General features: G+C 39.4%; 1 protein-coding gene across 6 annotated transcripts; it reads left to right on the top strand.

Annotated features, from left to right (window-relative positions):
• Positions 1-5,505: 5,505 nt before the first annotated feature.
• csde1 (cold shock domain containing E1, RNA-binding) lies at positions 5,506-102,878 on the top strand. Of its 6 annotated transcripts, XM_087973711.1 has the most exons (21): positions 5,506-5,901; positions 7,820-7,946; positions 17,149-17,286; positions 19,934-20,132; positions 23,171-23,280; positions 28,446-28,544; positions 45,672-45,769; positions 49,598-49,679; positions 50,843-50,971; positions 52,393-52,518; positions 54,000-54,212; positions 54,462-54,602; positions 55,723-55,887; positions 67,797-67,904; positions 69,821-69,996; positions 74,550-74,662; positions 84,592-84,711; positions 86,590-86,768; positions 94,897-95,060; positions 98,259-98,391; positions 101,927-102,878. In XM_087973711.1, the coding sequence occupies exons 2-21, from the start codon at positions 7,845-7,847 to the stop codon at positions 101,972-101,974; spliced, it is 2,643 nt and encodes an 880-aa protein (XP_087829837.1). In that variant the 5' UTR covers positions 5,506-5,901; positions 7,820-7,844; the 3' UTR covers positions 101,975-102,878. The 6 variants fall into 6 exon arrangements, with proteins under 6 accessions (XP_087829837.1, XP_087829842.1, XP_087829840.1 ...); XM_087973716.1 differs by lacking the exon at positions 54,462-54,602; XM_087973714.1 differs by lacking the exon at positions 7,820-7,946 and having other exon boundaries at positions 5,507-5,901.
• Positions 102,879-126,502: the final 23,624 nt, after the last annotated feature.

Below are 126,502 nucleotides of genomic sequence, written 5' to 3'. Positions count from 1 at the left end.
TTTGGTAGTAAAAATGATCCTCTGGATTTAAGTATTTTTAATGCCTTCATGGAATGAGTGTGTAATTAGCTAGACCAACATTCCCCGAAACGTCGATTCTCCTGCTTCTTGGATACTCCCTGACCCTTTTTTTTCCAGCACCACACTTGCCTCAACATTTATTGCCTGTCTTTAATTGCTGTTGAGGTCACATGTAGGCTAGACGAGGTAAGGGAGGCAGTTTCTTCTCTCTAAAGGACAATAGTGAACCCAGTGGGTTTTTCCTGACAATTGATGGTTTTTATGGTCAAATTACATATTTATTTCTGGAGTTTTGGATTCAAATGACACCATCTGTTATGGCAGATTTGAACTGGGTCCCCAGAACATTACTTGGGTGTCTTGATAAACCACTAGACTAGTCACCTCCCTAGTTTTAATATTTTTAAAGTCCTCTTCAAAGATGGGGTCTGACACTTTTTTTTTTAATCCTGTTTATACAGGAGTTAAAATCTTGCTGATAACTGCATGTTAATTGAGGAAATAACTTGTTACAAATATAGAACTTAAAAATCCAAAAGTCTGTGTAGGATGAAGAAGCCTGCCTTAAAACTTGTAGGGCTGCACCACCTGAAATTAGGTGGCTGTGATTGGCCATAAGAATGTCTGTGAAAGGGAGGGTCGAATGAGTCAATTTCTGGTCAAGTTTCATCCAGGATTTTATACTGCAGAGGCCTGCTGGTGTGCATTGGTGACGACAGTCAGTGCTCACTGTAATATCCTTTTTTAACATAATGTAGCTCACAGGACTACTTTTTGGGTTTATGCCATTTGGATCATAAACCAAAGAGTAATAATCTATTCATGCTATATTTCTGAGAGAACAGATATTTTGAGAAGGGTGAAGTATAAGCTAGACTGAATCATATTTTAATGGCATATTTTAAAGTCCTGGCCTAAAATTATTTTTAAAATATTAAGTGGAGTTCTGCCATGGTAATTCATAGTAAATGAGTTTTGTCTTTCTTTAATAAATTGAGAATAGATTTGAGTTGTAGTTCATGTTTAGTCAAAGTAACAATTTGCCTTTCTTCTACTGTACTTGCCTACAGACCATCTTTTGTCCTTTTCTAATTGCCAGTGTTTTTCTATTTCTCAACTTGTTTTTTTTCTTGATCTTAAAATAATGCAGGGTTTTGATTTCAGGAATATTGACCACCCATACTTTCTCACCTTGGTAGCTAGACTATTTTATTCCTCAGCTGGTACGCTGTTTTCCTGGCAGAGAATGTCTGCAGTGGAAACCATAGACTTGTTCTTTTGGTGTTTTAAGGGATTTTGATCTAATTAGACATGGTGTTTTGGCTGAGAGCTAATTCGATGGTTGAACCTGCAACACGTTTGGGCATGGCATTATTTGCTTTAGGGGTTATTCACATACAATATGGCTACATTCTTAAAATTGATTCATATACAGAGTGATAACTACTTTTATTACATTTTCTACAAAGTCTCTAAATTAGGCAGCCTAATTTAACTATCAGCATCTATTGAGTTTAAGTTAGTTGGAGTAGTTATTAGGATTTTAATTGTTTTTGTATTGACTATTAAATTCTGGGGGCACAGCAGCATTGCCCCTCTTCTGCTTTTCATGTCTGTGTAGCCAGAGATATAAGCTCAATGATATGGTGATTGGGGCATCATGATACACTATACTAATGTGTAGCAGTTTTCCAAGCCTAAACCAATTAAAATATTAGGTTAGTTGATGCTTTAACATACATGATTAATTTGTAGCAAATCAATAACTTTTGTCATGTTTCAAGTCTGTTCAAACCTGAACTCCAATCGTTTTATTGGTTCAGACTTTAATTATAGATAAAAATAATTAATGGGATTAGAACGTAAATTAAATAGGGGTTATATTTTCACTTAATTTCAGTTGTTGCTTTAAATTTTAAAAATTATTGACCACTTGGGAAAGTGTTACACATGAAGTATAATTGTGCCCAGTTGTCAATTTGTTTGTTCTGATGAAGTTTTGAAAAGATGTAAATTCTTCAGTTTGTTTTTAAAACTGTGGAATTTGCCCTTGAAATTTCAGAATAGAATGTGCAGTTTGTTCCCAAGTTTCTGCAGTGATGCTCTGTAACCAGCATTGAATGGTATTTTGCTTTTTGGATAATTGGAATGAAAAAATTGGCCTTTTTTTTTCTGGTGTTACAGCTGTGATTAGAACTGGGTGCGTAGGGAATTAAAGGTTTCAGTTTGCAGCTATTGTTCCACATGGTTGTAAATTCTAGAACCTTGCGTTCTTTTCACCCTTTTATTGTACATAAGATGCCTCTAATGAATTGTGGTAATTTGTCTTTTGATAGTTCATGTACTTGGGATTACAGAATCCTTTTGGGATTGTGGTTTGAAAATTTGGTGTTCTGTGAAATTCAGGATGAGAAAGGATCGTTAGACCCATAATGCATTTCCATTTTATTGCTCATCTGATCTAAACTCAACTTGGAAATTCTGAACAGATCTCCAGAAGTGGTCAGGCTAGCCTGAGAAGCTCCAAATTCAAACTAATTCCCAAAATTATTTGTCCTGCCTTCTGAGGAATTTAACTTTTATGCAAAAATCATTTTATTAAAGGGTCATAAAAATTTAGCAAAAGTGAAGACTGCAGATGCTGGAAATCAGATTCTAGATTGAAGTGGTCCTGGAAAAGCACAGCTGGTCAGGCAGCATCCGAGGAGCAGGAAAATCGATGTTTCGGGCAAAAGCCCTTCATTGGGAATCTGATTAGAGCACCACTCTAATCTAGATTAGTGGTACTTTTCCAGCACCACTCTAATCTAGACTCTCATGAAAAATTTTAGTGCTAATCTGAACCTTTTGTGCACTTCTTTTGCCTGGGGCAATGAATTTGATACCTCAACCTCTTAATTTAAATATGGCAATGTCTGGTTCTATAAGGCATAATGTTGTTTGTTATGTATCTGCTTGATTATCAGGGCCCTTAAACATTTCAGATATCTGAACCAGTCCCCTTAAACTTTTTTTTCTTTGCAGTGAATCCAAAGTGAAGTTTAGAGCTGTTATGTTCCAGTGCATATGGGTGAATGTTTATGCATCTTGAATATCTCTAGTACTGTTCTCAGAAGTTGAGATGACATCAGAATTATGCATCATATTCCAAATGAGGTTTCATGAAAGTATCAGTTTGTTGAATATTAGAATCTACAGTATAGATTGATATAGACCTACGAAGATGACTAGCTAATGTTTATAATCACAATGCGACAGTGCACACCCTGCACTTGTATTCCCATTTCTTTTGTGTATCAATCTGACTGTTCAATATTATTAATGCTGTCTGCATTAATGAGTTCAACAATGAGTTCTTTGTGGTCTGTTCAGAGCATGTGTTGATGTCCCTTTGTCTATACTTGGCCACAACGTAGCTGCCTTTGCACGCACTTTCTGTTGAAACCATGCAAAATTTTATAGATTTGAGTTTTGGGTTTTATTTCAGTCTCCTCTTTCCAGAGCTTGTACATTGCAGGCCAGAAACAAGTTCATATTGTGCATTGGCAAACTTGTAAAGATTGACCTGTTACATCATTTGTTCCTTATGTTCTCACTGATCTATATGGTGCCCAAGCAAGCAGTGTCTTGATTTTTAAAATTCTCAGCCTTGTTTTCAAATTCCTCTGAACTCTCTCCACTTCTAAATGTCTTCCAGTCCCATATCACATGCATCCAGGTATTAATTGATAAATTCCGTATTAGAAAACTGGCATTATATTAGCATTTTATTTATCTTAGATATTTGCTGTGTTAATCGATGCTTGAATCCCCAAGTCACTTTGGTCTCCTTTGTTTCTCGCTATTAATATTGGGAAAATCCTCTGTCCTATCGCTTGTAATTGAATCACAGCAGTGGTTTTATTCTTCTGCTTGAAATCTACTTGTGATAATTTGCCCATTCATGTGTACACTTGTATGCAATGCTTACAATGCTATCTATCTTCTGCCCCACGCCCCACACATTTATGGGGTGAATTTGTATTTGCACAATTACATTTTATTTTGCTCAAAAACTGTATGAATCCATGTAAGATTCTGTAAGAACCTTTTTCAGATTAGAATCATTTGAACATCATCACACCTCCAGTGCATTATCTGGGCTGATGTGGCACCTGTTGTTAAAGTTCACTTGAGAATGTAACTTAAAGTTCTGGGATTTACAAATTAAAGAACTGAAACCAACATGCCCATTCTAAAAGATGGGACTTTACAAGCAATCCACTCTCTTTCTATATATAATTTCAATTATATCACTAAAATTTTGCTACGAATTGTCTTGCGATCTTGTACTCCACCATCATCTGATGGAGCAGCGCTCTGAAAGCTCATGCTTCCAAATACATCTGTTGGACTATAACCTGGTGCTGTGATTTTTTAAAAACTCTGTACACCCCAGCCCAACACCAGCACCTCCAAATTATCTATCTTTTTAGCATGAGAGAACTTGTTACTTTGTATTAAATCATTAATCATCTATGAATATGGTAAACATTTGAGGGCCCAGCACAGATCTCCAATCTGATCTTGCTCATTCGTGTGTGTATACATTACCTCACACTTTAACTCCAGCTCAGCCAGTGTCCTAACTGGATAATTTGTTTGCCAACAGTTCTGAGCTTCATCTTTATCTAGTGGTTTTTTATGGAGCTAACAGTGCAGTTGATACTAGATTTGAGATAATAAATTCTGGAAATGGTCCAGCAGTATCTATGGAGTGTGTGTTAACTTCAGACCCAACTTTTAATTCTGTTCTTCCTTACAAATGCTACCTGATCTCAGTATTTCCAGCATTCTCAAATTCCTGTTGCTGGACTTGGGTAAGAGGGGCAGATTAGATGTTAGTGGAACAATTATCCTTCAATGGTTTCTAAAACTTTGCAATATGGCTCTTATCTAACTTTTATATTTTCCCACAGCAGTTATTCTTGTGGTCTTTTAGATTAGATTACTTAGTGTGGAAACAGGCCCTTCGGCCCAACAAGTCCACACCAACCCGCCGAAGCGCAACCCACCCATACCCCTACATTTACCCCTTACCTAACACTACGGGCAATTTAGCATGGCCAATTCACCTGAGTTGCACATCTTTGGACTGTGGGAGGAAAACTGAGCACGGTTGAATTATTAAAAATGTGTTGGCTATTGTGCATTAAACTTCTATTTGCCAATTTTTTTTTAATGTGAGCCTTTTCCCTTTACTAATCTAAATCTTTGATTGATGTAGGTTGAGCCATTCATCCCTGCTGATTTGATATTGTCTAAAGGTGGAGGCAAGTACTTAGAATAACTATTTACAGCTGTAGCATCATCTCCAAATGTGTTTAATAGATGTTAAGATGTCTGACTTCAGTGCAGTTCTCTAGAAAATGCTCACTGTTCTTTGCAGGAAAATTTCAATATTCAGACAAGTCTTTAATTCTTAAGAGTTAGCTATTGTCATTTTTAATGCAGATTCTCTTTCTCGTTTCAGTATGAAGTAAAATAGAACTGAATTTACCATCTGAAACTGCTGCTTCATGTTCGGATCACGTTGACAGAAATAAAATAAGCTGAAACAACCAAAGAGCAAACTGCAGCTAAAGAAAACTTGATCTGAAACCGAAGTTTGTGCCTACTCAACAGCCTATAAAGAGCACTTCACAACGCTGCTAGACCTTCTACTCTTCTCAGTGCTGCCCTGGGACACACTCCCTAGTGCAACAAGAATAGGAATTCTCTGCTAGCTTGATAGATCCTTTTCTCTGCCTCTTTGACCACCTACCAATTGAAACATCTTTTAAGCGTGTGCTAGACAGATCTGACAACAGTATAAAGTGCAATATTCAACATCATCACAAGGTATGTAATTCACCTGATACTTAGTGGAAAAGAGACTGATCATTCCCTGGTAGTGTAGTTGAAGCGATCATCTCTTTTGGAAATCCAAAGTTAAGAATTTGATTTGAAGAGAAACCTATATCCTTCACCCTTCCGTTTCCACCTTTTTAGACTTTCCCTTTTCCAATGGTAATCTGCATTTTAATAGCCTGTTCAGTATGGAATATTTTGAGAAACTTCATGCTAAAGGACAGGACCAATTAGTCATGAAAGCGTTATTGATGGTCAGGAAAAGAAAATCTCTTTATTTTAACATAAATTTGAGGAGTCGTGCTATTTCTGTTCCAGCATTAAAAAGAAAAGTATACTTTTGGGGAGAGATTTTGAGTAGGATTGACATGGTTGAAAGATTTACTACTGATCATCAAAGGAGGGGGAAATTGTACAAGGCCAACAGATTGGATACAAGGCTGTAGGAAGTTGGAATGGAGCAAGGCCGTGCTCACATTGGTAAAATTTCTTCTCTTTACCTTTTTCCTCAACTTACTTAATGGTGCCCAAGAAAATTCTTGGAAACAGAATAAAATCCATTTTTGGACCATTACTCCATAAAAGGTCATAGAACCCCTGTTCTGTTCAGGTGTGTGCAGTGGGAAGATGAGTCATTCTAAAACCTGTTGTAATATGGTACTTGTACGATAAGGAGAAAGTGAGGTCTGCAGATGCTGGAGATCAGAGATGGAAATGTGTTGCTGGAAAAGCGCAGCAGGTCAGGCCGCATCTAGGGAACAGGAGAATCGACGTTTCGGGCATTAGCCCTTCCTGAAGAAGGGCTAATGGCCGAAACGTCGATTCTCCTGTTCCCTAGATGCTGCCTGACCTGCTGCGCTTTTCCAGCAACACATTTCCATACTTGTACGATGAACCACCTTGCCAAAATGAACTGGAAGGGAAAAGATTGTGTAAACCAGAGTTTTGGATTGCTGATTATAAACCAAAGAGCATTTAAGGTTGATGTCTACATGGGCAGAGTTGCACAATTACAATTGTGTTAAAATGTGCTGTAGTCAAAAGGTTAACCAAATATTTTAATTAGTTAAATAACTGAACAATAAAAATGCAACAATAGTGACAGATGAGACGAAATGCTATTGTTGTATCTTTATGATCTCTCATCTGTTGCTTCTGCAGCAGTGGTCCTGTTATGCTTCCTTTCTTCCCTCAACTAAGGGTCTCCCCTCTTCTCCCCACTTCTTCCCCAAAAGAGAACATGGCACTCCACTGTTTCCTTGCACTCAGTTTGATTACATGGGTGCTTGACCCCACTGTATGATTATAGAATATGGTTTATCAAGTCTAAATCTTACATGTCTTACATGTATGATATTAGTTCAAGTCGTAAGTTATCAACTTTCATTCTTTTAAAGTTAGCTTAATTTTGTGTATATTGTTATCCAGCATCTTACATACATTGGCGTCAGAGCAATAGCTATTCCCAAGAAATATTTTACCCCAAGTAGAATGTGGGATCCTATACAACAGTATGAACAATTCTTTAGAATGTTCTGCCTTTTTAACCTTGCATTTTATTTGTAATTGCTAATTTGAAATGTTTTTTGCTTTTAGGTAAGAACTAAAATAATCCTAATTACTTGCACAAATGTATAGAAACTGAGTAGAAGCATTTTCTCATACTTTAGTTCCTGTTCTGTAAAAATCCAGTAAATTGTATGTGTAGAGATTTTTGATAACAACGTAGCCAGCCTGCTAAAGTATTTTCATAAAATTCTAGCAATAAAGGAGGCTTTTTTCATAAAAGCTAAATATTATGTATGCTGGAAATCCAAAATAAAAAGTGCTGGAAATACTCAGGTCTGGCAGCATTTGTGAAGAGAGATAGAGGCAATGTTTCAAGTCAAATATGACTCTCTTTCTTCAGTTCTGAAGAAATGTGATAAGATTTAATGGCGTGGAAAGGAGAGGGGGCCAAAGAACAAAAGGAAGGTCTGGAATGGAGAAGAGGGCGATGGAAAAACGAGGAGAATGGAATAGAGTCTTTGCAGGAGGTATGATGTGAGGAACTGATCTTTTTGGGAGATGTGTAAATTGGGTTTGTATCAAATAGCTGATAGCTACCTTGACAGCACTTCTCCATCTCATCTGGTCTAATGTTGCAAGTCTCTGCAACAGTGCTTCTGATATCTTGCTTTTCCTCAACTGAAATTTCTCCCATGCCCACCCCTTTTCTTTCACTCACCTTGTCCTCACTTAATACCACGCCAGTGTCTATATTCAAGAGATCATCCTTTGCCATTTTCATCACCTGCAACATGTCATTGCTAAATCCTTCCCTTTTCCCTGTCAGCATTTTGAAGGAACTTTTCCTCTGACATCCTGGTCTACTTGTCAATTGCCAACAGTACTTTCCAAGCAATTGCAGTGATGTTACACCTACCCTTGTATATCTTACCACCTCACTGTCGAAGGCTGCTTGCACTGCTTTCAAATAGTGTATTGGCTGTTTGCAGTGGAATCATGTGTACCAAATCCTGCTTAGACTGAATTGCAAAATACCTCTGCTCAGTCCACATGCATGACTAAGCTTCTGATTGCTTGCCATTTTAGTTCACTACCTTGCTCTCATGTTCATGTTTATCTTCTGCGTGCTGCAGTGTTCCAGTGAAGCTTAATGCAAGCTCAAAACATAATCTCAGCTTCTGGTTAAGACTCTTGTATGGCCTTCTGAACTCAAGATTGAGATCAATAATTTCAGGCCATGAGCTTCCTCCCCCATTTTTTTTTTTTGCCATGTAACAGTCTTAATCTTTTTCATGTATGTCATGGACTGAACTGATTTGTTGTTCTGCCATTCATGATCACCAATGACAATGTTTCTTTACTGCTTTTATCACTACTTTGCTTTTTGTTCAATGACATCTTTGCTTAGTCTCTGCTAATGTCTACATTATCCCAGACCTTCCCTCATGTTCTTCCTCTGCCTTTTCAACAATGTACTTCCTTTCGGTTCTGAAAGAGAGTTGTGTTTGACTTGCTGTTAACTTTATTTCTCTTTTGACCTGAGTATTTAACACTTTCTGCATCTATTCTGTATCCTATTTTACATCTCATTAATAATTAATTTCTAAGGCTTCTGCATTTTAGCCATTCCAGTGTTATGCAAAGTATATAGTATAATGCAGAATTTTTTCAATTGTCTGCTGGATGCAACCTTTTTTAAAGGATAAATTGTTTGTACAGATCATGGCAAAAGTTTTATGATTTGATATGACAAAGTTTTGATCCAAGTGTTTGGATTTTACATAGCCAAAAGGTGGGTAAAGAAATCAAGCTTTAAGTTTAGTTATTGGTTAATTAATACAAAGAGAAAGTAATCTAAATATTTTTAAAGGCAATTTCCACCTAATTTGTGTGTACTATTTATAGCTGGCTTAAGGTTTGGGGAGCAGGATAGTTTGTTCTACAAGGAAATCCCTAAACTGTGATAGTAATGCTACAGAAAGTCAGTTTTGCACTGTCTTCAAGACACAAAGTAATTGATTTCAAAATATTACTTTTAATTGAAACAATCCATGAATAAAGATTTGTATTGATTCCATAACCTGTCTCTTAACCCTCTCACTGGTCTGTCTCGACAGTTGTTTTCAGGGATGAGGAATTTCTGCTGTTTAAAATTCTAACATTGAGTTGTGGAATTCCATTCTTTTAAAATTCGTTTCTCTGCCACTTACTGTTGTTGCTGTTGCATCTTGCTGCTGCGAAAGAAAGTAGCAGAGAGTGTTGATCCTGAAATTCGGTACCGGTAAAGTGGCTCTGAGATGGCCTGGAAGCACTCAGCTTTGTGCCAGTCCTTATCTGAGTGATATCTAGGCTTGCAACTCAAGCAGCTTTACTCGTAAGATAACATTACTGTCTCCTCCCACTGCTCCAGAATGTGTGTCACTATGGCTGCCAAATTGCCCACCAGCTGATTTGAGCACCAGTGGTACTTTAAGCAGCTATTCCTTCAGCACAGCAATGGTAGGGCTATAGCTATAAAAGTGACATGCTGAGAAAAATGCTTAAAATAGGTGCTGGATGACTGGTGCAGATGTAATGGGCTAAAGAGCCTTGTTTTATACCAAAATAGTTGAGTCTTGTAAAGGGTATGTGCTACTGCCATTATGACAGTGGTGAGGGGAATAAATGTTAAATGGTAGTTGGGGTGCCAATCAAATGGATTTGGTTTGAGGTGATGTCCAGCTACTTGTGTTGGAGTTATTCCCCATTGAACTGAATAGGTGTGTTCCATTGTATTCTTCATTTGTGCCTTTTTTAGATGGTGGATAGCATTTGGGAGATGAATTTCTTGCCATGAAGCTCCTTTTCTGATCTTTCCTTGCAGCCCCAATGTCTGTACGGTGGTCCAGTTCAGCTCCCTTGAATGCACTGAGGTGAAGACTAGATTATTGTTTGAGTACTTGTGGCGCAAATGTTCCTTGCCACTTTTCAGTCCAGGTCTTGCCTCATTTGACCATGGACAGCTTCAGTATCAGAGAAGGTGAAAATGGTGGTAAAAATCATCAGCGAACATCCTCACTCCTGATGTGGGGGGGGGGGGGAAAGTCATTGGAGACGTTGAAGTTGGTTGGAGCTAGGATGTTGCCCTGAGGAATTCTTGCAGTAATGTACTAGAATGGAGATGACTGATCACCAGCAAGCACAACCATTTCCCTTTTAAACTAGCAATGATTCTAACCAGCGAAATGTTTCCTGTTGATTCCCGTTGACTCTAGTTTTGCTTGGGCTCCTTGATGCTATACTGTCTTCAAATGCTACATTGACATCAAGCATAGTCGTCATCTCACTTCAGAAGTTCAACTTTTTTTCCTGTTTTGGACCAAGGTTAGGAGTAATGTGACCCTGGCAGAACCCAAATGGAGTATCAGTGAGCAGATTGTTTGCAAATGCAGATTGATAATGCTGTCAGCAATTTTTTTTTTCATCGTTTTGATAGGGTAAACTGAGGAGATGGTAATTTGTTGGGTTGGATTTGTCCTTTTACTGTGCACGTGACGTACCTGCCAATGAGCCAAATTGACCAGGTAAATGACAGTGTTGAAACTGTGTGCTGGAACAACTTGGTTCGGGATATAACTAGTTCTGCACTAATAACAAGCCTTAAGGACTACTGCTGGAATGTTGTCAGGACCTATATTTGCAGTGTCCACTGGCTCCAGCTGTTTCTTGATGTGACATGCAGTAAGCCAAATTTGCAGAAGGCTAGTATCTAAGATGGTGGGGACCTCTGGATGAGGGAGAGATGGATCATTCATTCAACACTTTGGCTGAAGGTGGATGCAAATGCTTCAGCATTGTCTTTTTGTATTGAGACAAGTTGGATGTTTTGTGGCTTTGCCTCTTCCCACATGTTTAGTTCCTACTTCCACAATTTAATATGGAAGTAATCCTTTGCAGCTTCACAGATTGTTAACTCACTTTTAGGTATGTGTAGTACTGTGCCTGATGTGCACTACTGCACTCTTTGCTCCAGGGAAGAGATCCTGGCTTGATGTCATTGGTAGAGTGGAGGCTGCGCAAGATTGCGGCTACAAGATTGTTTGGCCATAAAGCATGCTCGCTTTTGAGTTATGAGGTCTGTCCTATTTGGCACAGTAGTGCCACATACTATAATGGAGAGTATCCTCATTATGAAGATGGGACTTTGTATTGTCAGCAAGTTTGGGACCCATACCTTCAATTCCTTCGAAGTCTCCCAGATTGTAAAAACTGGAGATCCCACCACTTATTCTTGTGGTGCACCATTCATTGCATCTTGCCAACCAAAAAAGTGATTATTATCCATGTTGGCTAGTGTGCGAATGTTCTTTTATTCTTGCGTCTGTTTTGTTTCAATTTGCGATGTTATACCAAATACTCCAGAGGGAGAACCTTTCCTTTCAGAGGAGTTTTTTTTTCAGCTACACTTGTGCTGTTTCCACCTTTTTCATAACCCAACTTATTGTAGTAGAAACATCTAAACCTTCTGAGCTTCATCTCTATCTTCAACATTGTCTGCCTGTCATCCATCTGAGGAGCGCTTGGGGCATTCCCTACTGTCTCTTATGAACTTTAAAACATTCCTGGCAATGTAAAATTATTCTAAAAGAATATTTATTCATCCAGTAAGTATTTTCACACGTGAATGTTTTTGCCACCTATCAATTTTGTTTCTCTTTTTCAAACCTGATATCATTTTGTCTGGGGCCAAATCATATATGCTTAGGATAGCCCTATTTATCTCATCCTAATCTTGAACATTCCCCTGGTAGGGATGTATAAATCTCTTGTGTATTACTAGTTAACTTTGCATGGGCTCGATCCAATATGCTTTTGAACACTTTGTTTGATTGCTTTCAAATAACATGAAAAACTTCTCTGCAACTTTTTTTTTAATCCATAGACTTGTTCAACCTCTCCTGAAGCCTGATTTTTAGCTTGCTTATATTCTCCCCCCACCTCTTTGCTTGCTCTTCTGCTCCTCCTCTCACCTACTTTATTGCTTCCCATCATCCCCCCCCCCCCCCCCCCCCGTACTCTCCGCTCTGGATCTCTTGCGGGGTTCACAGCATTGCTCTGGAAAGCTGTTGTGAATACCCAAACCATTTTATGAATCTGATTTCCTGGACTTCGCTCATGCCTCTCTTTTGTGCTCATGTGATTAATTGACAAAGCAACTCGTTAACCATCTCCCAAGCTTCCTATATCACTTAACTCTGATTCCATTTGTCATCCTGCAGCCATATCTCTGTCATTGCCTTTAAAATTTGTCACATTTTAAAGGAGCTATTTATTGGACTTGTTTCTAAATGCCTCTTGTGTGAAAAGGAGAAAATAGTTGAGTTTTGCTTAATTGATTGCTAAACATGGTTCATTTTGACTCCTATTGAAATCAAGCAACCTCAATTTGTTTTGGCTGTTCAAAGAACTTTCTGCAGTGTTATTTATAAGTTTTGTTTCCATGTTACACATCACCTTTTGGAGTTAGGCGATACACACACATTCCTTTAGTGCAAAGACCTAATCTTCCGCCTCGGAACATTTCAACCGCAGGGCATCAATGTGGGCTTAACCACCAACCTCACAGCTCAGCACTGTCATCATGACCTGTCCTACCTGCCAATCTCCCTTCCCACCTATCTGCTCCCACCTCCTCTTTGACTTATCACCTCCATCCCCACCCCCATTCACCTATTGTACTCCTTGCTACCTTCTCCCCAGCCCCACCACCCCCCATTTATCTCTCCACCTGAGAGGCTTCCTGCCTCTATTCTTGATGAAGGGCTCTTGCCCAAAATGCCTATTTTCCTGCTCCTCGGATGCTGCCTGACCTGCTGTGCTTTTCAAGCACCACTCTGATCTGATCTTAAGTTGTGCCTTCCCTCAAACATTGTCCTTCCAACCTCAAGATAATTGCATTGGGCACAGAGACCCAAACGTTTTGCAATCATACAACTCTTGTCCATTGATGGTACTAGAATTACATTGATTTGAAATGCACATTAAGTAGTCTTATTTTCATAAATTCTAACTTTTAAAATGACTTTGATACTTAAGATTGTTGGATTAAGCACTTTTCTATGCAAAATTAGCCTGAATTATTGGATTTACACTGTTCATCTTTTTCCACATGGAAGGTCCGTGATTTTAAAACTTAGCCTTTTACTTTTTTGTAGATTTAGTTTCACAATACTGTTTCAGAATAAAGGATTAAACCAGAATTGTTCTAAGGATTATAGCTGGATGATGACTCTTTTTTTTTGTAATGAAGGATTCTGCTCTGCTTCTTTTGGAAATCAAGCAAATCGACAGTTTCTTTGATTAAAATTGCCTCTGATAAATTGGCAAAAATCAACCAACTCTCAATGTAAAAACATTAATTCTCAGCCATTGCCATACAACTGATTGTGGACCAGGGGTACAGCAAGTAGTTTTTAATAGCCTTTGGCCTCATTAATTCTCCAGTTTCGGAGCAGGTATTCCTTGACAGAGGTTATAAGGGTTTATTAATATGGGTTATCTATAACCTGTGAATAAGTGCCTGTTGTCGCTGTAGGAATTGTGGTGTTGTAGTTCATTTTGATCTCTCTCAATCCTTGCAGTGGTGCTCTAGTTCGTACAGTTATGCCAGAATGATTTTGTGGTCTACTGTGGCTGTTATGCAATTCATTTGTCTAATGTAACCTTTTTGGGTGGTTTGCTGTTGGTAGTGTTGTACAAATGTTTCTTGCATTGTGACCATTGATTTGATTTACCATGTTGTGTTCCAAGGAGTCTGCTTGCAAAGTCAAATAAGGGATGTTGATGAAATAGCATTTGACTGATTTTGTTTTTACAAGAGCTTTATAGAAAACTTGCAGTCATGTATTATGTACATTGTCATTTTATATTATTCCTAGTAAATCATTAAAAGCTTTCAAGAACAGTTGTCAAACAAAGAAGGTTGGAGTACAAGTAGAAATAGCATCTTTCTTTTGCAATTATATGCTATTCGTAGCTTGTTCAGGATGACTTTTTTTTTCATGGCTTGACAGCACAAATAGATGGTTAAAATGGTCTTGTAACAGTGATGACAGGAAAAAAAATTGAACTGTCCTTCAGGTGAAGTAATACAACCTACAGTATTTGTTGTTTCCTGAGCCCACTTTAATTTTTAATCTTTGTTTTGTGTGGTGTCAATTGTAAAGAGTTGAAGGAAAATCCGATTTAGTTCATTTACCTTGTGTTGGCTGCACAAGTTGCAGAATAGTATCAAGTTTGTGATGGGCCAGGCTACAAATAGTAACTTAGAAATGCAGAAATCCCATGGTTGGTGGCTTTTGAGTTGTAAGTGACAAACCCTTTTTAAATATGGAACTTAAGTGGTAGAGATTGTGGATGGTACACACAATCACTGCATTGTGTAGCTTATTCTGATTTGTTCAGGACTTGTATTGTTATACTGTAGATACAAACTTTAATGTTTGTTTAATAATATCTATTGATCTTGGCCAAAATAAAGTGTAAATAGGATTTGACATCAATACTTTTTTTGATTTCCAGTGCTTGAAACAACTTCCTTGGCATGTAATACACTCATGAACTATGCAGTCTGATCTTCCCTGGCTGTTAACTACTATTAATGAAGTGGCATGCTGCCACATGAATGATTCAAACCCAGAAACTAGTAACTGAAATTCCCTTTAATATCTTGTTGTTAAAATATTTTTTCTAAGTGGGTATGTCCCTCAAGATTTCAGCAGATTTCAAGTTTTCAAAAATCTTCGAATGGTTTTAAGAATTGCAAATATTGTGCATGCTGAGAGGAAAGTAGGCTTCAGTTTGCTGACACTTCTTGCGAGAACTGGAAAAAAATGCAGGTTATAAACAAGGGAATGGTGGAGGATGTGATAAAAAGACCATGACTGTAAATGATAGGAGTGATTAATGGATAACAAATCGTTTTCAGCGCCTATTGCCTGAAATTAATAGCAGTGAGTGTAGTGTGAAATTGTTGAACCAGATATTCTCAACATAGCGTCTGGGGATGAGCAGGCTAAGTGGGATAGCCTTGGGAAAGGTGGGGCAATGGATCTGGGTGGGATGCTGTTCAGAGGGTCGATGTGGACTCTGGGCTGAATAGCCTGCTTCCACAGTGTAAGGTTCAGTGATTCTGAACTTGAGCTAAAGTTTTTACAGCCATCGGAAAAAGCTCTTAAGCCCATTCAGTTTGGACCTGGACTTAAAACTCAATTGAATATCAAAGATAAATGTTATTTCTCCAACTGCCCTGCTTTTACCTTTTTTGAATTTCTTCTTGGAGCTATGTCTAACAGAAAAATAACTAGTGATTGAGTGTAGTTAAGTAGTAACGTTTGGTAACTTTTTTTGCAGGTGATCACCTGATCATAGTCAGTTTCTGACCCACGCCCTTCCTAGTTTGTAACAGTGCACCAACTATATATATGTTTCTGTTTGGATAAATGTGCTGTTGGATTTTGCTTTTTGACCTATGTCTAAGAGGTGCTTAACTAAACCAGCACTACTTTTTCCCATGTTCACAAAAGTGTTATATGGTAGTGACATGGTTTAACATGTTGAAAGTTTTCACTGAAAGTCTTTCCCTTGTGCAGCTGCTGATTTGCAAGGTCAGGGGGCAAGAGAGAGATGTTCTAATGAGCCCTCCCCTGAGGAGTTTTAATAAGCGAAGCCTGCTTTTCAATTCTTCCAGTTGAGTTATTGTAAATAAGCTATAATTTCGATGAGCCACAGAATTGTACACCTCTTGTCAACCATTCTCTAATTTTGTTGTTGGAGATTTTAGAAATTTAAAAGTGCAAGATATTGATCAAACTACACTTCATTCTTTTTGAATTGAATTTAAGTAGACCTGGAGATCTGACTATCCCTTCCAACTAAGCTATCCTGGCAGATGTTGGGATATGTTCTGTACAATTTGGCAGCAAACTCCCCAGAAGCTGTTATGTCCACACTATGGGCACTCCTCCCACCTTGTGAAAATCCGTAAGCTGGGCATTAGTAATTTGAGGGTAACATCAGAGTTGGGGTGAAGCTGTGGCTCATGTTGCTCCTAAAGTACATGGGACAAGCCATTTTAACAGGAAGCAAGGTGCCAATTGAAGTTCATACACGAGTCATCATTCAATAGTTGTGACTAGATAAGTTTGTGTTAAAGCTGTACAATTGGATGAACTACAGAGGCATTTGAAATGATAGATTTAAAAGAAGCTACTTCCTTTTCCTCCTAACAGCTCCTTCTGCATTTGGGTGCAAGATCCCAGAGTGCTTGCTCAAGTGAGCATCAGAGCCGTTTAAATATAATGCTGATGGGCAAAAGCATTGCCACTTTGTTGTTTCTCTTTTGGCTGAATCATTGTCAAGGCCACTGAGTTTCCATGTGGCACCCTTAATTTATAAAACCTAATAGGTTGAGGAATGAAACAAGAACCTTGCTGGTCTCATTACCCAGCTTCTCCAAATTAGCTTGTTGGCTCAATGTAGATAACTGTTTCATACAGTTATCACATTAGTTTCAGCATTTGCATTCTCTCGTAATTTATATGGAGAGATATTTTTGCAGTGGTTTGTGATCCCTTGATATAGAAACTTAACTGGTTTCCCACTTTGAAGAGAATTGAAGCTTATTAATTAGTGTAGTTGTCAACCGACCTTTATGGATCTGTTCTATAATGCTATACTTTCATGCACCAGATGGAGAGTCTCTACTCAATGTCTTCAGAGCATCTTGCTCCTCCAACTCCTAGCACACGCTCCCGCCCTCTTTCAACTTCACGTTCTGCTTCAATCAGTGCTAAAAAACAGAAGAGAATCCCTCTTTATCAGAGATCAGTAAGTGAGGAAGAATTGACTAGTGATCCTAACTAGTGTTACTAACAGCATGTAGTAACAGTAGCATTACAATTTGGCTTGACTAGGGAGTAAATGAACTTGCATGACCTGAAGCCTAATGTTTCTTAAAATATGAATTTGAAAATATTGGTGTCATGGCATCACTATTTATTTGTACATAATGCAAAGTGCTGACCTTTCTCTCGGTTAAATTAAATGTAACTTGAATTGTTATAAAGAAGGCATTGATTCCAGTGTCTGTTTTGAGCTGAAAGCCTGAATTAGAATTATATGGGACATAACTGTATTTCCTCAAAACGTTTGAAAGATGATATTAAATTAGAGGGTTCAGAAAAGATTTACCAGGATGTTGCTGGGACTAAAGGGTTTGAGTTTATAGGGAAAGGCTGGGAAGTTTTTTCCACTGGAGCATAGGAGGTTGAGGGGTGACCTTGATTTATAAAATCATGAGGGGCATAGATAAGGTCAATAACAAGGTCTTTTCCCTAGGCTGGGGGAGTTCCAAACTAGGAGATATATTTTAAAGATGGAGAAGGATTTAAAAAGAGACCTGTGCGGCAACTTTTTCACAAAGCATCCCTTGTATGTGGAATGAACTGCCAGAGGAAGTGGTAAATGCAGGTACAGTTACAACATTTAAAAGATATTTGGACAGGTAGATAAATTGGAAAGGTATAGAGGGATATAGGCAAGTGGAACTAGGGAAATTTGATCGAGGGGAAACTTGCAAGAGTTGGACCAAAGCATTTGTTTCCATATTCTGACTCTGTTCTTTTATTAGGGTAATGGATTTCAAACCAACAGCAGATGGGAAATTAAAGAGCAATGTACAGCATTGCTGGAAAACTAATTTTTTTGAAACCCCACTGTTTGAGTCAGCAGATTTGGAGAACAGTTCATATCAATGTTTTGGGTCTAGTGCACTTTTTTAAAAAAAAAAAAAAAGTTTTAGCTGGGATTTAGCTTGGGAATAGAAAGTTTTAAAGGTATATTTTAAATACCTGTTTCATTACAATAATCAAAATTAATATCTCTGAAACCTGATCTGTTTGGTAGTCTGTTAAGCTGGTAAATATTGTAGGACTTTTTACCTTTTTGAAGTTCCAAAGATGCCATTGTCCAATCAAGTATGATTTTTAAATATTGCATCATGTTCTAATTCCTTTGAGATTTGCCAGAACTGGAGACACAAAACTGGGGCTCACCTGCCCTCTGCACAAGATATGGGTTGCTGGGAGATAAAAATACAGATTGTTACCTTAACTTTTTTCCAGTGACTCAATTTAAATGCCTCCAGGGTCAGTGCATTAAAACAAAAAATTAAATTGTTTTGGGGGAAAAAAAGCTTGTGAATTTTCAAGCCTTATGCAGCAGTTGTTAGGCATGATTCGGAGATGCCGGTGTTGGACTGGGGTGTACAAAGTTTAAAAATCACACAACACCAGGTTATAGTCCAACAGGTTTAATTGGAAGCACACTAGCTTTCGCTCCAAAAGCTAGTGTGCTTCCATTTAAATCTGTTGGACTATAACCTGGTGTTGTGATTTTTAACGTTGTTAGGCATGGTAGCAATGCAATAGGCTTTGTCCTCCACCAAAAAAAGTGAGGATCAAAAAGGGCCTCTCAGCTATCAAAAGTTAGTCTAAGCTTCACAGCAGCTGCTATCTTGCAGTTTGTGATCCTAAAATTTGATCTTGCTTAGGAAGCATTCGCTATTTTCTCACTTTGTTTTTAGATGTGTTGTGGTACATTTTTAACATAACTAAAATCTGTTTTTGTTTTCTTAAATGAATACTGATTAATATAGCTGCATGTTGAACTTCTAGCTAATCCTTGGACTTGTTGCAGTATTGGTTTTGTGTAAATCTTCAGACTTTTTTTTGTAGTTTGAGTGGCAATGTATGTTTAATCAAAGATCTCAATTTTAATGAATGAGGTATCTTCCTTTTTGGAGAAGTATTATTACTTGTCTGTATATTTTACAGTACTTAAATCTTTCAAACTTTTTTAGTTCTGTATTCCTCTTTAAACCGAGGAAACTGAGGTATCCATGAAATGATCCCCATGTAAAACTAAAGAGTTGTCAGAAATTTGCATGGTTTAGACTTGTCAATGGCCTTAGTAATATCAACACACTGATATACCAACTCAGTATGTCATGCTATTTGAAACTTTAACAATTTCATCAATGCCTTTTTTCTTAAAATCTTTACCACATCCTTTAGTTACAAAGGCAACCAGTTAAACTCTAAACTGCAGTAACCTAAGAACTGAGCTGACTAATTTGACTTTAAGTGACCCAGCATGCCACGAACAATTTCTGTACTTATATTTTAACTGTTTTATTTTGTCTCTGCATGAGCATATTAAAAATTTGCATTTGATGTACTTCATGCTTGAATTATTTGTTTGACTGAGTTTTTCAGCAGTTCACTGTTCTGGTAAAATTAATATTTAAATCTTCAATGCTTGAGTTATTACTTGGAAAATGTCCTGATTTCTTTCAATGAAATGATCCCTCTAGTTACAGCGTGCTTCGGATTTCTAGTGGCTATTTAAAGATATTTGAGATCCATGTTTCCTCAGATGTTGACTTGGGAAAAATACCTTTTTTGCCCCCAAACAGATGAGCTTTGATCCGAACCTCTTGCATAACAATGGCCACTCTGGTTTTGCTAATGGTACCTCAGGATCCTTGCGTGAAACAGGCATCATTGAGAAGCTGCTGGCATCATATGGCTTTATCCAGTGCACTGAACGTCAAGCCAGATTGTTCTTCCATTGCTCTCAATATAGTGGGAATCTCCAAGATCTCAAAGTGGGAGGTAAGAAATATTCACCGTTCGAATGTATTCTGTACCAGTTCTACCCCTCTTACAGCAACTAAGTATATTTGGGATAAAACTGATTCTTTGCAACGGAACTCTGTTGTTATATAACAAGTGAAACCATAACTTGTTTTCAGATTCATTCAATTTGACTAGTTTAGGTTGATTTTTAAGCAAGAATACCTGTTACTTCTAGAATGTGGACAATGTAATTACCTATTAAACAATCATGAAATAACACCATGAAATGTAAGCATTAAAACATGGCTTATGGCAGCATTGATTTATTACAATAGGAATTGCTGTAAAACAAAAAAACTCTTCCTTAGTGTTGCCGTTCTTTCATAATGTTTGTTTAGCAGACCTGAAAAGTAAAAACAGATACAATCGAGTATTTGATGTATATCCATTAATTGTTGCATCCATCATGCTACTAAGTCATTTGCTGTTATTTCAGGTTGCATTTTATAAAAGAAAAATATTTGCATGAGTGTTGAGGTTGGAGGTATAAAATATTTGGCCATGTCTGTCTTATTTTGCAAGCTGTAAAATGGTCAAAACTAACATCTCAAAGTAATATGCAAAGTTCCTCCATCTGTTAATGGTGGGAGAAGAATATTATAACTTGCAATAGAGCCAATTTGATTATGTAGAAAATATGGCATTAAACAGGCCATTCAGCCCAACTGGTCTTATGCTAGTATTTTATCACCCTCTAATAATATAGTGCAAGTACTGCAACTGTTCAAGAAGCCACCTCATCAACACTTTCCCAATGTAACTTGGACTGAGCAATAAATGCTGGCCCACCCAGTGACGTCCATGACCCAGTAATGAATACTTGGAACATTAAGACACAAATCAGTAATTAAACGCTCGCAGAACAGTGGTGTGGCGGTTCATTCATTGGCTCTGTGCATCTCAGCACTAGGCTCCCAAGTTTGATTCCAGCCTTGGGTGGGGTCTCTTTGGAGTTTTTGTGTTCTCCCCAAGTCTGTGTAGATTTCTACTAGATGTTCTGGTTTCCTACCAGAACCCAAAGGTGTGCTGGTTAGGTGAACTTGAAGTGTTAAATTATCCTGTAGTTTGCGACTTTTTGTTTGAGAAGATTTGTAGTTCAGGTTGTAAGTTTGTTCGCTGAGCTGGTAGATTTGTTCTCAGATGTTTCGTCACCACACTAGGTAACATAGAGTCTCCAATGAAACACTGGTGTTCTGTCCTGCTTGCTATTTGTGTCTTAGTCTGGTTGATATCACTATCACTCATCCATACAGACGAAGTAGACACCAGTTCAACTGGGACAATGCATCCATCCTGGGACAGGCTAAACAAAGATGCAAGTGACCTCCTAGAGGCCTGGCTGGCAAACCGGAACACCATTAATAAACACATGGATATGGATCCCATTTATCAACCTTGGAGAAAAAGAACCGGAAGTGATATCATATATCACAACAGACCAAGACGGATAAATAGCAAGCGGAACAGAACGCCAGCACTTGATCAGAGGCTCGCTGTTAACCTAGTGTGGTGACAAAACGTCTGAGAACAAATCTACCAGCTCAGCAAGCAAACTTAAACCTTAGCCTGTAGTGTCCAGGGATGTGCAGGTGAGCTGGATTAGCCTTGGTACATGCAAGGCCTCCGGGATAAGTTGGGGAATGGATCCAGGTGGAATACTGTACAGAGAGTCTGTGAACTTGATGGGCTGAAGACCTCTTTCCACATTTTATATACACAAAGAATCATATACAGTTATGGTTCAGTTGCCATATTTGAATGATTTGCCATTGTAGGTACTTACATACTAAACATACCAACGCTGATGGAAAATTTAGTAATGGCTGACTTTTCAAACCTTTGCAGAGGTAAACTGCAGTCCTCCCACATCGTCGGAAATTATGGTGGACAATGAAATAATTATGGAAGCCAAATATTTCACAAATATTCCCATTCTGTAATAATGGAACCCAAACATGCATTGTGAGAGATGAGGTTGAAGCACTTGCAGTCATGTTCAACCAGAAATGCTAAATGTATGATCTACCTTGACAACCTGTGGTCTTCAGCCCATGTAGTTTAAGAAACAACTGAAGGTACTGGATATTGCCAAGATGGTGGGCCCTGGCAATAATTTGGTGCTTTAATCTACTTTGTGTCCCAAACCAAGATGTTTCCAACAGTGATATATCTGTCTGACGCTATAGAAAATTACCCATAGGTGTTTTGTGTACGCAATGCAATGCAAAGCCAATCCAAATCCAGTCTGTCAGATCGTCAGAAAATTGAAAGGTGTCATTTTTCACCAAGCAGTGCTTAACATTTTTGGATGTCCCAGTATCAACATCCTTTTGGTGTGGGGTGCAGGGAGATAAACCATTGACCAGGAACTGAATTGAATGAGCCAACGAAATGTGCAGCTACAATAGCAGGTTAGACTAGGAATTCTGTAGTGAGTAACCCATCTCTTGACTCCCCAAAGCATTTCCGTTATCTCGAAGGTCCAGGTTAGGACTGATGAGTTACTGCTCATTTGTCTGGATGAGTGAAACTCTATTGTCTTCAAGAAGTTCAAAATCATCTAGGGCAAAGCAGTCTGTTACATTGGCACCTCACTCACTGCATTCTTTGTGTGCTTTCACAACTCTGGTAGCAGTGTGGTACAAAACTCGAGCTGCACTGGAGCAACTTACCAAAGTTCCTTCAACAGCACTTTCCAAACTTGTACCATGTGACAGGATCAGGGCAGCAGATGCATGGGAACACCCACCTGGAAGTTCTGCTCCAAGTCTGAATGGTGTGGAGCTTAGAACTAATATCAACATTCTTTTGCTGTCACTTGGTTTAAATCCTGATGTTCCCTAACTGTATTTAACTACATACATCACCTGCATTGGGTTGGGGTGACTCATCCTTCTCGAGGGTATTTTGGGATAAGCAGCAGGAACTGACCTGACTCCATTGTATGTCCACTATAAACTTTCTCACTTGACCTAGTAGAAGCTGGATAATGGTTAATTTGAATTGATCTGCAGATGATGTGGAATTTGAAGTGTCTTCTGACAGACGGACTGGAAAACCAATTGCTGTGAAATTGCTAAAAGTGAAGCCTGAAATTTTGCCTGAAGAAAGGATTACAGGACAGGTAAGAATCATTCAAGTTAGAATAATCTGGAAGTGTCTTTTTAACATTGGTTCATAACTAGATATTTTTTAGAAAACCTGGGAATTGTTTTCTCCATCAAATGTTTACAGTTGCATTCTGTAATATTATATCCTGAGTCTAGTATGAATGCCATATCTACATCCAGTCTCTCTACTTTTTTAAAAAGTCACTTTTTTTAACCAGTTTTTAAAATCAATTTGAATGTTGAGGAAGCATGCAGCGAGACTGATCTTTCTCAAATCCCAAATGTTAACGCTTTCATAAGTGGGGGTGGGTGTAAAGGTTGCTGCTTTAAACTTTGTTCTCCACATACCATTGGTCACCCCTTAAACCAATAAATCTCAAGTGGAATGTTGAGTTTTGAGTTTGTACTGTTTTGAAAAAACACTTAGTACCACTACATGAGAGATGCAGACAAAGAAAAATTGTCTGGTTTGGTGTCTTGACATATGTTGGTCTAATTTCACATGTGTAAAGCCCCAAATGACATCTATGCTTTGAAACAAAGGAATGACGTGTTTGCTATTTCCAAGCTCTAAAATCCTGATGGCTCTGTTCTGTGCAAACTTGGAAGCAAAGAGTCTTTGTGTAAGACGCGTCATATCAAAGTTATATCAGAAGAAACCCGATAGCATTCCTGATCGTTTTTTTTTGTTTGGGTTGTCAATAACTGCATTCTGACTCAATTAACCTAAGTAAGCAATGGTGATGTTCTTCGCCCGCCTTTTCTATTGTCACACTCCATACCCTTTCTTCCTCTTATCATACTCATCCAGACTTACTCCTGGGAAATTGTGTGCGTGAACTTTCCCCATCTTGGCTCTTCTGTTTCTCCTTTGACAAAATTCATTGTTTGAGTAACACCTTTTTAAAGGAGCTCTTAACTAACCAAACTTCAGCTTCAAATTTAAACAAAGACTGTGGGAAAGATTTAAAGTTTGAGTGGGAGTGGTTGATGGAAAAGTCAGAATTGGCAACCAACTGATCTGCCAATGTTCTGTTGAATCAGTTCCAGGATGGTTTGCCTTTTTCTGCTTTGTAGCTGTTCCTTTTGTAAGTGGTTTTCTACTCCGTTCATTATCTGTTCTCTGTTGAATTAGTTTCCACTATATAATCACCATCAGTGAGATGTTAGAAACTATTCAGTCCCTCAGTCGCATGTTGTTCATCCTTTTGGTTCCAGTCAGTCCTCCAATTTGTTCATGTTTTTGGGTTGTATTGTCTGATCATCAATAGAATTACACTTCCATTCATCTTGCTTTAATTTGTCCCAAGTAGACTTGTAATTTCTGGTAAGAGTTTTGAATATTGCTGTCAAAGCTCTTTTAGCATCTTCCTACTTCGTAACAGTTCTCTTACCATTGAAATAAGCACCTTTGCTATTCTGAATCATTCTGTTTAGCTTCTCGTTACTGGGGCTTTTATTATTCCTGCGCCTGTTCTCCAATTCTTTTATAGTGCAAATACTTGAGTCCAAAGTAGTATCATGCTTTAGCTTATTCCTTGCTGGGCCTGCCCAGTGGAATTTCTTGACTTTTCAGTCTGTCGTGTCTGAAGTTTTGGGGTGGAAATCTAAGGTGCTACGACATTGTTCTTGATTGTAGAACACCTGTACTAAAGACTTTGGCTGCCCTCCTAGATTTCTCAACTTTTTTTTTAGAAAATTGGGAATGTCAGAAGTTAAACTACTTTGATTTAGAGAGGACACTTCTAATGTGTCTACATACATATGAAAATAACTGAACAGAATCTCCATAAAGTGTTGTGGTCAAACTCTATGTAAATTGTATCCAAATCTAAATCTATAGAGAGATGTTTGCATTTCAATAGTGAAGATTCTTGTCAGGTAAGTGTGTATAGAGAAATTCAAAAATTCTGGGAACAAACCCTTGGTGTAGGTGATAAGGCTTGTGGTCAAGTGAACAAAGAGCTCTTTAGAAGTGTGATTATGCAACTGACATTTGCAAAAACAACATTAATTCTTCTATGACATAACCAGGATCACCGCCACTGTTTTTAGTCCAAATTTCTTTGTTTTTTAAAGGAAGTGGGTATTTTTGGAAGAGGGGAGTTTTAAGTTGTCTCTAGTTAGAACATCATTTGCTCACTGAACATTTGGACCATCTTCACTGTGGGAATTGTGCTACAGCTTTTGAATATGACTGTCACACTGTCGTTCACTAACAGAAGCAAATTTTTTTTTATTAAAGGATTTGCAGGTGGGCTTCTTCTCTGCTAGGCATATTGCTTATGTTCGAGGCCCAAAAAAGTTAGGATGTTACACACATCAGTCTTATTGACTATGCTGTATAAATATACAGTCTGTAAGCACATGGATGGTGGGGTCTGAATAGGCCTGACATTTGGACCTCCTAGTTCTGCAGGCATGCAGACTTTAAAATAACCAAAAGGATATGGCTTTTTTCAAGGAATTTGACCTTCAATTGCACCAAGATTTTTAAAATTTCTGCTTGAAACCGAGCCTATCTTCCCTCTTTTTTTCCTCCTCTTAACTCCCACCGTAAACTTTGTCTCATGTGAAAGGCATTGTTCAGAAGGCAGCCCTGCTTAACACTAAAGCAGGAGGATCATGGAAAAGATCTCCACCTCCACTAAAGGAGTAGGATCGTGGAAAAGAACAGGTTGCCTCTTAGAGCGAGCTTCCTGTTTGAGCAGCCAATCTGACAGGGGAGGAAGATATTTTCAGAATTGCAAACTTTGCTTGCTCTCATTATCCTCTAGTCAAAACAAGTTTGAGGCTTCTCATTTTGAGATTATTAAAGTAAATGGGTTTTACTGTGATCCCTAATAGCCTTTTCCCTCCTGCCCTGTTCTCTACCCCACCTCCAGTCATTTGATATTCCTGTACTAAAGCAGACAAAAATGCAACAAATCATATTGTTTTGTGAATAGATGACCATAGAGAACCTACAATAAACTGAGGAAAGAACCTATAAAACTTCCCAACCTTGTGTCCAAACCTGAAATGTCAGGTTAAAATTGAAATTCTAGGTTCTCTATAGTACAGTCAGTTTTTAAAAACCAATCATTAGTGTACTTGGCCAGTGCATATTAGTTGTCTTTATGTTGCTATGCTATCATTGTTAACAAATTGGTTATTGTGCTGACCTGGCATATGGTGGTCCACAGGAGTTCTCAGTGGCGGATATGTCTATGCCATTCATACAGTTGCCTGCATAGAAACATCAGCTAGATAAGGATGACATCTGAGAAACTAGTAGAGAAAAAGGTTAAGGCTTTAGTCTGCTAGTCATGATTTAGGTGTTGTGTATTCTTGACCCCTGATGCAAGTTGATTGTCTTTTTGAGGATAAGAAGCAGAACTGTGGTTGGATTTCAGTAAATTAAAACAAAATTTGCCTATCCAGGATATTTTAGGTGACATACCTGAGCTAGTAACCCAACTCATCAGTCAAGCGCAAGTGACGGATCTGCACAGAAAATAGCTTTTTATTTTGAAGTCTGATTAATCCTATTAAACTGAAGAAAAGATGATTTAATGAGGATAAAGTCCTGCAGCTGATCATTGAACTATTATAACACCATTTCTAGGTTATTGGAATAAAGAAAACAGGAATCTTGTTTATTCTAAGTGTTTTGTCTTGGTCCTTGTCAAACTCTTGTTTTCTCAAAGGAGTATTTTGTTCTCTCCATTCCTTAACTCTTGTTAATGCTATTTTCAACAGCTTAAAATAAAGTGTCCGCAGTTGTAGTTGGTCAAGATTTCCCTCTTGTGAAATCTGGACAAAGGCTTGCTGTACTCTACACTCCAATAAGGCCTCGTCTGTAGTGTTCACAAGAGTGTAGAACACTTGCATTGTGATGCACAAGAATTTTAATCTGCATTCTGAACTTAGTGGGGTTGGATAGGGAATTTACTTGACTAAAATTATGAAGGGGTAGGGTAGAGTAGCTGTTTGTATGCTGTTAGATCTGTTCTGTTGTTTTAGATATGAGAGTTTCTGTGATTTAGTTAATGTCATTCTTGTGGCTTGAGTATCAGCCAACAGGGTGAGTCAATTGTGCCTTTTGTTTTTCTGGTCAGATATGCTTGTGTTAACTCATTCCTAATAATATCTAAATTCCAGGTGGCTCTGCCTTGATTTTCAAAAAAATCTCCTTGGAGATGATTATGGACTGCAATGATGCAATCTTCATACTTTGTAAATACTGTGATTTGGCCATTAATGGGGATGTTAGTTTGACAGGCTAACCTGTAAAAACGTAAATTGATTGGATCTCTTACTTTTGGGGTGTAAAATCATTGAAGATAATGAAAAAGTATATTCTCCAGACCTCCATTTTTGAAATAATACTACGTATTTCTTTGTGTACCAATTTAGATCGTATTTCAGTAATTGGGATCTTGTATCATGAAGGAGAAAGCTGTGTAGCTTTCATGATTTTAGTTTCAATGAGCTCAGGTCTGACCTGCTCTGTCAAGTACGTTTTGAAATTGATAACACTGATCATACTCCGATTGGAAGGGATTTTCTGCAAATATGGGTATATGGAAGGGAACTTTGTATAACCTGTTGGGAACCTTTTGAAGGAACGGATGACTGTAATGACTATTCCATTGTATCACTATTTTTCCCATGGTATGTGGAGGATAACTTATTTTCATGATTGAAGGAAGGAAACTATACCTTCATGGTGAGTAAGCTACCTTTTAATAGAAGAGTAAATTTTTTGCTATTGATTGGTGTCAGCAACTAAATAGTTTCTTAGCAACCACTGACCTGTTTTTTTTTAAAAGAAAGACTTTTTAACCAACAAATCAGCTGGAAATCAGGGGTTGAAAAGTTGAATGTAGTGGTTTAGAAATGGGCATGCCAATATATTCCGGTTGTCAGGCCATTGCAGATCTGATATTACTGTTTCAGTACTGAATTACTGCTACCGGATGTTACTGTATGAATAAGATATTCAGTGGCAGAAATCCAGTACTTTAACAGAACATCACAGTTTTTCAACCAATTCATTAGAAATTGGAGGAATATTTTCTGCTGGTCTAAACCCAAAAATAGAGACCTAGGGCCTTGACCAGTGGCATTTTCAACCCCTGGAAAGCCTTCATATACCCTCCTGACATTATTCTTTGTTATGTCATGGTATGTCCAGGTTGTCTGTGCTGCTCCCCTTAACCTTGAGAACAAATCTGGGCTGAAACCTTCATCTCCTGGTCAGACTTCAGGCAGTGTGTGCTATGAACGCAATGGGGTAAGATTTGGATTTTGTCTTTCCAGGTAATAAATGATCTTCAGGTAGGTCACCCATAAAGGCACTTGAGTTTAGGCATGCATGCATCAGCCAGATTGTTTGTTTTTTAAATTTAGATGGCTCCTATATTGTGGGTAACCTCCATGCACCAATGAAATTCCATACCCCAGTAACTTTGGACCTTCTAACTTTTAGCCTTTGTGTGGTAGTTTTGGGCTCTTTTGTCAGTTGGGTAGTGCTTGGAAAATACTCCAGTGTGGCATAACCTTTTAAGCAGTTTAGCTTTTTCTAAATTTTTTGAAACTATGGTCTTTAAAAATTGTACATAATAAAGCAAAACTTTTGTTTGTTTTAAAAAGCATGGAAATATTCAAATGTGCCTTTTGAACTATCAGCTAGATTCTAGTTGAAAAGTGGTTTGAAGTTACGTTCTTTCAGTGTGTGTTGTGCATGCTTTCTAAGTCATTTGGAAGATTTGTCACTTTTCAAGGTTTTAATATAAATGCTTATTTCAGCCCCTGAAAAGTTTGGATTCTTAGAGTCATCCCTGCATTGATTTTGAGCAGCTTTGCCCATAGATGGAGCTTTATCGACATCAAACTTCCAAAGTGTGACCGTTTTATGATGAAGGGGGAAAAATATTTGTTTTTGTGAAGTATTTCATAAAGGATCAAAAGGACTAATTCCTGGATACCGAAGATGCACTTGGGTGATTTCTTTTATATGAAGGAAGATAGGTGCTATTATCACAATGGTGTATTTCATTCTTTTATGCTGAGATGTCTTCTGCCTTCAGTTATTGGGCAATTTTTATCATTAAGCTATTGCTTATAAAGTACACAAGGCATGGCAAGAGCAAAAGCTTTAATTTTTCTTAAGCTGTAGTGAAGGTTCAAAGAGTGGACCTTCAATGGCCTAGCAGAATTCCACTTAACTCCTGTCTGACTTTTCAAGAGCAAGACTAGAAGAATTTGCTGTCTTCTCATTTGGAAGGCTTTCAGTGAGAAACCATTTTAAATTGATGTACTTTGAAAGGATTTTCAGTTGGCTTCTATAAACTTTCAGGTTAATACTTCAAATCCTGAACTCCTTGGAGCATATTCATTTTTCTTGTTTTGATCCTTGTGACACATCTTCTAGCTATCAAGCAGCCAAGGTAATTGCAAACTGTTCTAATGATGGTTTGCTGTTATAATTAATTCAAAGGTTGTCTGCTGAAGATCTGTGTATTGTCTAGATTGATCTCTTGTCCAGTGATGTCTGAATTTAAAAAAAAACATCTATTGTATTTAAATGTTTAATCTGGCTGTATGCATATTGCATAACCTGAAATTGAATTCTGCATATGCTCATCACATCCTTTTTTTATATTGTTACTTTTCATGGCATGTGATGAAGCCATTTCATGTTGTAATTTTAGCTTTTGTCAGGAAAGAGCTTCCAGAACATTTTTGTATTGGCTGTGTAACTCTTCACCTGAAACTGCATTAGGAAAATACTTTGATCATGATTTAATATGGCCATCTTGAATTTCCAGGCCCATACCATAGCAGAAATTGGACTGTAGTGATTGGAGTACTGGATACTCATCAGTTGTATTTATCTTCCAACACAATAGCTTGACTACCTTGAAATTTTTGTCATAGGTATTTCTCCTCTAATGCATATCCTCCACATATCATGAAAATGTTTGCCAATCCCAAGACTGACATCACTGGGGTATTTTTTTATTAAATAATTGCTTATCCAAAGTGTCCTGCCAAGGCGCACATTGATATTCCTGTCAGCAAACCCACCAGCATTGCATTCAGTTTGTGTTCAAGCTTTTAGATTTGATTTTCACTTCTGTGATGCTTCTGCTTTTTGCCAAATACTAGTTTTAAACTTTCGTCCCAAATTTCTTGGGTGTTACTTAATTTTGTTGCACTTCATGATTTGCTCAAGAGGATTAAAAGAAATAAAAACTTTTTGCAAAGGAGGGCTTTGTTTTGAGGATTGTAATTGAAGCAGGACTTTGTGGATTCTTGGGATAATCCAATTGCATGCTAAAACACCCAAGGCTGTAAATTTGCATTGGACAAAATTTATAGGTGCTTTTTTTGTTTGCATTGAGGACAAGTCTGGTAAATTTGAGTATTTTTGGGCAAGACCAACAAAACATGATTTTGATTCTTTGAGCACAGCCTCTAGAACTGATGACCTCTCCTTTGTCTTTTGCGCTAGCTTCAGAGTAGGATACTCTTTTATTCCCTAACTGCAAATTATGGAAGTAGCATTTTGAGGATTGCCATAATATCCATGTGTGACCTTGTGTGGCAGAGCATTAACTAATTCCCATGTTGGTAACTGAATTTAAAACTAGTTTTTTCTTTTTGTCATCTTTGTCTCTGTTCCGTAGTCATCTTGATGCTGTTCTTACAGTTGATAAAATGCACTAAAAAAGTAGCCTGGTCAATATGGAAACAATGTGTGACATTTTCCAATCAACTGGTCAAAGCTCTTCAGTCCTTCCGCATCCAATCATGAATGGTGTCACCATTCCTTTTCATGAGTAGGCTCAATGAATACATCTATCGGTTTGAAGCTGAGAATTTGGGTACAAAAACTGCAACTCAACCATTTGTAGCTTGCTTCAGGCAGAAAGACCAAAAAAAAATGCTTTGTGTTTGCCTCAAGTCCCCACCATCAGAAACAGATTTTCAGCCATTTCAATACAATGGACATCATCACAAAACTGCTGAGCACACTAGATACAGCAAAGGCTGTGCTCCTGGCAATACTCTGCTGAGATGAAGTTACTCCATAGGCAAGCTGTACTTCAAAGTTGTTCCAGTTCAGTGAAGAACATTGGTATTTATCTGATGCTGGGAAATACCTCAGGCATTTCCTATTCTGAAAAGACCTGGGAAAATTTCATCTGTATCTAGCTGATAGTCATGTCATTAGCCTCATCTTATTCAGAAATAAAAAGATTTTGTTGATGGTGCTATTGAGCAGCATTTAATCATCAATAACCTGATTGCAACTCACCTGAGCAGAAGGGCTTCTCGGCTGTAGATGTTATTACAGACTGGCTCCAAACATGAGCACAAGATCTGAATTCCCAGAGATGAGGGGAGAGTGCTGCTCTTGGTTAACATGGTATCATTTGACAGTGAGTAATGAGAAACCTTAGTAAAACTGAAAACACTATTGGCTGGCATTTTAAAAGGAAGTGATTATGGTGTTTGGAGGCCAGATATCTCTGAGGGCAAAGTGGTCAAGCCTGACCACCGTAGCTGCTGCTTCAGTGACCTTCACTTCAACCTCCAGTTCAAAGTTGGAGATGTTCAGTTATTGCTGTGTTCTGTTAGACTTGCAGCTCTTCAGATTACAGTGCAATTTGTGTCAGCATTTCACCTGATGAGTGACAACTGTAAAAGTAATGGGCTACCATTGAAAGCCTTTAACCATGTATGTCATTGACAGCAAGGAAATAAAGAAGTCAATCTCCTGGAGGTCAGCTTGGCCCACGAACTGAACTGGGCATGCAAATAAAAAAATTAGTTTGGCTACAAGAGCAGGTCAGATACTAGTATTCTGTGGCAAAAACACTGACTTTGACTCCAAAGTTGTTTTTCCTGCATGAGGAAGAATCCAGTCGGTGCTAGCATTCATTACCCATCTAAATTGCCCTTCAGGTAATGGTTAGCTGCTGCCTCTAAATTCTGATGTCCTTGCGATGTGGGTATACACAAGTGCATAAATGTGATGGAATACTCATTTGCGTGAATGGGTACAGCTAGCAGTACCAGAAGCTTGCACCATTCAGGATAAAGCAACCTACGTCATTGGCACACCATCCACTGCCTTGCAAGCATTCATTCACTCAACCACCAGTATGCAGTGGCTATGCTGTTTACTCCAAGATCCTTTGAAAACAACTTGCTAAGCACCTTCAACAGCATCTTTCAAACTGAGATCTCCTCTGACTCAGGACAAGTTCAGCAGTCATTAGAGAGACCTCTAAGTTGGGTATCACCCTCAATTGGAAATAAATCACTTCCTCCATCACTGAATCAATCAGCTCCATTTCAAATTGGAGAACCCTTCATGTTGAAACTCATTTGCTAATTCTTGACTTCTCCACAAGAGAGACGTGTCCTCTCTTGCTGCTTCAGAATCTCCGTTTCTAAAAGATCACCCCTCATTTTTCAACAGGCACTGGCCCAACCTGTTCAACCTTCCTGTCCTAAAAGGGCCTCTTTTATTCTTGGGATTCAACCTCCTCAATCTTGTCTGAACTGCTTCTGATGTGAGTGTAGTCCATCTTTCCTAGAATATAATGATGCAGTGCTCCAGGTATGAAGAGCCGAAAAAATTCACATGTCCTTTACACTTGTAGTAAGCTTCCTATTTCCATTCTCCATCCCCCTTTGATTTTTTAAAAAGCCAGCATTACTTTTGTCTCCCTAATTACTTGATGCACCTGAATGCAGACTTTGTTCATGCACACTCTGCTTCTGCATAAAGAGTACTTTTCCTAAGTGAGCGACCTGTAGTTTTCTCACATTGTGCAAATGTCTCCGATTTAAAGTACAAGAACTTAAGGTTTAGTTATGTGTTGAGGGGAGGATAGCTTGCTTTCCACCTTATCTTTTATATCCTCTAGCCTTTTCTTAACTAATGTTAGATGAAATTTCTTCTACCCTCCCCATTCCTTGAATAGGGAGAGTTCTAGGACTTCATAATTTGCTAGGTACTTCCCAGAGTTGAGGGAATTGAAGATTACAACCATGCATTTTACCTAATAATTTTCTAATATTCTTGGAATCTGTTTGTTTCGTCATGAAGACAGAGTATACGCTCAACCTATTTCTCTTCTTTCCCCCCCCCCCCCCATGCCATTTCCTTGTTTCCCATTGAGAACTCCTGCTCTAAGGGACTAACATTTTATTACAGCTACTCCCTCTCCCTTTCTTGATTTCTATTTCTTATACCTTCTAATGTTCCCCATTAAATTTAATCGTGCTTTGCTGTTTCACCTACCTAATCATTGCTCTTTGTATTGATGTGTCCCTTTGTTATTTCATTTGGCTATTAATCATTTAATAGCCAGAGATGGTGTATTCTTCTGTTTTAACCTCAGTGGAATTTTTTTGAGCTCTGAAATATCTCCTTTTTAAATATCTGCAATTATTGCTCTACTTACTGTCTTAATGTTCTAACCTAATTTTCCAAGTCTTCATATTTGTGAAATTACCATTTTTCAAGCTTAAGACACCGGTTTCAGACTTGTTTGTTGCCTCAACTTGATTGTGAAATTCTGCATGTTAAGATTACTCTGAGAGGATTCTTTACTGTGATCATTTAATCCTTGCACATTTCACATAACTCGGTCTAAAAAAACCTGATCCCTTGTTGGTTTCAGAGCTTACACACGTTTTACCATGTGAATTAGGGGTGCCAAGTGTGTACTGACCATGCCAATGGCATCTACATCCATGAGATGGCAAAAGAAAGCATGCTATGGTCCTGATCCATTGTCAGATTGTCTATGACACTAAAAATGGTAGCTGGCTTTAGTTTTCCAACTCCCAAGTTTTTGTAGAAGTTCCTTGGAAGGTAGATTTACAGTTACATAGCTGCATGTGTTTTCCATGCAGCTTTAGAATAACATATCAGCATATTTTCACTTGGAACCTTCAGTAATATAAGCAATAAATGCATTAGTTTTTAGGGACGTTATTCTCTTCCTGTTGCTTCACCAATAATCTATGATTAGGATCCATCTTTCCATGGAAGTCGCAACACCTATGTGAAGCAATGTAGTGACACAATATACTGCGCGCTTATGAAATAGGAGTAGAAGATCATTTAGGTCCTTGAGCCTGCTTCCTTATTACAGAAGGTCATAGACATGGCTGATACTTGTTTAAAATTCCACCTTTCCTCCCCCAACCCTGCTTGCCCAGGTGACCAGCATCAATCCTTCACTGTCTTAAAAATAGAATGCTCCAGGATATGCTGGTATGGTGCTCGTGATTTATTTTATTCAGAGATATATTCAGCTCTTGCTGTGACAAAGGGTTAGAGAAGGAACTGGGGACAAATTTAATCTTGGCAACAGGTGATGGTTACCTGGCTGGATACATCTTGTTAGCCCTGTGTTTTGAACATTTTAAGACTCTTCTGGTGTCAGGTTCTTTTTCTTGAGTTTCTTACACACTAGATGGAACTGCTATACACCAACTTCTGTGAACAATCTAAATTTATTAAGCAAGTACAAGTTTTGGAGGATCACTTGACACTCATTGCTTGCGAAGTGTGTCAAGGGAAGCTCTTGAACAAGGGAACAGTTCTCCTTTTCAGAGAGGACTTGACATCGCATGCATGCAAGACTCAACCCCCTGCTGCTTCCTCCATAATCACGTGCCACTCAAGAACAATGTCAAGTAAATCATCCCTTAATGGCAAGACCTGGTGTAAATTGTTGTTTTTCAACTGCAGGGATTAGTCACAATTTTAACTGCAATGTTCTTGATTCTGAAAGTAATGAGTATGAGCCTTTCCTCTGGACTTAATGTCCATAAGCCTCCTGCCCTGGGCTTAATTGGGAAAGAGGATTAGGGTACCCATCCTGCATCTTCCCTGCCTCCAAGCATGTCTCCGAACATTAAATTCTGTTCTACATGTTTCCTTGCAATGGCAAATGCTCGAGTTATTCTGGTACAATGCAGTTGATCAGAGTGAAAGAGCATTGTTTTTCCAGCAGATTATTTTCAGTTAGTGGAGCTCCAGGAAACTGAGGGAGGGAAACTTTTGACAAATGTGTGGTACAGAAATTTACTCTAGTTTATACATAGAGCTGTTTTAAGGGCACTGATCCTTCATATTCCTGTCTCACTCCCAAGCCTGGGTTTTACTTTTTCTGATCCTGTGGATGAATTTCATTAATTTGGATTTAGTTTTAACAGCCTTAATGTGAATCCTGTGGGGATGTTCCTGGTCCCCATTGTAACCTACTATACCACTGTTGGACTTGGACGGTCTAGTCTACAGAAACAACTGCACTGTTCTTTGCATGCAGTGGAGCTTCAGCATCATTGTTGTGACCATTTAGGATTAGAAAGTGTGGTTTGATGTCTATTTTTAACTGAGTGCTCCAGTTTTTGTTTTATATTGTCTATAAGTCTGCATACAAAATTTCCAGTTTCCTGCTGTGCTTGGACAATTGGGAAAACTTGAAAGGTTAACAGAGAGCCGCTAAAAGGAAAATAGGATAAAACATGAGAGAAAAAAGCTAGCACAATATGAAGACAGCAGAAATTTCTATAAATATATATCAAATGAAAAAGTGGCTAAACTAAACATGAGGATGAGAAGGGGCGTTTAATTATAGGATATGAAATGGCCAAGGCATTAAGTAGGTATTGTTGGTCTTCACAGTGAAGGACATTAATTACGTGCCAGTAATTGACAAGAGACCAAGGTAGGTGAAGACCTGAAAATGATCACTATTATAGAAGTGGTAGTGTTGGGCGAGCTAAGGATAGACAAGTCTCCTGGCCATGATGGAATGCCTCCCAGGGGACTAAAAGAGATGGTGCGAGAAATAATAAGTGCACTAGTAATTTTCCAAAACTTGTCGTACTCCGGGGCAGAGTGGGAAAACAGCAAATGTGATGCCACTGCTTAAAAAGATGGGGAATTATAGACCAGTTAGCTTAACCTCTAGTGGGGAAGATGCTTGAGTCTGTTATCAAGGAAGAAATAACAAGGCATCTAGGTAGAAATTGTCCTGTTGGGCAGATGTAGTATGGGTTCATGAAGGGCAGGTTATGCTTAACATATCTTTTGGAATTCTGTGAAAACATTACGAATGAGGTGGACAATGGGGGCAATGTAGATGTGGTGTACCTAGATTTCCAAAAGGCCTTTGACAAGGTGCTGCGATTTTCACTCTTTCGTTCATTTTTCTTAGATGCACTCCGATGTCAAGAAATACTTGAACTCGAGCAGCAAAAGGCCGTAGCTGTGCCGATTCACTGCTCTGTCAGACTGCAGTGTAGTTTCTTTCACTGTCTTTGACCATGTGGTCTCTGCCTGTCTCTTCCTCCTTTCTAAAGTGCCATTGTTTTGACCCCCTACTCCCAGCCACCCTGCCAAATTCCAAAATAATGCAACAGCTTATCAAACAGTAATTACTGCTCCTAGAATTCAAGGAAATCCGCTCCAACACCCAAATTACCTCAAAAAAAGGAGCTCTTGCAGCCAAAACACTTTGCCTGTCCACCCTGTTGGATTACCCAGAATCCTTAGTAAAGTCAAACCTTAGGTTTGAAAGACCACTTCAAATAATGTTGTTATCTCAAGCCAGATTTGAGTATGGTATCAGACTTGTCTAATGAAGACAAGCAGTATCATATTATTCATTTTGAGTATTGAAGGCCATCTTTGCACCTTAATCTGCAGACCCAGAAAATAGCAGCCTTACTGCCCAAAAGAAACTGCTGCAGGCTAACTTAGTACCTATGATATATATTTTCAAATTTTCATCGCAACAGACCTCAATAAAACAGAACCAATAAGTACCTACTTTACTCACTATTGTAGATTTAAAATAAAGCAAGATTACATTTTGAACTATCTGCTCCTGTGCTGTGAGGTCTTCCACACCGGGTTCCTCAAAGTCAGCTGCGATATCTTATTTTGTTCATTTTTCTTAGATGCACACTGTACAGAAATACTTGAACTCAAGCAGCAAAAGGCAGTAGCTGTGCAGATGCTGCAACATTTTACCATTCAAGTAATAGTCCTTTTTTAACTGTAACCCTCAGGAGGTGTCCTTGTGCATGAATCACAGAAGGTCTGCAGGTACTACAAGTAATTAGGCAAATGGAATTTTGACCTTCATTTGTTAAAGGGATTGAGATCAAAAGCAGGGAGGTTATGTTGCAGCTCTACAAGGTGCTGGTGAGGCCACACCTGGAGTACTGCATGTTGAATGGTCTCTGCTTGAGGATGTACTGGCACTGGAGGGGGTGTAGAAGAAGTTCAGTAGGTTGATTCTGGAGTTGACGGGGTTGATTTACAAGGAGGCCACTTAGTAGGCAAGAATTATATTAATTGGAATTTAGAAGAATTGGAGGGATAGGTGGGGGAGCAATGTTATATAAACAGAATTCTGAAATGAATGGATAAAGTTGACGTGGAGAGGATGTTTCCATTGGTGGCTGAAACGAGGACAAGAGGACATCGCTTCAAAATTGGGGGAGCATATTTAGGACTGAATTGAGAAGGAACTCATTCACCCAGAGGATTGTAAATCTGTGAAATTCCCTGCCCAGTCAAATAGTTGATGCTACTTCAGTAAATGTTTTTAAAACACGGAAGATTCATTTTTGGAACACTAAAGGAGTTAAGGGATATGGTGAGAGGGTGAGTAAGTGGGACTGAGTCCACGAAACGATCAGCCATGATCATATTGAATAGCAGAGCAGGCCCGAAGGGCCAGATGGCCTACTCCTGCTCCTATTATGTCTTATCCTGTTGGTGAAATTAAGATGTGCTTTTTTTTGTTTTAAAAGTGGATAGCATTAGTTAAAATGTCTTCCTCCTCTTGGTGGAATGATATTAATTTTGTTTAGTGAATGCCAATAGTTGTATGGTTTGCTATCCCATTTGTCTTGACATTTTCAAAACTTTAGTTCCAAGGGGGTTTGGCAGCTTCTACTTTGTGACAGCATTACTTTGGACCTTCTGTGAGGGAAGGGTCTGGGACAATAGTGAAAAATTTGTTTTATAATCCCTAACTCATTAAATGCAATTGTTCAATTGTGGAATTTAAAATAGAAATACAGGAGCCCTTCAGGTCTGCTCTGCTGTTCACTGTGGTCACGGCTGATCATCTAACTCAGTTCTCTGTTCCTACTTTCTCCTGATATCCTTTGATACTCTTTTAGTTCTGAGAATCAAAGGAAAGGATTTTGGGTAATCCAAGATGGAGGATGGGGAAAAATTTGTGGCTGTAATTTAGGTGTTGGAGCTGATTTCCTTGAATTCCAGGAGCAGTAATTACTGTTTGATAAGCTGTTGCATTGTTTTGGAATTTGGGGGAAGAGGGGGAGCCAAAACAATGGCACTTTAGAAAGGAGCAAGAGAGACAAAGGCAGAGACCACATGGTCAGAGACAGTGAAAAAAACCTACACTGCTGTCTGACACAGCAGTGACTATGCACAGCTATTGCCTTTTGATGCTTGTTAGGTATTTCTCGACATTGTGTATATAAGGAAAATGACCAAATATTGAAAACTGCAGCTGACCTTTTTGCAGAACCTGTGGTAGAGCTCACAGCACAGGAGCAGATAAGTTCATGGTTCAAGTGTAATCTTTATTTAAATTACAGTAGTGAGTAAAGTGGGTTCTTATTAGTTCTGTTTTGAGGTCTGTCTCTTGATGGAAATTTGAAACTATAAATCATAAGTACTAAGTTAGCCTGGTGCCGGTCTTTTGGGCAGGAAGGCTGCTATTTTCTGGTTCTGCAGATTTAAGTGCAAAGATGGCGTACAATAGTGATGTGCTCTTCCTGTCGGATGAGGAAGATTAGGGAGTGTTTCCTTGTTACTGATGATGTCGACAGTAAGTATTTGGATGTGAATCCCTGTCAGATTGCAGGGACTGGTTGGAGGGTCAATTAGAAGCAATGAGGAATTTACAGGAGCTGGGGGTGTGATGGATGGCAGTTATAGGAAGGAAAAAAAACCTACAGATACAGTTTGATAGATGGGTTACCTCCAGGAAAGGTAGGAGAGGGAGGCAGGTAGTGCAGGAGTCTCCTGTGGCTATCCCCATTTCAAACAAGTATGCTGTTTTGGAAAATATAGGGGGTGATGAACTCTTAGGGGAATGGAGCATGAACAGCCAAGTTCCTGGTACTGAGACTGGCTCTAATGGAGCAAGGGGTACATCAGATTCAAAGCCATCGGTTGTGATAGGAGACTGTGTAGTCAGAGGCGCAACTGTTTCTGCAGCTGGCGGTGACCAGTCAAGAATGAATGTGTAGACCATTCTCAAAAGGGAATGGGACCAGCAGGAGGTTGTTGTACACATTTAGAGCTAGTGATGTAGGAAGGAAAAAGGATGAGATTCTGAATGTAGAATATAGGAAGTTTTGCAAGAATTTAAAGGAGCTTCTCTAGGGTAGTGATATCTGGATTGCGCCCGGTGCCACAAGCTAATGAGGGTAGGAATAGGAGAATAGAGTAGATGAATGCGTGGCTGTGGAGCTGGTGTGAGAGAAGAGGGTTCACATTTTTGGATCATTGGAATCTCTTGTTGGGTAGAAGTGACCTGTATAAGAAAGCTGGATTGCACCTGAATTGGAAGGGGAATAATATACTGGCAGGGAGGTTTGCTAGAGCTGCTGAGAGGATTTAAACTCTTAAGATGGGTGGGGTGGGACCTAGGGAGATTGATCTCTTTTTTTTTTCTATCTGAGACTAGTACAGTTGATAAAAGGAGTAAGTCAAATGGCAAGCAAAACAAAGCAGAGAGCGAGGTAGGACTGATTTTAAATTAAACTACGTTTTTTCCAATGCAAGAGGCCTCACAAGGAAGGCAGATAAATTCAGGGCATGGTTAGGAATGTGGGAGTGGGATGTCATTGGTAATTAGACATGGCTCAGCAATGGACAGGACGGGCAGCTTAATGTTCTAGGCAACAAATGCTGGTGTAAGGATAGAAAAGGAGGGCAAGTGAGGTTAGGGTATGGCGTTTTGATAAGGGATAACATTACAGCTGTGTGTAGGGAGGATATTCCTGGAAATACGTCCAGGAAAGTCATTTGGGTGGAACTGAGAAATAAGGGGATAATCACTTATTGAGATTGTACTATGGACTTTCCCCATAGTCAGCAGGAAATTGAGAAACAGATCTGTTATCTGTAAGAATAATAGGGTGGTTATGTTAGGGAATTTTAACTTTCCAAATGTGGACTGAGTCTGCCACAGTGTTAAGAGTTTAAATAGAGAGCAATTTAAGTGTGTACAAAAAAGTTCTGATTCAGTATGTGGATATATCGACTAGAGAAAGTGTAAAACCTGATCTCCACTTGGGAACTAAAGGACAGATGAGTGAGGTTTCAATAGGAGAGCACTTTGGGGCCAGCGACAATAATTCTATTAGTTTTAAATAGTGATGGCAAAGGATAGACTGGATCTAACAGTTGAAGTTCTAATTTGGAGCAAGACCAATTTTGATGGTATTAGGCAAGAACTTTCAAAAGCTGACTGGGGGGGGGGGGGGATGTTGGCAGATAAAGGGATGGCTGGAAAATGGGCAGCCTTCAAAAATGAGAACTAGAATCTAGAGACGATATGCTCCTGTTCAGATGAAAGGTGAGGTTGTTAGGTGTGGGGAATGCTGGATGGTTAGAGAAGTTGAGGTTTTAGTTATGAAAAAGAGCAAACATAAGTCAGGTATAGACAGCAGAGACCCAGTGAATCCTTAAGTATACTCCTACTGCCTTTGAGGGAATTCAGAGCAAAAAGGGGACATGATAGCTTTGGCAAATGGTGTTAAGGAGAATTTTATATATTCTAATTTATAATAAAGGGATTTTATAAATCCACTTAAGGACCAAGTAATTGGGGAGAGAATAGGACCCATCAAAGATCAGCACGGCAGCCTATGTGTGGAACCGCAGGAGATGTGGGAGATACTGAATGAGTATTTGGCATCAGTGTTTACTATGGTCAAGATGTTACTACCTATTTCCCCACATTCTATATCTTCCATCCTTGTCCAGTGTCCATTTTTAGAGGTGGTGGTGTTGGATGTCTTAAAAGGGATAAAGGTGGATAAATCTCCAGGACCTGATCTGATACTCCGTCAAACCGTGGGAAGCTAGGGAAGTGATTGCTCGGCCCCTTTGAGATATTTGGATCAACGGTCATCGTGGTTGAGGTGCAGGAAGACTGGAGATTGGCTAAAATGGTGCCACTATTTAAGAAAAGGGGCCAGGGCACTATAGACAAGGTGAGACTGGTGTTGGTGGTGGGCAAGTTGTTGGAGGGAATCCTGAGGGCCAGGGTTTACATGTATTTGGATAGGTAAGGACTGATGAAGGACAGTCAACATGGCTTTGTGCATGGGAAATCAAGTCTCATGAATTTGAGTTTTATTTTGAAGAAGTAATGAAGGGGATTGGGAGCAGAGTGTTGGACGTGATTTTATATGGACTTCAGTAAGGCGTTTGACAAGGTTCCTCATGGTAGACTGGTTAACAAGGTTAGAGCACATGGAATACAGGGAGAACTAGCCATTTGGATACAGAACTGGCTCGAAAGTGGTTGTTTTTGACTGGAGACCTGGGACCAGTGGTGTGCCATGTGGATTAGTGCAGGTCCCTCTGCTTTCCGTCATTTATATAAATGATTCCAACGTGAACATCGGAGAAATAGTTGGTAAATTTGCAGGTGACACCAAAATTGAAGGTGGGCAGCAAATGTTTCCTCAAATTACAATGGCATCTTGATCAAATGGGCCGAGTGGAAGATGGAGTTTAATTTAGATAAATGTGAGGTGCTATATGTTGTAAGGGCAATCAGGGCAGGACTTGATACACTTAATGGTAAGGTCCTGGGGAGTGTTGCTGAAGAGACCTGGGAGTGCAGGTTTATGTTCCTTGAAAGTGAAATCGCAGGTAGATAAGATAGTGAAGACGACGTTTGGTATGCTTTCCTTTATTGGTCAGAGCATTGAGTATAGGAGTCGGGAGGTCATGTTGTGGCTGTACAGGACATTGGTTCGGCCACTTTTGACATATTGTGTGCAATCCTGGTCTCCTTCCTATCGGAAGGATGTTGTGAAACTTGAAAGGTTTCAGAAGAGGTTTGCAAGGATGTTGCCAGGGTTGGAGGGGTTTGAGCTATAGGGAGAAGTTGAATAGGCTGGGGCTGTTTTCCCTGGAGCATTGGAGGCTGAGGGGTGACCTTAGAGGTTTAAAACATTGAGGGGCATGGATAGGGTAAATGGGTAAGTCTTTTTCCTGGGGTGCAGAAGCGAACTGGAGGGCATAGATTGAGGTGGGGGAGGAGGGGGAGATTTAAAAGGAACCTTTTGGACAAGTTGGGCCAATAGTTCTTTCTGTGCTATATGTCCCTATGATTCTGACTCTACATCTATATCTGCATCTTTCTTGAGAGTCTTCAATGTGTTGATGACCTGTACAGATTCCTGTGACCGAAAATTCCACATGCTCACCACTCTGGATAAAGAAATTCCTCCATCTGTCCAAAAAGGCTTCTCTTGAGATACTAACCCCAGGTTCAGCACTTTTGGTTGTTGAGAACATCTTTCCTTCCCTGTCAGAATTTTGTAGGTTTCTATGAAATTCCTCCCCATTTTTCTAACCCCTGAATATATTTTTCACTGATCCAGTGTCTCTGCATACATCAGATCCACCATCCCAGGAATCCATCTGTAAACTTGCTTTGCATTCCTTCAGTAGCCCAAACATCATCCTTGTGTAAGGAAACAAAAACCCCATGCAATACTGCAGGTTTGGTCTTCACATTGCCCTGTATGGTGCAGCAAATCATCTCTGCTTCTGTATTTTAATCCCTTCACTATGAAGGCCAATCCCACACAAAGGGTTCTTTTCCCAGGTTTAATGATGTGTATCCACATAAATAACCCAACTTTATTTTGTAATTTTGAACAGAATGTGGTCTTGTTAGTTTTTATGAAATTTCTTGAACCTTTACTTTGAGTGGACGGAAAGTCCTGCTAGCCCAGTCTTTAGTGCTGCCTTAGTCACATGAAGCTTTCCTGGGGGGGATGTGAATACAAAATAGCTTGCTTTTATTGAACCATGGTTGAACTGGACATCTTTAAACTGTTGCTTAAAGGTTTATGTTTTATTTGAGGATTTATAGTTTTGAGTTCCCTGATTTGGAAAGGACTGCTGTATTCTAGGGGAATACCTTCCGATCTGAACACTGCAGTATTTGTGGCAGCTGCTTGAGTTTCACCCATCTGTCTAAAGAACACTAGTTTTTTTGGGCAAGCTGAGAGAGAAGAATCCCTGCAGACAGCATCACTCTCGGTTTCTTATGCTTTTTCTTTACCCAGATGGGTGGGTGAGATTTTCCCAGACATGATGTAAACTTAATGGAACTTCACCATTCAATTGAGTGTTCAGATGCATCTTTCCTCAATTTTATTAATTTGCCTCTGTTTTTATGGGGAATTGCACTCTGCTGACAGAGTCATCGGTATCATTTGTCTTTTTTTGTCTTTATTGCTTTGCTTTAGCAGACTAGTGCCAGTCTTTTCCCTTAATTTAGCAAAAAGGTGATATTCCTCTGAGGTACTATTTTGCCCTTAACCCTGAAGTCACATTTGTCCCATCAGTATTGGTTTGCTTTTAAAACCTACTTTAAGGGAACTAGTTATCTTCTAAAGTTTGTAAAACATTTAATGGGCATGTTCAGCACTAAACTCAAGTATATATGGGAGATTGACTTTGTGGAATTTTCTAACTTTACTTCCAATATAATGGCTCTGGTTAATGTTTGTTTCTGCGCAGTTAATTTTTTATTTGAACTCTAGCATGTTGGAAGATCAATTTGGATAGTTGATAGTAAGGAAAACTATTGCCTTAGTTAACTATGGAGCAACTATCCCAACACATTTATCTTCCAACCTATTTAAGCACCTTACTATGCACACTAGCAAGTAGCAGTCCGCAGAAGCAAAAGATTTGGACATCTGGTATTTGGCTGTCTCTGTTTAATGTAGTGACTGATGGCGATAAGTCTGTTTGGATTAGAGTTCTGCCTAAACTTTTGTCCCTATTAGTTTAAAAATAAAACTTGAACTGTTGTATGTACTCAAGTAAACCTTCTGGGAGTTAAGTTTTTTGCTTCATTCAAGCTTTAGGAATGAGACTATCTGCCCCAAAACAAACATTTGGGTGACTTCTTATCTGAATTGCTCTGCACAATTTTGCTTTGCAATCTTCATGAAGGCTGTGTGTTAAATAGAATTTCATGATGTGTGTTGTGGATGGTGAGATTATCCATTTGTTAAAGACAGCTGTTTCAGTAGTGACAGATGCACTGCTAGTTCAGATGCTGTGTAGTACTTTTTTGATGTGGATGAGGGAAATAATTGAGATTCTCCTGGTTTACTTTGAGAGAAGTGATCATTACTGTCTATTTAAATGTTTTTGAAGGTTCCTAATACCTATTAATCAGTTGATTGACTGAACTTCATGGGCAATCTTTGATTGGATCCCAGTTTCGAATCACTTGTTCAGTTGAGCAACAGTGGCACTATTTTGCAACCTAGTTTTGGGAAGTGATTCTGATTTTTTCTGTCTTATTTCAGACAACTAATAGATATTGGTCTCTGCTGCTAATGTGATTGCAGATGTGAAGATTGACGATATAGTTGCCACCCTCAGCCATGTACAAACTTTTTAAATCAAATTTTACTTAAATCTAACTTTAAGATGGTAAAATGCTAAATGTTATACTGTTCCCACTGCAGTGTTCCAAATCTGAACCAATGCAAAAACTTTTAGTGACACTTTGAAAAGTTTAATTTTTGAGTCATGTACAGTATATGTCTCCTGGCTAGTTAGAGGGATGTTGCATCATTTCACAGATTGTTTTTAAAGTTGGAAACCTGGGGATGAATTGAATCACAATAAATCTCTGCAACAGGACTTGTGCAATAGTAATTAATATTTTAATGTTGTAACATGCAATTTTAAGGGTAAAAAACATATGCTAGAGAAGTTTCTATGCCTGCCTATTGTGAATTTGTTGACCAGTATATGTACAACTATCGGTCTGTTAAATCATAAGGTTAACAAATTCAAGAATGATTTAGGGTCATCTGAATAAGTATACATCAGTGTCTTCAACTGCATCAGTTGTATTTGGCAATAGTGGCATATACATTATCTCTTAGAAACTTGGCATATGTGTTCCTCCTTGGTTAAACATTTTAGCAGGAAGTTGGTGGTATATTACTGGTCACCAGATTTAAATGGAAGATTTTGCAGCTAAGTGCAATAAAGTATTACAGAATGTAAACTACATTTAAAAGCTAATATTTTTGTTTGGTGGTTTAGGAAGTATTTTATCTGACATACACCCCTGAAGATGTTGATGGAAATGTCCAACTTGAAACAGGAGATAAAGTTTCTTTCTCCATGGAAACAAACAAACAGTATGTATTGCCACCTTTGTTAAATCCTGGTGTGCCCATGTTTTGTGATTGTACTATTTTGCTTCACTGTAAAACAGTTCAAAGGCCTGATGAAACTAATCAGAACAGATGTTTGTATTAGCATGCTAACAAATAAGCTGAAGCTCTTTTGTTAGAGGAACCAAGAAATTAAACTTTAAATTTTAGCATTAGCATGCCAGCAAGGTTTACCTTGCCAAAATCCACATTTAAATTCTGTACCAAATGTCTTTGATTCTGCTAATCTTGTTTATCAGTGAGGTGATTTAATTTGTGATTACATACAGTTGCCCCTTGTACAAAAGGGACAACTTGCTGCTTCGAAACGACTAATTTGTGTTTGCTACGTTGAGGCATTCCTTCTGTACTACAGCAATGCCCAGTTTTATTTAAAAACATTTCTTTTGATTGGAAGCTCAATTTCCAAGTGATTAAACATTTTTGAGTACTGTGGAAAAATATTAAATTGATTTTACCTTCGTGCATCTTTTAAATAGCAAAATAATTACAGCAGGTACTGGAGTTGTAATTTAAAGATCTAAAATCACTGCGTTGATTAATCACGAGTTAACAATTCTTTATCTAAAGTTGTTGTCTTGGTCCAAGGAAGTGATAACCCTGAGGTCCAGAAAAGCCGAACATTCAGTGAATTGGGAATTAGCAATGCTTAGCTGAGCCTGAACTGGAAACATCTCCAGTTCAGTTACCTAGTTTGTGGTTGTGTTAATCTGATTGATTTCAACCAAGGAGTCTGCAGTGCTGTTGCTGTTGACACTCAAAACTGACAGCTGAGATCTACTAGAAGTATATGTGCACGTTCATTGTAATGAGATGTAAGAATCAGAGACAGAAATTGATATCCAGATCTGGGGGTTGTTGCTTCATGTATCATATCAAGTAATTGAACAAATGTGACCATTGACTAAAACATAGTTAAAGTTCACCTTGCCATCAAGCAGGTGAAGAATTTTCATCAATACCCTGCATGAAATGTGTGTACAAACATTAAGCTTTGAGACAATCTCAACCTTTTGAGGAATAACTTATTTTCTTTGCTTCATTTTGTCAGCCTAAAATATAATTACTTCATCCTTCAAAACAACTCTCACCTGCTGTCAACATAATTGGAATCAATTTATTTGCAATCTTCGTTGGGTACAGTATTTTCTGTAGGAGCTCTATATACCCCTGCAAAAGCTACTAGCTAGCTTTCAAATTTCAGCAATGCCTTCACCTGCCTTATGGCAGAAGTGTTATATTGGTACCCTTGAATATTTCTCTGCAGTCTTAACTATGAGAAGCATTTGTCTTTTCAAGGTTATTATTCCTGTCAAGGTAATTCTCTGTTTGGTTGTGACTCGACACCTCTAGTTTGTGTGGATATTCAAACAAGGGTTTGCTGTCACCACTAGATCCTGGGATGATGTGGAACTATCATTCCAAACTGTCGCCTTTTTAAGAAACATTTTGTGGTTTCTGGGTGGGACTTGATACATAAAGGAATACTGTTTTTTTTAATTCATCCATTGACCCAAGATCAGTCCTTTCAAGCAATGCTTTAATTATGGGCAAATTAACATTTCAGTGAGTACACTAAAAGTTAGTGCAATCTTATTCATTTAAGCTAAACTTGCTGCACTCCTCATGGCACATGGTTTCAGAAAATTGTACATGAGCCTCCAGTTTGGTGTCTGTGGAGACTGGAAATGTTTAAATTAAACTGAACTTTAAACCAATACCACAAGTGTTACATTTGAAAACTGTTACTGTAACACCAAACTGAAATTAGTTGACTAACCACTTTTATTACAGGTACCTTTTTATAATTTTAAACTTCAGAATCCATTTCATGAGTACACTTTACACTTTTTTAAAGTAGACATTTCAGTTCCTCTTGAATGGGTGATTCAAGTGATTATTGGCTCACGTAGTTTTACTTCTGTTCTTCTCTCCCAACCGGATAACCTGTTTTCTCCAAATTTGAGGTTTTCCCTTTGGAGATTGCTCGTCAAGCACAAATAAGCCATTTCCTTCCAGCTTTATTTTTAACACTCCTTGGTCTGTCTTATCTGAATGCATACACTCTATTGCGTTTCTTTATAGAGTCATAAAGATGTACAGCACAGAAACAGACCCTTCGGACCAACCCATCCATGCTGACCAGATATCCCAACCCAATCTAGTCCCACCTGCCAGCACCCGGCCCATATCTCTCCAAACCCTTCCTATTCATATACCCATCCAGATGCCTCTTAAATGTTGCAATTGTACCAGCCTCCTCCTCTTCCTCTGGCAGCTCATTCCATGCACGTACCATCCACTGTGAAAAGTTGCCCCTTAGGCCTCTTTTATATCATTCTCCTCTCAGTGGCTCAGTGGTTAGCACTGCTCCCTCACAGCACCAGGGTCCCAGGTTCAATTCTAGCCTCTGGTGACTGTATGCAAACTCCACACAGACACATTCTCCCTGGGGGGGGTTGCTCTTATGGTTGGTGTGGACTTTTTTGGCTGAAAGGCTGGTTTGCACACTGTAGAGAATCTAATCTAATCACCTGAAATCTATGCCATCTAGTTCTGGACTCCCCTCACCCCAGGGAAAAGACTTTGTTTATTTATCCTATCCATGTCCCTCATGATTTTATAAACCTTTTATATAAGGTCACCCCTCTGTCTCCAACACTCCAGGGAGCCCTAGCCTCTCCCGATAGCTCAAATCCTCCAACCCTGGCAACTTTGTCATAAATATTTTCTGAACCTTTTCAAGCTTCACCACTTCCTTCTGATAGGAAAGAGACCCGAATGATGGACCACAGATATCCTCAGGTTGTGCCTTTTTAGTGCTGCGCAACCTGAGTTTTGAAGGATATCTTACAAACCCACCTATCTCCATGGTGATGTGAATTACTTCCACTTTGTATCCAGGTTAGGAATGTTAATTTGCCCTTCTTACCACCTACTTTCTTTCTTTGGAGTTAAATTGATACTTTGTAAGTAGAAATGTTTGCATTTTGATTCGGTAAAATATTTCAATCTCAAGCTATCAAACCACCCAGGTTTGTTGCCCAGTAAATGTCAGAACTGATCGCGTGAACTCTTTCACCTTTAAGGACAGTGTCAAACTGATTTTTTTAAACTTCAACATCCTTTCTAAAAAGGAGATAATTCTGACCAAATGGTCCCCAGGCAGAATGGCTTTTCACCTAAATTTGAATGTTACATGTCAGTTAGCAACACCTGTGGTTACTGGTAACTAAAATGCAGACCAATTTAATTTTATTTTGAAGTTGGTTGGTTTGCTTATTATAAGCTCATAAGCTATTGTAATGCTAATCCAAAATGACCATTCCTAGTATTATAATATTACAATATTTTTATTCAGTTTACTATATAGCGAAGGCAGTAGTAAACCAAATCAGAAGTTTGTGCTTAATGTTGTGACTACTTTATCTGACAAACTACCACACACTTATTTTAAAAAAAAAAAATCAACATCCAGCAAAATGCAGTTCATTCTAGATTACCTTTTAAATGTGTTGTAAACTGTTTCTTTCATTAACCATAAATTACTAATAAATTGGAGCATGTCGTATGTGTCTTTGGAATCAAAGTTTACCTGTCGACTTGGTCCTTCTCCTGTTCCTTCAGTCATGAGTGCAGAAAGTGTTTGTTGTTCAGTGTCTGCAGGGTGGTCAGAAATTGTTTATACTGTTTTACTTTGCCTATTACACATGCTTATGGACTGTTAGTCAGCTTACTGTATGTCTGCTCGAGTGCTCTATACGACTAATTGTAGATGCTTTTATTTCTTAGTACTGGTGCTGTAAATGCTCACAACATTGTACTGGTGAAGAAGAAACAGGGTCGGTGTCAAGGTGTAGTTTGTGCCATGAAGGTATGTGTCCACTTTTTAGATGATCCATTATCTTGAGGTACTAATAGTTGATATTTTGAAAGAAAATAAATCTTTATTGGAATAAAGGTGTGGGTTTGACCATATTAAAATTAGATGTGTAATGGTGGAGGGATTTGAGTTGGTTGATATTTCAAATTAAGTTAAACTTTTGAAATTTGCAAAAACTTGACCTCTTAACATACAACTGGAAATCTGAAAGCATGCTGGAGAAACAAGTCTGGCATCTCTTGAGAGAAAAACATTTTAATGCTTGAAGTCCAGTGCCCCTTTGTCAGATCGTCTTAGGAGTTAGCATTTTCTCCACCTTGTTGTTTTGAGAAACTCCTCACTTGCCAAATCAAGGTAGAGTTGTAAATGTTCCAGTTGAGTTAATAGCATAGCTTTACTACAGGTATCAATAATGCAGGTTCCTGATCTTGACTGGGGCTACATCGGAATTATGAATTTTGTGTCAACCCTAACATCAGTGTTCTGGACTCTGAAAGAAGAAATGTGATCATCTGTGTGAAAGAAACCACTAGAATTGGCACATCATCAAATTGTACACACAATTCCTTTTTTGGCAGCACGGTGGCTCCGTGGTTAGTACTGCTGCCTCATTGCCAGGGACCCGGGTTCAATTCCACCTCAGGCGACTGTCTGTGGAGTTTACACATTCTTGTGTCTGCGTGGGTTTTCTCCCACATTCCAAAGATGGGCAAATTAGGTGAATTGGCCATGCTAAATTGCCCATAGTGTTCAGAGATGTGTAAGTTAGGTGCTTTAGTCATGTAGAGTAGTACGGGTGAGTGTGTTGCTCTTCGGAGAGTCGGTTTGGACTTGTTCGGACAAATAGCTTGTTGCTACGCTGTAGGGATTCTGTGATCAATGAAAACTCCCGTGAGATTTTTTTTTCTTTTTTAATCTTGAGATAGCTGTGACCTAATTTGGAAATTTTGGTTGTCATTGGTGTGCAGTTATTATAAAAAGGGCAATTGCATGTTTTGTTAAGCATTGTTTTAAAGTTTATTTCAAATCTGGGTCTATTGGGAATATCACAGTATAATATTTAGTGTTCTACTTGGGCCTTACATTTTTTGTCTGTGCAGGTAATTTATTTTGTATAGCAAATATTTATGTTAACTGTTCATTGATCTTTAAAGGAAGCATTTGGATTCATCGAACGAGGTGACCTTGTAAAAGAGATCTTCTTCCACTATAGTGAATTCAAGGGAAATCTGGAGACCTTGCAGCCGGGCGATGATGTGGAATTTACTATTAAAGAAAGAAATGTAAGCAATACAATTATGTCCAGTGGAACATATGTAATTAGTCTTAGGAAGCTGTAAATGTGAGGAAGGCAAGAAGCTAAGCAACATCATTATGTTTAGTAATGTTTTCCGTAATAATATTTAATTGCATCCATATAGCTGAGCTTGACAGTGTTCAGGATTTTAATGAATGATCTTTCAGGATAGTTATTTAACTGATCTGAACTGGGTTGTTGCTGCCTGGTGCACCTTCTAATTTTTAGTATGTAGTTGAGACTATAGAAGTATAAGACTGAACAGTATATTTGGTCCTTGTACTCACTAGGTCCTGTAAATCTTCGTTTACAGCTGAATAGATTATTTGAGGGGTTAGCGTTCTTTCCTGTCTAGAGCTAGAGAGATTGCAATGGTATGAAATAGTTTAAACAGTTGAACTTAGTTGCGTGTGCAATTGCAGACAATTTAATTTTACCTTTGAATGCGAACCTGCCTAGAATTGTTATTGTGCAGTCCACAATTACTTGAAAATTTGCTTTTAGTCTTGCGCTGTTAAGGAACAACTTTAAATTGGGGTGGTAAAATGTGAACATCTGGTTTTGATATGTTTCACATTTCATCATGTCAATTTTGCTGGGTTTTCTTTGGGAGCTGCTAAATATAAATGAATTTTGTTATTGGCACTTCATTCTACACAAATGCAATAAGATTTTGTCTGATTTCTATTTTGAGCTGTTGGGGAAATGAGTTTACAAGACTGACTTTTTCCCCCCCCGAATCGTTTTCTTTTAAATCTGGCAATATTGTCATGTATGTTTGACCACAGTGTGCAAGAATAATAGGGTGTGTTTTCCCACTGGATATATGCTCACTATGTCCAAGTAGGTTGGAGTTGTGCATGGAGATTCTGAAATTCCAATCAGACACTGAAGGAATTGCCTGGGAAACAATGTTCCTCTGGAAGGCCTGGAATCCTCAATATCCATTTAAATTGGAAACTCAAATGTTTGTGATTTAAATAAAGTAAAACAGTTACTCAAAAGTTAAACTTTAGTCTATTGTTGAACTTCCAAGTAACTATTACCTGACCCCACACTTGCCCCTCGCATCACCAAACTACATGAATGTGACCACTTAACACAAGAGACTGATCCTTTGCTGAGAGCATCACCCATTTCTATGCTATCAAAATACTTGTCTGAATTTAATTAGGCCTCTGCATTTATGAGGGAGACCTGAGCAGGATCCCCTTTCAAATATCTGGCACTCCCCCCTAAGGTTTAAATAAAAATAGGGCTGCAGTGACAATCTGCAGGAGATTATCACTCATTAGAAAATCTGGTACTATATTTTTGTTTTGGCTAGGAAATTTCTAAAATAGCTGATTTAATGAAAACATGAAAAAATATTATCTAGTAACTTATGCATAATTGCTCTCTTTCTAGGGAAAAGAAGTTGCTACTGAAGTGAAACTGTTACCCCAAGGAACTGTTATATTTGAAGATGTTAGCATTGAGCAATTTGATGGAACTGTCACCAAAGTTATTCCAAAAGTATCCAGTAAAACCCAGGTAAATAGCCTACTGCAGACTTTGTATATGATTATTAGAAAGATGTGTAAAGTTCTGTCACCAACAGTACTTTTTTTGCTTGAGAATTTGACTATTTGGCAAGCAGGTTGAACAATGGCAAATTGGTCATTTTGCCAGTATCCCAAGCCAGAAAAACAGTATCTGACTGGTTGGACTGAAGGGTTTGTTTCCATGCTGTACATCTCTGACCCTGTGAATTGATTGTAAAACATGTCTTAAAGCAATCGACAGACCCATAGTGGGAATTTGATGCAGCAAGGTTAAATTAGTTATTTTGAGAAATTTTGCTTGAATTGCATTTCCATCAAAAATGCAAACTGAGGAAGTCAATGGTATTACAATAGCCATTGAGCACAGTGCATACCTATTCACAATGATAAATGATTTGAGGTGCTGGTGTTGGACTGGGCTGGAGTGCTGGTCATTCATCACCACCTGATGAAGGGGCAGCGCTCCGAAAGTTAGTGTTTCCAAATAATAAACCTGTTGGACTATAACCCTGGTGTTGTGCTTTTTAACTTTGCACAATGATTAAGCAATCAGTCTTGGGCGGCATGGTGGCTCACAGTGCAAGGGACCTGGTTTGATTCCTGTCTTGAGTGTCTGTCTGTCTATGGAGTTTGCACGTTGTGTCTGTAAGGGTTTCCTCCGGCTGCTCCGGTTTCCTCCCGTGGTCAAAGATATACAGGTTGGATGAATTGGCCATGCTAAATTGCCCATAGTGTTATCTGCATTAGTCAGGGAAATGCATCTGGGTGGGTTACTCTTTGGAGGGTTTGTGTGGACTTGTTGGGCCAAATGTCCTGTTTTCACACTGTAGGGAATCTAATCTAATGTAAAATTAACCATGACTATTCTTGATTTTGTACTGGTCTGATCATCTGTTATCCGTTTTACTGACTTGTCTATTGAGTTTTGCTCTGGATTAATGTTAGTCATGGCAGGTGTGAGTTGGTTTGGCTTGTTTCAGGTAGACCATGAATGATTCAGTGGTCCCTTAAAACTGTTCTGGTGTAAACATTGAGATTTTGAGTACTGCAGTCTGGGAAATAATGTGACTGAAATTATTTTTGTTATTTATTGCTTGGTACCGTCATGACTAAATAGGAGTCACCTCTCTATAACTAATTCTATTCTGGGATTGGAAGTGTGCACAAGTCTCTCAAAGTCAGGATCTTATGCTATTTCTTTAATCTAAAGAGCTATGTAGCTAAACCAGGTAAATCACGCAGTAAGAATCCATATATTGCAGTGTTTGTTTTGTCATGCATTATACAGCCCTAGTAAACTAAAACACCAGTGCTTCAAATATTGACATAGAACTCTTAAATGGAGGACAACCTTCATTATCTTATTGAGACGAGCATTGGAAAGAGGTTTGTTTTGCCATGGAAGTTGGACTTACGGAAATTCTGAATTCAAAGTTGTATAATTCATATTCTTGCTGCTTAAATTTGTAGACTGACCCCTTGCCAGGACGTATCAAGGTAAACTTTGCCATTTCCAAAGAACTGCCCTTTGGAGATAAGGACACCCGATCTAAAGTGACACTCTTAGAAGGTGACCATGTAAGGTTTAATATCTCCACTGATCGACGTGACAAACTGGAACGTGCTACAAATATTGAAATTCTGACAGATTCTTTTGAGTTAACTGGAGAAACTAGAGAAATGGTAAGCTGGTCGTTTTAAACCTTTTCTTGAATAACTGGATGCCTTGCTCAGTTCTGATTAGATCTTGATGACTTTCCAGTCATTAGTAATGTCAGAAAAGGAACAGTTCACATGTGATGTGAAAATGTGAACAGGCATAAAGAATATGATTCAGAGAATAATGCTCATTAAAGAATGGCTGCATTTGGTGAAAAATCTGCATTTCTAAATTTGTTTTCCTGCAGATTTATAGTTTTTTTTTGTCTTCAGGGTGTGATTGCTGCCATGAGAGATGGGTTTGGTTTCATTAAATGTGTAGATCGCGATGCTCGAATGTTCTTCCACTTTAGTGAGATCATGGATAGCCTCCAGCTCCACATCTCTGATGAAGTTGAGTTCACAGTTGTCCCTGTAAGTCTTTCAATTCTTAGAAATTAAATTTATTCAGTTTGCATTAAATTGTCTAAATATTGTCAGCTGCCCAAACTACTAAACAAATGGGGCCTCTAGTCCATTTCTGTCACCTGAGGTGGACTACAGTTGGCTTTTCCTGAAAAAAATTCACATGGACAATACTGCAAATTTAGTCATTGACTTGTCAGTAAATTCATCTAGGACCCAGAAACAGCAATTAATCTAACCAACTTGTGTTTATTTGTTTGAAGGCACAGTGGTCATAGTATATGTAGAGCAGTGCTGTATGATATTTTTGATTCACTCAAATAGGAAGTCCTTATCTTTTACTCCTGATTATTGGTGCTCGGTCCTGCAGTGAAGCTTGAATCCACAATGTAACTAACCCAGTGAATGTTGCCAACTAAGCCATGCTTATAGTTAGATATGAAGGGTCATCCGCTCTCAGGTTCATGAAATTATTCAGCATAGACTTTGTGTGAAATTGGTGGGGGAAGAAAGTAACCTAAAATCAAAGTGTACAATATCTGATCCACACAATGACACTATCCATTGTGTGGATAATTTTTCTTGCACCATATATTTGACATAATCATGAAAATCTGTACTAAAGTGACCAGACTCAAGTGGGTTTGTGCATATGCAAATTGAGCTTTAGTTAAAAATGTAATCAACTTTAATTTGTGTTAAACTCTGATCCCTAATTGAGTAGTGAAGTGGTAAAGAGACTTCTTTTGAGGACAGGGTGTGCTGAAGATGGAGAATTTCATTCAACTACATAAAATTACAGCTTTGTGATTAATGTTAGCCATTTTCATGGCCTAAGGTTATGGCACACAACGCTAGTGCATTTTGGATTGAGTGCAGCTCCCACAATTTTTTATTAATCATATGTTAAATACAGGTGAACTTTTGAGGACCAATTTTCCAAACCTAGCAGGATGACTGCTCATCAAATTGCTTTCGCAAAATTCAAATATCTTCTAGATTGTCATAACATTGCATGAAAACAATACTAAATATAGAGGAATGAGTCAGCAAGACTTTCCTTGGTAGAGTTTGTGGTGTATTAGCTTTATTAATCTGTTATTAAAATTTTTTTATTCTCCTTCAAAAGGATGTACTTTCAGCCCAGAGGAACCATGCAATTCGTATTAAAAAACTTCCAAAAGGAACAGTGTCCTTTCACACACAATCTGAGCAACGTTACTTTGGGATGGTGGAGAAAGAAGCTACTGGTTCAATATCTAAATCTACTAGCCCAGCCAAGAGTAAAGAAAAGGTAATTAAAATTAAAGCAACATAAATCATCCAAGCCTGAGAATGCCTAAAATACTATTTAATATAAACTTAATAGACTCTTTCCAAATCCTTTTTGACTTTGACTGCCTTCAAGAACTACCTCAAGGAATTGGTTGTGGAGTTCATTTCACCCATGCCCCATTATAAGTCAGTACAATAATTTGTTTTGATTTTTGAGGAGATTGGACTTCTGCGTCTGAATTGATAGATACAGGAATATTGTGCTTGCTTTAGAAATGCCAATAGTTACGTGCAGTAACACTCCATTTCTAATATCGTATCAAAGGATGGGTAAGAGGCAAGAACTGAGGTTCTCGAGATTAATGAGGTGTTTTGTGCAGATGAAAGCTATGCCCCTGGCAAAGTAGCTCAGTAGCCAGAGATTCGAAGTTTAAAGTTCTTGTCTAAAGATGAGAGCAGAAAAGACAAATGAGTTGCTAGGATCTGGAATCTTCCATCTGAAAAGGGTGGTTAAAGTGTTTATAAAATAAACTTCAGTTGAGCAGATCCTAGAGTATGAGGAGCATAGCATGATATTACTAAAGAAATAAAAACAATCTGGGATTAATTATGATGGACTGATTTGTATTTGTTTGATTCTCTGAAAGACCAACTTTAAGTTGACTTAGACCCCACAGTTAATCTGAATGCCATAATACTAATATACTTATTTAGAGCCACAGTTCTCAACTTCAATCAGGTTTCTAATTCTTGGCTATTGAAAAGACTTTAGCAGCCTATTTTCAAAGTGGGAGGTATGATAATGGGTTTCTAATGCAATCCTTATACTTCAAGCTATTCTTGGGCTTCAAAATAAGCTACAGTTGGGGATGAGAATGAGCATTCAAATTTCACCATAGTGTCTAGTGAATTTGAAGTCAATAAATAGTGCAAGGTTACTGTTGACTGTAAGAACCCACCTGATTCATTGAAGGTCCTTTCTGGGTAGATATTTGTCTTTATACTAGTCTGATCTATATATGACTTCAAATAGACAATAGGTGCAGGAGTAGGCCATTCTGCCCTTTGAGCCTGCACCACCATTCAATATGATCATGGCTGATCATCCTTAATCAGTATCCTGTTCCTGCCTTATCTCCATAACCCTTGATTCCATTATCCTTGAGAGCTCTATCCAACTCTTTCTTAAATGAATCCAGAGACTGGGCCTCCACTGCCCTCTGGGGCAGAGCATTCCACACAGCCACCACTCTCTGGGTGAAGAAGTTTCTCCTCATCTCTGTCCTAAATGGTCTACCCCGTATTTTTAAGCTGTGTCCTCTGGTTCGGCACTCACTCATCAGCGGAAACATGTTTCCTGCCTCCAGTGTCTAATCCTTTCATAATCGTATATGTCTCAATCAGATCCCCTCGCAGTCTTCTAAACTCAAGGGTATACAAGCCCAATCACTCCAGTCTTTCAGTGTAAGGTAATCCCACCATTCCAGGAATTGACTTCGTGAACCTACGCTGCACTCCCTCAATAGCCAGAATGTCTTTCCTCAAATTTGGAGCCCAGAACTGCGGACAGTACTCCAGGTGTGGTCTCACCAGGGCCCTGTACAGCTGCAGAAGAACCTCTTTGCTTCTATATCAATCCCTCTTGTTATGAAAGCCAGCATGCTATTAGCCTCCTTCACTACCTGCTGTACCTGCAGAATTTGGTTGACTCTCTAATCTGCCCTCTAAAATGGGAGATTAAATCATTTGATTAGTGGCAAAAAAAGATAATAAATGCTATGTCTCACCTGTATCTTGTGAAATGCATCTTTGGCCAGGAAGTATTTTGGGCAGCAGGACTCAAACTTCGAATGTCCCAATGACTGCTCACCAACCAGCCTTGATCTTTTCCTCCTAAGACAGTACTTTACTCAACTGGCGCTATATCTCCATGTCTAAACACAAGCCTAGGCCCACTCAGCAAATTCTCACCTCCCACTTAAGTTCTTGAGAGTGCATATCACTGGACTTTAAAAGATTGCATACGAGTATCTAGTTTTTGACAATTGTAGCTATTGCAGGTTTTCATTGCCTTCACAGCTTCTCTGTGAAGAGCACTTCAGCTACATGGAGTTAGTTAACAGAAGCACTATTCCTCCCTGCATTCACCACTTCTGCTCCCAGACGAAAAGTAGCAATCTTCCACTTTAACTGGCTTCCATGGGCTCTCTTGTTCCCTATCTGATCTGTCTACTTTTCGTGCCATTTTCTACTACAGAGACACGCTACTATATAAAATGGCCAATTTTAACCCTAACCCTATCCAGTCTGTGCAGTTGCAGTGAAGCAAACTTGAGCATCACATATGCAGCTTGTCATACTGCCAGGTAATGCTGTGAATTTAAGGTCTTGATCCCCCCAACCCTGCCAAGGCATTGTCATGCAGAAATACTGAGTGGAGTCTACCTTCAAAAAATAAATTTAACATGTCTCCACAAGCGCCATGCTAATTTGTTCTTGCTGCATCCTTGTATACCTTTCAGCTAGGAAATATATGGCCTCTTCTATATTCATTGCTACTTTTAAGATGGATTAAAAGCATATAACACCTTGGGATTACCACAGTTTTTGCCTTCAGTAGGTAAAACTCCTGACTTCTCCTGAAATGACATTTGAAACAGTCTTTTGATGTATAGAATTCTATCCTGTCTGTTACTCAGTGGTGTGATTTTTAGAATATATGCTTGTGATATGCAACTATTGAATTTATTTGCTTCCGTTGAAAATGTCGTCATTCTTTTAAGTCTTAAAGAAATGTAAGGCTGAAGTTAGAAATAGAAGGAAGTGACATGTTGTTTGTTCATGGCATGTGGGCATTATTGGCAAACACCTAGTACCAAAGTCCTGTAATTGTCCATAAATGTCTACATGGAGCATCTGGAGTCATGTGCAGGCCACAATAGGTAAGGATGGCAGATTGCCTTCCCTAAAGGGCATTAGTCAAGAGTATTTTTTAAATGACAATTGACAGTGGTTATGGGTCACTTGGCTAGCGCTCTATAGAGTCATAGAGATGTACAGCATGGAAACAGACCCTTCGGTCCAACGCATGCCAATTCAATATCCCAACTCAATCTAGTCCCATCTGCCAGCACCTGACCCATATCCCTCCGAACCCTTCCTATTCAAATACCCATCCAAATGCCTCTTAAATGTTGCAATTGTACCAGCCTCCACCACTTCCTCTGGCAGCTCATTCCATACACATATCACTCTGCATGAAAAAGTTGCTCCTTGGGTCTCTTTTATATCTTTCCCCTCTCACCCTTGACCAATGCCCTCTAGTTCTGGACTCCCCGACCCCAGGGAAAAGATTTTGCCTATTTATCCTATCCATGCCTGTCATGATTTTGTAAACCTCTATAAGGTCACCCCTCAGCCTCTAATGCTCCAGGGAAAACAGCCCCAGGCTGTTCAGTCTCTCCTATAGCTCAGATCCTCCAACCCTGGCAACATCCTTGTAAATCTTTTCTGGACCCTTTCAAGTTTCACAACATCTTTCCGATAGGAAAGTCAAGATTTCTATGACCAATACATTTCACCATCTGCTATTTGAACCCATGTTGCCAGAAAATGGACATGATATTTGAGTCTTGCCAGGAAATACTAGGAGACATAAATTTTAAGGTGGGGGGGTGGGGAATAGAAGGATGTTTAAGGGAGACTTACAGAGCAGGGTTTTTAGACAGGTTGGTAGGTACCTTGAACATGCTGTTAGGGGAGGTGGTTGAAGCAGGTACAACACAACGTTTGAGGCATTTAGACATCTGAACAGACTGAATCGAGGAATATGGGTCATGTGTAGGCAAATGGGACTGGTTTAAAATGGCATTGTGGTCAGCACAACATGTTGGGCTAAATGGCCTGTTCCTGCATTGTACTGTTCTGATTGTGGCTTATTGATGTTTGAGTTACTTTGATTATTATCTTTGTTCCACCAAATGCTTGTCTGTAGCATTCTGCTAGTTGACTTTCTTTTGCCAATTGACTGTCTGAGTAGCTTACAATGACTGGTCTAAGAGGAGAGTCATGGAACTGAGTTTCTTTGGTTGGAGGATAGGGAAAGAATGTCAAGCTGCTGGAACGAGCTTTTGGTCTTGAAATCTTTTGGTCTGAAGTTTGTCTGTTAAATTCTGTAATGGATCATTAAGGTACTTGAGGTGATTTTGTGGACTGAATGATGCTCCAGATAAGGAAAGAAGCCAGCTTTGATCAGAACTGTCTGGTACTCATTTCTTAGCTGAAATCCATTGAAATTAATTAAGTAGAAGTTTTCTTTTCCCCTTGAACCAATTAGAAAGACCTCTATTACAATAAGAGGTAAGGTTCTTAATTTGTGTGCTTCTGCTATGCCCCGCCCCTCCAAATGAAGCTGAGCATTGGGAGCTGGTGTTTTTTGTGGTCACTGCAACAAAACTGATTTTGAAAGAGGGAGATTCCAAAAGTGAGAATAGGCTGGTATTAATTTGATCAACATCTTGATGGTCCTTGATTAGCAACCTGTCTTGCACACAGTGCAAAAACATGCATGTGTATTCAATAGTCTCTTGATTGTGCTTAAAAACTGCAATCATATGCTCATTGTCCTTTTTGTTTCTCCCATTCTTAAACTCTTAAAATTTTGCTTTTTTCTTTCCTTTTGTATTTTCCTTGCAGAAAAAAGAAAAGGTATGAAAATCCTTTGAAATCCAATTTCAGTTCAGTAAGATGCATGTTGTTGCTCATAGTCGAGTGCATTTAGGCTGAAGCCTTGGTTGCTTTTGAGGTGGAGTTATGGCATGGTTTGTAAAGTAGTGAATTAATATTGAATTGAATCTTTTTGTGAAAATGTCAATTTGAGTGGGCATTTGCAGATTTCTAAATGAATTGTAGAGTCTTATTGTGAATAGTTATTGACTGGAGTTCCTCATTTGGTTCATTCTGTTTCTCATAAATGCATGATGTGATATTTGTGGATTGTATTCTGCCGAACTGTTGAACTTTGCAGAAACTTCAATGTTGATAATTCCTGCATAGCATAAACGTACTGTGCAAAGTGGAACTGGGGATGTGGGTTATTTGCCTAACACGCGACTCTTCAATACTTGTATTGAATTAAATTGAATTTCTAACTGTTCTCTTAATGCAGTTTAGATAACACAAAACCAAAATGATCTCATCTAAAGTTTTAGCTGAGCCGATATGAGGATTTTGTGGCATTTGCTGCCTTCTGGAGTAATTTAAGTGTCTGGGTAGCTTGCCAGCTTATTTTGAAGCTACTTGCTGATTGTCCTGTTGGTTGGCAGTTTAAAACTGAGGGAGTAATCTAGCATAATAAAAGTGTAATTGACTTGGAATTGTCATTCCAGTATGCATTATAACTAGCATCCTATGTAATCAACTTTGTCATAGAGATGTAATCATGGAGACAGATCCTTTAGTCCAACTCGTCCATGCCGACCAGTTATCCCAACCCAATTTAGTCCCATTTGCCAGCACCGAGCCCATATCCCTCCAAACCCTTTCCATTAATATACTCATCCAGATGCCTTTTAAATGTTGCAATTGTACCAGTCTCCATTTCCTCCGACAGCTCATTCCATACACTTGCTACTTTGTGTGAAAAAGCTGCCCCTTGGGTCTCTCTTATATCTTTCCCCTCTCACCCTCAACCTATGCCCTCTAGTTGTGGACTCCCCCACTCCAGGGGAGAGACTTTGTCTATTTACCCTATCTATGCCCCTCATGAATTTATAAACCTTAAGGTCACCCCTCAGCCTCCAACACTCCAGGGAAAATAGCCCCAGCCTATTCAGCCTCTCCCTATAGTTCAAATCCTCCAACCCTAGCAAAATCCTTGTAAATCTTTTCTGAACCCTTTCAAGTTTCACAACCTCCTTCCAATAGGAAGGAGTGTAGAACTGACGAAATGTTCCAGAAGTGGCGTAACCAATGTCCTGTACAGGTGCAACATGACCTCCCAAACCCTGTATTCAGTACTCTGACTAATAAATGAAAGCATACCAAACACTACCTTCACTGTTATCTATGGCATGGTGGCACAATAGTTAGCACTGCTGCCTCCGCGCCAGAGACCTGGGTTCAATTCCCGCCTCAGGCGACTGATTGATTGATTGTGCAAACTCCACACAATCATTCTCCCCGTGTCTGCTTGGGTGCCCTCCGGGTGCTCCGGTTTCCTCCCACAGTCCAAAAAACGTGCAGGTTAAGTGAATTGGCCATGCTAAATTGTCCATACTGTTAGGGGTAAATGTAGGGGAATGGGTCTGGGTGAGTTGCACTTCGGGTTGGTGTGGACTTGTTGGCTGAAGGGCCTGTTTCCACACGAAGTAATCTAATCCAATATCTTAAAAAAAAATACCTGTGACTCTACTTTCAAGGAGCTATAAACCTGCACTCCAAGGTCTCTTTGTTCAGCAACACTCCCTAGGACCTTACCATTAAGTGTACAAGTCCTGCTCTGATTTGCTTTCCCAAAATACAGCACCTCGCATTTATCTAAATTTAACTCCATCTGCCACTTTTCAGCCCATTGGACCATATGATCAAGATCCCATTGTAGTCTGAGGTAACCTCCTTCGCTGTCTACTACACCTCCAATTTTGGTGTCATCTGCAAAGCTACTAGCTATACCTTATATGGTCACGTCCAAATCACTTATAAATGATAAAGTAGTGGACCCAGCACCGATCCTTCTGGCACTCCACTGGTCGCCATAACTAGAGACTAGTCTAAACTATGTGGAAAAGGTCATGAGGTAATCTCGCTCAGCTAACCTGCCCAACATCATTGTCCTATAAAATGGCTTTTTCTTTTTCAAAAAAAAACAGATTCCCAAAATGCAAATTAAATTCATAACATTCCTGGATCTTGTGCTCCAGGGAATGCACACATTCAATCCATAACAAGTGCACACCCAAGTCAGACCACAAAGTTAACCTTTCACCAACTTGTGTCTGGTCTCTCCCTGTGTCCCTTGAACCCTTAGGTCAGTGAATGTACTTTATGGAAGAAGGTTCTCGCGCGTGCTCTCAGCTTCATAAATTCAAATCCTCTGTGTGGTATACATGAAAATGTATCAGGATTGTTCTAATACATATTCCATTCAGCTGATTAAATTACAAGTTCCTTTCCTAATGTGTATGAGTTTTAAGAGTCTTCAATATAAAACAGAAATTCAGTTATCCAACATCCAACTGTGAAATATGCGTAGCTTCCAGCCCTCGAGGTGAGAAGGAAGTACTGCCACACATTCCACAAGTGTGCAAATTTTAACACTTCATTTACACTGAACCATTGACACTAAGAACAGATGTCCTTAATCCTTCTGAACTGTTCGATCACGTACATGCTAATTAACAATGTCAACAGAAAGCTCAAACAATATTTATCAAGACCCACAACGCGCAAACTCAAGACATCACGAGATCAGAATATTTTTCAGCATTTCCAGTTCAAAGTTAAATATGTGAATAACTCAAATCGAAACATAACAAAATACCTAAATTCTAAAAATAGTTAGGTGTACACAGCATGGAAACAGACCCTTTGGTCCAACTTGTGCATGCTGACCAGATATCATAGATAAATTTCATCCCATTTGTCAACACTTGGCCCATATACCTCAAACCTTTCCCATTCATATTCCCATCCAAATGTCTTTTAAAACATTGTAATTGTACCAGCCTCCATCGCTTCCTCTGGAAGCTCAAACTATACACTCCCCACCCTCTGTGTGGAAAAGGTTGCCTTTGAGGTCCCTTTCAAATCTTTCCTCTCTCACCTTAAACCTATGCCCTCTTGTTCTAGACTCCCCCACCCTAGGGAAAAGATGTTAACTATTTACCCTATCCATGCTCTTGATTTTATAAACCTCTATAAGATCATCCCCTCAGCCTCCAACACTCCAGGAAAAGCAAGTCCAGCCCATTCAGCCTCTCCTTTATAGCTCAAATCCTCCAACCCTGGCAACATCCTTAAGTTCTTTCTGAGCTCTTTCCGAACCCTTTCAAGTTTCACAACATCCTTCCAATAGGAGGGAGACCAGAATTGCGCAATTTTTCTTTAAAGAGATATCTTGTCTTTGCCTGAATAAAGTGTACATTTGTTCATTACGAAACCATTTTACAAACCCCACAACCCACAAAACAGGCAAATGTGCAACACACAACTGGATAAACCAGCTACTCTGCATTCACTTTTTATTAATTCTATCCACTGTTAATGCAGAATCAATTTCCAATTGTAGTACAGCAACAAGTATAGTTAATACTGGGGTCAAAGCCAACCAAACAAAAATTTACGTCTCAATTTACTCATTTACTTGTCCACTTCTAGAACTGGAACAAACAAATTTGTAAGAAGATCTCCATTATCTGTAAGAATAATAGGGTGGTTATGGTAGGGGATTTTAACTTTCCAAACAGTGAGGTTCCCAGCCTCATTCTTGATGAAGAGCCTTTGCCCAAAACATCATCTTTCCTGCTCCTCGGATGCTGCCTGATCTGTGCTTTTTCAGCCACGCTCTAATCTTGACTCTTTTCTTCAAATCTGCAACACTCACTTTTGCCTGTTTTTATTGGGTACCCGTTCTTCTTGAATAGACTGTGTAAATGTGTTTCTCCGGCTGCTCATAGTTCCTGGGTGCTGTAGTATGTTCTGGGCCCTGGTTTGTGTACCTTGGGTAATCCGTAGAAGCAGTGTGTGTTGGATCTATCAGGTTTCATTTTTTTGAGATCTGTCTTGTTAATTTGGTCAGATTTATGAGGATTCTTCAAATTGATTAGATTAATTAGTGTGGAAACAGGCCCTTCGGCCCAACAAGTCCACGCCGAAGCGCAATCCATCCAGACCCACCTAACACTACAGGCAGTTAGCAATTTTGGACTGTGGGAGGAAACCGGAGCACCCGGAGGAAACCCCCGCAGACACTGAGAATGTGCAAACTCCACACAGTTGGTTGCCTGAGGCGGGTATTGAACCCGGGTCTCTGGCGCTGTGAGGCAGCAGTGCTAACCACTGTGCCACCGTGCTGCCAAATGTAGCTGTGATATGGTCTTCTAGCTGTGGAGTCAGGTCTATTGCCACCTATTAGGTATCAGTATCTGTGAGCAGTGAGTTAGCCTTTTTCAATGTACTGTTCTGTTTAGGATGACTGTCGTGCACCCTTTATCTGCAGGTAGGGTTACAATACCAATACAGAAAAGTACCTATACAGTGTATTCAAGAAGAACAAGTCCCGATAAACACAGTCTGCCAATTCTTAAACAAGGAGACACAATACACCCAGAAATTCTAGTCACTCTACCGTACATCAAAGACAATTGAGATGATTACCGGGCTATTCTGACCCCTTGGCATCACGGTAGCCCACAAACCTAGTAACACACTAAAACAGCAACTGATGAACCTAAAGGACCCCATAGCAGCAACCAGCAAAACAAATGTCGTGAACAGAATATCATGCAAGGACTATAACAAACACTGCATCGGATAGACAGGCAGAAAACCGCCCACCGAAAGTAGTGACCCACCATCACTAGTATCCTGATATACAGATGAAGGAGGACATCACTTCAACTGGCACAACACGTTTATCCTAGGACAGGTACAGAGACACGCACGGGAATTCCTAGTGGCCTGGCATTCAAATCTGAATTCCATCAATTAAGACAGAATTGGACTCCATTTCCCAACCTCTGAGGAAAAGAGTACTGGAAATGATATCACCCACCTTAACAGACCAAGGCGCACAAATAGAAAGCGGGACAGAACACCAGCGCTTCACCGGAGGCTCACTGATGTTATCTAGCATGGTGACAAAACATTTGAAACAAACCTGAGTCGAGCAATGTATATGATTAAATGGAAAGCATTCCAATTGATAAGACTGAAGCTATGTTTTATTTACAGTTTGCCTTGAGAGCAAATTGTTGTAAATGATCAGCCAAATGAGATGATCATGAAGAGCATTAAATCTGAAATAAAAGTTGAAGGTTGCTAAAATGATTGGACTAATAATGCCCAAATAAAAGAAATGAGAGCAGGAGTAGACCATTTGACCCTTAACATCTATTGTAATATTTAGTAAAATTGTGGCTGATTTTGATCGTGACCTTAACTCTCACTTTCTTGCTTGTCCCCTGTAACTGTTGTCTCAAAGCTCCACCTAACTAATAGATTTGAAGATCCAGTTTCCACTGCTCATGTGTAGAGAATTCTAAGTGTTATTGATCAACTGAAAGCTTGTCCTCTGTCTCGATGTAATCGTAGTCTTTTATTCCACCTTTCCTGGTCATACTCTATATCAGTAACCCAAGACTAGTCTAACAATAGAATAAATACAGTTCACTGGATAAAGGTTCCTTTTTACAATCACATGAACAACTTTGAATTATTTCCGCAAGTGTCTGCTACAGTTTTTGTATCTTTCTGGTCCACTGTAGCCATCTCTGCATTTGTGCATTTTATGCAAGTTTTAAACATTAGTTTGACCTACATTTTTCACTGTCCAACTGACTATGAAATTCATGCTGTAATCACTCTTATCTCGAGGATACTTTTAATGTAAATCATGCTTTAATCCTGTCTCCTTGCATGTTACCGAGTCTAAAATAGCTTGTTCCCTAGTAGATCCTAGAACTTTTTGTCTAAAATTGTCCCAGTACATAACTCCCCCTTGGGTCTGTCAATTTGTTTTGTTCAATCTAATGTAAAGATTAAAATCACAATGTGTAATCTTGAATGTACATCATGGGTATAGTGGGTGGAAACCTTTTCCAGCCTTGTCACATGATCCTGACTACCCTATTGCTGGTTGCAAAGTAAGGAACGAAGGGGTAATGTTAAGTGGTAGAAGTAAGAAAACTTGTAAGTATACAAGATCATTAGGAACTCTGCCTTATAGATGGCAAATAAGCTTTTAACAGTAATTTTAAAAAAAAAATTAATTGCAGTATAGAATAGTGGATGTAGACTTTCTGGATGGGATTAGTATAGGCATTCAACCCTTGAACCTATTCTGAGTGAATGAACTAATCGGTTCAAGTGACTTTCATCTAACCTTGATGGTAATGTCATTGTCACTGTTTGACTCCTGGAACATATAGTTCAGAAACAGGCTATTTCTCCAAATGCTTGATTTTTAATTTTTATTCACTTCTGGGGTGGATGGAGTGGTCCAGGATTTTGATACTAAAGTCAGGCTGTCTTGAGTTGGTGTTTTTTATTCCCCATCTGTTCTTTACTAGGTTGCAAAGTATGTGGATTTGAAAGATGTGTTCTTGTATTGCAAAAGCCTATTGTACACAATGCAGCTGGTACTGGAGGGAGTGTATGTTTAAGGTGGCAGATGAGCTACTGGCCAAGCAAGCTGCTTGTTCTCTGGATGGTATCGAGCTTTGATCTTTGGACCAAATGGAGAATATTCTGTTGCAATTTTCCCTCTTGGATGGAGGGAATACTTTATAAGCAGCACCTCATGCTAACTCCTGTAACCATATGCAGCTGGTCTAATTAAGTTTCTAGCCAAAAGCAACTTCTGTTCTTTGCTCCCTCCTTATCCAGCTTTCCTTAAGTGATTCTAGGCTTTTACCTTTTTTTTTGTAAAACAGCAATGATATGTACTAAACATTTGAGGTGAAATATTTTGAAGTACTGTTTTGGGAAATGAAGTGTTATATTTTCAAAAATGGCTTAGAATTTAATTGAAGAACAAAGTTTAACTTTGATCTCATGCATTGGATTTTGTTATACATCATCCTACTTGAATGTAGTTGGCTCTTTTAGGAACTAAGCATCCTACAAAGATTTTTGTAAATGTGACCTGGTTAATATGGAAGGGAGTGGCTTCAACAGTTGCTTAACTCATTCTTTTCTATTGCTCTTTAGGATGCAGAAGAGGGAATCATTGCATATGAGGAAGCTGGGGTAAGGATGACTGTACCATACCATATAAAAGACCTGGAAGGGTGTGCAATTCCACAGCTTGGTGATAAGGTATAAGAAGCTCAATTACTCGTATAAAGGTTTTTGATTGTTAATTTAGGTAAAAAGATCATATTATAAGAACCATTGACACACTTCTGAAAGACCAGTCAGAAATATGATTTGGATTTCTGTTGTGGTAAGTTAATGTCTCCACAGTCATTTAATTATGGAATATGTGTGCTGAACCTTAGGTTTTACCATGAGGATGAGGAGAGCAATGTTTGACTCTTGTATGTATTTTTAGGTTCTTTTTTAATACTTAAAAAAAAAAAAACCCTTGTGGAAAGTTTGAGACTAAGAAAAGTGTTTAGTTCTAGAATAGTATGAGAGCTGACACAACTATACCAAGTCAGTGACAGTGATCAGGGAAAAGTGCAAACTAAAGGTATTTGGGACTTGCTAGATAGAGGAAACTAATCTGTGTTGTCGTCACATCAGTAATGTGCTTGCTAATTGTTAATCAAATTCTACAATACACCTTGGTTTTTCAGTAATCTATGGATAAATATTGCCCCGAACATTGCTGAAACTCCTGCCCTTTTGCTGTAAGAGATGTATTTATGTATGGGTTTAATAGCCTCGAGATTCACAAAGCATGTTACAGCTAGTGAAGTGAACTTATTGTGTTTCTGTTATAATGTAGGGAAAACACAGGAAATTTGTGTGCAGGAGTTCCCACAATCAGGTGTGGCTAATGTCAGATGACTTGGTTTGCAATGTCGTCATTTTGCTGCTTGGGTGCATCACATCCTTTTTAAAATTAAGAAGCAGATAGAGAGCCACCATGTGGCCATTGTATGAAGTTCTGAATTTACCAATAATTTGTTCCTATTCAAACTGATTTTCAAAACAAAATGAGAATGCAGCATGACCGATTTCATCAGTATTTACAAATGTGACATGCTGCATACAGTATACCAAGGAGTCGATCCATATGGCAGGACTGCTAAGTAAATTTTGAAATGCGTTGTGTTGTGACATTTTCAAAGACTAAAATCTGTTTAAATGCCTTGGGTCTCTTAATATGGCTGGAAGCTACTATTTTGTCTATCTTGATTACACTTCATCCTTTGGCGGAAGGGTATTGAAAAAATAAAATTTGTCGTCCTCATTATATTGAATTGAAAAGCTTCGTCTTTGGTTTTTGTCTGATCTTTGCCCTGTTATATTCAACACCGTCAATATCGACTTCTGCCAATTTTGCTTTTCTGGTGAATTATTGTGTACTCCCATTATGAAGCAGCTTGATGTTTACAGTACATTGAACTCCAATCTGTACAGTATTCCCAGCATATTTTTAAAAACTGGCCATTTTTTTGAGGGATTGTTTCTTCATTTTTTTTGGTTATTGAAAAGAATGAATAGTGGGGGCACAGTTTATTCCTACAAGTAAGAGCAGGCAAACCATAAACAGCCAGTGGTATTAATGGAAAGCAGTACAAGAGCAGAGAGCTAAAGGTAGTAGTTCGGAAATGGTACTGTCTAAGGTTTCCAATTATAATATGAGTTCACTGAATATACAGCACTAGACTTTACTAACTTGATTTACTCCTTTTGCATCACATTGATTGTCAAAGTCTTAACCCCAAAAAAACTAGCAAAATTTAATCCTAGATAAGTAGTGATCTTTTTTTTTATAACCAAGTAGTCCATGGCTGGCTGTTGAAAAACCAGCTAAGATCTCTTCCTGGAGTCATGGTGATCTTTTAAAAGCATTGGACATAGTTCATCTGAAGTTTCAAATTGAGAACTTTCTTTTAATTACCAAAACCTTTCAGAGTAGCACTTGATCGCGAATCACAAGTATGTGTATTCCCTTTGGCATATGCTTCCTGATTATTTTTTTTTTTAAAAAGTCTTTCTTCCATGGAAATATTAGGTAAATAAAATTTCTTCAACTTTTTTGTATCTACTGTTCCATGTAGATTGAATTTAGTATCTGTGAAGTTAAAAGAACTGGTCTCCAGAGTGCAGTGTCAATCAAAATTCTAAATCGTAACCCCAATGCCAAGAGACTTGTAGGATATGTAGCTGCTTTGAAGGATAACTTTGGTTTCATTGAAACTTCTCAACATGATCAAGAAATCTTCTTCCACTACAGGTGAGCCAAATATTTGATTCCTACATTGTATTAATGAAATATGAATGTAGTTAACTGGTGAAATGCATACCAGTGAGTGTGAAAGTTAAATCATTGTTCACTATTTGCTCATGTGTTGATATCCCAAGTAAGACCTTTTTAAAGTTTTGATCATCTGGATTGCATTGGCATTACTTTTTTACTTTGTGTAGAATTTCTAAGGCTGCATTCTTCTACGTTCTGTCCTTGATTTTCAAATATCAAGTTGAGATCCCTGGCTACATAATTTCTCTAATCGAGAATTTAAGCTGCTAAATGCATTCTACACCAAATTTATTACTCCATAGACTTTTAGATTAGATTACTTAATGTGGAAACAGGCCCTTCGGCCCAACAAGTCCACACCGACCCTCCCAAGAGCAATCCACCCAGACCCATTCCCCTACATTTACCCCTTCACCTAACACTATGGGCGATTTAGCATGGCCAATCCACCTAACCTGCACGTTTTTTGGATTGAGAGGGGAAACCGGAGCACCTGGAGGAAACCCACGCGGACACGGGGAGAATGTGCAAACCCCACAGAAAGTTGCCTGATGTGGGAATTGAACCTAGGTCTCTGGTGCTGTGAGGCAGCAGTGCTAACCACTGTGCCACCCAGTTGATGCAAATAAGTTAAGTGGCAATTATTGTGCAAGCTTGTGACCCTTTTTTTGTATTCCTAAAATCCATAAGCTTAAGTACTTTTATGTTCAACATAGGTGGGGAAAAAATTAACTCTACAGTCACCAGGTGATTCTGTCGCTCATGAGCGATTTCAGCATGCAACTAGTGATTGGTAGTTGGGTCAGATGTCTGTATATATTTTAAATTTTGATATGTTTTTCAAGTATTTGCCATCTGAAGAATGTTAAACATAAAAGGTTTCATTCCAGCTGATACTGGAGCTAGTTGTGAATTTTGTGTGCCAGCAGAAAAGAGTTGTGCATTAATTTTAAAGTCCTGATTTCATGACTACACTCGTATGACAGCTCAAAGCAATTGCTGTTTTCATGTGCATTGTCTTGGCAAATTTGGCTTAATGAAATTTCTAACTGTTCTTTGCCCTTTCCTTCCCCATTTTATATAATAACTTTGCCCCAAAAATCATTGAGGCTTTTATGGAGTGATGTAAATGGGAAGAGTGAAAGATACATGGCTTTGGTTACAATCTGAGTTCAGTTTATTTCAAAGATATTGCACTGTCTGTTTGTGCCCTTTTGCTGCTTAGCCTTTTTGTTTTGGTAGTTTTCAGACATTTCATTCTTGATTTAGAATAGACATCTGATACTGTTGCATACTGTTACTGAGGAATCACACCTTACCTAGAGCAATATTTTCTTCTGCATTTGCAGTTGCACTAGACCTGAGATGAATCTAACTCCAACTGTTTAAAGATATTCATCATATATATTTGTCTCTATTGTAAATCAGATATATGTAACAGGTAGTTTGCTATTCACCTTATCTATATCTTGCATATTTTATAAACCTCGAAGGTCATCCCTCAATCTCCTATGCTCCAGTGGAAAATTGTCCCAGCCTATCCAACCTATTTTTATAAATCAAACCTCTCCACTCTTGGCAACATCCTGGTGAATCTTTTCTGAACTCCATCCAATTTAATATCCTTCCTGTAACAGGGTAACCAGAACTGCATGCAGTCCTCCACAAGTAGCCTCACCAGCATCCTGTACAGCCTCCAAATTCTTGTCCCGACCCCAATATTTAAAGCTCTGAGCAGTGAAAGCAAGCTTACTAAACTCAACCAGCCTGTCTATTGGTGACATAAATTTCAAAGAATTATGAACCATAATCCCTAGATTTCTCTGTTCTACAACAGTACTCAGGGCTCTACCACTAATTGTACATATCCTGTCCCTGTTTGTTTTTAACAAAATGCAGTACCTCATGTTTATCCAAACTAAATGCTTCCACTGTGATTTAACTATTTCCAGACAAGGGGTACGATGCTGCTCGTTATACTGTCCTTGGCTTTTTTTTCCAGAGGTCTTAAAGGAGAGAGACTACAAAGTCTAAGTTTGAAGGGTTTTAGGGCCAGTTTGATTATGGCGAACAGATACTGTCTAAGGCAAAAGCTTTCAAGTTTTTAAAAAATACACCTGTGCAATGAAAGGGGAGTGGCCAGTTCTCCCAGCTCAGCCTTACTCTGGTTCGATTTGGTTTTTGGCAGTCAGACAGTTTGGAAGCTGCTGGACCCAAAGAAACCAGTCCATGTTTGTTTGTTCTTGCATGCTCAGGTGTCTCTCCTGTGCAATCATTTGGAACAGTGTATTAAGTTGGTATAATCTGTTGGGTTTTTGGATAGATTAAGGTATTCTGTTTTGTTTTTTTTGTGTTTCATTAATCTTGTAAATTCTGTTTTGCTTAAAACTAGCTGGTTTGACCAGCTGCATCCTTCCTGGAATATCTACATTATGCCTTTAAAATAACTAGCAAAGTTAGGGTCTGGGTTATGTTCTTGAACTGTTTTGAGGTGGACTGGCCTGGTCCATACCATGGAGGCAATGAGATAAACTAACTTGAGGTGATCTGGAGTGGACTTGACCACCAGCTTGGTCTCCCTTTTGAATGCCTAAAATGTTTGGCATTGTATTGAAGGCAATGGTAAAGTTGGGAGCACATCATTTGTAGAATTTATAATCAACTTAATATCAGTCTTTGGTTTTAAGCTGACATAATTAATTATCCAGGCCTCCTTATGAATGGATAGATTTGAACAACAATTGTTGTTCAGGAAGCAGTGTTGGAAACTGAGTGCAAGATGATGAATTTTGTACAACCTCCAGGGCATGATAAAACCTTGGTCCAGCTGTATTTAATTCGAAATGTAGCTGTACCTCTTTAGTCAAACTACTCCTGTTTTATTTGGCATCTGGTGCAGCTCTTTGCACCAGAAGAACATTAGTAACATATCAGTCTTGTTGACTCAACATTGTACATCTCTTTAGATGCTTGGAACTTAGTAGTAACTGATGTACAGTAACTGTTTTTAAACTGGAGAGGACATTTTGCAGTAGAAATAATTGGCCAATCAGTGTTACTCTTGTGTTGGTTCACTCAGTACCTATTCACATCGATCAATAAATTTTGCTTTTTCTGAACATGTTTTGTTTTCCCTTGTAAAAGCTATAATGAATTCTGATATCATTAGTTTTTGGGAGGGCATTCTGTGTTTTAATCATATCTTGCACTGTAGACTGGTAAATGCAGTTCCTTGGTAGCGTTGTGCCTTCTAGTTCTTGCTCAGCAGGCAACACAAATTATTTCTTTTTGTTTACTGGATGATCTTGGCAAAGCCCCAATTTCAGCCCATTGTGGTTTTCCTGTGAAGTTGGTGCATCGTCTTGAACCTTGTGCAGCAAGTTGGCAGATTCCACGATGTTGACTTCATAATTTGAATATCCAATATTCCTTTTAACCATTTTTGGCGGTGTTTAAAATAGTTATTCACTTATCACAGTTCCCTTTGTAGAGAAGGGGGGGAAATTGGCAAGCTTTTACTTTAAACAAATTCATTTTTAAGTTGCAAATTCAGACACCACATCTGGAACACGAGACTTGCAAAACAGGACAACCGTTGTCTGGTAAAATAAGAGGAAAGTGCAGATGCTGAAAATTTAAAATTTTAAGTGGTGAAACCCGTCAGGTCCAGCAGGATCGGGAGAGAGAAGTTAACGTTTCTGAGCCTTGTATCAAAACTGTAATGGTCTAAAAACTTTTTTATACTGTTTTCAAAATAGGAAGATGTGAATGGAACAGTGAGGGTGCACAGAACATTAAATAGAGGTAGTACTAATAGTAGATGAGAGGTGTTGATGCAAAACAGGTCTTAATGGTAGGATATGGGTTAGCTTTGAAAGCAAACGTGTGCAAATAAGACGGTTATGCCAGGTTGTGGAAGGTGCTGGTATGCTGAAGGGAAGGTAATCCTAATGAAGGAGTGTTCATGCTGTGAAGTGTTTGTCGTCAAAGATGTGTAGTGCCAAAGTGGTAAATGCGTGCTGTTCCTCCAGCCTGCATTTGGCTCTGCAGGAGCACTACAGTGAGCTGAAGACAAATGTTAGCACAAGAGCATTCTCTGGTACATATCTTTGAAATTGAGCAATGTTCAATAGGTTATTGATTGGGGGTGGGGCTTGGTGAGAAGAAAGAGAAGACGACCCATGAAATGCCAAAATTGGTATTGGTGTAAAATATTTTGTTCTTTCGCAATTAAGTAATACTTTTAGACTAGTTACAACTTTAAAGGCAATTTATCACATCCAGTAAGCACAACTGTTTTCTTCCCAAAATCAACACATGATTTGGTGTATTTTGGTCACTGTGGTGGCTACCCATTTAAACATGTTGTACTTGTGGTACTGAAGTGTTATTAACCTGCATAGTATACTTTATGTGCCAATGTGAGTCTCTCCTGAAATATTGGTCTTGGCACAAAATCAATGCAAAGACTGTATTTAGTTCGATCTTCTGAGCTTGTTAAATTTGACCAGTTGACATTTTGTTCCCAGTGAGTTCTCGGGTGATGTCGACGAGTTGGATGTCGGAGATGTTGTGGAATACAGTTTGTCAAAGGGCAAAGGGAACAAAGTGAGCGCTGAGAAAGTTGCCAAGATTACAACCGGTAAGAGCCAGGTGAACGCTCTGCATTTAAGAAAAGCTGTGTAACCTAAAGGCTGGAATTCACTGTCTGATTTGATGGAGGCAGGAACCCTGAACTTGTTTAAAAGGTACCTGGAAAAGTATTTAATTGCTGTGAACATTAAAGACTTCCAGCCAGCTGCTGGACAGTGAGTATGGAATGGGCTCTTAGTTTTCACCTTCTGCCAGTACAGACATAGTAGGCTGAGTTTCATTTTGTTCTAACCTTTTGCTATGGTTCTAACTTTCATTGCCTCCAATCTGATCAGTTTTTATAGCAGTAGAGAATCTATTTTTGTAATGGCATCAAATAACTGTTAGAATTGTAACAATGTGGACTTGAGTGATACAAAACTTGAAGCTAAACTGTTTGGCTGGGCTTAGCAGAGCTATGATTTTGGGGTCTTCCACAGTTGTAAGGGCCAACCAAAAATGCTACAAATAATGCAGGTGGGGACAGGCTGGTTAACTCTGGTGAATTAAAACTTTAGCAAACCTTGAGGTATTGATATTGATACTTGCTGCAGTGATCATGGAGTTTTTCTTTGTTTTAAAGAAAAGGTTAAATCTCATAAGTGCTAATTTTACTGGAACACCTTGGCGTTTAACTAGTTACAAGTGTATATGAGGGGCATTCAAAAAGTGACTGCAATGCATAATACTAAACAAATGCAAATGGATGTAAAGAATCTGTAGAGGCTACTATTTTGTATCTGATTCAGTATAAATAGGATTTTCTGCATTGAAATTGAACTGGATTCTACAGTATGACTCTGCTTCTGTGTATTATTTGTCAATTTGGTATTTACTTCAAATTTTGTCTAGTTTAATTCATATAAGCATGACACTTCTATTTAAATATTTTTATATTCTCACACTGCCCACAAGTAATGATTTTTGGACATACTGAGCTATTCAGCTGAAGTTTCTATTTTTAGCACTACTGAAACCAGGTAAAATTAGTAAAGTGCTCAACAGTTACTACATGCAGTTCCTAAACAGAACATTCCTACCTTTTTTACTGTTTGGGTGTTTAATTTAGTAACAAATATATTGATCAGCTGAAATTTGTAATGTTGCATGTTATGGTCTTGCAATTTGGAGTCCTTTGCACAATTGTCATTTTTATTTGATAGAAATGAAGTGACATGAATACACCACAGGATGAGAAGAAATAACTTAGTATTTTGAAATCTTGCCACCTTATACAGGATGTTAACATCGGAGATTCAGTGATCGTAACACCTTTAAATGTCTAGGACTAGTGGTTAGGTTCTTGTCAGAAATGGTCATTGTCTTGTGTTTGTGTGGTGCAACCATCACTCACCACTTCAAGTGTTCAAAAAGTAATCAAAATGTCTCTTCTGAATTTACATTGGTTTTAGGGGTTCTTGGTTATCTCCCTGATATGCCTTTCATGCATGGCTCTTGATGATAAAAATGAAAATCCTGTTATTGAATCAAGTAATTTTAAAGATCTCAGCCCTTTTTTTAAAAGGACTCTGAAATATCTTTGTTCAGCTGAACTCAAGTCTTCAAATGAGTATTATGATCCTGCTTGTCTTCATTAGACAAGTCTGATACCTGACTCAAATCTGGCTTGAGATAACAACATTATTTGAAGCGGTCTTTCAAACCTAAGGTTTGACTTTACTAAGAATTCTGGGTAATCCAACAGGGTGGACAGGGAGAGAGTTGGGGCTGTAAGAGCTCCTTTGTTGAGATATTGTAGGTGTTGGAGCTGATTTCTGGGAATTCCGGGAGCAGTAATTACTGTTTGATAAGCTGTTGCATTGTTTTGGAATTTAGCCGGGAGTGGGGGTCAAAACAATGGCACTTTAGAAAGGAGGAAGAGAGACAAAGGCAGAGACCACATGGTCAAAGTCAGTGAAAGAAACTACACTGCTGTCTGACACAGCAGTGAATCAGCACAGCTACTGTCTTTTGCTGCTAGAGTTAAAGTATTTCTGGACATTGGAGTGCATCTAAGAAAAATGAACAAACAGTGAAAATCACAGCTGACCTTTTTGAGGAACCCGGTGTGGAAGAGCTCACAGCACAAGAGCAGATAGTTGCATGGTTCAAATGTAATCTTGCTTTATTTTAAATCTACAATAGTGAGTAAAGTAGGTACTTATTGGTTCTGTTTTATAGACATCTGTCTCTTGATGGAAATTTGAAACTATAAATCATAAGTACTAAGTTAGCCTGGAGCAGGTCTTTTGGGCAGGAAGGCTGCTATTTTCTGGTTCTGCAGATTTAAGTGCAAAGATGGCGTACAATAGTGATGTGCTCTTCCTGTCGGATGAGGAAGATTAGGGAGTGTTTCCTTGTTACTGATGATGTCGACAGTAAGTATTTGGATGTGAATCCCTGTCAGATTGCAGGGACTGGTTGGAGGGTCAATTAGAAACAGTGAGGAATTTACCGGAGCTGGGGGTGTGATGGATGGCAGTTATAGGAAGGGGGGGAAAAACCCCACAGATACAGTTTGATGGGTTACCTCCAGGAAAGATAGGAGAGGGAGGCAGGTAGTGCAGGAGTCTCCTGTGGCTATCCCCATTTCAAACAAGTATGCTGTTTTGGAAAATATAGGGGGTGATGAACTCTTAGGGGAATAGAGCATGAACAGCCAAGTTCCTGGTACTGAGACTGGCTCTAATGGAGCAAGGGGTACATCGGATTCAAAGTTGTGATAGGAGACCGTGTAGTCAAGGGCGCAACTGTTTCTGCAGCTGGCAGTGACCAGTCAGAATGTTTTGTTACCTCCCTGGTGCCTGTATCAAGAATATATGAATGTGTAGACCATTCTCAAAAGGGAATGGGACCAGCAGGAGGAGGTTGTACACATTTAGAGCTAGTGATGTAGGAAGGAAAAAGGATGAGATTCTGAATGTAGAATATAGGAAGTTTTGCAAGAATTTAAAAAGGAGGAGCTTCTCTAGGGTAATGATATCTGGGTTGCTCCCGGTGCCACAAGCTAATGAGGGTAGGAATAGGAGAATAGAGTAGATGAATGCGTGGCTGAGGAGCTGGTGTGAGAGAGAAGGGTTCACATTTTTGGATCATCGGAATCTCTGTTGTTGGGTAGAAGTGATATGTACAAGGATGGATTGCACCTGAGTTGGAGGAGGACAAATATGCTGGCAGGGAGGTTTGCTAGAGCTGTTCAGGGGGATTTGAACTATAAGGTGGAGGGGGTGGCATTCAGAGGTAGAAGGAGCTCCACCTGGGAGCAAGTCAAACAGCCAAGGCAGGCAGGAATAAAGCAGAGAACTAGGTAGGACTAATAAATTAAACTGCATTTGTTCCAATGCAAGAGGCCTAACTGGAAGGCAGATGAATTCAGGGCGTGGTTATGAACATGGGACTGGGATATCATGGTAATAAGAGATTTGGCTCAGGGATTGGGTGTTATGAAGGTGTGTACTGTAACTTTAAAAATTTTTTGGATATTGCAACAAATACTAAACAAAATAATTTGAAACAATACAAAGAAACCCACTAATTTCTAGCTAAATCATGACGGTGGTAGTAGTAATAATAATAACATAGCTCAACAAAACAAAGTATTAACGCTCTACCAGTGAGAGCATAAATTTATACATATTCATGTGTTTGTAGTTCTTCCTCTCTGGATAACTGATTCATTAAACAGAATTGTCATGGCTGTATAAGTGAGACGGGCCTGTAGGAAGCAGTCCTCTGGGGCCTTCCCTTTTTTTTCTGGGATGAGGGGTGTTCACCTCTCTAAGATGGCCGGTGGAGGCCACGACTACATGAGTCGTTAAACATCGGTCCTGACAGTATACTTAAATTCCTTTATAGAACTCACTGGGGAGCCCGTCGGGACCAGGTGCCTTTCCATTCTGAAGCTGCCTCACTGCCTCCTGCACCTCTTGCACCGACAACAGGGCATTAAGGAGAAACTATTGTTTAGGGGTCACTTCTGGAAGGTCCAAATCCTTAAAAAGGACTCCATCCGAACCAGCCCATCGTCACAGCTTTCAGACTGGTATAGTTTGGAGTAAAATTTCCAAAATACCTTGTTAATATTTTTAGAATCATGGATTAAATTTCCAGTATTTTCGCTGATTGAGATAATGGCTTGGGAAGCATTCCTTTTCCTGGCAAGATACGCTCAACATTTGCACAGATTATCCCCATGTTCAAACAGCCTTTGTTTTGCAAATGTAAGGCAGAAAGGAATTCCGTAAACTTGCTATCCTTGAAGATGAAGGGATCCATTTGCCAGTGCCTTGAACCTACTGTAGTATCCTTACTCTTGACCATTAGAGACATTGGGGCATGAGAAATAGTGATGTTGCCAATTGTACATGACACCACTGATCCCAAATGCGCTGCAGGGGTCCAAAAGAGATCCATCCTGGGAAGGCTTTTGTGTGGATTTGAGAAAAACGTAAAATCCCTGCCAGTAGGGTGAAGGTGCTTCCAAACATCTACTAATCCTAGTTCAAGACACCAATCCCTAAATTGCCCAAGTTGAATGGGGAGTGGGTAAATTCCTCTAATCAGTGCCTTTGGCCCTGATGTTTCCACTTTTGGTGCACATAGTTTTTGAAAGTTTTGTAGGTTTTAACTGTTGTAATTTGTAATGTGTTTTATGGACTTTATGAAGCTCAGTGATTCGTAGTTAGAGTTCTCCCTCGAGTCTAAATGGTGCTACAGAAGGTTATGGCAAAGGATGTGTTCAAGTGGAACATTAAGAGGAGTTACTCGCTGGTCAAAAGGAAGAAGGTACTTTTCAGTCTTAAAAGGGAGGGGATGGATGATGCCTTGTTGCAACACATCTAGATGATGCAGAGCATCTGAAACTGCAACAGAATGGGTATGACTGGGTTTATTTCTTATCTTTCAATATGAGAATTAAGGGGGGGGGGGAGGAACGAGATACTTGTTAGGAAGAATCTCTCGTATAAATTATGAGTATATTAAAGAGACACGAGAGATTTGTAATCCTTAAAGCTTTGAATGGGAAAGAATATAGGATCTTAAATGTTTATTATCCCACAACCCACCCACTCAAGTACTAAACTGGTTAACCTCATCTCAGCATATTATGGTAGCGGGTGATTTTCATTATGTAATAGACCCTATGGTAAATACATTGCCTGTCTTTTCAGTCATCCAACTTAAGTCAGCGTGTGCACAAAGTTCCTCACTTCCTCTGACAAGTCAAATAAATGTACAGATCTATTACAATCTTAGTACTGGATCCCAAGTGCAGTCAGTCTCCTATTGGTGCTGTCATAGGCCTTCCTTTTCCTCATCACTGCTGCCGAAAAGTCTGGGAAAAACATGACCCTGGAGCCCTCTGATCCTTCCCTTGGACTCTGGAAGCTTCCACGACTCTGTTTGTCTTTATAATGATGGAACTGTACCAGGACAGGGTGAAGGTGCTGTCCATTCCTGGCCTTCGTGCTGTGATCCAGTGGGTGCCCTCAATCTTTATCCTGCAGAGAGCTACTTCTCAAAGAATGCCACTGGCTGCTCATAGTCTGTCCCCCCTGGCATGCCAAAAATGCAAAGTTTCTTTCTTCTGCCCTTGTTCTCAAGGTCATCCACAGATCCAGCAAACCATGGACCTGGTTTCCATGGCATCGATCCAACTCTTGGATGAGTCAGCCTCTGCCTCCACCTCTGTGGCCTGGCGCTCTGGCTCATCACTCCTTTTCCCCAGGTCTTGCAGCATAGCAGAGATCGGGGCCAGCTTTACCTCTTTTCTTCAATCCACTCCGAGGCCTATGAGATTTGGCAAGCTCCCCAACCAAGGTCTGGTGAGTAAGCAAGCCCACTGTTTCAGTGTGCTGGGCCATGGCTTCAGCCCTGGGCGAACCTCCTACTTTTGGCACTCTCCCTCAGCAAAAACGAAGGTAAGTAAAATTTTCAGGCTCTGCAGCTCTTTTACTCAGAGAAACATGGATGGGACGGGCTCTACCTCCGTCCAGCCGATGTGACGTGGAGCCCAGCAAATGCAATCCTCTTGGGTCACCAGCATCTTGGATCCCCCCCCCCATACTGTACCTTTAAGAGCGAGTAAATGCTGCTCTGACCTGAGAGATTACAAGATTGGGGCTGCCATAGGGTTAAGGGTTCTGATAGAGAGGAATTTAAATGTGTAGAAGAAAATGTTCTGTTCTGATTCAGTATGTGGATGTACCTACTAGAGCAGGTGCAAAACATTTCCTCCTCTTGAAGAAGTAAGGTAGGGCAAATGACTGAGGTGTCATTGGGGAGTACTTTGGGCCAGTGACCATAATTCTAGTTTTAAAACCGTGATGGAAAGGGATAGACAGGATTGAAAAGTTAAATTTCTAAATTGGAGGATAGCCAATTTTGACCATATTAGGCAAGCACTTTCAAAAGTTGATTGGGGATGGATGTTCGCAAGTAAAAAGTCAGCTGGAAAATGGGAAGTCTTCAAAAATGAGAGTCCAGAGGCAGTGTGTTCCTGTTGGGGTGAAAGGCAAGGCTGGTAGGTATAGGGAATGCTGAATGACCAGAGAAATTGAGGTTTTGGTCAAGAAAGAGGAAGCATATGTCAGGTATAGACAGCAGAGATAGGGTGAATCCTTAAAGAATAAAGGCGGTAGCAGTATACTTGAGAGGGATATCAAGGGGCAAATTAGGGGACGAGTGTGCTTTGGCAAATATGGTTAAGGAGAACCCAGAGGGACTTTATAAATACCTTAAGGACAACAGGATAATTGGGGAGAGAATAGGACCTCTCAAAGATCAAGGCAACCTATGTGTGGAACCACAGAAGATTGGGGCGATATAAATGAGTATTTAGCATCAGTATCTACTGTGGAGAAGGACACGGAAGATATAGAATGTGGGGAAATAGATGGTGACATCTTGGGGGGGGGGGGGAGAATCAAGAGGTGGTGGTGCTGGATGCCTTAAAAGGCAGATATATCCTCAGGACCTGATCAGACGTATCCTAGAACTCTGTGGGAAGCTAGGGAAGTGATTGCTGGGCCCCTTGCTGGGATATTTGTATCAGCGAAAGTGATGGGTGAGGTGTCGGAAACCTGGAGGTTGGGTAACGTGGTGCCACAATTTAAGGTGGTAAGGAAAAGCAGGGGACTATAGATAGATGAGCCTGACATTGGTGGTGGGTAAGTTGTTGGAGAGAATCCTGAGGGACAAGATTTACATGCATTTAGAAAGGCAAGGACTGATCAGGGATTGTCAGCAGCATGGCTTTGTATGTGGGAAGTAATGTCTGTCTAACTTGAAGTTTTTGAAGAAGTAACAGGATTGAGGGCAGAGCAGTGGATGTGATCTTTATGGACTTTGACAAGGTTCCCCATGGGAGACTGGTCAGCATGGTTAGATCACAGAATAGAGGGAGAACTATCCATTTGGATACAGAACTGGCTCAAAGGTAGAAGACAGTAGTGTTGGAGCGTTGTTTTTCAGACTGGAGGCCTGTGACCAGTAGTGTGCCACAAGGCTCAGTGCTGGGTCCTATGCTTTCCTTCATTTGTATAAATAAATTGGATCTGAACGTAGGAAGTATAGTTAGTAAGTTTGCAGCTGACACCAAAATTGTCAGTGGTGTAGTGGACAGCAAAGGTGGTTTTCTTTTTCTCCAAGTACAATGGGATCTTGATCAGATGGGCCAGTTTGCCGAAGAAAGATTTAAAAGAGGCGTACGAGCCAATGTTTACTTGCAGAGTGTGGTGTGTGTATGGAATGAGCTGCCAGGGGAAGTATTAGATTAGATTTTTTTTATTAGATTATTAGATTAGATTAGATTATTTACAGTATGGAAAAAGGCCCTTCGGCCCAACAAGTCCACACCGCCCCGCCGAAGCGTAACCCACCCATACCCCTACATTTACCCCTTACCTAACACTATGGACAATTTAGCATGGCCAATTCACCTGACCTGCACATCTTTGGACTGTGGGAGGAAACCGGAGCACCCGGAGGAAACCCACGCAGACACTGGGAGAACGTGCAAACTCCACACAGTCAGTCGCCTGAGGCGGGAACTGAACCCGGGTCTCTGGCGCTGTGAAGCAGCAGTGCTAACCACTGTGCCACCGTGCCGTCCAAGTAGTGGAGGCTGGTATAATTGCAGCATTTAAAAGGCATCTGGATGGTATATGAATAGGAGTGGTTTTTGAAGGATATGGGCCAAGTGTTGGTAAATGGGACTAGATTAACTTAGGGTATCTGGTCGGCATGGAAGCTTTGTACCAAAGGGTCTGTTTGCATATTGTGTATCTCTGACTCTGTTTATTTCAGTTTTTGCCCTGAGAATTTGGTAGCCTCCTCCGAGGTTAGTCACAAGTTAGAGCTTCTCAACATCAAAACAAAACTTTGAGGATTCTGTGAATATTGTGGTCTGGAGCTTTAAATTATTTGCACTGAGGTAACCTAATCCTAACTTGTGTAAACTCTTTCCTTTTTTTTTCAGGAGAAATTATTTCACATCTCTTGGGATCTTTGTAAACGAACAACAGCTTTTCAAACTGTTTTTCCTCCGAGCTCATTCTTGTAAACAGAAAGCAGAACATTCTTGTGAATGAAAATCCTCATTTGTGTGAACAGAAAGCCAACTAATGCTTAAGGGTTTACTTTGCTGATAAAACTTCCAGTGCAGGAGAAAAAAAATTGCCCAAGATTGACTCCTCCTGGTTTTTAGAAAAATCATATGGCTCCAGAAAGGTTGACTAACTACTAAACCTCCTCCTTACACGGGGACCCAAACCCACACTCGTTCAAAACTCAACAACTGAAATCAACATATTTTGTTCATCCATGGGATGTGGGTGGCGCTGGTGGCTAGGCCAGTGTTTATTGCTCATCTCCAATTGCCCAGAGGGCAGTTAAGAGTCAACCAGACTCTGTGGGTCTGGAGTTCGTGTGTAGGTCAGACCAGGTGAGGATAGCTGTTTCCTTCCCTAAAAGACATTAGTGAATCCAGTTGGGTTTTTCAACAATTGACAATCAGACTCTTAATTCCAGAATCTAAATTGAATTCAAATTCTACCATTAGCTGACATCCGTGTGCAAAATAGTATCTGCATGTGGTTCTAAGTTTACTGTACCTGTAACCCAGCAATAAGTTGTATGCTTTTAGGAGGAACACAATGGAAGGAGGTTGATATGAGAATCTGTAGATTTGTCCAAGAGACTGTTGTGATGCTCCAGTAGCAAATCACTCAGACCCCTGAGTAAGATTCCCCAATTGGTTACGGTTGGGGGGAAGGGGGCGGTGCGTGAAGAGAGAAAAGAACTGGCTACAGTTTGGTACATGATCTGCAGGGATGGCTTGTTATTGAGCAGGGATCATCAGTTACCTTTGTAGTCATGAGAAAAATTGTCTATTTTGACTTGCCACTTTCATCTTTTGGTGTTGCTGTTTGAAGTTTTAGACTTGAAATTTCAAGTATCGCCAAACAGCTATTTGATTTGCAGCACAAACAAGGGAAATTTGGAGATTTCACTTTCATCTAAAATGTCGAAGCATTGTTGCATTTCAACACAGCATGAAACATTGTTGGCTTTTGTCTGAAATGTTTGCTCTGATCAGGTTAGATGACGAGGCCTTGGATCATTTTGTGTTGAAATCGAGGGTAATTCCAGAAAGGGTAAAACTGAACTACAAAGTACCCCGATTTCCCTCACTTAAAAATATTATGAAGGATGATTGCAAATCCCTCGTATCTGTCTTTTGGTCTCTTTTTAAAAAGCATTTTTGTTTCAGAATTGGTTTAAGATATCTTGGAAAGTTAGTTAGTGGAATTCTTACTTAGTTTGAATACCAGGTTTCTATTGCTTCTGCGTTTTATTGCTACCAGCTACCGATAATCGCATTGAACTACTTTAAATAAAAAGCCAGGCTGCTAATGTTGTGTTTTTTTAAAAAAACAGTGAATGGTCCCAGTGATGAAGTGTATCCGACTGTCTATACTGGTAAAGTGGTGAGGCCATTGCGCAGTGTGGATCCCCAACAGGCTGAATATCAGGGACTTATTGAGATTACAGAAGAAGGTGAGGTTATGTTGTGAATTTCTTGTAGCATGTTTGGACTCTGTGATTAATGTCTAAAACTATATTGAGCAATTAACTGAACATGATGCAGTCACTCCACTTTAGTGACCCTCTTCATTATTCTTACATTGGGTATGGATCATGTTAGCATTTGTTGCCCAAGCTAAGTTGCTGTTGAATTGTGGCTTGGTGGGTCATTTTAGAGGGAGTTTCAAAATGGGTCATGTCCAAACTAGGCCAGACTAAATGGATGGTAGATTTTGTTCCCTAAAGGATATTAGTGAACCAGATGGATTTTTACAGCAATCAGTGAAGGTGAAATGGTTGTCATTAGAATAACTTTTCTGCATTGCTTTATTGAATTCAAATTTCACCATCTACCATGGTGGAATTCAGATCCACGTTCCCAAAACATTAAACTAGTAACCGTACTAAGGATAGTGACATTGCTACGAGACTAATGCCTCTCAATAATTATGGGTTTTGTTTAGGTTATAATTTGCACTTGTTTATGGACTTTTCTATTTCCATTTCTGTAAGCCCCCTCTCCATTTGATTCTAGCCTTTTGTCTCCTATCCATTGGTGTCTCTCATCTTTAGCAATTGGGGATGTCTTTTATTCCTTTTTAAGACTATTCTGCCATTCAATTAAATAATTACTAATCTGCAATCCAACTTCCAAACCTGCCATTGCTGTGTATTCATTTAATATATTTGGTTAACAAGAATTCATCAATCTCCTATTGAAAGTAACAATTTATTTCAAGTCAGTTGCTATTTTGTGGAAAAGTGTTCCAAATTTGTGTGTGAAGCTAGCTTCTAATTTCACTCCTGTTGGGTCTGCAATCTCAGATTCCCCAAATAGCTGAAACTGTTTTCTGTATAATTTAATATCCTAAACCTCTGCCAAATCATCCCTTTTACCACCTTGTACATACCAAGTTTGTGTAACTTCTCAAATTATTTTAATTCAGTCCAACTATTCTGTACATCTTGGCTAAATCTAGGCCGCAAGCTTTGCTGAAACCTTTACATTTCCATCTCTTGGGAATTGCCTCTTTGTAACCATCTTTTCATCTATGATTGCATTAATGTGAAGCATCTTTCAATATTTTGCTTTAAAATAGTTTTCTAAATTCTTGCAATATTTTTCTACTTAATTACAACATTTAAAAAGCATCTGGATGGGTACATGAATAGGAAAGGTTGAGAGGAAAACATGCCAAATGTCAGGAAGTGAGACTAGATCAGTTTAGGATATCTGGCACAAACAAGATGGACTCGAGGGTCTTTTTCTGTACTCTCCAACTCTGACTTTACTTCATTTGAATTGGAATGCCTGAAGATCTCATAAAGAAGCTACATTCCAAAGTAGAATGATATCTTTTAGTGCAGAAGTGTTTGTCAAAATTTGACATTTTGCAATTTCAGAACAAACATGACTGAAGTAATAGCATTTTATTTTGATCCTTAATTAATGGGCTGTCTGCTTGTAGTTGAGGTTTTTCTCTAGTCATCCACGCATGTGGTTGACTGACAGATCTGAGAAGATTTTGCCACTTGAGTCTCTTTGCTATCCCAAAAACCCTAGTATCACTTGGCTTGAATTTGCCACCTCCGTCTCTTCTTTGTTCAGAATAGCTCATGATTATGTCTTGGGTTTTGTGACTGTGGAATTCTTCTATCATTTCTGCTGCACTGAAGATGACTGTTGCCATGCCAAGAAGCCATTTTTAACGTACTAATCCAGAACTGTTCAGGTAGCTTTTGTGAAGCACTAAATTAACTGTTGTCATGTACTGGTGGTTTTAAAATGTGTGCTGAAAAATAATATTTAATACTGTTTTTAAGTATTCAGGATTTGGTATGTTCTTGCAGGGCCAATGAAAGGAGAGGTGTATCCTTTCGGCATCATTAGTTTGGCGAACAAAACAGATTGCCTTCAGAAGGGGGAAACTGTCAAATTCCAGCTATGCATTGTGACCCTAACAGGACAGAAATTGGCCTATGATGCCACACCTTTACGAAGAGGCACTGTGGATTGTGTGAAAGACCAGGTGAGAGTTAATTTGGCATTACATTATACACACACACTTACTTCAGTTAAGCAGATATTGGGGGTTTCTAGAATTTTTCTTCCAATAGTTGAGTTTTAGAACTTAATTGCGTGAACTGTGTTCTCCCCTTATTGAGTGAGACACTGTCCACGAAGCAATTACAATTTTTAGGTAACCTTAAAATTCTTCCTCTGTGTATATCTGGGTGGTGTAGAGGAGGAGAGTTGGGCCCTTTTAATGTTTTGCTTTACCTGAGCTGGATGGTTATTGTCTAAGAGTGTGGTGCTGGAAAAGCACAGCTGGTCAGGCAGCATCCGAGGAGCAGGAAAGTTGGTGTTTTGAGCATAAGCTGTTAATCAGGATGGTTATTGTGGCCAGTTCAGAGATGGACAGAGCTGAGTGGTAAGCATGTTTTTGAGTGCATGCATCTAATTACATGGTCATATAGTACAAATAAGAGTTTTAAAAATTAAATATAAATGCATTGGAGTTGTAGAGAACTTAACTATACTGGACTAATAGTACTGGTAATTACCATAGCAGTGAAATAATGAAATACTGCAGTGAACTTAGTATAAGAAGATTATTAACATGTGTTTCTTTAGTTTGGGTGTTTTATTGTTGCTTTTTTGATTTGTAGCCAGTATTGGAGGGGAAAAATGTTCTTGGTAGTTTTTTATAAGCATGGCTGTCAATCCTTAAGCTCCAACATATATTCTAATGACAACAGATGAACCTCAAACTGGCATGCTGCAATATATCTGTTCAAAGTGTTACTGAAAGAATATTGGTACAGATTTTCTTAGATTGTACATAAATTGATGGCTTAGTGTGTAAAATGCAGAGCATGATACACTAACAGAGAAGATCCTAGTATTAATTACAAAATCTGTTGTCAGCAATGTTAGGATGATGGTGGATATTGTCACTGTTACAATGAGTGGGGAAAGTCATCGAGACATCAGAAGCTGGGATTTGTCTAGTTTGCTGAAACTGCATGTTCACCTCAGTTGAGAATACAATTTTAAGCTCCAGTGGTGTCAGCAGTGTAAATTACTTAACAGCACTTGTGGAAAAGCTCTACTGTTCTCAGATGAGTCAGTGCACACAACAATGAATATTTATGTGAAGTCGTCCAGTAAGTGGCTAACTTTGTGGTAATTTGCCTGTGAAATTTTGACAACATTCTCATTGATTCTGGAAGATAGGACCACTAGTTACCCAGGTGGGTGGGAATCTTTACTGGGGGCCAAGTGGGCAGTTTGGTATCTCTAAGAGATCATTAACTTGTCTGCCGCTAGGATTTCAGTATGAATCCAGCTGTACACTCTAATTTGTGAACTAATGTTTGTTCACTATATTCAGTTATAATTGTGGCTGTGACACAGTATTGAATAGCTGTTAACTGGTGATTCAAATAATTTGCCACAATTCATTTTTTTTTAAGCATAGGAATGGGAGTGGGTCATTCGGAGTCCCTTGAGCTTGTTCTGATGCTCAGTGACTAGTCAGTTTGCGTATTCTAGGGCACTGTTGGCAAAAATGCCATTTTCCTTTCAGCACAGCCCCTTTTGGTTTTGGACATGCAGGCAAATAACTTGTTGAATGAATATTATCAATTTGAGTCAACTGTTCTCATTTTGTACAAGTTGACAGTGCCACAGAAGTCCGTTTTTGAGGCTTGACAGTTCAAGGCTTTGTTCTGCTGTGTTTATGGTGAACAAAAGAATTTGAGATTTAATGCAGTTCTTTTTGTAGGTTGAGGATTTTTGTGAGGAGTTGGTGGCTGGAAAGAAGAGGCTGTTAACTAAATTTTTGTAGGTGGAACAGTATACCACCTTCACAAGGTTTTCAGTCACTGCATTCAAGCTTCAGAGTTTGGCTGGCTGGGTCACTTTACAAACCTTTGGGTGGGTGTGGTGTGGCAGTGGTGTAGCTTTTAGCATTTGGTTGAAGTTCCGCTGGGTCCACAGTTTGAGAATCCCTATTAGGTAAGTTATAACTGCTGCACAGCTAAACCAAAGTCATTTAGGTTAGTGAGAAAATCACACTGAAACACAATTCTTGGATGGCTTGTGTTGTGAAGTGACTCTCCCTGACTGAAGAGCTTAGAGCTAGGGCTACAGTCAAAGAATAGGTCAGCCATTTAGGACTGATGAGAAATAAAATTGTGGGTCTGTTGAAATTCTTCACCTCCAGACTGCTGTGGATGCTGAGTAATTTAAGTAAATCCAAGACTAGATTTTTGGTATAGTAAGGACTTGAAGGATACGAGGATAGAGTATTTTGGCTGTGAAAGAGCACAAATATAAATTTAGTCCCCTCAAACCACCTATGATATTCAACAAGATCATGATTCTACACCCATTACTTGTCCTATACTTGAATCCCTTATTCCCAAGGAATTGGTTTAGAAAGTGGAGTTATGACTATCAGAGGAGGCTGAAAGGCTGTGTGACCTCTTCCTGCTCCTGTTTCATTTTATTTACCATCCAAAATACTTGGCATTCCTTTCAAAAAGGATGACAGCTGGCTGTATGCAACAAAGTGTAAAAAAGTGCTTTAAATTCTAGTACACAAATGGACAACCTATTTGTGCATGTTTTTTTTTCAAAAAAGCATTAGTGACATTAGCCTAAAGGTTGTGATAGCATTAATTTATATGCAACTAGAAGTTGGAAGACTTGCTGCAGTGGTAAGTTCTGAAGTGTTAATTTCCAGATTTTTAGTCTGAATTAAGTTAATTAAACTTTGCCTTTCCTTGCATTACAGTTGATGCAAGCTCCCACTTTCCCCAATTACTGACTCTGCTTGTAACATTCTGATGTTTGCAGCTAAGAGTTTACTGCTTATCCACTTTATACTGTCTGCTAACCCTCTTGCAGATGAAAAATCCTAACCTTGTTAAAGCTTGAGCATTTAATCTTTTGCAATAAAATTGCACAGTGAGATTGGTCATTTAGTATCCATTATCACCAATGTAGTTATAGTTTAAAATAAATGTCCCAAAGGTTTGAATGCAATATCCAGCAATACATCCAGGCAAAGAAGAAACAAACAAAGTTTACAGCCTAGGAACAACCCTCCAAGCCTGAGCCGATACAAATCCACTGTCTAAACCTATTGCCCAATTCCCAAGGATCTGTATCCCTCTGCTCCCCACCTCCTTCTGCATCTGTCCAGATGCACCTTAAATGAATCTACTGTGCCTGCCTCTACTACCTCTGCTGGCAATGTGTTCCAGGCATCTACCATCCTCTGTGTAAAGTACTTTCTGCGTGTATCCCCCTTAAACCTTTCACCTCTCACCTTGAACCCATGACCTCTCATTACTGAATCCTTCACCCTGGGGGAAAAGCTTCTCTATCCACCCTGTCTATACCCTTCATGATTTTGTAAACCTCAATCAGGACCCTCCTCCACAAAATCTTTTTTTTCTAATGAAAACAGTCCTAACCTACTCAACCTCTATTCATTGCTAGCGCCTTCCATACCAGGCAGCATCCTCATAAACCTTCTCCACACCCCCTCCAAAGCGCCCGCATCCTTTTGGTAATGTGGCGACCAGAATTGTACTCAGTATTCTAAATGCAGTCGAACCACATCAACTCTGCACATCAACTTTTCCCAAGCCTCTTCCGCTTACAGTATAGCTTGCTCTAGAATTAGACCTCCCAAAATGCATCACCTCACATTTGTCTGGATTGAACTCCATCTGCCACTTCTCTGCCCAACTCTCCAGTTTATCTATATTCTCCTGTATTCTTTGACAGTTCACTATGCTTTCTGCTACTCCACAAATCTTTGTCATCTGCAAACTTACTGATCATGCCAACAATGCTTCCAGATCGTTCATGTATATTACAAATAACAGTGGCCCCAGCACTGATCCCTGTGGAACACCATTGGTCACCTTTCTCCTTTTTGAGAAACTCCCTTCAACAACTAATCTCTCTCCTGTTGCTCAACCAGTTCTTTATCCACCTAGCTAGAATATCCTGAACACAGTGTGACTTCGCTTTTTCTGGGGAACCTTATCAAACGCCTTACTAAAGTCCATGCATATGACATCATCTTTCATCTATCACTGATAAGCCCATTCTCTTCCAAATATAAATAAATCCTGTCCCTCAGTACTTTTTCCAGCAACTTCCTGACCACTGACATCAGGCTCACTGGTCTGTGGTTACCTGGAATATCCCTACTACCCTTGTCCAGGGAGACAACATTAGCAACCTTCCTGTCCTCTGGCACTTCACCTGTGTTTAAGGATGCTACAAAGATATCCGTCAGGGGCCCAGCTATTTCCCTGCTCTCCTCCCTCAGCAACTTGGGGTAGATCCCATCTGAACACTGATGCAAAATAGTTATTGAGAATCTCACCCATTTTCTCAGATTCTACACAACCTTCCTTGCTTCCTTATCCTTTAGTGAACCAACCTTTTCTCTAGTTGCCCTCTTGTTTCTTTTATATGGATAAAAGGCCTTGGGAATCTCTTTAATTCTGCTTGCACGAGTTACTTGATCCCTTTAGCCAGCTTGATTCCTCATTTAAGATTAGTTCTATTCTCCCGATAATACTCCAAAGCCTATTCTGTTCTTAGCTGCCTGGACTTCATGTACATTTCCCTTTTTCCTCGGCTAGTCACATGATTTCTCCTGTCATCCACGGTTCATGAATCATGCCTTTCCTATCCCTTTGTTTTCAATGGTACATGCCTATCCTGCACTATCTTCAACCTATATTTGAAAGCCTTCCACATATCAAATGTGGACTTCCTTTCAAATAGCTGCTCCCAATCCATATTTCCCAGCTCCTGCCGAATTTTGATATAATTGGCCTTGGCCTAGTTTAGTACTCTTCCCTTAGGTCCACACTTACCTTTGTCTAAGAGTATTGCAAAACTTACAGAATTGTGGTTACTGTTCCCAAAGAAATCCCCCACTGCAAGTTCGACCACCTGGCCTGGCTCTTTCCCCAACATTAGGTCCAGTATGGCCTCTTCCCTCATCGGACTATTGACATACTGCTCTAGAAAACTCTCTCCTGGATGCTTCTTAAAAATTCCGCCCCATCCAGACCTCTGACACTAAGTGTATCCCAGTCAATGTTGGGAAAATTAAAATCTCCCAGCACCACCACCCTGTTGCCTCTACATCTTTTCATAATCTGTTTACCTATTTGTTCTTCACGCTTATTGTTGGGAGGCCTGTAATATAGCCCCCACAATGTAAATACACCCTCTCTATTTCCCAGCTCCACCCATAATGCCTCACTGCTCAAGCCCTCCATAGTGTCCTCCTTTAGCACAGCTGTGACATCATTCCTGACCAGCAATGCAACTCATTCTCCACGCCCCCCTGCCCTTTCCCTTCCTGTCCGGTCTGAAGTGTCTATGACCTTTTTACTTGCATGATTTTAGTTGTCAATCGTGCCCTTCCTTCAACCGAGTCTCTGATTGCAATAACATCATATTCCCAGGCACTGATCTAAGCCCTAAGTTCATGTACCTTACCCAATATACTCTTTGTATTAAAGTATATGCACTTCAGACCACCAGTTCTTTTGCGTTCATCTGCTCTCTGCCTACGCTTTCCCTTATTAACGCTAACTTCGTGATCCTCACAATCTCCACCTCACTGTCTACTCATCTTTCCTTCTGGTTCCCAGCCCCCTGCCACATCATTGTAACCCCCACCCCCCAACTCGTCCAACAGCAGTAGCAAAACTCTCCCATGGACATTACTTACAGTCTGGTTCAGATGTAGACTACCCAATTTGTAATAGTTTTGCCTTCCCCAGAACCAGTCCCAGTGTCCCACAAATCTGAACCCCCCCCCCCATTACCATCCCTCAAGCCACGTGTTCGTCCTGCCTATTCTTTCATCACTACCCTGGCTAGCATGTGGCACTGCTTGCAATCCTGAGATCGCTACCTTTTGAGGTCCTCTTTAACTTGTCTCCTAGCTTCCTGAATTCTGTTTTCAGGACCTAGTCTTGTTTTTTTTTAACTTTATCATTGGTGCCTGTGTGCACCACGCCAACTGGCTGTTCACCCTCCCCTTTCAGAATGCTCTGTAGCCAATTGGTGACATCCCTGACCCGAACACCTGGGAGGTAACATACCATCCGGGAGTCTCTCTTTCGGCCACAGAACCGCCTATCTACTCCCCTTGCAATAGAATGAGTCTTTTTCCTGCCCTTCTGAACAGCAGTGCCCATCACTGTGCCATGATCCCCTCAACTCCTGCCCTGCACGGGTGAGCCATCTCCCCAACACTGATTTACATGTTTTGGAGGGATATGACCACAGGGGACACTTGCACTGCCTTCCTACTCTTTCTCTGCCTTTTGGTCATCTATTCACCGTCTCCCTCGGCAGTTCTAATCTGCAGTGTGTACAGATCACTAAACTTGCTATCCACGACCACCTCAACATCGTGGATGCTCCACAATGAGTCCATCTGCAGCTCCAGAGCCATCATGAGGTCAAACAGCTGCAGCTGGACATGCTTGTTGCAAGTGTAAGAGTCAGGGATGTCAGCCACATCAGGCAGTTTCATGGAGTTACTGAACTTGAGGCATTGAAAGAGGGAAATGTAAAGTGAGGTCCTTCATCTGGAAAACAGGAAGGTAAGTATCCGGGTCACAGTTAAGCATGTATGGATGTCAGGTTTGCTGCCTTTGCCAAACTGTATGCTACTTGATTCAAATTATGGATTTGTAAATATTTCAATATCATTTTAAAGATTTAATGATTTAGAGTAAAAAAATGTGCTAGGTGGGAGTTTTTTCCATTTTTGGTATGGAAGGCAGCACCTTTCAGAATTTGGTACAGTCATTCCACAGTATCTGCGAGAGGTTTGGGAATTGAGGGGGGGTTCCATTTGAGAACCCTCAAATTATGAAAGTCGCAAGTGCAGAACTCATTTTAAAAATTGTGAATATGATTTTTACTGCCCGTGGATGTTTATTTTTGTTTGCAGATAGGTGAATTTACAATTTTGCAGAGAGGATTTCCTGTAATTAACAAATGTTTTTGACATGCATATATATTATAAAGTATTTGATTGTGTAATTTTGAATAGGACCTGCTGTAGATGGAATGAAGTAAGCAAGGTTTCAATCAAAGTGAAGGATTATTTGATGTACAGATTTGAGACATCCAAGTACATTAATAAGTGCACTTATCAGAATAACTTTTAAAATATCATATAGTGACTTAATGTTTCTTTGTAAAATTGTAATGTAGCTTTTCCTATGCAAAGTACAGCATAGCAGCAAGCTGTTTCAAGCTATAATAGTTTCCATAGCAATATACAATTCGTGCTGCATTTTTGCAAAGGGTGTATTGAGATGTATAAATTCCACTGACTTGTGCTGGTAGATCTGTATAATGTTAATGACTGCTTCAACCAGTACATGACATTAAAGAATTCATTTTTTTTGTGTTTTTTTAAATTGGCAAATGAACAAATGCTATTTGTAGTTTTTTAAAAAAAGTTTAATTCCAACAATACCATGCAGGAGAAATGGGCAAAGCAAAATATTTTGGGGCTGTTTTATTTAATCTTATGAATGGGCTGAACAAATTAGCTTGTATTAAAGGATAAGGCAAAATTATTCATATTATTTCACTAATATGAACTTCAGGAACTGGCCTGCTTATTTTGAATTCAACTTAAGACTTTCAGGTGGTGTGCAGTCCCAGTACCACTATTGCCTTTCTTTCTCTCTCCCTGCGATATTAACATTCTCCCTAATCACTTACAAAGCAAAATTTGTTTTTCTGGTGCCACTTATCTCTGCAGCTGTCAGTTTGCCACCCTTGAGTAATAACTACTCGTGTGTCTGACTTTTCTGTCCCCTCCTCTTGGTCAGAGTTTGAGATCATTTAAACCTGAAGCCATTAGATTTGAACTTGAGTGATAACCAAAGTTGCTGAAGAAGCCTTTCAGTTTTTAATTTCACTGTTTAGGCTTGTATATAGTTCGAAAACCTAATGTAACACAGCCCCACAAAGCTTTAAGCAAGTTTGCAATCCAAACTGGATTTCTACATGTTGCTGTTCATGGTGTCCATTTTCTTTGTGTATGCTCCTTCTAATGATGACTGTGGTTTTTCTAGTTTGGCTTCATTAACTATGAAGTTGGTGATGGTAAAAAGCTGTTCTTCCGTGTGAATGAGGTACTGGATGGTGTTGAGTTGCAGCCAGGAGATGAGGTGGAGTTCTCTGTCATCTTAAACCAGCGTACAGGAAAGTGCAGTGCCTGCAATGTGTTCCGTGTCAGGTGAGCTTTTGGTGTAAACAAAAAAATGTATTGCATAAAAAAAGCAAAAAAGACGTTTTGATGCTCAGTCTTTAATTATCTGGATTTGGTGATCATTTAATACCTTATCTGTGGATGTTGTAATGATGCCCTAGCTATGGCTGTTCACTGATTCGTCAGCTAAAGTTTACTAAATTACTGATTTTAATTTTTGTTTTGCTTATCACTTTAGCAGAAACTGTTAAATCCATTCCATATGACACTGCAATCTGACATAAAAATTGTAGCCAAGCTTAGTAATTCTTAACATTTCAAGCCAGAAATACACTCAAACCTTGTACTGTCAAATTATAGAAAATATAATATTTACTAAGCTGTCAGGTTGACTTCAACAATATTCAGCTTGTAGTTAAATTCAAAAATAGTTTAAGATGCTGCACATGCATACCACATGACTGCATCTTTTCTGTAACTGCCATTGCAAAATGTTTTGGATCTACAAGTATGGATCTGTCCAGTGTAAGGAGAGTTCTGTAAACTTGCCTCAGTGCACAGGCTGACATTGGTGTAGTGTGCTCCCAGAAGCATTATTAGCTGTTGCTTGATTTTCTGTGGTGCAGATGAGATTATTCATTTCAGGTGTATCTAAAAATTTGCTATAATTTGGGTTAAAATTCTAAATTTTGAAATTGAAACCCTTGAAAGTATTATCTTGATTTAACAAGTGAATTTTTAATCCTATTTTTTACCAATTTCCCAAATAATGTTCAAATAATATTTTTCATCATTTACATAAATGATTTGATGCGAGCATAAGAGGCACAGTTAGTAAGTTTGTAGATGACACCAAAATTGGCGGTGTAGTGGACAGTGAAGATTACAACAGGATCTGGACCAGGTGAGAAGTGGCAGATGGAGTTTAATTCTGATAAATGCGAGGTGCTGAATTTTGGGAAAGCAAATCTTAGCAGGACTTATACACTTAATAGTAAGGTCCTAGGGAGTGTTGCTGAACAGACAGACCTTGGACTGCAGGTTCATAGCTCCTGGAAAGTGGAATCGCAGGTAGATAGGATAGTGAAGAAGGCATTTGGTATGCTTTCCTTTATTGGTCAGCGTATTGAGTACAGGAGTTGGGAGGTCATGTTGCGGCTGTACAGGACATTGGTTAGGCCACTGTTGGAATATTGCGTGCATTTCTGGTCTCCTTCCTATCGGAAAGATATTGTGAAACTTGAAAGGGTTCAGAAAAGATTTACAAGAATGTTGCCAGGGTTGGAGGATCTGAGCTACAGGGAGAGGCTGAACAGACTGGGGCTGTTTTCCCTGGAGCGTTGGAGGCTGAGAGGTGACCTTAAAAGTTTACAAAATTGAGGGGCGTGGATAGGATAAATAGGCAGTCTTTTCCCTGGGATCGGGGAGTCCAGAACTAGAGGGCATAGGTTTAGGGTGAGAGGGGAGAGATATAAAAGAGACCTAAGGGGCAACATTTTCATGCAGAGGGTGGTACATGTATGGAATGAGCTGCCAGAGGATGTGGTGGAGGCTGGTACAATTGCAACATTTAAGAGGCATTTGGATGGGTATATGAATAGGAATGGTTTGGAGGGATATGGTCCAGGTGATGGCAGATGGGACTAGATTGGGTTGGGATATCTGGACGGGTTGGACAGAGGGTCTGTTTCCATGCTGTACACCTCTGACTCTGACTCTAATAGAATAGTGAGAGCACAGTCAGATCAGTTTTTCTTTTTTTTTAAAAGAGAATTTTCAGTCAAAGAAACAGACCCTTTGTTCCAAAGCATCCATGCCGACTAGGTATCTTAAATCTAGTCCTATATGCCAACATTTGGCCCCATCCCTCTAAACGCTTGCTATTCTTATACCCATCCAGATGCCTTTTAAATCTTGTAATTGTACCAGCCTCCACTACGACCTCTGGCAGCTCATTCCATACATGCATTCTTTGTGTGAAAACATTGTCCCTTCACTTCCTTTTTAAATCTTCTCCCCTCTCACCTTAAACCTATGCCCTCTAGTTTTGGGCTCCCCTATCCTGGACAAAGGACCTAAACTATTCACCCTATCAATGTCCCTCATTTTATAAAATCTTCATGAAACCACTCCTCATCCTTTGCTCCAGGGAAAATAGCCCCACCAGCCTCCCCTTGTAGCTCAAACCCTCCAACCCTGCAGCATCCTTAAGTCCTTTTGGAACCCTTTCAAGTTTCACAACATACTTCTTATAGCAAGGAGACTAGAACTGAATGCAGCACTCCAAAAATGGTCTAACCAGTATCCTGTACAGCTACAACATGACCTCCCAACTCCTATATTCAATGCACTGTACAATTAAGGCAAGAGTATCAAACATTGCTTTCATTGTGACTCCATTTTTCAAGGACGTATGCACCTGTACTCAAAGGTGTCTGTTCTGCAACACTCCCAAGGACTTTACCATTAAGTGTATAAGTCCTGCCCTGTTTTGCCTTTCCAAAATGTAGCACCTCACATTTATCTAAATTAAACTCCATCTGCCACTCCTCGGCCCATTGGCCTATCCGATCAAGGTCTCGTACTCTGAGGTAAACTTTGTCCACTGGACCTCCAGATTTGGTGTCATACCTCCTACGTTCATATCCAAATCATTTTTATAAATGATAAAAAGCATTGGACCCACAGCGATCCTTGTGGTACACCATTGGTCACAGGCCTCCAGTCTGAAAGCGACCCTCCACCACCACCTTGTGTCTCTTTGATTTGGTTCAGTACCCAAATGGCTAGCTCTCCCTGTATTCCATGTGATTTGAACCTTGCTAACCAACTACCATGATTTTATTTTCAGAAAATCAAAACATTAGCTTTTTTTATGTAGAGGTCACAATACGGAGTGTTACCTGAATCAGAAGGTTGTGGGTTCAAACCACCCTCTTGATATTTTAATTGACAAAGAGGTGCTGCATTATGGAGGTGCTGTCTTTGAGGTGAAATGTTATCCCTCGGATCCTGTCCTTCAGGTGAAAGCACAAAAGGTTCCATTTGAAATGCACTATGCAGACTTCTAACTTAGCCAGCCAGGACTAGCCCTTAATTGCACGCCTCTTCCCTAAATCCCTCCGTTCTGTCAAAATGCACTTGCAAATTGAGTGCAAAGCAAAAATGTTCTCACTTGTTTAGTAAGTAGTAGGTTTCACTGGATTGTTTTGTTTTTGTGTGTAGTGAGGGCCCTCGACCTGTGGCAGCTCCACGTCCTGACCGTTTAGTACATCGTTTGAAGAGCATCACATTGGATGACGCAAGCGCTCCAAAACTGGTCGTGCTTCGCCAACCAAAGGGACCTGATAACTCAAAGGTAAATACTGTAATGGCGGTGAGAAGTTTTAATCAGGTGGTTGATACGCTCATGAGTAATTTGTGTTAGAACTTACATTTTAATAGTTTGCTCAAGTCTGACCTCTCGCTCCCCTCTGATTTGAATTATGGTTTTGTAATCAAGACTCCAAACTGTTGTCTCTTTTCCCAAAACATTGCAATTACTTGAATTTATTAAATCTTACTGAAAAGCACAATTATGATTCAGGTCAAATAGGCCTGGGACTTTAACATGTTGCTTGATTATTCATGAGGTTTATCCCTCAGTGGAAATGCCAAAACTAGCATTGTTTCAACTTTTTATTCTTATCAGTATCAAACTTGTATTTTTCAGGACATTTTAAAAACTAAAGTGCAGTTTCAACCTATGCTGATTTGTGGTTCACATTTCTTAACTATATTAAAGGCACTCACTACAATATATAGTTTCAAAGTTGCCAGCACCTTATCTGAATAGCCTTTTTAACTGTCGTAAGCCCAGTGAATGGCAGAAGTTGAGCAGAAACCAGATCCCATCACCAACCCCCTTACTACATCACCTGCCTCTTTATAACTTGAGGAACATTGGAGTTTTATTTAGAAGTCCCACAGAGGCAGTCCAGCTGAATAGGTAAATCAGCACACAAGATTGGTCTTCCTGTCCTGACTTAGATCACAGCAGTCATTAGGGATTCAAAAGCATTCTAGTTTTCAGCTTGTCATCAGTTACCAATATGATCTTGAGTACAGAGCTATTGGTTTTGTGAATGAACCAACAGTTGTCAATGTAGTTGCTAAACTATCTTGCAGCTGAAATTTACCTCCAATAACAGATATTTTAACAGCACCAGCAACTTCTTCACAGGTTTGTTTTTACTGTAGTTTTGTCAACAATTGAGTTGCCTGTGATGCAAATGTTTGCTCCATGTTTTTAATTCCCAATTATTTAACATGTGTATTTGCATCAAGATGTCCAGATTTGATATATACTTCCTGGTCCATGACCCTAAGCTGATGAGTCCACAATGTTTGATTGCACAGGATGTTTCAGTTGAGTTGATTTTTGAGCCTCCCTTAATACCCTCCATTGTGTTTTCTATTAGACCTTAGTGGTGCAAGAGTGTGAAACTGCTTCTATTCTTTCTCCAAGCTTTGGGATATTGTTTCAGCTACAGTGCAAACTGAAAATCTGAACTGGAGCTATTTTCTGAGTTAGAGATACACAGCTATTGTACCTCAAACTTGGGCAGAAACTAAATGCTGTATGCTTGACAGAGCACGTATGAGAGGTCTCTTTGAGAAATACAAGCGAAGTAAGAGTTGACATTTGTAATAAACTACAGGGATACCAGCATAAAATTAGATGACTGAGACTTCAATCATCTGATACCAGTTTGATTGTGTCCCTTCAAAAACCAAACTACTAAGAGTTCATCCAGATGACAATCCCTAAGCACCTAGAAGCCCTATTAAAAAGATTAGCTGAGAAACATAACTCTGTTCTGAAGAGAAATAAAATCTTGAATTTTTAGGACACAGCACAAATCATCTCATGGGTGTAATCTTTTCTGCTGAAAGGTAGTCCTCATGGTTATATTGCACACTTATTTTAAGTTTAGCATGTGGTGCAGTGTGTAGGCTTGGCCCCTTAATACTGAAATCCCAGAGGGATCACAGTGGTCACATCATGCTTAGTCACAGTATCCTTGGCTGAGGAAGACTTTAAAAGATCCTCTTCCTGACTGTTCTGTCTCATGGCCTGCCAACAGTCAGCATTGACAATCACTTTGTTATTTGGTACCTTTATCCGCTGCCTTCTGTAGAACTAGAAGAGGGCAGAAATTCAGGAAGCGACCAAGTCTCTGGTTTCAGTAATTGAGTGTTTGTCTGCATAACACAATTGGATCATAGAGATGTATAGCGTGGAAACAGACCCTTCTTCGGTCCAAACCGTCCATGCCGACCAGATATCCCAACCCAATCTACTCCCACCTGCCACCACCCTGCCCAAACCCTTCCTATTCATATACCCATCCAAATGCCTCTTAAACGTTGCAATTGTACCAGCCTCCTCCACATCCTCTGGCAGCTCATTCCATACACGTACCATCCTCTGCGTGAAAAAGCTACCCCTTGGGGGTCTCTTATATCTTTCCCCTCTCACCCTAAACCTATGCCCTCTAGTTCTGGACTCCCCTACCCCAGGGAAAAGACTTTGTCCATGCCCCTCATAATTTTGTAAACCTCTATAAGGTCACCCCTCAGCCTCCGACGCTCCAGGGAAAACAGCACCAGTCTGTTCAGCCTCTCCCTATAGCTCAGATCCTCCAACCCTGGCAACATCCTTGTCAATCTTTTCTGAACCCTTTCAAGTTTCACAACATCTTTCCGATAGGAAGGAGACCAGAATTGCACGCAATATTCCAACAGTGGCCTAACCAATGTCCTGTACAGCCGCGACATGACCGACCAACTCCTGTACTCAATACTCTGACCAATAAAGGAAAGCATACCAAATGCATTCTTCACTGTCCTATCTACCTGCATTCCCTCGGACCTTACCATTAAGGGTACAAGTCCTGCTAAGATTTGCTTTCCCAAAATGCAGCACCTCGCATTTATCTGAATTAAACTCTATCTGTCACCTCTCAGCCCATTGGCCCATCAGGTCCAGATCCTGTTGTAATCTGAGGTAACCCTCTTCGCTCTTCACTACACCTCCAATTTTGGTGTGATCTGCAAACTTCCTAACTGTACCTCTTATGCTCGCATCCTAATCACTTATGTAAATGATAAAAATAGAGGACCCAGCACCGATCCTTGTGGCACTCCACTGGTCACAGGCCTCCAGTCTGAAAAACAACCCTCCACTATCACCCTCTATCTTCTACCTTTTTGAGCCAGTTCTGTATCCAAATGGATAGTTCTCCCTATATTCCGTGAGATCTAACCTTGCTGATCAGTCTCCCATGGGGAACCTTGTCGAACACCTTATTGAAGTCCATATAGATCACATCTACCGCTCTGCCCTAATCAATCTTCTTTGTAACTTTGTCAAAAAACTCAGTCGAGTTTGTGAGACATGATTTCCCATGCACAAAGTCATGTTGACTATCCCAAATCAGTCCTTGCCTTTCCAAATACATGTACATTCTGTCCCTCAGGATTCCCTCCAACAACTTGCCCACCACCAAGGTCAGGCTATCACCGGTCTATAGTTCCCTGGCTTGTCTTTACCGCCCTTCTAAAACAGTGGCACCACATTTGCCAACCTCCAGTCTTCCTGCTGTAAATCAAATTTACCATGCATTTGACTTGCAAATGAAGCCTGCAAGGTATTTAAGATCAGTGTAAAGTTTGGCAATTGTGGCTTTGAAGTGTGAAGAATTTAGCTCCTGAATTTTATTATATTTTAGGTCAACTCTGCAGTTTTCTTGCCAATGAAAGTTGTAATTCTGAAGTCTTATCAATTTGTTTCTGCTATACCAGTTTGCTACAGAAGTCGAGAAATTAACCATTTGTTTTATTACTTGCAGGGATTCATTGCAGAGAGAAAGATTCGTCAAGCTGGAGTCATCGATTGATTTCTTTTCTCTTCCCCCAGCAAGCACATTACCCAATGCAGTATCTTCGGGGAGGGGAGGGTTTACGCAAGATTAGTCTGCCTCTACTACCCTGTGTTTCCCAGTCCCAAATGGAACACAGTTAACCTATATTTTCAAGCAAATCTTCAGTTCTACAACTTGTCTGTGCTTTTATCAAAAGCTTAAAAAAAATACAAAATGAAGCAAAAACAAAAAAAATACAAAAAAGGTAAAGCACAGGCTCGGGGCAGTGAATAAGCAGGAAGCCTTATTAGTCTCTCAACCTTATAGGAGCTTGATTTAAAATCAAACAGCATCTTACATCAGTGCTAATTTGAATTTGTAAGTTTATTTGCCTTTATATGTTAGGAAAAAAAAAATCTGAAACACTCGAGTGCCATGAGTGCTGGCTTTCATTTAAATCTTTAAATACAAGTTTGATGCTGTGGAGCACTGCAGCCTTGGAACCCTATTCCAGAAACTAACAGATCTGTGCCTAAAAACAAATATCACTGTTATTCCCACAAAGGGCACCCTGTGTAATGCCGAATGAAAAAGAACGGCTGACTTTTTTTTAAAAAGTATATTAATGCATCAAGGTGGAAACGTTAATTGTTGGTACTGTATATATGCCTTTTGCATAGAAACAGGGAGACTAGTTGATATCAAGCGTTAGTAATCAAATAACTGGTCTGTGTTATTATACCAAATAAGATCAGGAATTTAATTGTTGATGTGGGACAGAGGCAGTACCCTGTTTCTGTTTCGCCTCTGCTCACAGTTTGGGGTTTGTCTAAACTGGGAGATTGCTTTGTTCTTGCAAGAAAGAAAATAAAACACCTGGCTTTCTCCTGTGTCCCTGTTAATGGTCATGAAAAACTAGAATAAAAAGTTTTACCATAAAGTTTGAAATCTTAAATTGACTTTGTCTACCTGGATCACTGGACATTGTATGAGATTCTTGCATTGGTTTTACTGAATTTAAATAGTTAATTTAGTAACTTCAGGGCATGGCATGTGTGAATAAATTGAGCACAAGGAGGAATTTTTCCATCTAAAATTATGAAAAACTTCAAGTAGAATGTTGCCTGCCAGTACATCCAAAGCATGTTCTGAAAAGAGCAACTGCCTTGCCGTCAACTAAACATTAATATAGCCTGACACGAATCCCTGACATGAAGTGTGGCATGCATGAGGTGTGAAGTGAGGTGAAAGGCACTTTCACTGTGAATATTTATTCCAAGTTAAAAGTATTGGATAAAATTTGCTACACTGTCACAGATCAGTCAGTTTGACAGGACTGTCCTGTTTATGATCCACCCTGTCTCACCACATTCTTTACCTAACTAACTTAAAGACGAGTGGCATTTTTGTACTGCGTTTTTAAAGTGGTAAGATATCCAGCTGCTTTCCAAGAGCTGCATCCAACCAACACCAAGTCACTTGAAATGGTGACATAGCTTAAGTGCTGGGTTTTACAGCATTGTTTATAACTTACAAGAGATCCAATCTCCAGTGGTCACAGGTCACCAATGTTGTGGCTGAGGTAAATCCTCATTAACTATAACAAGGGAGCTCACAGTATTACAATGCGATTAGAGCTCTAGATTTTTCACAAAAAAACTGAAGGTAGAAATCGCAATCTATCTGCTAGCCTAGTACTACTAAAAATAATTCCGAGAACTGCAATTTGATATCAATTAGTAGCAATTAGTAATCAGCTGCCTCTGGGTTATTACACCAACTTGCTTTCTGTCCCATTCACCCAGAAGTCCAAGTTCTCACACCCAATTGGTGCTTTGAATGATGGAAATGCTGTAATTGGTTATGGGCAAAAGCCTCTAACCTGATAACATGCTGGTAATGTTTGTCATGTATGGTGTGCCTCATCCCACTTTCACATCTTTGATTGCCTGATTAGCCACACCATTTTGAACCCCAGTTATCAATCTCTGGACTGCTTTTGTTTGATTCCATGTTTACCCATTGAATATTAGCCAGTTAATATTGTGGGAGAGAAAGTGAAGTTGGTGCAGGAATAGCTAACGGGGAGACCTGGTTGCATCATGCCATATCACTTGGGATCTCAGCTGTGTGAATGGCACCACACTCTGCCAGAAAATGAAGAGCTAGGTACTATAGTAGTAGTCACAAGGTGAGACTTGTTTAGCATTTGCCTCAATTGTGAGCAAGCCAATGTTATGCTTTAAAAGGCAATGATGAAATCAAAATTGGGTGCTGAGATAGAGTTAGTGGCTAATTCTAGCCCTTGGTCAATGATAGTGATTAAAATTATATCCCAAGTTAAACTAGTTGAAGGAAGAGGTATAACTAGTGAGTTGAAGTGGAAGAAGAGTTAAATATTGATGTGGAAAACAAAGATCCTAAAACTCCATCCTTGCAAAAACTGAAGGAGGAATGTAGCATTAAAATGAGGAAAAAAATAAGATGGGTGGTCACATTGGATTGAGAACTGAGGGAGACCTGAAGCAAGTCAGAATCAGAAAGGTACCATCAACTTGCCACTAAGACAGTAGTGACAACTAACAAACGAGTAGGCAGCAGTGCCTCCTTATACCTCCAAAACATTTTATTTCCAAGTTCCTGAAGAATTTATTGTTGGGCTCTAACCTCTTCAAGTGTTCCTTGTTGGTATTAATCTGACATGGAATCTGTTTTCATGTTAGTAATAATTAGACCAGAATTACACCAGTTCTCAACCACCCTAATGCTTCGATCTTAACAGTTTGTTTATAAATAATTCAGGTTTGGTTGAATTGAAATGAATCCTTTTAAATATAGACCTTGGAGTGCAGGTTCATAGCTCCTGGAAAGTGGAGTTGCAGGTAGATAGGATAGTGAAGAAGGCGTTTGGTATGCTTTCCTTTATTGGTCAGAGTATTGAGTAAAGCAGTTGGGAGGTCATGTTGCGCTGTACAGGACATTGGTGAGGTCACTTTTGGAATATTGCCTGTAATTCTGGTCTCCTTCCTATCAGAAAGATGTTGTGAAACTTGAAAGGGTTCAGAAAAGATTGACAAGGATGTTGCCAGGGTTGGAGAATAGGGAGGCTGAACAGGCTGGGGCTGTTTTCCCTGGAACGTCGGAGGCTGAGGGGTGACCTTATAGAGGTTTACAAAATTTGAGGTGTATGGATAGTATAAATAGACAAAGTCTTTTCCCTGGGGTCAGGAAGTTCAGAACTAGAGGGCATAGGTTTAAGATGAGGGGGAAAGATATAAAAAAGACTTAAAGGGCAACTTTTTCTCAGAGGGTGATACGTGTATGGAATGAGCTGTCAGAGGATGTGGGGGAGGCTGGTGCAATTGCAACATTTAAGAGGCATTTGGATGAGTATGAATAGGAAGGGTTTGGAGGGATATGGGCTGGGTGCTGGCAGGTGGGACTCGATTGGATTAGGATATCTGGTCGGCATGGACGGGTTGGGCCGAAGGGTGTGTTTCCATGCTGTACATCTCTATAACTCTAAATACAGGGCGATCCAGCAATTTGCATACGGAACTGGCTCGAAGGTAGAAGACCGGGTGGTGCAGGGCTGCATTTCAGGCTGGAGAACAGTGACTAGCGGTGTGCCGCAAGGATCCGTGCTGGGTCTGCTGCTTTTCGTCACTTATGTTCACATCCAAGTTATTTATATAAGAGATATAGTTAGTAGATTTGCAGATGACACCAAAATTGGAGGTGTAGTGGATAGTGAAGAAGGTTACCTCAGTACAATGGGATCTATGATCAAATGTGCCAAAGAGTGGCAGATGGAGTTTAATTTGGATAAATGAGAGGTACTGCATCTCAACCCCATTCTCCTGCTTTCTCCCTGTAACCCTTGATCTCCTTAATACTCGAACTTCTCTCTCAATCTCAAATATACTCAATGACCTGGCCTCCGCAGCTGCTTTCTGTGGCAATGAATTCCATAGAGTCACCACTCTGGCTGATGTCTGGTCCTTATCTCTAGTCTAAAATGTTTTTACTCTGACTTCACCCTCTGGTCCTAATCTCTCCTACCAATGGAAACATCTTCCCAACATCTACTCTGTCCAGGCCATTCAGTGTTCTGTACATTTCAGTTAGATCCTCTCCCCGCTCCCATCCTTTTAAACTCCATCGAACACTGAGTCCTCAAAAGTTCCTTTGTATTAAGCTTTACATTCCTGGGACCATTCTTGTGAACCTCCTCTGAACACACTGCAGGGCCAGTATCCCCATCCTGAGATATGGTGCCTAAAACTCTGCACAATACTCAATGTGGTATGACCAGAGTCTTTTAGAACCTAAGAAGTACTTCCCTGCTTTTATATTCAAGTCTTCTCAAAATAAATGCCATCATTGCATTTGCCTTCCTAACTACTGACTCAATCTGCAAGTTAACTTTGAGGGAATCTTGGACTAGAACTCAAGTCTCTCTGCACTTCAGACTTCTGAATTTCTTCCCCATTTTAAAAAAAAAATAGTGCCTCTATTCTTAACAATGCACATGATCTCATTCCCACGTTGTACTCCATCTGCCACTTCTTTGCCCACTCTCCTAACCTGTCCAAATCCTTCTGCAGTCTCCCTGTCACCTCAATGCTCCCTGACCCCTACCTATCATTGTATTGTCTGCCAACATATCCAGAATACCCTCTGTTCCTTAATATATGAAGTGAAAAGTTGTGATGTCAACACTCTGCCCTTGTCACTGGTTGCCATCTCGAAGGACCCTTTCATCCCCACTCTTTGTCAGACTGCCAAGTTTCTACCCATGTTAGCTCCTTGCATTTAACACCATAGGCCCTTATTCTACTCCACCTCCTGTGCAGCACCTTGTCAAAGGCCTTCTTGAAGTCCAGTGAGATAACCCCTAACATTTCCACTATCTGTTCAGCTATCTTGCTTCAAACTCTCTGTAGTCCATCTGGCCCAAGTGATTTCTCCACTGTTGGGTCATTTAGTTTTTCTAGCACCTTCTACTTGATTGCCATAATTCTCTGCTCTGCCCCTTCACCCTCCTTGAATTTTTGGGATATCACTCGTATGGAGTATACAATTGGTAGGTCATGTTGCGGCTATACAGGATATTGGTTAGGCCACTTTGGAATATTATTTGCAATTCTTGCCACCTGCTATCAGAAGGATGTTGTGAAACTTGAAAGGGTTCAGAAAAGGTTTACAAAGATGTTGCCAAATTTGGACGTTTTGAGCTATAGGGAAAGGCTGAATAGGCTGGGGCTATTTTCCCTGGTGCATTGGAGGCTGAGGATTGACCTGAGGGGTTTATAAAATCATGAGGGGCGTGGATAAGGTAAATAATCATGGTCTTGTCCCCAGGGTGGGGGAGTCCAAAATTTATAGGGCATAGGCTTAAGGTGAGAGGAGAAAGATTTAAAAGCAATTTTCGGGGCAACTTTTTCATGCAGAGGGTGGTGTTGAGAGAGAGCTGCCAAAGGAACTGGTGGAGGCTGGTACAATTACAACATTTTAAAAGGGATCTGGATGGGTATAAGGACGGTTTTGGAGGGATGAGTCAAATGCTGGCAAATAGGACTAGATTAATTTAGGATATCTGGTTGGTATGGACAAGTTAGACTGAAGAGTCTTCTCATGCTGTATTTTTGAGTGATTAAGTAGTTGTATCTGGTGAAGATTTTAAAAAGTATAACAAATGGGATTAAGACAAAATATACATATATCCACACGATATTAAGATCACCTTTGACTATTGTATCATTCTGCTCATCTCATTGCAAGAAAGGTGTTGAAGGCAGAGAGAGCATATTAAATTCTCATTAACCAGACATAGTGGGAAGATGGACTATATAGGGGGTTTTCCACTAACTATGTTTATAAAAACTTGAATAATTAATACTTGTAATTCTGGATGTACACATGATGGAACAAGCTGTAGCTGAGATTATTCACAAAATTGATACAATACATAAGATAATGCAGTCAGAACAAGTAAATCATGAAATCACTCCAACTGGAGATTGGGGGAGAGAGGTGGTGAGTTTAAAGTTTGAAACCTTCAAACTCTAAACTTGAGTGCAGAAGGCAGTAAAGTAATGAATCAAAAAATGTCCCTCAAGCTTGCATTGACCGTCATTGGAAAACAATAACAGGCCAGGCCTAGGACAAGAGATGCATACAAAAGAGCAAGGCATCTGGAAGTTCTGGGTCATGCTTGCAGGTTAAGCAAAGATGTTCTTCAAAGTGGTTAGGTGCCTAATCTTCTAAGGCTGCATTTTGAATAGAACATTCAGAATTGAAAATTCAAATAAATTGCTGCTTTGTCTGGAAGGAGTGTTTGATGCCTTTAGGGACGAGACCGGAAGTAAAAAGCTACGTTAAGTTTAAAAACTGTTTGCAATGGAAGGTGATGTCGGAGGGCAACAAGATATTTGTTCTAGAAGGTGAGAATAGGGTGTAAGACAGAAAGTGGATGGGAGAGGAAATCATGCAAGTTATGGGAAAGGCAGAGAATGACCTGTTGAAGTATGGAAGATGGGATATATTGTGTCATTGCTTTGGGAGGGAGGGGAAGGGATGAAAGCAGAGGTGCAGGAAATGGGTCAGATAAATGAAGGCCCCTTCAGCCATGGTGGAGGGAGAATCATCTGAGGAGAAAGGAAAGCATCTCCGAAGACTGATTCATCACAACAATTTTAACTGAGGCAGAGAAAGTGGGAGAATAAAATGGAGTCCTTGAAGGAATCTGTTCACAATGAACATTTGTTAACCTGTCCCTCAAATTGAAACAGCAGTTGAGGAAAGGAAGTATCTGGGATGGATCATGTGAAGGTGTATACAGCATATAGTTTTGAGGATATAACTGACATCTACTGAATAAAATGTAATTCTGGGAGTAAATCATCTTTGAAAGAGTAGAATGTAGGGATTGGGATGTTCCAGTAATTTTTATACATGAGCATAGGACATGCTTTACCATGGGTGTTTATTGAGCTAGATGGTATTATAATGTGCATTGAGGACATTTTTTAAAATTAAAATCAAGGAGAATTAGGTATGTAGATAAAAAGGCATGTTATTTATTTTAAAAAGGATCAAACTCTTGGTCAAGCAGATAGATTTTAAAGTACTTTGAAGAACGCAGAGCAGAAGTGGAATTATTTGCAGACAAAAATCCGTTGCGGCATGGTCATGACAAAGGAAGCATTAGGAATTGTGAACTTGCAGAAATAGGGAGGAAATTACACATAGGGTAGTGATGAAGCGACAGATCAGCTTGAGAGATAAGTATTAACACTTTCAATTTTAATTTTAAGCATCTAGAGCCAGGAGTGGTAGACAGGATTTACTTGGTCGTATCACAGCAGAGGTGGTGTTGGATGTTTTAGAATGTATGAAGGTGGATAAATCTTCTATTCCTGACCAGATATATCCCAGAACCTTGCAAGAGACCACAGAAGAAATTGCAGGGGCCCTGGACGATATATTTGCATCATGAGGTCCCGGAAGCCTAGAGGGTGGTGAATATTGTGCCTTTAATCAAAAAGGGCTGCAAAGAAAAACCTGGAAATTATCGACCAGTAAGCCTAACATCTGTGGTAGTTATGTTATTTAAGATTGAGGGATATGCATTTGGAAAGACTGGGTTTGATTAGGAGTAGTCAGCATAGCTTTATGCTTCACAAATTTTAGAGTTCTTTGAAGTGACCAGGAAGATGGTTGAGGGCAGGGTGGTAGACATAATCTATGTGGATTTCAGCAAGGCCTTCGATAAGGTTTCACTTTGTGGTCTGCTCTGGAAGGTTAGATTGCATGGAATCCAGAGAAAGCTGGCAAATTGGATACACAGTTGGCTTGATGGTAGAAAGCGGAGGGTAACCATGGAAGGATGCTTGCCTGACTGGAGGTCTATGACGAGTGGTGTGCCTTGGGTTGGTGTTGGACCCATTGCTGCTTGTTATCTATATCAATGATTTGAGAATGTACAAGGCATGATTATGTTTGCAGATGACACTAGAATAGGTGGTATCATGAATAGTGAGGAAGGTTATCAAATTGCAGCAAGTTCTGTATCAGCTGGGGAAGTAGGCTGAGAAATGGTAAATGGAGTTTAATATAGTGAAGGGTGAGGTCTTGCATTTTGGAAAGTCAAATCAAAATAAGAGTTTCATGGTGAATTGCTGGGCTTTAAGGAGTATAGTGGAATAGAGGGACCTTTTGAGTTAAGGTTCACAGTTCTCTGAAAGTGGAGTCACAGGTAGACGGCAGTGAAGAAGGCTGTTGGCACACTGGCCTTCAGTCAGTGTACTGAGTACTGAAGTTGGGAAGTTATGTTTCTGTTGTATAGGATGTTGGTGAGGCTGCAAGTGCAGTATTGTATATATTCCGTTTTGGTCACCTTGCTATAGGAAGGCTGTTATTAAACTGGAAAGATTGCAGAAGAAATTTACAAAGATGGTGCCAGGACTCGAGTCTGAGTTATAGGGAGAGGTTGGACAATGTAGGACTTCTATCTAGTGTAGGAAACTGAGGGGGGTAGGGGAGGAAATCTTTATAGAAGTGTATAAGATCATGAGAGGCATGGATAAGGTGAATTCCTTTTCCCAGGGTTGGGGAATCTAAGACCAGAGGGCATCAGTTTAAGGTTAAAGGTTAAGAGGGGAAAATAAATGGGAACCTGAAAGGCAACATTTTTCCCACTGAGGGAAGTACACGTATGGAATGAAATGCCAATGGAAGTGGTTAAGGTAAGTACATTTAACTACTTTTAAAAGGCATTGGGACAAAAAGGGATAGGAAAAGTTTGGAAGAAGATGGGCCAAGTGCAAGGAAATAGGGTTAGTGGTTGGACATTTTGGTTGGTTTGGGCCAAAGGGCCTGTGTCCATGTTGTAGGACTCTGGCTCTAAGCTCCTGTTTAGTATATATGTATTTTAGATTCTGCATTTTTTGAGATGTATGTGGGAAACTAGCTAAGCAGCCTTTGTCAACCCTCGACTTGATTATTCAAAGGCAAAAAACCATTCTTTAATGGCAGGAGTTCAAAGCTGAGAGATGTGTATTGCCATTGAATTGAAATTGGGGGTAGTCCTGGAAAAGGGAAGGCTATGTATCGACTCTAGTTCAATGTTTTCAACCTTGGTCTCTATCTGGCTCACCTAGGGAGGAAAAGGATAAACCTTTGAGGAATCAAGAGGTGCATAAAGTCCATTAAGTGAGATGCTGTGGTAACAATTGGGTAGATAAAACTAGAACTAAGCAGGACAATTTCAAAAACAAAATTGGGGCTTGGAGGACAGTGTTTCAATATATTTAAAGACCACAGACATTTATGACTTTGTTTCGGATCATTTTAGTCCAGGGTGAAGTCTGACGAGGCTTTAAATGGAAGCAGGATAGGTAATTAATTTGGCTCTTCAAGCCTGTACCACTGTTCCATATTATCAGTTAATTCCCCTTTTCTCACGCTAGTTCCATATCATTTGATTCCTTTAGCAAATAAAAATCCATGGAGAGAATTAATTAGATTTATAAACAAGTGAAAAGTTTCCCCACATCTCAGTCTTAAGTGGCTGACCCTTTTGTCTGAGAATGTGATCCTGAGTTCTGGACTCTGGCATTGTCCCAGCATCTACTGTGTAAAGTGAAGTAACTGTACTTCAATGAGTCATTGGAGAGATGGCCTGAGATCTGAACCAGAGGAAAGAGGGGTTAGGTGGAATTGTCACAGAAGAGTCTAGGATTGTTTTGGACAGATGATGAAAATGTCATGGTGACTTAAAATTAACCTGCTCAAATGCTATTGCAGGTGGGTCTTGACCTGGGCCTCTTGGTCCAGGGGTATGGGCACTACCACTGCTACAGAAGAGGGCCTTTGTGGTCATTTTAAATGAAAATAAATATTGCCTAAGGATATGGAACAATTTATAACTGACCTAATTTCACGGAGTAGAAAATGAAGGAAGATGTTCAAGACCTTCATGGGTTTAGAGATGATCCAGATGTTGGACTGAGCTGAAGGCAGCATCAATGGAAGATACAGAAAAATAAGAGCAAGATGGGATCAGGGCTAGATTAGGTAGTGGGGCTGAGTGACTTTGTACTCTGTAGGCAGGAGGCAATCTTGGCTTGGGAGCAAAAGGAAGCAGTAATGTGAGCTGAATAGATCTTCTACATTACAAAATTGATGAGTTGCTCGCACTTGTTACAGATGGAGGTGGAAAAGGTCGATACAAGAGGTTGAGATGGTTACCATTAGATGGAATCTACAGCTATCAGGATGTTTTTGGAAAAGGAACAAAAGGTCCAGGAGATCTTGAGCCTGACCTAGTAATACATGATTATGAAAGTCACCAGTTTCCAGCAATTGGAATTGAGTAAATAGAAGAGTGTGATGTTTTACTGGGAACAAAGGCAATAAAAATTGAATGGATGAATAAATAAACAACCATGGAGTCATGATGATGAATATGGTTTGATGAGAATAAGATTAAAGGTTACTTATATTTTTAAAATGCATTTATATAGCACCTTTCATAACCTCCACAAATCCTAAGCACGTCACATCTAGTGAGTTATCTTTTAGTTGTAGAGACTATTGCAATCTGGTCAGCACAGAGCCAATTTGTGGAACCCAGAATCTTACTAGAAGAAGTTAAAGAAATAACTTTGTGTTTATTTAGCGATAAACATTAACTGGAATTTAAAAAGAACTTTTGTAAATACCTTCAACTTGTGTCGTGGACTCTAGGTATATGGGAGATGGTGAATAGGGTCTCAGTTTAACTTCCCCTGTCAGCTTTAGTTGGAATCACAAGTAGGCTTTGTTCATGTTCTCTGCTTCAAAGCTCTGATTTATACTTTTCAGCACTTGCTATAATAAAAGCATTCCACAACACAACCATATGATCTTCAGAATATTAGTTATCCACCCAACTTGCATTCAGTTTTGCTGCTCTCCTTCATGACTTTATGGTAGTAAGTTTCCAGACATTTATAGTAATCCAACTACCTGCAATCAATCAATCTCTTCACAAAGTGTCTCCAATCCTCTCCCTTGTTTCTCTACTGCTGATGCAAAACTCCTGCTAAATTCAACTTTTTCCTCAATGGAGACTTCCTTTCCCAAGTGTTTGACAGGGATGTGACCTTGTGCATTTGTCTTCCCACGTCATCTTTTACCCCTCTACCTGCTTCCTTAATCAGTGTCTGCATTCATCTGCCTACAATAGATAATTTATAATTTGCATTACAGCATAATCCCTCTGCTGAGCTTATCTTCCTACTGTCTCTATTTCTCTTTGATTCATTTAAACATAGCCACAGAAATGAGATAATTGTGTATAACTGTGTTCATGGTTAAAATCTGAATTCTAAATGAGTAAGTCATGCATTTTGGTTAATTTGCTAATACTTTTTAATTTCACAATTGACCGATTTACAAGTTAACAAAAAAAATAAGGAAAAAAAAGTGACATTTATCTATAATTCCACAATAAATCTGACCATCACTTAGCTAAAACCTACCACGACAGGCATTTTCCTCCTCATTCAGTTCATAGTTGCACTCTAGCATAGAAAAGTAAATCAGATGGTAATATTCATTCCAGTTTCTATTGACTTGTTTCATTCTAGAAGTTTGCATCACAAACAAGAGTGCCTGACTTTTCCAAAGCTATTGCCCAGGAATGGTATAACAATACCTGTTAGAATCAGGGCAGACAGTGAAAAACACATCACCCTAACTAGTGCTCATCATGTACACTTCCGCCATTGCTTATACCCTTTTCTCTGCAACTTTCACCTCTCATTTCATTGCTTTCTTTTCCATTTTTGGAGACGAATGGTATTTGCCTGTTGATTTGCCACTGCCTTTTCATGTACTGACTGATATCTCTACAGCGTAGGCAGTATTCTGAAACCTTTCACTGGATTTCAAAATCCAATCACAGGGCTTTAAACACAATAGCAATCACTAGCTTACTATGCTAGTTACTGATGACTTGTTTTATCATTCCCTCTGTTTTTGGCCTGTATTCTAAAGAGGTCACTTAGACTCTGATCATGGACCAGATGTGTTTTGATAGATTTAACCCGAACCACAGTAATAGAAGGATTCTAGGGGGTGTTATAACTTGGCTTTTCAGTCTTCAAGCCATTTATAATTCTTAGTCAATAGAAGGAATTAAATTCAATTTTTAAAATCTGACCATTAAATCAGTTCTACAGTATTAAACTGTCACATGCAGTGACTGTGATTACAATGAACAGTTTTCTCCTCCCAGTTGGTGTTTGCACTCCTTTGGCACATCAGTCAAGTAACAGTGTCAATGTACTATTGCAATATTTTGTCACTGAACATTCAAACACACTAATTTCCAATATAAGATAGTTTTCTCTGACTTATACAGAGTATAATTTCATAAACACGGCTTTTTAAAAAAAACGTAAGAATAAAACAAACATCAGAAAATGATAGGAAGTTGAAAATCTGTAAACTGTTTCCAATGAGTAAACGCCACATTTAGATTTTGACTTTAACTTGAGAGTATGGATTTTCTTAACTCAATTTTGTAATATAACTTGCAGAACAAATAACATTTATATTTATAGTGTCTCCCATTATTTCAGGCATCCCAAAACACTTTACAATCAACTTTCTCCTTCCTTCAAATCTAAATATCTTTTGCTATACTGCAATAATTAGGAAATGCAGTAGTGGATAGTTGTCTAACAAGCACCAGCAATAACAGCAATGAAATCAATGACCAGATTTAGTAGTTAGTGGAAGGATAAATGTTTTCTGCTCACATCAAGGTTTCTGTAGATAACACAGTCATCCTTCTAACTGCTTGTTATGGCTCCAAACTTTGCACTATGTAGAGGTGCCACCTCAGGGGCATTGAGAAATACCAACAGAGCTGTTTGAGCTGGCTGGGAGGACAGGCATCAACGTCCTCTAAGCAGCAATAGTACCAGGATCAAGGCCATTATCATCCAAAGCCAACTCCACTGGGCCACATGGTTAGGATGCTGGAGTTTCAACTGCCAAAGCAAATCATCATCACTCAATGCAAGGGAGGTACACAAAAGAGGGGAGAACAAAGCAAGTGTTTCAAAGACACCCTGATGCTTCCCTCAAGAAACACAACATAGATGTTTTGACTTGGAGGAACCTCTTGTAGGAAAGGATACCATTTTAACATGCACACATTAGATCTTGTCACCATATGGGCTACTAATAGTAATTGTCAGTTACTATTAGTCCCCATCAGCAGCTATTTGTTCTCCCAGGTTGACTTTTACGCTCTCTCTCTCTGATCTCCACCCCAACTTTAGCAATAATATACCAACCTTATCCTACCTACAAATCAGTTCAGAAGGGTCCGTCGGACCTGAAATGTTAACTGCTTTCTCTTGAAGATACTGCATGATCTGCTGAATTTGCAGTGTTTTCTGCATCTTTTTCCCATGGCCCATCATTTATGGGCAGTTGCAACTGAGAGGCAGCTATGTGTCTGGACTGGGAAAGAGGGATTCACTATATTAACGAGCTGAGTGTCGGCTAGGCCATGAGGCGGACATGCAACAGCTCATTCTTTCAATGTAGGAGAGAAAGAATACAGTTAGCAAGTCATCTATAAAAGGTACATTACTCTCCTATTTGGTTGCTGAGCTCCTGAAAAATCTGAAATAACAACAGACACTGTCTAATGCCAGTTTCAGGTTTTTCAGAACAGGATAGTTTTATCAGAGTCAAAATGTTAACTATCTCTCCTTACACAAATCCTATCAAATTTGCTGATGTTCCCCTGCATTTTCAGCTTTCATTTAAGGATTCTAGCATCCATAGTATCTTACTATGATTTGGACATTATGGAGCAGCCCAATACAGCGTGGCAGACTCCACATTTCTGACAAGTCTGGGTCATGTGAACACTGCCCACCTTTTTAGGCCTTAGATTTCTATTTTACACCTTTACAGATTATACTGTAAATATAGCTTAATCTGGAATTAAAATCTCAATTTAGACTGATGAGAGTGGGACCGTTAAAGTCATTTCTGGTTTTAACATTGATTTATACTTCACCTGTTGGGCCACAGCAAATAAGGCTTTCCACCATTGCTAATCACAGTACAAATGCATTGTTAATACACCACAGGTGCTGTTTTTGTCTAGTGACTTCACTTCCATGCAATACCTTGGTGCAATAGCTGTTTTTACACAAACAAAGCAGACAGACAGCAGTACAATCCAGTGAAATGAAAGCAAAACTTTGCTCTCATAATACATGCATAAAACTAGCTATAACTATTATTACACAACTCAAAGTGTTACAAAGTTACAAAAGATCATATAGTGGTGAATTTGTAGCATATTCTTAGAATTTTTATACACAGTGACCAGTAAGTTGTCATTGACTGATTGATTATGCAAAACATTGCTTTTCATAATTGAGTATTAATAGTCCTCTCTGGTCAAAGCTTTTAATGAACCAGACACCTAGTTTCCAGCTACCAAGCTTAAACTAAAGCATTAACAGAGAGGTCATGGGGAATAATTTGGTGTGAAAATTGCAATTTATAAATAAATAACATCGCTCGGAACTTAAACATATGCCACTCAGATCTTGTAATAAATCTGAACCCAGACTCAGTGACACACCCCTCCTTTGACAGTATTAAGAATTTGTAGAAACTATAGATTTCAGTGGAGCAGACAGAAGTGCTGCAAACTTATATAGCAGTTACCAGCTCCTTTCCATTCTGTTATGCTGTATTGAGTTACTAAACTTAGTTTTGAGGCATGGAATTAATATTGGCTGTGATACAGTCAATACACTAAGGCTGATTTATCACCAGTTGTCTATTGTTCCTTCACATTGTTGAGGTCAGTGACTTTTCCAAATACAACTACTCAGTTGTGAAAACAATTGAAAAAAGTCTTAAATTAACAGCATTTTATTGCTGTTGTTTTCTTAAACATAGAATGTACTGCAATCTTGCAATTTCTGCCTAGTTAAACTCCTATTTCTGTGGCCTAAAAATGAATTCATAACTTCTCTCGAATTGGTAGAAAATATCATGCACAAACCAGCTGAAGGATTCATGCAATTTATTTACAATAGCTACATTATAAAATCAATCATAATACAGTACAATAAATGTTTCGAAAGGATTGAGAAATGGTGCTCAAAGGGCATTTCAAGAGTCAGATTCTCATGATGTTCATATTCAGACAATTGTTGATCTGTGGAATTCTTTCCCCCAGAAACAGTGGGATTTGGTCACTGAATTTCTTCAAAGTTGAGTTGTATATATTTTTGATAGTCAAGGGGCATACAGGGAACAGGATTTAAGATCACAACCAGATCAGCTATGATCTTATCAAATGGCTGAGCAGGCCTGAAAGACCTCTTGCTCCCAAATCCTATGTCCCTTTGTCCTAAAGCAAAAACAAAGAGGTTATAAATATTGTTCCAAGTCTTCTTTCCTAACATAGATAAAGCTACAGTCACATGGCTATTCCTGTCAATTATGGCATTATTGCAATACATCTATGATACTCATCAGAGGCACTTGGATACTGGTCACTGTTGGATTGCTGGTAAACACATCATTCATTCTACATATAAACAATGATTTCAATGACCAGTTTGTATGTTCTTTGCTTGAAGCTGGGGTATTATCCCATGACACCAGAAAAAAAGTTTCCTGCTCTTCTTCCAACATTGGCATTGGATATTTAATATGTGGATGTTCAACATGTATCTGAAAAGACAGGTGGTCCTACCTCTTTCCCCACAAAGGATGGCATCTCTGATAATGTAATACTTCCATAGTTGTATACATTTCCAGCCAATTTCAACATGCTGATCCGGGGCACTACTGAAGAGACAATCCAATCCTGGAATTATTCAATCTAGCCAAACTCCAGATGACTAAGGAGCAGATCAGAGGCTGGGAATTCTGTGGTGAGTAAATCACCACCTGGCCCCTCAAATAATCAATAGGTACAAGTTTGACGTATAATAGAATATTTGGATAAATGCAGGGTATCGTATTTTGGTACACCAAACAGGGACAGAACTTATACAATTAATGGTAGGGCCTTGGATAGGGTTGTAGAACAGGGGGACCTAGGGGTTGAGGTATATCCTTCTTTGAAGTTTGTATCACATATAGACGGTATAGAAAAAGGTGTTTAGCATGCTTGCCTTCATTGCTTAGTACTTTGAGTATAAGAGTTGTGAAGTCATGTTGATGTTGTTAAGGACATTGGTGAAGCCTCTTCTGGAGTATTGTGTCCAATCTGGTCGCTCAGTTACAGGAAGGATATTAAGCCAGAGAGAGTTCAGAAGATATATACTTAAAATGTTGCCAAGTATGGAAGGTATGAGTTATAAAGAAAGGCTGGATAGGTTGCGACTTTGTTCACGGCAGTGTAAGAGATTGAAGGGTGACCTTGTAGACATTTATAAAATCATGAGGGGTATAGCTGGGAATGGGAGGTGCCTTTTCCCTTGGATGGAGAGTTCAAGACTACGGAACATATTTGTAAAGTGAGAAGAGACAGATTAAAAAAAGAAGTGAGGGGCAAAGTTTTTACACAAAGGTTGGTTCGCATATGGAATGAACTTCCTGAGGAAGCACAGTTACAATGTTTAGAAGACATTTAGGTAATTACGTAAAAAGAAAGGTTTGGATAGATATGGGCCAGGAACAGGCAGGTGGGACTAGTTTAGTTGGGATTATGTTTGGCATGGACAGGTTGGACCAAAGGGTTTGTTTCCGTGCTGTATACCTCTATGACATGCCAGATCAGACCATTCCAACAATACCCAAAGAGCCACCTCCCAATAGTACGGACACTTCATAAGGACCTGCGGATTTGAAGAAAGCAGCTTACCACCATCTTCTCAAGGGCAGTTAGGGGCAGGCAATAAATTCTGGTCTAGCTCAGGATTCCCACATCCCAAGAACAAAAAACATGTTTCAAAAATTCAAACAGAAGAATTTTTAAAATAATTTTGTCGTACTCATTTAATTCTTTTGAAGATGAGGTGTGTCTGATCAAAGCAACAATGTTGTTTTTGTGCTATGACAGTGCAGATTACCACTTTCATTCTAAGATTACATTGCCGATATAAAGTTCTGTCCAGAAGAAGGTAATGATTCAGTCTGCAAGAAATACAGAATCTCTGGGGTAATTTAGTGCTATATCACCTGGTCATTTTTATGTACATGAAACGGTCATTACTGATACACAGTGAAAACCCACTTAACATGACACATTGGTTCAATGTACAATCAATGAGGATCAAAGAGATTAGTTACTAAAATAAGTTTCCCTTTGACACATGCACCATATAGCAGATGAAAGGATCAAGTTATATATGTTCTTCCTGATTAGAACAAGCAAAGCTTAACCTCCCTTTTGAAGTAAAGAACAAGCAGATGCTTTGTATAACTTTTGTTTGGGAAGAATAGTATTGCTTTACATAACCTGAATAAGTATGAGTAACAATTTGTGGAATACAGAGAGATGAGTTTGTTTGTATTTGCCACTATGATTTCACATGGAGATGGCAATGTTGGATTTGCAGTCTTCTTCAAATACTTTTGTTCTCAGGAGGTAGGAAGTCGTTTAATACAGTATTTATTGTCTGTGCCTCATTAACAGTCAAGATATTATCTAATCAATCTGTCAGGGTTGGTGTTGGATATTTTCTAATCAATTGCTCAGAGATGTTATTACGCATCTCTTGATCAGGTGGGACTTAAACCGAGGCTTCCTAGTTCCCAGATTGCAAAGCTCAAACAAGTAGAGATTACCCTCCATGAAGAATATGAGTGGACCAGTTGGAATTTTATGACAATCTACAAGCTTTCAATAGTCACCCTACCTGCTGCTCGGTTACAAAATTACCAGAGAAGGAAACTTGCCACCATCTTGTCTACAAGTGACTTGAGGCTCATCACAATGTGTTTGACTCCTAACTGTCCTCCAAAATGGTCCAGTGAGTTACTCAGTTCAAGGACTGAGCACTGATGCTCACATCTTAAAGAATAAAGAAAACAAAATACCGTTGAATTTAACATCAGAACTTGGTTCTGGTATTAGTACAGTCTACAACTAAAAACAGTTTGAAAATTTTCTTTGTAAAAAGACAAGCCCGATATTATTTATTGTAACATGCAAGTGATTAGTTTAAGTGTGATAGCTGTTTAAATGTTATTGTGTGGTTGTGTATGGATGGTAATTTGAAAGGGCTATTTTGTGTATGAATTGGATGGGGATTTTTATGTTGCTGCACAGACACACATAACTGATGAGTAGTTGATTAATGGGTCTATACTTTTTGGAGTTTTGAAGAATTAAAGGTGATCTCACTGAGACATACAAAATTCTGTAGGGCTTGACATGTTAGATACTGAGAGACTATTTCTACTGATTGTGGAATCTAACACACTAGCACACAGTCTTAGAAGAAGGAGCCAACTGCTTAGGATTGAGAGGATGAGAAGTTACTTTAATGAAAGGACTGTGAATCTTTGGAAATCTCTATCCCAGAGAGTGGCAGATGTTCTATTATTGAATATGTTTAAGGCTCTCTGGGAATCAAAGGATGCAGGATTTCAACTGGACAGTGGATGTGAGAGCCAAGGTCACTCATGATCGTATTGAATAGTACAAGTTCAATGAGCCATATCTTCTACTCTTGCTCCTTTGAAAGTTGGACATTCCACAAGGACCTGCCAATTAAATTTATATAGACAAAATAAAGTCTAGCCTTATAACTTCCGTTATATTAAATAGGTCTTCCAGCTTCCACAATATCAAAATGCATGCATTATTTGCCATAGTAAGACTATCCAGTAGTGTTCTTTATGAAGAAGTACACAGTACATTATGCTTGTTACAAATTTTTGCCTGAAATTGATTTACTATTGGCCTTTGCCAAGCCCTCACCTTTCCTCACAAATCTTTGACAATTGAGCATTCTTGCACATATTTCAACAGTGCACAAATAGGTCATGGCAGGAAGTGTTTTGTGGAGAGAGGTTTGCAGGGGGAGATTTGGCAGCAAAGGCATAGTTGGCTAGAAACAGAGTTGGCATATTTCCAAAAGGTGGAAAGATTAGCATCCAAAGTTAAAGCTCTCGGATGACTGAAGATAAAAAGGTTAAGACAGAAAAGATTCATGACATTTGCAAGATTTATAACAAAGTACAGAAGAGTTCTAAAAAAAAGGAGTATGACAAAAGATTAGTCATTAACATAAAAAGAAAACTGCAAAGTATTTTGCAAACTTATAAATAGTATAAGGTGGGATAGATTTGAGTGTACGCACAGGGAAGTCTTACTACAACTGTACATAGTGCTGGTGAGACCACATCTAAAAGTAATGTGAGCAGTTTGAGTCCCTTTATTGAAGAAAAGATATTATTTAATTGGAGCAATTCAGAGAAGGTTCACATGGATGATCCCCTGGTGTGAGGGGATTGTCTTACAAGTAAAGTTTAATTGCTAGTTGGATTCTACACATTGAATTCAGAAGAATGAGAGGTGATCTCATTGAAATATACAGAAGTCCTAAGGGGCTTCACTGTGTAAATGCTGAGAAAATATTTCCCTCTCATGAGATAGTCAAGGGCCAGAGGGCCTTGTCTCAAAATTAAGGGACACCAATTTAAAACTGAGATGAGGAAGAATTTCTTCTCTTAGAGGGTTGAGTGTCTTTGGAACTTCTTGTCAGAGAGAGCTGGGGGGGGCAGATTCCTTGTGTATATTTAAGGCTGAGATTGATCGATTATTGATCAGTCAGGGAATGAAGGGTTATGGGGTAACAGCAGGAAAGTGGATACTGTCCAATAAACCATCATTTTATTGAAGGGTGCAGTAGGCTTGATGGACAGAATAGCTTAGTTCTATTCCTAATTCTTACAGTCTTATCAACCAAACAGAAGACCTTGGGAAGCAAGAGGCATAGATAACTACACTGCAGTTGCTTTCACCACAGAAGGGAGTGCTGTTTAAATAACAGTAACACAGGAAGCGATAGAATATATTGCACAGGATAAAAAAATAATTTGATGCATCTGAAGGGTTGACAGTCTTCTGAGTAGAAAAGTCTCCTGGTTTGGTGAGAAGCATCGTCAATTATTAAATTGAGGAAAGAGGTAAAATTAGGGAAGCTGTAGCCACAAGATTTCAATCCTACTTGGATGTAGGAGGGACACCAGATAACTGCAGGATTGTAAATGTTATGGCCTATTTTAAAGAAATGGAGAGGGATTAACTATAGGCCAATCAGTCTATTGTCGATGGTTGAGGAACTCAGAGGCAACAATCTCAGATAAAGTTAATTTGCATTTTGAAAAGTACGGGCTAATAAACAAAAGTCAACGCAGATTTGTTAAAGGCAAATTGTCATTCCATTTGTGATATTAGATTAATTGATCATGTAACCAAAGCTTTGATGAGGGCAATGCAGTTAATGCTGTGCACAGGAACTCCTAAAAGGCAGCTGACAAAGTAGCACATAATAAACTCATTAGCAAAATTAAAGCCTCTCGTATTAAAGACAATGACAGCATGGATACAACATAAGGGATAGGAAAGAATTAGTGCTTTTCAATTCTTACTAATGACCTGATATAAACACGGAACATTACAGTGCAGTATAGGCCATTCAGCCCTCGATGTTGCGCCGACCTGTGGAACCAATCTGAAGCCCATCTAATCTATCCTATTCCATTTACATCCATATGTTTATCCAATGGCCATTTAAATGCTCTTAAAATTGGTGAGTCTACTACTGTTTCAAGCAGGGCATTCCACACCCCTACTACTGAGGAAAGAAACCATATCTGACATCTGTCCTATATCTATCACCCCTCAATTTAAAGCTATGTCTCTTCGTGCTAGCCATTGCTATCCAAAGAAATAGACTCTCACTGTCCATACTATTTAACATTCTGATTATCTTATATGTCTCAATTAAGTCACCTCTCAACCTTCTCTCTAATGAAAACAGCCTCAATTTCCTCAGCCTTTCCTCATAAGACCTTCCCTCCAGACCCGGCAACTTTCTGGTAAATTGCCTCTTGAACCCTTTCCAAAGCTTCCATCCATCCTATAATGCAGTGACCATAACTGTACAACTGACCGCACCAGAGTTTTGCACAGCTGCAACATGACATCATGGCTCTGAAACTCAATCCCTCAACCAATAAAAGCTAACACACTGTTTGCCTTTTTAACAACCCTATCAACCTGGATGGAAACTTTCAGGGATCTACGTACATAAAAACAGAGATCTCTCTGCTCATCCACACGGCCAAGAATCTTACCATTAGCTCAGTACTTTTTGTTCCTGTTGCTCCTTCCAAAACTGAATCACCTCACACTTTCCACATTAAATTCCACTTGCCACCTCTCAACCCAGCTTATCTATGCTTATCTGTAACCTGCAACATCCTTCGGCACTGTCCTCTGTCCAACCTTAATGTCATCCGCAAATTTACTAACCCATCCTTCTACGCCCTCATCCAGGTCATTTATAAAAATGACTAATAGCAGTGGACCCAAAACAGATCCTTGCGGTACACCACTAGTAACTGAACTCTAGGATGAACATTTCCCATCAACCACCACCCTCTGTCTTCTTTCAGGCAACCAATTTCTGATCCAAACTGCTACATCTCCCTCAATCCCATACCTCCATATTTTGTGCAATAGCCTACTGTGGGGAACCTTATCAAAGGCCTTACTGAAATCCATATACACCACATCAACACTTTACCCTCATCCACCTGTTTGGTCACTTTCTCAAAAGAACTCAACAAGGTTTGTGAGGCATGAACTACCCTTCACAAACCCGTGTTGAGTATTCCTAATCAACTTATTCCTTTCTAGAGGATTTATAAATCCTACCTCTTATAACCTTTTCCAACACTTTACCCACAACTGAAGTAAGGCTTACTGGTCTACAATTGCCAAGATTGTCCCTACTCCCCTTCCTGAACAAGGGGACAACATTTACTATCTTCCAGTCTTCTGGTATTATTCCTGTAGACAATGATGATATACAGATCATACGCAAAGGCTCTGCAAACTCCTCCCTGGCTTCCCAGAGAATCCTAGGATAAATCCCATTCGACCCAGGGGACTTATCTATTTTCATACTTTTCAGAATTGCTAACACCACCTCCTTGTGAACCTCAATCCCATCTAGTCCAGTAGCCTGTATCTCTATTCTCCTTGACAATATTGTTGTTTTCGCCAGTGTAAATACAGATGACAAATATTTATTTAGCACTTCTATCTCTTCAGACTCCACGCACAACTTCCCACTACTGTTCTTGATTGGCCCTAATCTTACTCTACGCATTCTTCTATTCCGAAAGAAAGCTTTAGGGTTTTCCTTGATTCCATTTGCCAATGACTTCTCATGTCTCCTCCTAGCTCCTTTTAGTTCTCTCTTTGGGTCTTTCCTGGCTAGCTTGTAACTCTCAAGTGCTCTAACTGAACCTTCGGGTCTCATCCTAACATAAGCCGCTGCCTTCCTCTTGACAAGAGATTCAACTTCCTTAGTAAACCACAGCTCCCTCACTTGACCACTTCCTCCCTTCCTGACAGGTATATAACTTATCATCAAGGACACGCAGTAGCTGTTCCTTGAACAAGCTCCAAATTTCAATTGTGCCCATCCCCTGCAGTTTCCTTCCCCATCCTATGAATCCTAAATCTTGCCTAATCTCACCATAATTCCCTTTCCCTCAGCTATAACTCTTGCCGTGCTGTATATACTGACCGCTTTTCATCACTAAAGTAAACATAACCAAATTATGGTCATCATCACCAAAGTGCTCACCTACCTCCAAATCTAACACCTGGCCAGGTTCATTATCCAGTACAAATCCAATGTGGTTTCACCTCTTGTTGGCCTATCTACATACTGTGTCAGGAAACCATCCTGGACACATTGGACAAAAACTGACCCATCTAAAGTACTCAAACTATAGTACTTCCAGTCAATATTTGGAAAGTTAAAGGCCCCATAACAACTACCCTGTTACTCTCATTCCTATCCAGAATCATCTTTGCTATCCTTTCCTCTACATCCCTGGAACAATTTGGAGGCCTATAGAAAACTCAGAACAGGATGACTTCTCCTTTCCTGTTTATAACCTCACACGCAGAGTATAATGATAAAGTTTACGAATGTATAAATTCAGAAATATAGTAAAGAATGAAAAATATACTAATAGATTTCAGGAGCACATACGCAGTTTAAAATTGATCTGTTGATTCTATCAAAGTTGCAAACTGGGAAGTAATACATTTTGGTTGGAAGAATGAAGAGAGCAATGTGAACCAATGGAGCAATTTTAAAAAGAATCCTGCAACAGAAAGACTTGTTTGATTATGAACACAAATCTTTAAGGCATGACAAATTGAGAACCTATTAAAAATGATAAGCATATGGTATCCTTGGCTTTATTAATTGAGGAACAGAAAACAAAAGCAAGGATATTATACTTTAGAAAGAATGTCAATTCTTTTTGAAGGCGCAGAAAACACTTATTATAGTAACATCCGGATTAGAAGACTGAAAAGGATGGGGTTGTTCTCAGCGTAGGAATCCAAGAAAAGATTTGATGGAGGGTTTGAAATGATTAACGGTTTTCATAGAATAAATAAGGAGAAACTGTTTCCATGACTGAAGGTTAGCAAATAGAGGGCACAAATTTTAGCAAAAGAACCAGAGGAGTTTTTTTTTGCAAATCGAGATGCTGTGATACAAGTAAGCTGTTTGAAAGAGACGTGGAATCAGAATCAATGCTAACATTCAAAATGGAATTAGATGAGGGAAAAGGAGAGCTGTGAGAGTGGGGAAACTTAATTGAATACATTTGCAAAGAGGCAGTATAGGCATGATGGGCCAAATGTCTTTAGCTGTAGCCATCCAAGAAGTCACTTTTCGTTTCCCCACTCCTTTTTCTAACTTGCTGTTCCACTGAACTCTAAATGCTCAGATTATAATAGGCTTCTTAGGGATTAGGCGGAACTTCTGTTTAAATTCACTGAGGGTCCACAGTAGTAGCCTGAAATAAATGATGGGAAATTCAATGTGCTCCGAATTTGCAAGGGTGATTTAAGTGTGAAAAATATGTTCTGTGCAGAATGCTCTACAGAAATCCACAAGACATCAGACCCAAATGGAAAACAGTAGACAGTAGGATCTCAATGGAATCAAGTGGTGTTGCTATTGGAATTCTGATCATAACTCACCTGACTTAATCCAGCTGTAATGATGTCATGGACTAAAACATTTCCCTTGGATGAACAAGTAAATTAAATACAACCACAGTTCATATTAACCTGAAATGTGATGCCTGAAAGATGGGTGGAACAAAATCCAGTAGCAATTTCCAACAAGGCCATATCTACATAATAAGAACTCAATTTCACATGGTGCCTTTAACATAATAAAGCATCAAGAAATGTTATGAAACAACATTTGACACAGACACAAGACAAAATTAGAGGAG

This window comes from Chiloscyllium plagiosum, unplaced genomic scaffold (genome assembly GCF_037043375.1).
Source record: "Chiloscyllium plagiosum isolate Xiang-an unplaced genomic scaffold, Cpla_swu_hap1 HiC_scaffold_26, whole genome shotgun sequence".
Classification (NCBI taxonomy): Eukaryota; Metazoa; Chordata; class Chondrichthyes; order Orectolobiformes; family Hemiscylliidae; genus Chiloscyllium; species Chiloscyllium plagiosum.
This window is presented reverse-complemented; position numbering and strand designations above follow the sequence as displayed.

Excerpts from the sequence above, each read along its gene's own strand:
- csde1 (XM_087973711.1), top strand. The coding sequence starts at position 7,845 with ATGGCGTGGAAAGGAGAGGGGGCCAAAGAACAAAAGGAAGGTCTGGAA. Across the intron at positions 67,905-69,820 it reads TTCCACAGCTTGGTGATAAG|ATTGAATTTAGTATCTGTGA; the intron begins GTATAAGAAGCT and ends TGTTCCATGTAG. Across the intron at positions 84,712-86,589 it reads TATTGAGATTACAGAAGAAG|GGCCAATGAAAGGAGAGGTG; the intron begins GTGAGGTTATGT and ends ATGTTCTTGCAG.